This window comes from Podarcis cretensis (assembly GCF_951804945.1).
Source record: "Podarcis cretensis genome assembly, chromosome: 8".
NCBI lineage: Eukaryota > Metazoa > Chordata > Lepidosauria > Squamata > Lacertidae > Podarcis > Podarcis cretensis.
Window position 1 is genome coordinate 4,037,346 of NC_137177.1, and position 142,872 is coordinate 4,180,217.

General features: G+C 49.9%; 2 protein-coding genes across 7 annotated transcripts in view; one reads left to right on the top strand and one right to left on the bottom strand.

Moving 5' to 3' along the window:
* The window catches only part of MARK4 (microtubule affinity regulating kinase 4), a 79,504-nt gene extending 33,346 nt beyond the window's left edge, over positions 1-46,158 (bottom strand). For 2 of the 5 annotated variants that reach the window (XM_079985392.1, XM_079985395.1), the window contains exons 1-6: positions 45,288-46,156; positions 10,384-10,650; positions 7,471-7,524; positions 4,558-4,606; positions 4,315-4,380; positions 1,172-1,242 (exon numbers count right to left, since the gene is read on the bottom strand). In XM_079985392.1, coding sequence (XP_079841518.1) covers positions 1,172-1,242; positions 4,315-4,380; positions 4,558-4,606; positions 7,471-7,524; positions 10,384-10,650; positions 45,288-45,338 — 558 coding nt within the window. In that variant the 5' untranslated portion in view covers positions 45,339-46,156. Of the gene's footprint in view, positions 1-1,171; positions 1,243-4,314; positions 4,381-4,557; positions 4,607-7,470; positions 7,525-10,383; positions 10,651-45,287 lie in introns of all 5 variants that reach the window. The other 3 variants (XM_079985393.1, XM_079985394.1, XM_079985396.1) reach the window with 3 other exon arrangements.
* A 19,361-nt stretch (positions 46,159-65,519) lies between these two features.
* EXOC3L2 (exocyst complex component 3 like 2) lies at positions 65,520-120,957 on the top strand. 2 transcript variants are annotated; one of them, XM_079985363.1, is made up of 12 exons: positions 65,520-65,821; positions 78,462-79,159; positions 88,450-89,092; positions 94,024-94,138; positions 95,621-95,731; positions 98,497-98,597; positions 101,749-101,859; positions 103,800-103,935; positions 105,215-105,337; positions 107,088-107,243; positions 112,904-113,025; positions 119,646-120,957. In XM_079985363.1, exons 2-12 carry the CDS (start codon positions 78,484-78,486, stop codon positions 119,950-119,952), a joined length of 2,601 nt encoding a protein of 866 aa, XP_079841489.1. In that variant the 5' UTR covers positions 65,520-65,821; positions 78,462-78,483; the 3' UTR covers positions 119,953-120,957. The 2 variants fall into 2 exon arrangements, with proteins under 2 accessions (XP_079841489.1, XP_079841490.1); XM_079985364.1 differs by lacking the exon at positions 65,520-65,821 and adding an exon at positions 74,040-74,123.
* The last annotated feature ends 21,915 nt before the right edge of the window (positions 120,958-142,872 follow it).

Here is a 142,872-nt window from a genome sequence, read left to right on the forward strand (position 1 = left end):
CAGGATCAATCCTTACCCCGCCCCCTCGGCTGGAAAGAGAAAGGAAATCAATCTTTGGCCACGTGAGAAAGCCATAGGGGGTGGATCTGGACCAGGGAGTGTCTCATATCCTCTCTGCCCCAGAACATCAGCCAAAAAGAAATTGTTATTTAGGGGAATTGAATTTAATTCTAAATTATATTCCGGAATACATGGGAGATTGCAAGGGGTCAAAAAATAAAAAATAAAAAAATGGATGTACCGTGCTATATAAGAAGCAAAAAAACTTGTTTTGATGAATTGGAAGAGCCGCAATTATCCACTGATAATATGGACAGATTAGCTGCATACGAACGAATTGACGCAAATTAAGAACAGATAAATATGAAGAAATCTGGAAGGAATATTTAAGCGATAAGGTGGATAGTGGTGGGAGGAGAGAGTGGTGGGAAAATATTGTTAAAAAGGTGTAGTCACAAATACCCTGAGAGGCAATTCAAAACAAAAATTTATGGAAAAGTGGGATAGATATAAAACATATGTTCAAAAATACAGTAAAGGTTCGCTATCTATGCTAGCGTTTCATTGATGTTGGAGCCAGACTGAGTTGAGAAATAAGACTAAGAGCACATATTGATATAGGAATGTATTAGATAATATTTAAAGAAATATACAATAATAAGAGAACATTCATTTGTAAAAAAGGGAATATACAATGGGAAAGACAGGAAGTCTAGTGTGTTGGTATGTATATGATTTTTGGGGGGGAATTGTTTTTTTTTTTCCTTTGTTCTTTCCTTCTTTTTTTGTTGTTTCATTTTCTTGTCAGGTATATAAAATTTGTATATAATTTTTGTATACATGTTGGAAATTATATTATAGTAAGTCCTGTAATGTAATATGACAATGTTTACCAATGTAATATAAGAATGTTAATAAATAAATAAAATGCAAAGAAAAAATGGTGTAGTCATAGGTATATCTGTGTATTCAAATCTGAATTGTCAAGTTATTGGTGTTATTATGGTTTCTGTTGTTTGTGGTTGTTGTTTGTATTGAAAAAATGATTAAATTTTTTTTTTAAAAAAACCCCCAAAACATCAGCCAAGCCACATCCCCGCCAATCACCCCTTGCCCCTTTCCTGGCACCCAAAGAGCAACCGGGCCCCCGGCTGGGGTCTCCTCCCCTCACCTGTCTGAACTTGGCCCGAGCCTCCTTCTCCTTCATGCGCCCGTGAGAAACCAGGTAGTCAAAGACTTCTCCTATAGGCGGAGAGAAAAGGACGTTAGGCTAACATCAGAAGAGCCTGCAGGATCAGGCCAGTGGCATCCTGGCTAGTCACCATGAGAAGCCCTCTCCTCCTCCATGAATTTGTCTATTCCTCTTTTAAAGCCACCCAGGTGGGTGCCCACCACTGGCTCCTGTGGCAGGGAGTTCCAAAGGTTAGCTATGTGCTGCATGGGGAAAAAATCCTTTTATCTGTCCCGCATCTTCCAACATTCAGCCTAATTAAATGTGGGTATTATGAGAAAAGAAGAAAAACTTCTCCTCTCCACTTTTCCCCTCCCCACTTTTCATAAACTTCCATCAATGAATTGAATTTTATCATTACGGTCACAGACCAGTTCCAGCTCACTTACAATATCAGGAAAATCACAAAACACAACAGGAATACATTGAATTGCAATTGGGTATAACAGAGACAATACAGATATAGCGGCAGTTAAAAATATGTATTAAATCTTGATCACTAAAATATAACCTAAAATTGTCATTTAAAACTTCCATAATTTCGCCTCTTACTCACTGCATCCCCTCCATCATTTGGGTGGCCTTCGCTGAACCTTTCCCAGTTCTACTGGGACCAGAACTGCACACCTTGCACAACAGCAATATGATATCGGCACTCCTATTTTCCATTCCTCTCCTAATAATCCCTAGCTGCACACCAGGCGTCTTGCAAGCCGTAGAAAAAACAAAATATAGAACAAAGACCCCCACGTCCTCCAACAAGCCGATCCAACGCAAAACAATGTCTAAAAATATGACTTAAAATAAACAACTTACACTGAATAACGTGATATTCGATAATCCATTAGAATATTATGGCACGGAATGAAATTAATTCTCAAAATATCAGCAAATGAGGACTGGTCAGAAGTTGACTCAACAGCTACTATAAATCATTGCCAAATAATCATAAATAAAAGTAACCATTGGATTAGCGCTATTAGCGGTTTAGCGGCTTTTAGCGGATCAGCTGATAAGCGGCTTAGGGCTTAGGAAAAGGGTGGGAAAGGGGAAAAACCCCGCAGGAACTCGCAAGACATTTTCATCTTGCGAAGCAAGCCCATAGGAAATTTGTTTTGCGAAGCACCTCCAAAACGGAAAACTCTTTCCTCTAGCGAGTTTTCCGTCTTGCGAGGCATTTGTCTTGCGGGGCACTACTGTAGTATAAACACTGACAACTGGGGAACACTGGCCTGCGAGTGCTCCAGTTGGAGAACAGCCTTGAGCAAAGGTGTCCTGGGCTTTGAAGACACTCGAACGCAGGACGCAAGGGAGAAACATGCTAAGAGGAAGGCACGCTTGGTAAATCCACATCGTGATCAACTCCCACCCAGGAACCAATGTCCCCACTGTGGAAGGACATGAGGATCCAGAATTGGCCTCCACAGTCACTTACGGACTCATTGTTAAAATCCATATTTATGGAAGACAATCTTACTCGGCTACGAGGGATCGCCAAAGAAAGAAAGAAAGAAACTGTGCCCCTGTAGGGGTGCAAATATCGAGAGTGTGGGGGTCAGGTGGGATTGCTATGAGGAATTACGAAATATGGAGCAAGCCATTGTGTCTGCTATGAAGGCAATGCGTTGACTGGGTTTTATTCATTGACAATAGTTTCTGATCGAATCCCACAGGCCTCTTCACCTCTGACATTTGCTTTCTCTACATGACAGGCACGTATAAGCATTCTGATATACAGGACAGTTGCGTCATCAGGCATCCTCAGTACATAAAGATAGTAGGTTACTTTGATATAGTTTAATCTTTAGATAGATCTTGAATGGGACACGGGTGGCGCTTTGGGTTAAACCACAGAGCCTAGGACTTGCTGATCAGAAGGTTGGCGGTTCGAATCCCCGCGACGGGGAGAGCTCCCGTTGCTCGGTCCCTGCTCCTGCCCACCTAGCAGTTCGAAAGCACGTCAAAGTGCAAGTAGATAAATAGGTACCGCTCTGGCGGGAAGGTAAACGGTGTTTCCGTGCGCTGCTCTGGTTCGCCAGAAGTGGCTTAGTCCTGCTGGTCACATGACCCAGAATCTGTACGCCGGCTCCCTCGGCCAATAAAGCGAGATGAGCGCCGCAACCCCAGAGTCGGTCACAACTGGACCTAATGGTCAGGGGTCCTTTACCTTTACCTTGAAGGGCCAGGAAGAGAGTTCACATAGAGATGGTAAATACTGCCATCCTGTCTCTCCTGTTTATTCCTGTTTATAACCTCTGGGGTTTTCCTGGATGCATTCCTCCTTTTATTCCTATTTTATTTACTCTGGACTACTATGCATGCTTCAGTAGGAAATAGTTTCTTTGTAGTTTTAACTTTAACTTTGTCCCACGTGGGGGACATTTGTAATGCTCAGAAGAAATCTGATTGGTTCTTACGAACACTGTGTAAAAAGTTTTTTTGTGAATAAAACGACCTGGGCCGAGGGGTGGACAGGAATTATTATTGGCACCTCCATCTTAAAAAGCAGAGACATCACCTTGCCAACAAAGGTCCATATAGTTAAAGCTATGGTTTTCCCAGTAGTGATGTATGGAAGTGAGAGCTGGACCATAAAGAAGGCGGATTGCCGAAGAATTGATGCTTTTGAATTATGGTGCTGGAGGAGACTCTTGAGAGTCCTCTGGACTGCAAGAAGATCCAACCTCTCCATTCTGAAGGAAATCAGCCCTGAGTGCTCATGGGAAGGACAGATCCTGAAGCTGAGGCTCCAATACTTTGGCCACCTCATGAGAAGAGAAGACTCCCTGGAAAAGACCCTGATGTTGGGAAAGATGGAGGGCACAAGGAGAAGGGGACGACAGAGGATGAGATGGTGGGACAGTGTTCTCGAAGCTACCAGTGTGAGTTTGACCAAACTGCGGGAGGCAGTGGAAGACAGGAGGGCCTGGCGTGCTCTTGTCCAGGGGGTCACAAAGAGTTGGACACGACTAAACCATTAAACAACAACAACCCAGAGTCCTGCTGGTCAAGCCTTGTGTGTATTTTATTAATCAGAGCCCAATCCTTCCTTGTTTTGGGAATGCTACATGCCCCAGACTCACCTGCGCTGGCATACTCCATCACTAGGTAGAGTGTCTTCTCCGTCTCGATCACCTCAAAGAGTTTCACTGCAACAGCGAGAGAGAGAGATTTCAGCCCCCGGATTCCACGGAGCAAGATCTGCCTGGATTTCTTGAACACGACCCTCTCCCTCCCTCCTGGTTCTGCCTTCAAGCTCCATAAGAGAAAGGCAGCTGACATTGTGAACGGAGCCGGACCTCTTTCCAGGCTCCCGGCTCTCTTACCGATGTTGGGGTGATTCAGACCCTTCATGATCCTGACTTCTCGGAAGAGCTGCAAAAAACGGGAGGAGGAAAGTGGGTTAAGCCAAGTCATTCTCTCCAAGGGCCGGTCGCCGCATGTTTTCACACACAAACACACATTTTGGACATGTTCCCATTGCAAGAACGTACTGTATTTGGGAAAATGATTTTTTTCGGAATGGAAGTGGGGTTCCTCCCCAAGTAAACTCTGTTCTCAAAATTGCTTTGGAGGCAGTTATTTCCTCCCCACAGATACTTCACTCTTAGGTATTCCCAAGGCGCAGGTGGCGCTGTGGGTTAAACTACAGAGCCTAGGGCTTGCTGATCAGAAGGTTGGTGGTTCAAATCCCAATGACAGGGTGAGCTCCCGTTGCTCAGTCCCTGCTCCTGCCAACCTAACAGTTTGAAAGCACGTCAAAAGTGCAAGTAGATAAATAGGTACCACTCCAGCGGGCAGGTAAACGGCATTTCTGTGTGCTGCTCTGGTTCACCAGAAGCGGCTTAGTCATGCTGGCCACATGACCCGGAAGCTGTATGCCAGCTCCCTCGGCCAGTGAAGCGAGATGAGCGCCGCAACCCCAGAGTCGGTCACGACTGGACCTAATGGTCAGGGGTCCCTTTACCTTTACCTTTATTCCAAAGGCGGCTGGCAGGAGGGATTAATTTCTAAAGAGGAGAGGTGCCAAGGCGAGAGACCTTTAACATGGGAGCCTCTCCCCATAATCCTGGCAAACCCTGACAAGTTGGCAGTGGCAGCAGCAACAAAAAACATTCTGCGCATGCTCAGAGGCCCTCTTGCCTTTGGTATTGGATTAAGTGTTTGAGTCACTTCACACCTCTAGAGCAGCAGAAAAGAAGCTTGCTCCCAGTGAGCTTCAAGGTGGCCGAGTTGGGGGAATCTGAACCCTGATCTCTCCCAGGTTGTGCGCTCTAACCACTACCCCACACTGCCTCTTCAGCACAGCTCAGTCCTACGAATTTCTTAATTAAATGTCAGGATTAGGAATGCGATCTGTTTATGAAACCCATCAATGGGGGCAGTCAGTGGGAGTTGGGGAGCGAGCACCCATTTCATGGGGGGTTTTCCCCTTAAAGGGAGCTGTGAGATGGATGGCAGATGAGTTTCGGGGGTGGGGGAGAGAAGGAAAGAGGCTTTCAAGGGAGTAAAGGGCCTCCCCCCCCCAGGCAAATGGATGCTGGGAGTGTCAATCTGGCTGCAACTGGGAAGACTGGATTGAACAGGGAGCTTCCCCCAGCCCCTTGCCAGGGGAAATGACTAATTTGAAAAGGGGGGGGGGCGAGGAAAAGCCTTCAATATCCATCTCTCCCCCCCCCCCATCTTCCCCAAGCTCATTTGGCCTGGAAAATCCAGCCGCTAATTAGCAGCTCCACCCCCCACAACCTCCCCCACAGCGAGATGCTGGCAGGAGGTGGCGTTACCACAGCGACCAACTTGGACTCCAGGCGCTAATTAGGGAAGGGGGGGCAGAAAGCGGGGGGGGGGGGAATGAAGAGCGATGGGTGTCTTTGGCAATGAGCACACCAGTGGAGGGAAAGGTGGGGTGGGGGTCAGTGGCGTGAGGGAGATAGAGATCCCAGAGAGAGAGAGAGAGAGAGAGAGAGAGAGAGAGAGAGAGAGAACGGGGTCCCCGTGAACCCAGTGCTTTCTTTCCTGGGGGGGGGGGGGGTACGCAGGGGTATGCATACCCCTAAACATTTTGTGAATCTTCACACTTTTGTCCATTTACTGTATTTATTTTTCCCAATTTGAACTATAAAATGGTGATTGCCTTGAGTCAAAATGAGAGTAACCCTAAACATATTTATTTATTTGGGGGGGAAGCACTTGTGTGAACCAAATAATAATAATAATAATAATAATAATAATAATTTATTAATTTATTATTTATACCCCACCCATCTGGCTGGACTTCCCCAGCCACTCTGGGCAGCTTCCAAGAAAATATTAAAATACCGTAATACATCAAACATTAAAAGCCTTCAGATGTCTTCTAAAAGTCTAGTAGTTGTTGTTCTCTTTGACATCTGGTGGGAGGGGGCTGGACTAGATGTCCCTTGGAGGTCCCTCTCAATTCTGCAGTTCCGCAATTCTTGGCCACCACGAGGTGGAAAGGAATGGATCTGGACGCCTCTTCTGCCATTTTCTGGGCCCCTCTTCTGCCATGCGGCAGCTAGACTGGTGACTGGGGGCGGCCGCCGAGACCATATAACACCGGTCTTGAAAGACCTGCATTGGCTCCCAGTACGCTTCCGAGCACAATTCGAAGTGTTGGTGCTGACCTTTAAAGCCCTAAACGGCCTCGGTCCAGTATACCTGAAGGAGCGTCTCCAGCCCCATCGTTCTGCCCGGACACTGAGGTCCAGTGCTGAGGGCCTTCTGGCGGTTCCCTCACTGCGAGAAGCAAAGCTACAGGGAACCAGGCAGAGGGCCTTCTCGGTGGTGGCACCCGCCCTGTGGAACACCCTCCCACCAGATGTCAAAGAGATAAACAACTACCAGACGTTTAGAAGACATTTGAAGGCAGCCCTGTTCAGGGAAGTTTTTAATGTGTGACATTTTGATGTATTTTTAATCTTTGTTGGAAGCTGCCCAGAGTGGCTGGGGAAACCCAGCCAGATGGGCAGAGTACAAATAAATTATTATTATTATTATTATTATTATTATTATTATTATTAACACCTCCAGAGTCCGCCCCCCCCAGCTGCCTTCTGCCTCTTAGTGCCTCTTACCCCCCTCCCCGGCCAAAACACCCTTTGGGGCATTCGTGCACTGCAAAGGGGTTGGACTAGATGACTCTGGGGGTCCCTTGCAAATCTAGAGTTCTACAATTCTGATCAAAGGGGGGGGGTTGAAACAACAACAAACAAACACACCTTCTGGAGGCTCGTTGGATTCAGCTGCGTCTTGTCGATTATTTTTATAGCCACCTGGAAGAAATGAAATGCCAGAAAATCAATCTGGTGAAAAAGTGGGGGTGGCTGGGGGCGAGGGGGGGGGAGAGAGAGAAAGGCCATGCAATTTTGGGAATTATAGGGACAGAACGACCTGAATTGTATATAGAAATTTACTTATGTATGCTACTACAGCAGCAAGAATGCTACTGGCCGAAAAGTGAAAAGAAGGCAGATGTCCCAGCAAAGGAAAAACGGATTAAAAAAAACAACTTATGGAATATGCAGAAATGGTGAAACTTACCGGGAAGAATAAGAAATCAAGATAGCAAACTTTTTTTATATAAAAGAATGGAAAGGGTTTTATTGGATATTTACAGATAAATTGCAAACAGATAAAAACACTGGCAGGGTTACTGTAATAACCTGCAGTTTCATAAGAGTGTATATTTAAAGCAGATAATTAAATGAGCAAATCAAATCAATTTGGATACACAGAAGGTATTAAAAAAATACATTTAACGAACCGCGGAAAGAGGGGGGAAGGAAGTCAAACTCTGAAATGTTCAATTGATTGTAAAACTAATGATATGTATAAACTTGAAACGTATAAATAAAAGCTTTTTAAAAGGCTGTGCAATAGCTGGTTCCTGCCAGCAATAATTCACTAAATCCTCCTTTCCAAATCCAGTCGTCGTTCCCCCCCCCCCCCCGGTGATTTCCACCTGCTCCTTCCTTTCTGCCTTTCCTCATTCTCCCTCCCCCACCCCCATCTAGACTGCCCCCAGCCCCAGAAGTAGCCAGTGGCTAAGGGTGGAGCCCTATACGCCTGCCCCCTCGCCACCTATAAGTCACTCAAGACAGACACACCTGAGGCTTGCTCCACTCCTTCCCCCCCTCCACTCCTTCCCCCCAGAAAACATCGCCAGGGAGGGTGCTGAGACCGTGTCTGATTGGTCCTGGGGCACAACCGATCACCTCTCCCCAGGGCTGAAAGTGGCTCTGGGGTGCCTCGATAGCAGAGGACCCAGAACGCCATTCGCACATGCAGCATTAACTGCTCTAACTCTCCCTGGCAGAAGGGTAAGCTGGGCAGGGGCTTGAATCTGTGCCTTGCAGACTTCACATTCAGGCTGTGAGAACAGGACCGGCTCTTCTGATGCTGTTATGGAGCCTCCAGATTCAGGCGCAGTCTACCTAGATTCCCAGGTCCTTTGGGGCATTTGGCCACTGCAAGACGCTTTGGCCTGGTCCGCTAAGCTCTTCTTGTGCGGGACAATAAACTGAAGCCGATTTCTGGCCTTAAGTGAAATCTTGAGGATCTCCTCAGGATTGGCACCCCAGTTGTGGAACACACACACACACACACACACACACACACACACAGGTCAGGCTGGCACCCACCCGGTGCAGCAGCAGAGACCAGGTGAAGACTGGCTTTTAGAAATGCTGGGACAATATTGGTCTGTGTGAGAAATTGACAGACCCTGAAAGTACAGTCATACCTCATGTTACGTCCGCTTCATGTTACGTTCTTTCGGGTTACGTCCCGCGGCAACCAGGAAGTACCGGAAAGGGTTCTTTCCGGGTTTCGCCGCACGCGCATGCGCAGAAGCGCAAAATGACGTCATGTGCATGCGCAGAAGTGGCAAATCTCAACCGCGCATGTGCATGCGCGCTGCTGCGGGTTGCGCTCTTTTCATGTTGCGAACGGGCCTCTGGAACGGATCCCGTTCGCAACCAGAAGTACCGCTGCATTTGGTATTTCCGATAACTTGTTCTATGCATTGATTTGTGATAATCAGGGCCCTTGCAACAGAAGGCAGGGCGTGAGTTCTGGACAAACAAAGAAGCGACCCAGCTTCCCAGAGGCCCGCCTAGCCTGGCATCCTGTTCTTGCAGATAGACTGCGCGTGAAGCTGGAGGTTCCATGAGAAGATACAAAGAGCCGCCACCTCCAAAATTTGGCGGCGCGAGAACTGCGGCAACGGAAGGACTTTCAGCATCAGTCCGGGAACCAAGACTCAACAAGCGCCTTGCTATCTTAGGTGTCTGCTCAAGACATTTTGTACGAGAAGGCTTCCCTTGGAGTGTGACCGGAGTCATTTTATGGAATATTAACTGCTACAATTGCAGAAAGGGTTTTATTGCTTTTAGTTCACTGAGTTAGTAACCTTCAGCAGTTTATCTTGGCTTGTTCCGCACTGCTTCAGTAGGCTATGAGCTGGTTTATAAATCGGCAACCGGAGTCCTGTGCTTTGGGGTTCCCTGAGAGGGGGACACAGTGACCCAGTCTTGCGGCAGCCCACAAAACAAGGTTTCCTGCTGCAAGGAGTGTTTTTAGGCTCCTGCCAAAGGCAACCTTCCCCCTTCTTTTTCCTCCAGAGACCCCTTCTGCCTCACCCACATAACAACAGCATATTACTACTTACGGTCACCTTCAGTTACGTGTCCTTTGGAATACGTCCGCGGCAAACCAGGAAGTGTTTTTCCAGGTTTCACCGCATGCACAGAAGCGCTAAATTGCGCTGTGCGCATGCGCAGAACAAGGTCCTCTGGTTGCAAATTCCTCAGGATCCGTCCAGAGCTCTGGAACGGATCCCATCAGCAAACCAAGGTACCACTGTATGTTGTACTTAAACCTAGAAAATATGTGTATGTGTATGTGCAATTCAATTTATTCTGTGCCGGTTAAGTTGTTGATTTTGGAATTTGCTGACGTGCTCGGTGCTTCACCTGCTTGCATTTCGATGTTTCGAATGCTTGCTGTATGCTGGTGGGAAGCGGCCTGCGAGTGAGCCTAACCCATCCATCCATCCATCCATCCATCCATCCATCCATCCATCAACCCTTCTTGCCCATCCTTGCACCCCACCCCTTCCGGCCCCCGCTTACCTCCCTTCCTGTCAGGATGTGCCTGGCCAGCTTGACCTTGGCGAAATTGCCCTTTCCGATGGTCTTGAGGAGCCGGTAGTTGCCAATGTGCGGCTGCTCGTCGGCGCAGGAGGCGATGGAGTTGCGGCAGCGAGCGCCCAGAGAGCGGCTGGACCATGACGAGCCCTTTTCCGAGCGGCTGCTGGCCAGGGTGGAGGGCTGCGGGGAAAGCGGAGGCGTCGCCGGGGCGGGGGGCGGGTCGAGGGTGACCACCGGGCAGCGCTGGTGCTGGGGGGGGGGGGGGTAGAAAAGGAAGACGGAGACGTTACATACGAAGGGGCAAAGGATATATCATTTCCCAGAATGCTTTTGTTATCTTGCACATCCATCACCACATGTGATACAATATATCAATATATTTTGTTATCTTGCAAGTCCATCACCACATGTGATACAATATAGGGATCCTCGGGTTGCGAACATGATCCGTACACGATGCACATTCGCAACCCACAGCTGCGCACACGCCGGTTGCGATTTGGTGCTTCTGCGCATGCGCAACCGCGAAACCCGGAAGTAACCTGTTCCGGTATTTCTGGGTTTCAGCAGTCCGTAACCTGAAAAAACGTAACCTGAAGTGTCTGTAACTCGAGATATGACTGTATAAGGTAAAGGTAAAGGACCCCTGACAGTTAAGTCCAGTCGCAGGCGACTCTGGGGTTGTGCGCTCATCTCGCTTTACTGGCCGAGGGAGCTGACATTTGACTGCAGACAGCTTCCAGGTCGTGTGGCCAGCATGACTAAGCCACTTCTGGCGAAACCAGAGCAGCACACGGAAACGCCGTTTACCTTCCTGCTGGAGCGGTACCTATTTATCTACTTGCACTTTGACATCCTTTCGAACTGCTAGGTTAGCAGGAACAGGGACCGAGCAACGGGAGCTCACCCCGTCGTGGGGATTCGAACCGCCAACCTTCTGATCGGCAAGTCCTAGGCTCTGTGGTTTAACCCACAGCACCACCCGCATACCAATTGATACAATATATAATGAGTGATATATAACGAGTTGAAAAAAAACTGTTTAAAATAACGTTTGTGGGGAAAAACCAGAAGCTTTCTTTTACTAGGAATTCTAGATGCAGAATGATTATTCGTCTATGCGACGACACTACTGGCCCAGAGATGGAAAGAAGATAAAGTCCCGACCGGAGACGAATGGTTGATGAAGATGATGGACTATGCCGAAATGGCCCGGGAAAATCAGAAACCAGACAGAAACTTTAAGAAGGAATGGGGGGGGGGGAATTACAATTTACTTAAGAGAACACTGTAAAACAACTAAAGACTTTGGCAGGATTAAAAATATATGATGCAATAGAAAATGTTTGATAATGGAAACCATGGGGGTGGAGTCTAAGGATTCAGGAAATACTGTAAAAGGTAAAGGTAAAGGTACCCCTGCCCGTACGGGCCAGTCTTGACAGACTCTGGGGTTGTGCGCCCATCTCACTTAAGAGGCCAGGGGCCAGCGCTGTCCGGAGACACTTCCGGGTCACGTGGCCAGCGTGACATCGCTGCTCTGGCGAGCCAGAGCCGCACACGGAAACGCCGTTTACCTTCCCGCTGGTAAGCGGTCCCTATTTATCTACTTGCACCCGGAGGTGCTTTCGAACTGCTAGGTTGGTAGGCGCTGGGACCGAGCAGCGGGAGCGCACCCCGCCGCAGGGATTCGAACCGCCGACCTTTTGATCGGCAAGCCCTAGGCGCTGAGGCTTTTACCCACAGCGCCACCTGCGTCCCACACATTTTGGGGAGTAGGGGGGTCATTCATTAAACCCACGAGCTCCAACCCCCCATTTTTTGCCAAATCTTCCTGCCCTCTGCCAACCAGTGCCACTGTAGCTGTCCAGGAGTTGGTGGGGTATAGTGTTAGGGTCGTAGGAACATTGTGACAGCTGCTTTGTACTAATTCACCAAACTCAGTATTGTCTGCTCTGACTGACAGCCGCAGCTCTCTCCCCAAGCCCTGCCTGGAGTTGTCATGGAGTTTTGAACTCAGGACCATCTGTATCATAGCAGTGGTGCAGCAGATGGTCTACTGACTGCAGCAGCAAGGAGGGACACACAGACCCCACCAGGAGATCACAGGAGAGAAAGAAACCAAGTCCTGTGCAACTCTCTGCCACTAGAGATCCAGCAGGCGCCTTCTGTGCCAACTTTTAGATGCCTACAGAACACATTTCTGTTCTGCCAGGCCTAGGCAGGCAATTAAGAATACATCTTCCCCACACCAGTTATTTGACACCTGTTTTAAAACTTTTAACTTCTTTACGGATTTTATTAGATGGTTTTTGCGTTTGGCTGCCACTAACTGCTTTGCTCGTGGGATGCGGGTGGCGCTGTGGGTTAAACCACAGAGCCTAGGACTTGCTGATCAGAAGGTCAGCGGTTCGAATCCCCGCGACGGGGTGAGCTCCCGTTGCTCGGTCCCTGCTCCTGCCAACCTAGCAGTTCAAAAGCACGTCACGTGCAAGTAGATAAATAGGTAGCACTCCGGCGGGAAGGTAAACAGAATTTCCGTGCGCTGCTCTGGTTCGCCAGAAGCGGCTTAGTCATGCTGGCCACATGACCCGGAAGCTGTACGCCGGCTCCCTCGGCCAGTAGAGCGAGATGAGCACCGCAACCCCAGAGTCGGCCACGACTGGACCTAATGGTCAAGGGTCCCTTTACCCTTTACCTTAACTGCTTTGCTAACTTCCATACATCCCAGTAGTGATGTATGGAAGTGAGAGCTGGACCATAAAGAAGGCTGATCGGCAAAGAATTGATGCTTTTGAATTATGGTGTTGGAGGAGACTCTTGAGAGTCCCAGGGACTGCAAGAAGATCAAACCTCTACATTCTGAAGGAAATCAGCCCTGAGTGCTCACTGGAAGGACAGATCCTGAAGCTGAGGCTCCAAGACTTTGGCCACCTCATGAGAAGAGAAGACTCCCTGGAAAAGACCCTGATGTTGGGAAAGATGGAGGGCCCAAGAAGAAGGGGACGACAGAGGATGAGATGGTTGGATAGTGTTCTCGAAGCTACCAGCATGAGTTTGACCAAACTGCGGGAGGCAGTGGAAGACAGGAGGGCCTGGCGTGCTCTGGTCCAGGGGGTCCCGAAGAGGCGGACAGGACTAAACGACTAAACAAAACAAACAACTGCTTTAATACTTTCATATTCTTTGGCACAGTGGTGCACCAATATCTTTTATAAATAAATATCACGTTGGTCCTTGCGTGTGACTGTAAAATTACCCAGGCCCAGAGATGCATCCTGTCAATCTACTAGCAGGTGATGCCCTCAAAACTACCTGTCCAAGGCCTTGGGTCCCATGATGAGAGAAAGATAGATATCCATTGAAGCCCATAGCTGTCAACTTACAGATTTGAAAATAAGGGACCAGCAGCTGCCAAAATAAGGGATTTTAGTCAACCAGCAGCCAAACGAAGCCTCAAGCGGTGGTTCCCACAGCGCAGCAAGCCGGCAAAGGGGATGCAGCAAGGAAAACCACCGTCACCTCTCCGCTGGGAAGCGCTGAGCAAAGGCGAGTCCCCAGGCAACGCGGCCGATTGGATTGGCACAAGGCATGCAAGCTCCACCCCCCAGTCGTTCTGAGACTCATTATTGGGTGAGCAACACAGCTAAGCAACCCAGTTGCAGCTTCCCTCCTCCCTGGTCGGCAGGGAGGGAGGGAGAGGAGCTGCTTCCTTTGAAACCCAGGAAATTTAAGGGACATTGTCAATAAGGGACAGCAGCGGGACACAGCGCTGGGATAAGGGAGTTTCCCACCAAATAAGGGACGGTTGACAGCTAAGTTCAAGCCCCCCCCCCCAAACTCCAATTGATAATAAACTGCAAGGCAAGGTTAAAAGGTGTTGTTTGTGCCTGTGTGCGATCTCAGCACCGTTGGCGGGGCTGCAATTGCACCCGGCCCGGGTTCACGGAGGCATCCCGGCCTGGCAAGTCCACGTCCCAGAAAACTCCCCTGGGAGGCCGTTCGCCTTAACAAGCTTAGACAGCAAAAGATCTTTAAGTCCGAGGAGATTATGGAGATCAAGAGCCACCACAATGCTTCCGAGGCCCAATCTTAACCGCCTGGCACAGGCCGGGTGAGGAGGCTGCCGGGTGCCCCATCCCAGAGACCTTCCCCTTGGCAAGCCGGAGGAATCCCAGCACATAACATCATTTTAGGAATCAAGAAAACCTGGATTTGAATCTGCGAATCAGACACACACACTCTAAAAACGGGACCTCCGGTTCGAAACCCGCTTCAAACAGACAACGCATTTTCAAAAATCAAATTCCAATGGGCACCCACAACCAGGAGATCGTTTTAACTGTGGTTCTGAAATCCTACTCGAATTCAACAGAGCTTCTCCCATGGGTAAAGGTAAAGGTACCCCTGACCATTAGGTCCAGTCGCGGACAATTCTGGGTTGCGATTCAGTGCTTCCACGCATGTGCAAAGCACAATTTACCGCTTCTGCGCATGCGCGACCACCAAAACCCGGAAGTAACCCGTTCCGGGTACTTTCGGGTTTCAGCGGTCCGTAAGCAGAAAAAAATGCGACCTGAAGTATCTATTACTCGAGGTATGACTGTATAAGGTAAAGGTAAAGGTACCCCTGACCGTTAGGTCCAGTCACGGACAACTCTGGGGTTGCGTGTTCATCTCGCTCTATAGGCCGAGAGAGCCGGCATTTGTCCGCAGACAGCTTCCAGGTCATGTGGCCAGCATGACTAAGCCGCTTCTGGTGAACCAGAGCAGCACACGGAAATGCCGTTTACCTTCCTGCTGGAGTGGTACCTATTTATCTACTTGCACTTTGACGTGCTTTCAAACCGCTAGGTTGGCAGGAGCAGGGACCGAGCAACGGGAGCTCATCCCGTCACGGGGATTCGAACCGCCGACCTTCTGATCGGCAAGTCCTAGGCTCTGTGGTTTAACCCACAGCGCCACCCGCGTCCCCTTTCTCCCACGAGTAAAGATAAGGGACCCCTGACCTTTAGGTCCAGTTGCGACTGACTCTGGGGTTGCGGCGCTCATCTCGCTTTATTGGCCGAGAGAGCCGGCGTACAGCTTCCGGGTCATGTGGCCAGCAGGACTAAGCCACTTCTGGCGAACCAGAGGAGTGCACGGAAATGCCGTTTACCTTCCCGCCAGAGTGGTACTTGCACTTTGACGTGCTTTCGAACTGCTAGGTTGGCAGGAGCAGGGACCGAGCAACGGGAGCTCACTCCGTCACGGGGATTCGAACCACCGACCTTCCGATCGGCAAGCCCTAGGCTCTGTGGTTTAACCCACAGCACCACCTGCGTCCTCTTTCTCCCACGGGTACTTTGGGTTAAACCTCAGATGGGAAAAATAAGCTTAGGAGCATCAAAAGAGGGTTCTGGATCAGACCAATGGCCCATCTAGTCCAGCATCCTGTTTTCACAAGTGGCCGATCAGATGCCTCAAAGGGAACCCTGAAGGCAGGACCTGAACACAAGACCAACACTCCCCTCCTTCGGTTTCCAGCAACAGATGTTAATAATAATAATAATAAATTTTATTTATACCCTGCCCTCCCCGGCCAGAGCCTGGTTCAGGGCAGCTAACAGCAATAAAATCACAGTAAAAAACAAAGTGGGGGGTGGACCAATTTAAAATACAGGTTAAAATGCAATTTAAAATGCAACCTCATTTTAAAAGTAGCCCATAGATCAAGACCATAACAGGAGGGAAACATAAGGGTCAGACTGAGTCCAAGCCAAAGGCCAGGCAGAACAGCTCTGTCTTGCAGGCCCTGCGGAAAAGTCCCGCAGGGCCCTGGTCTCTTGTGACAGAGCGTTCCACCAAGTCGGGGCCAGTACTGAAAAGGCCCTGGTCCTAGTTGAGACCAATCTAACCACCTTGCAACCTGGGACCTCCAAAGCAATTTCATTTGTGGACCTTAAGGTCCTCCGCGGGGCCTACCAGGAGAGGCGGTCCCGTAGGTATCAAGAAGCATTGCTGCCTCTGACCACAGCATAGCCACTGTGGCTAGCAGCCATTGTCAGCTCTTTCCTCCATGAATTTGTCTTGTCCTTTTTTAAAGCCATCCAGCTGGTGACCATCACTGCCTACAGTAGCAGGGAGTTCCGCAGTTTAACTACACATTGTGTGAAGAAGGGTTTTCTTTTATCTGTTCCGCATCTCCCGGCATGCAGCTCCATTCATTCATGGGCAGCTAGAATCATAGAGCCACAAAACTGTAGTTGGAAGGGACACCCAAAGGTCATCCAGTCCAACCGCCCTGCAATGCAGAAATCTCAGCTAAAGTATCAATGGCAGATGGCCATCCAACCTCTGCTTAAAAATCTCCAGGGAACCTTCCATTCCACGGTCAAACCACCACCTTCCATTCCACGGTCAAACAGCTCCTACTGTCAGAAAGCACTTCCTGATATTTAGTCGGAATCTCCCTTTTTGTTCCTTGAAGCCAAGTTCAAGTCTTACCCTCCAGAGCAGCAGAAAACAAGCATGTTCCCTCTTCCATGTGACTCCAACTCCCATAAACCCCAGCCAATACATGTTCAATGGTCAGGGATGAAGAGAGATGCTGATTAGCAACAATCAGAGCGCACTGCCTTGGCCACACCAGCCGCAGCACATGGCAACTGGGCTTGCTTTTTAAGCCACGGCAAAAGCCATTTATCATAGAGACCAGGGGTCAGCAAACTTTTTCAGCAGGGGGCCGGTCCACTGTCCCTCAGACCTTGTGAGGGGCCGGACTATATTTTTTGGAGGGGGGGTGAACAAATTCCTATGCCCCACAAATGACCCAGAGATGCATTTTAAATAAAAGCACACATTCTACTCAAGTAAAAACACCAGACAGGTCCCACAAATAACCTAGAGATGCATTTTAAATAAAAGGACACATTCTACTCATATAAGAACATGGAAGTGAGTGATGTATGGAAGTGAGAGCTGGACCATAAAGAAGGCTGATCCCCGAAGAATGGATGCTTTTGAATTATGGTGCTGGAGGAGACTCTTGAGAGGCCCATGGACTGCAAGAAGATCCAACCGATCCATTCTGAAGGAAATCAGCCCTGAATGCTCACTGGAAGGACAGATCCTGAAGCTGAGGCTCCAAGACTTTGGCCACCTCAGGAGAAGTGAAGACTCCCTGGAAAAGACCCTGATGTTGGGAAAGATGGAGGGCACAAGGAGAAGGGGGCGACAGAGGACGAGATGGTTGGACAGTGTTCTCGAAGCTACCAGCATGAGGTTGACCCAACTGCGGGAGGCAGTAGAAGACAGGAGTGCCTGGTGTGCTCTGGTCCAGGGGGTCACGAAGAGTCGGACACGACTAAATGATTAAACAACAAAAACATGCTGATTCCTGGGCCATCCGTGGGCCGGATTTAGAAGGCGATTGGGCTGGATCCAGCCCCCGAACTTTAGTTTGCCTACCCATAATAGAGACCATGGCAACCTCAGAGTGCCAGACTGCTGAGTTGCTTGAATGAAGTTGTGCTCTTTCTGGAGTGGCAGCTGAGAAAGGCACACACACACCCTGATCCCCAGTGGGTTTGCTAACCGACCGCTTCGCTCCTTTTGACTCAGCCTTGTCTGCGGAAAGGGGGAAGAAAAATCTCCACCAACCAGTTACGAATCCAGGCCTGCGGAAGGCAAGCCTGGCTCTTCCGGAAATTGGCGAGCAAAGAGAGTGGGTTGGTATGAAAACCAACCTGAAAGGCAGGGCACAGCCACAAAGCCCGGCCGGTTCGCAGGAAAAACAAAAGGCGGGTTCCCTTTTGTCCCATCTGAGGGAAGCTTGATGAGAAGTTGAAAGGTCCTTATTAAGAGCTGGATCCTGGCCAGGTTCAGCGATGCACCACTTGCCACCCTGATAGAGCAAGGAGAAGGGACCCAGCACTTGGGGTTTTTCCCAGGAGATGCAAGTGAGGAGATTGCAGGATCAGGCCAATGGCCCAGCTGGTCCAGCCTCCTGATCTCACAGTGGCCAGCCAGAGGCCTGGGGGAAACCAGAAAGCAGGACTCGAACACAGGACCACTCTGCTCCCTCGTGTGGATTCCAACAACGACTGCATTGGCATCATGGCAGGTAGCCATCGATAGCACTCCCCACGACTCTGCCCAATCCTCTTTTAAAGCCATCTAGGTTGGGCGGCCTTCCCTGCCTCCTCCTGTGGCAGTGAGTTCCACAGTACAACTCTGTACTGCTTTCTTTTTTTTCCTGCCCAAGGAAGCTGCCATCAATCACATCCCTCTGCTATTATTCGTTTATTAATTGTATTTATATCCCCGTTGTCTTTGTCCATGGAGTTTTCTTGGCAGGGATACTGGAGTGGCTTGCCGGTTCCTGCTCCAGGTGGATCACGTTGGGTCAAAACTCTCCACTATGACCTGTCCATCTTGGGTGGCCCTGCACGGCAGAGCTCATAGCTTCTCTGAGTTACTCAAGCCCCTTCGCCACGGCAAGGCAGGGATCTGTGAAGGATCGCCAGCTGATCGCCAAAGAATGGATGCTTTTGAATTACGGTGCTGGAGGAGACTCTTGAGAGTCCCATGGACTGCAAGAAGATCAAACCTCTCCATTCTGAAGGAAATCAGCCCTGAGTGCTCACTGGAAGGACAGATCCTGAAGCCGAGGCCCCAAGACTTTGTCTACCTCAGGAGAAGAGAAGACTCCCTGGAAAAGACCCTGATGTTGGGAAAGATGGAGGGCACAAGGAGAAGGGGCGGCAGAGGACGACATGGTGGGGCAGTGTTCTCGAAGCTACCAGCATGAGTTTGACCAAACTGCAGGAGGCAGTGGAGGCAGGAGTGCCTGGCGTGCTCTGGTCCAGCGGGTCAAGAAGAGTCGGACACGACTAAACAACAACAGTCTCCCAGGTCCTACTCCAACACTCTCACCACTGCACCACACTGCCTATTGAACCCAGTGATGCTTACCCAGACTGGCAGCTGCTCCCCAGGGTTTCAGGCAGATGAGGACTTTTTTTGAAGCCCCACCTGGAGGTTGAACCCGCAGCCTTCAGCCTACAAAGCCACAAGTCACACGAACATCCCCAAAGGCCTTGAAGCCCCCACCTCACAGCTGCCTCTTGATTATACCTTGGTCGGCAGAGGATGAAGTTCTTAATCTCTGGGTTGTGAGTTCGAGCCCCATGTTGGGGGGAAAAAAATCCTGCCTTGTAGCGGGTTGGACTAGATGACCCTCCTGGTCCCATCCAGCCCTGCAATTCTGTGAGTCCATTATGTCCATTGGCAGCAGGGGAGTCTTTCCCCTCCTGGTTCCATTCAGCTGTTGTTGGACTACAATTCCCATCATGCCTCTGGGCATGCCAATTAGGGCTGATGGGAGTTGTAGTTCCAAACATCTGGTGAGGGTGAGCGTTAGGCTAGAACATGGATAGGCAAACTAAGGCCCGGGGGCCGGATCCGACCCAATCGCCTTCTAAATCCGGCCCGTGGATGTTCTGGGAATCGGTGTGTTTTTACAGGAGTAGAATGTGTCCTTTTATTTAAAATGCATCTCTGGGTTATTTGTGGGGCATAGGCATTTGTTCATGTTTATTTATTTATTTTTTCAAAATATAGTCCGGCCCCCCATAAGGTCTGAGGGACAGTGGACCGGCCCCCTGGACTAGAACCAAGGCATAGATTCACATTCACATCTATGTTCCATCCCACTTTCGAACTTGTTTGAACAAGCAAAAGGAGGCTTCGGTAGAAGCCTCCCAGATAAACGGAGTGCTCGTCTTTGCCTCTATTATAACCCGGACAGTCGCAGAATCACAGAGGCACCCCCAAGAGTCATCTAAACCACCTGCAACACAGTCCTCTCTCTCCTGCTTGGTTTGCCGCAAGACCACATAGTTGCGAAGCTGATTTTATTTTATTTTATTTAGTGGGTCCTGCTCAGCTGGCTTTAAAAGCAGCCTTAGATGTTGACAGTTGAGCAAGTGAAACTTTTCCAGGCACAGAGAAAAGCGGCCAGGAAAAGCTTCGCCTGCTAAGCTATCTGCATCTCAGGCAGCTGGTAACAGCACAGGAGCAAAGCGAGCAAAAATGTTGGCAACCCTTCATGTATTTTTTTTTTGGGGGGGGGCGCAGGAAAGAGCCTGTCTCCTCCTTGTAGCTGCCTGTCAACACTTGCGAGAAGGAGGGAGACCAGAATAGACGAGGCCTGAAGTCCTCGGAGGAATAGTTGAAAAGGTTGGGCTATGTTTGGGCTAGGAAACAGACGATTAAGATTGGGGGGGGGGGAGAATATTTAACACATTTATCCCCTGCCTCTCCTACAAGAGCTCAAAGGGGCGGACGAAGACAAAACCATCAATTAACAGTTAAAAACATCCCTTGAAACAACAGCAGGAAGTAAAAGCAGCAAAACGCAAGCCCACTTGATGTGGGAGGTATACTGGTTCTGGATACAGAGGTTCTATTCTTAGCCATCATGACTAATAGGCATCGACAGACATTGTCCTTTATGACTTTGTCTACATTTTTTCAAGAGAGACAGAGAGCCACCAAAGGAAGCAGCCGCCACGACGTCCTGTAGGAGATGACTTGGTTTCGTGGCATCTGAATTTCCTTTCGCCGGTCTCGAATCTGCTGCCACGACACAACGAGACGCTCCCCGTTCGCCCCAGCACAGGGCAAGAGCAGGCTTGCCCCTCTGGGTTGCCCTCCGGGGGCAGAAGGAGAACCAAAAGAGGGCGAACGTGGCAGGGAATCAGATTCCCTCACTGCGAGAAGCCAAGTTACAGGGAACCAGGCAGAGGGCCTTCTCGGTGGTGGCGCCCACACTGTGGAACGCCCTCCCACCAGATGTCAAAGAGAACAACAACTACCAGACTTTTAGAAGACATCTGAAGGCAGCCCTGTTTAGGGATGCTTTTAATGTTTGATGTATCACAGTATTTTAATATTCTTTTGGAAGCTGCCCAGAGTGGCTGGGGAAGCCCAGCCAGATGGGCGGGGTATAAATAATAAATTATTATTATTATTATTATTATTATTATTATTATTATTATTCAAGCTTAACGTTCGTATTTTGGCTAAACGTTAAACAGTGGAACTCCCTGCCACAAGATTCAGTGATGGCCATCAACCTAGACAGCTTTAAAAGAGGAAAGGGAAAATTCATGGAGAAGGAGGGGGCAGAAATGCTTCTGAATCCCAGTTGCTGGAAATCACAGGAAAGGAGGGAGCTCTTGGGGGACAGGGGGCGGGCGGGTGTGGAAGACTCCCTGGTCCTGAATGGGGCAACTGTGCCCCTGAAGGACCAGGTGCACAGCCTTGGAGTCATTTTGGACTCACCGCTGTCCATGGAGGTGCAGGCCCATCCTGTGTCCAGGGCAGCTGTCCACAACCTCCATCTGGTACGCAGGATGAGACCCTCCCTGCCGGCGGACTGTCTGGCCAGAGTGGTGCATGCTCTGGTTATCTCCCGCTTGACTACAGCAATGCGCTCTGCGTGGCATTAATCTACCCTGAGATTAAGAGCCTGGCGCTCTATGGACTGAACTATGTGTCTACCATCCCAGGCCAGGTGGGGCCACCTGAAGAGGCTGCTGGATCAGGCCAGAGGGCCATCTAGTCCAGCATCGTGTTCCCTCAGGGGCCAGCCACATGCCCTAGTCGGAAACCTGCAAGCAGGATCCAATAATAATAATAATAATTTATTATTTGTACCCCGCCCATCTGGCTGGGCTTCCCCAGCCACTCTGGGCGGCTTCCAACAAAGATTAAAAATACATTAAAATGTTGCACATTAAAAACTTCCCTGAACAGGGCTGCCTTCAGATGTCTTCTAAACGTCAGGTAGTTGTTTATCTCTTTGACATCTGGTGGGAGGGCATTCCACAGGGCGGGTGCCACCACCAAGAAGGCCCTCTGCCTGGTTCCCTGTAACTTGGCTTCTTGCAATGAGGGAACCGCCAGAAGGCCCTCAGAGTGGGACCTCAGTGTCTGGGATGGACAATGGGGGTGGAGACGCTCCTTCAGGTATACTGGGCCTTTGAGGCCATTTAGGGCTTTAAAGGTCAGCACCAACACTTTGAATTGTGCTCAGAAACATACTGGGAGCCAATGTAAGTCTTTCAAGACCGGTGTTATGTGGTCTTGGCGGCCGCCCCCAGTCACCAGTTTAGCTGCCACATTCTGGATTAGTTGTAGTTTCCGGGTCACCTTCAAAGGTAGCCCCACGTAGAGCGCATTGCAGTAGTCCAAGCTGAACTATGGAAAATGTGGAGCAAGAAGTGTCAGCCCAGGGTGTTTTGCTCCCTGAGAAGGGCAAGATGTTGCCCACCCGTTCTCAATTCTACATGCGGAAGCCAACTGGACCAGCAGTTGCACCTTCTTTCAGCTCTGGTGGTGAGGTAGCCTTACTCTGACCTAACCCTAACCCTAACCCTAACCATGCACAATTGACAGGGAAGTTTAGGAGGAACGGCTGGGGGGGGGGTTGTCAACAGGTCCACCCCCCCTCCAGCAGCTGCTGTCTGAGGGGGTCGGTCCTAGGAGTCTGACCAGTACTTGCCAGCAGTCGCTCTTCATTCTATGCCTCCGGGCAGATAAATGACTCCCCAAATGCCATTAACCCATAGCTGTCAAGTGTCCCTTATTTGAAGGGACAGTCCCTTATTCCAGCGCCATGTCCCGCTGCTGTCCCTTATTGATGGATGTCCCTTAAATGTTCCTTAAATTTCAAAGGAAGCAGCTCCTCTCCCTCCCTCCCTGCCGGCCAGGGAGGAGGGAGGCTCCAGCTGTGTTGCTTGGCTGCGTTGCTCACCCAATAAGAAGTCTAAGAACGAATGGGGGGTGGAGCTTGCATGCCTTGTGTGTGGCTAGTTAATGCAAGCTGAGGGGTTTTTGGAATGCTGGACGCCATTTTGTTGCACGTGCTGCTGCAAACTTTGCAGTGCAAAGCCAGGCCGGGGAGCCATCTTAATTTGAGGCTGCATAGGCCTTGTGGTGCATGTGATTCAGATTCTATTCAGTTGAACCTCTGGTTACAAAGTTGGTTGAACAGTGTTCTTGAAGCTACCAGCATGAGTTTGACCAGACTGCAGGAGGACAGGAAGACTGGAGTGCCTGGAACAGGTGAGGCTGCAGGTCCCTTATTTGGGCTGCTGGTCCCTTATTTTCAAACCTGTAAGTTGACAGCTATGCATTAACCCCACTGCTGAATCACTGCGGAGTATTCCCACCCAAAACTGCATTATGGCCGCTAGATATCTTCAAATGCGCTCTCCGTCCCTGCCACCTAATCAAACTGAACGACAGCCATCCCTTTCACCCTTCGCTGAGCCCAGAACCTGCTTATGTAGATGCTTCCAAAGGCCTAGACCAGGCATCCCCAAACTCAGCCCTCCAGCTGTTTTGGGACTACAACTCCCATCATCCCTAGCTAACAGGACCAGTGGTCAGGGATGATGGGAACTGTAGTCCCAAATCAACTGGAGGGCTGTGTTTGGGGGTGCCTGGCCTAGACAAACCCCCTATGGCACTAAGAGGGCAAAGTACCAGGTTGGGGGGAAAGCTGGATCTCAGAAATCCAACTTGGGGATGTAAGAATTTGTTAGCAGGTGTGTGACCGTATAATAAAATGATTGATTGGTTGATTGATTGATTGATTGATTGATTGGCATGAGAAGCTGAGAGGAGCCTGTTGGATGGATCAAGCCAATAGCTCAACCATCTAATCCAGCGTTCTGTTCTCACCTGTGACTCCTCCCCTCCACTGACGGGCCAGGTAGGCAGAACACAGCCATTGTGGTGAGCAGCCATCGATAGCCTTATCCCGAATTAATCAGCCTAATCCTATTTTAAAACCACTTACGTATTTATACCTGGTTTTCTAAAACAGGGTTTCAAAGCGGCTAACAAGGCCCTTGTACCACAATTGGAAAGCAAAAGGAATATCAGCAGTCGACGCAGCATTAAAAATCATATTCACAGGATCGTGGAAGGGAACCCAAGGGCCATCTAGTCTAACCCGTGCAATGCAAGAATCACAAATAAACCCTGACAACAGGTGGCCGTCCAACCTCTGCTTGCAAATCCCCAGTGATGGAGAGCCCTCTATTAAAAGCTGTAAATACAGGAGGCAGATAAAGCCACATCACTGTTGGCCAAATTGGCTGGGGGAAATGAAATATTTTTTTCCAGGTTGGCCCCAAAATCTCACAAAATCTCGCTGGAACCCCCCCCCCCCGAAGGAACGACCTCAAAGGCTGAGTGGGAGCAGGCGCCCTTTCGATACTCCTTAGGGAATGAGAGGATGGGAATGAGGGTCCTTTGGGTGGCTTGCAAAGCTACAACTCTGTGAAACCTGCTGCCTAGTTTCAAAACAGACAAGCATGAACCGGACAAGACTTGCCCCTTCCCAAACTGATATTATTCCAGCAGGAACCGTGATTGGAAATGTTGCCAGCGCCCCCGTGAAGACCAGAGGAATCTGTGCAAGCAAATTTTGTCTCAAAAGGACACATTGCAACACACACACACACACACACCGGCCTTCCCTTCTCCACACACACACAAAGGAACCCTTTTCTGCCCCATTTCTTCCTTGAGTGGACCGAACGAGAAAGCCGGGAGGCGCATTTTTCTGCCTCAGAAGGCGCTTTCTCTGAGCGTGGCAGAAAAGGCAGACCCGGTGCAGGGAGGCAAGCTGTGCTGCAGCCACCAGTTGCTCTGCTCGCCACACAGCGGAGGACGGTAAATCCCACAAGAGTGTTTGTGTGAAGGATCAGGGCCTGGGCTTGGAGCCCTGAGCCCGTTGCTGCTCTCCATCCAGCCTGCAAGACGTCGGTAGCAGCAAGAAGTTATGGACTGGGCAGACAAAGGGAGGGTTAGCCATCCTTGCAATGGTTATTTTCAAAGCAAGCCGTCTCAGTGGCGGCTCTGCTCAGAGGCTCGTGGTCTGTGGCTGACAATCCCACTCCAAAGGCTACTCACTCCCATCCGATACGTTTCCGAGCACAATTCAAAGTGTTGGTGCTGACCTTTAAAGCCCTAAACGGCCTCTGTCCAGTATACCTGAAGGAGCGTCTCCACCCCCATCGTTCTGCCCGGACACAGAGGTCCAGCTCCGAGGGCCTTCTGGCGATTCCCTCATTGCAAGAAGCCAAGTTACAGGGAACCAGGCAGAGGGCCTTCTCGGTAGTGGCGCCCACACTGTGGAACGCTCTTCCAGCAGATGTCAAAGAGAAAAACAACTACCTGACATTCAGAAGACATCTGAAGGGAAGTTTTTAATGTGTGACATCTTAGTGTATTTTTGGTCTTTGTGGAAGCCGCCCAGAGTGGTTGGGGAAGCCCAACCAGATGGGCGGGGTATAAAGAATAACAAATTGTTTTTTTTATCATCATCATCATCATCATCATCATCATCATCATCACCATCCTGTTCCTAAATGTGTTTGGAAAAGGAGGGAAAGGAGAACACAGGCCAATTGAATCCAGGATCCTGGTCTCACAGTGGCCAACCAGATGCCCTGATGGGAACCTGGCCAGGTTTGAGCACTGGGCTTTCTAGCACCTGGTATTCAGATGCGCTGCTGCCTCCGACTGTGGAGGCCAGAGGATATCCATCCTGGCTGGTAGCCATCGATAGCCCTCTCTTCCTCCATGAATTTGTCTCATCCTCTTTTTAAAGCCATCTAGGCTGGTGGCAGGGAGTTCCGCAGTTTAACTACATGCTCTATTTTATCTGTGTGGAATCTTCCACATGCAGCTTCTGTTAAAGGTAAAGGTAAAGGGACCCCTTATCATTAGAGATCCAGTCGTGGCCGACTCTGGGGTTGCAGCGCTCATCTCGCTTTACTGGCCGAGGGAGCCGGCGTACAGCTTCCGGGTCATGTGGCCAGCAGGACTAAGCCACTTCTGGCAAACCAGAGCAGCGCACGGAAACACCGTTTACCTCCCCACCAGAGAGGTACCTATTTATCTACCTGCACTGGTGTGCTTTTGAACTGCTAGGTTGGCAGGAGCAGGGACCGAGCAATGGGAGCTCACCCTGTCGCGGGGATTTGAACCGCCGACCTTCTGATCGGCAAGTCCTAGGCTCTGTGGTTTAACCCACAGTGCCACCCGCGTCCCTTGGCTTCTGTTACATCATCATTAAAAATGCTAGGGGGGGAAATACACATAATCATGTAAAGCAACATTTAAAGCCAGAGATTCTGAAATCCCACTTTCTTAAAAAGGCAATTGTTGTGTATGAAGTCACAGTGACATATTTGTGTATCGACCGCGAAGTAAATTGAGCTGGATAAATCGCTGACTGGCAGATGCACTGGAGAGTGACTTTTTATTTCCTTGTGTTTTAAGTCCACCTCTCTCTCTGTGCATATACCCAACAGCCAGCACAAGGCTCACTTGCGAAGCAACTTTGCTAATCCTGAGCAGCGACGCAGCTCAGCTCTTGCAAGGGCAGCTTAAGGCAGGGCTTGGCAGAATTAAGCCATTGTGACAGCTGCAACTAGCTGGTGTTGCCGCTTTTGCAGGTGGCAGAGAAACAGGGTGGGGACTGGGGAATATTCAGAGGTCAGTAATGTCACACAAAGGAACAAGGAAGGAAGCGCTAAGGCAGGCAGCCTCTGCGTCACACAGGTCACCTAGCCGTGCACCCAGCCAGCAGCCTCTTAACTGCACATAGTGGTTCCTATGACCACTGCCAGGACGGCTTCACTGGTTGTGGCAGCTGCGGCCACGACCTCTCTGAGCTCCCCGAAAACTCGCTGCAATCTCCTGGGGAACCCTGCACCGTAAAATTCTGCAGCTAGCAGCTCCTTCCTGGGGAAAGAACAGCAGCATCTTCTTCCGCTGATGGTTCACAGGGTCAGTCCTGAGCTCAGGGCATGCGCCCCTCTTGCCATGGGTCTATCGGGAGGAGGGAGACCAGGTGCTGATGCACCCGAGAGAGAACAGCCGCTTCAAAACTCCTTGGCCTAAGAATCCACAAAGAGCCTGGCTGCTAGTCCAGCATCCCTTTCTCACAGTGGCCAAATACCCCTCAGACCCTAGAACAATATTATAATGGAACCTCCAGGTCCAGAAGAAGTCTATCTAGACTTCTTCTGGACCTGGAGGTTGCATTATAATAATAATTTATTACTTATACCCCGCCCATCCGGCTGGGTTTCCCCAGCCACTCTGGGCGGCTTCCAACAGAACACTAAAATACAATAACCTATTAGACTGAGGGCACAAGGAGAAGGGGACGACAGAGGACGAGATGGTGGGACAGTGTTCTCGAAGCTACCAGCACGAGTTTGACCAAACTGCGGGAGGCAGTGGAAGACAGCCATGGGGTCACGAAGAGTTGGACACGACTAAACGATTAAATAATAAATAATAATAATAATAATAATAATAATAATTTATTATTTATACCCCGCCCATCTGGCTGGGTTTCCCCAGCCAACAATTAAACATTAAAAACTTCCCTAAGCAGGGCTGCCTTCAGATGTCTTCTAAAAGTCTGGTAGTTGTTGTTCTCTTTGACATCTGGTGGGAGGGCGTTCCACAGGGTGGGTGCCACTACCGAGAAGGCCCTCTGCCTGGTTCCCTGTAACCTCGCTTCTCGCAGTGAGGGAACTGCCAGAAGGCCCTCGGAGATGGACCTCAGTGTCCGGGTAGAACAATGGGGGTGGAGACGCTCCTTCAGGTATACTGGACCGAGGCCGTTTAGGGCTTTAAAGGTCAGCACCAACACTTTGAATTGTGCTCGGAAACGTACTAGGAGCCAATATAGGTCTCTCAGGACCGGTGTTATGTGGTCTCGGTGGCCACTCCCAGTCACCAGTCTAGCCGCCGTATTCTGGATTAGTTGTAGTTTCCGGGTCACCTACAAAGGGAGCCCCACGCAGAGCGCATTGCAGTAGTCCAAGCGGGAGATAACTCGCATTAGGGAGTCCTGTTCTAATTAATAAATAAATAATAATAATAATAATAATAATAATAATAATAATAATAATATACGACCTTACCGGCTAAACAGAGCAGGGATAGCTGTGTTGCTGTTGTCATACTGACTCAGACCACTGGTCCATCAAGTCCAGAACTGCTTGCTCCCTCAGGCTCCCTGGGGTCTCTTGCAGATGGGGGGGGGGTGTTTGCCTGACTTGCAAAGTGAGATTGCATCACTACAAATGCCAAAGTTCGAGTTTGTGGCTTTCTGCATGCAAAGCAGCTGTTCAGCCACCGAGTCCCCAGAGGGAGGGTACCGGGGCCTCCACCTGTTCCAAAATCTCAGCTACATCTAATTTGTCTGGTGGTACAGAAGCTGTCCTTGGTGGCTGTCATGGGAGGGAGATGACCATCTTCCGAGGGAGTCTGCTGGACAGGGAAATGGACTTCATGGGAAAGTTTTTAATTAGAGGGAGGATGGCCATCTGTCTGAAATTCTGGACTAGATGCCCCTTGGGGACCCTTCTAAATGTACAATTCGATGATTCTATTACTTCTGTGCATGGCTTGAGACACCTGCCCCTTTACCAATACAGTGGATGCACATTTGCAACCCACAGCGTTCGCAACCCACGGGTTGCGATTCGGCGTTTCTGCGCATGCGCAAAGCACAACCGCCAAAACCCGGAAGTAATCCATTCCGGTACTTCTAGGTTTCGGCAGTCCGCAACCCGAAAAAACACCACCTGAAGCGGCTGTAACCTCAGGTATGACTGTGCCCAGGCCTGCCCGAGGTGGTGCCCACCAAGCTAGGCACCGCCTACCAGCTACTGAGAGACAGTGTGGGACAGTGGTTAGAGTCAGACTAGGACTTGGGAGAGAGCAGAGTTCAAATCCCGCCCGCCCCCCACAATTTAGGCCATGAAACTGACTGGGTGGCCAAGGCGATGCCCGTCACTGCATCTCTCAGCCTAACCTACCTCACAGGGTTGTTGTGAGAATGTCATGGGGAGGAGGGGAGTGATGTGCGCTCACCTTGAGCTCCTTGGAGGGGGGGGGAGTGGGCTATAAATGCAATACAGAAATAAATAAATAACCTCGCCTTTTTTCCTGCTTGCCTGTGATTCTTTGCGTTTTGCTCGGCCGACGGGCCCTGGGGGGGCTATTTTCCCACCAGCGGTGAAGGTTTTTCTGGGAAGCAGCAGCCCCGACGATGCGCAACTGTTTGGTTTACTTGTTTCCAATGAGAACAAAGCGCCTTTCTGTGACCCATTACGCTCCGTGCTCTGGGGCAGCGGAGATTGCTTTGGGAGGCAGCGGCTGATAAGATGGCAACTTGTCTTGGGGCCAGGAGGTGCCGCCTTCCGAGCCCACGGCTGTACTCCCCAAAGCCATAAATTAAGTGGGGTAACTTGGAACCACCAAGGAGAGGCAGGACTGAGATGTGGTGATATGCTTCAGAGGTCCAGACTATGGGGAGCTCCGAAAAATCAATAATTATAATAATAAATTTTAGTTTTTTATTTTAATTGGATTATGACTGGATATATTAATTGGATGTTTTTAATTGGAATATTAATAAAAATGATTTAAAAAATTGGAACCACCAAAAGCCTGCTCCATTCTGCACAGTGAACTTCATAATCATAATAATAATCATAATAATAATTTATTATTTGTACCCCGCCCATCTGGCTGGGTTTCCCCAGCCACTCTGGGCGGCTTCCACAGAGACCAAAAATACACTAAAATGTCACACATTATAAACTTCCCTGAACAGGGCTGCCTTCAGATGTCTTCTAAAAGTCAGACACTTGTTTATTTCCTTGACATCTGAAGGGAGGGCATTCCACAGGGCGGGCGCCACCACCGAGAAGGCCCTCTGCCTGGTTCCCTGTAGCTTTGCTTCTCGCAATGAGGGAACCGCCAGAAGGCCCTCAGCGCTGGACCTCAGCGTCCGGGCAGAATGTGCACCCCACGTTACTTTCTCATTGCAAGTGGCACCTGTCAATTACTTTTCGGTTCTTTCGAGTAAAAAAAAAACCTACATTGGGAGAAGGAAACCGAGGGCTGCAGGTGCATACGGTGCTCTCCAAACCCCATCAGGGCTTCAAGAAGAGTCCAGAATCAGACCAAAGGCCTAGCTAAGGGGTCAGCAACCTTTTTCAGCAGAGGGGCCGGTCCACCATCCCTCAGACCTTGTGGGGGGCCGAACTATATGGGGGGGGGGAATGAACGAATTCCTATGCCCCACAAATAAACCAGAGATGCATTTTAAATAAAAGCACACTTTCTACACATGTAAAAACACCAGGCAGGCCCCACAAATAACCCAGAGATGCATTTTAAATAAAAACACACATTCTACTCATGTGAAAACACCAGGCAGGCCCCACAAATAACCCAGAGATGCATTTTAAACAAAAGGACACATTCTACTCAAGTAAAAACGCGCTGATTCCCGGACCGTCTTCAGGCCGGATTGAGAAGGCGATTGGGCTGCATCCAGACCCCGGGCCTTAGTTTGCCTACCCCTGGCCTAGCTAGTCGGTTTGGTGCAGTGGTTAGCGTATTGGAAGGGACCCCACGAGTCATCTAGTCCAACCCCCTGGCGAACAGATATTCTGTTGTGTTGACCATAACCTAGCTTTAATATCAGGGTTCCTAGCACTGCTTTGATCCTGGCAGCCATCATGACCAGGAGCTATTGATAACCCTGCCCTCTGCGCCTCCATCTCCTCTCCCGCTGGATCAGGCCCATCTAGTTCTCACAGTGGCCAACCAGATGCCCATCGTGGGGAACCCTCAGGCAGGGTTCGAACACAAGTCTCCCCTCCTCCTGTGGATTCCTGGCAAGCAGACACTGGATAGCTCTCTCCTCCTCTGTGAATTTGCCCGGTCCTCTTTTAAAGCCACCCAAGCGGGTAGCCATTGCTGCCTCCAGTGGGAGGGAGTTCCACGGGTTAACTGTGCGCTGATCATTTCGGCACTGAAATAGGCTGTGAACTAGAATTACAGAAGTTCAGGCTGGTGGGAGGCAGGAAGGAAATGTGGGGTGTGTGGCTAAAGAGAGTAGGAAGTGCATAAAAGTTTGTGGGGCATGTGTAAAACAAACCCAGAGTTAGCCGTGCCTCCTCCTCCTGCTCTTTAATCTCTGCTCAGGCCCTGACGTTCGCAAATGTTTTTGTACCCCTGCTGAAGCCCTTACGAACAAAGCCCTTTGGTATCTCTGCATACTCCATTTGGCAACAAGGAGTTGTTCCCTGGATCACAGAGCTCTGGCTTCACAAGCTGATAGGAGGACTTAGCTAAGAAAGCCGTAGCAGTGGTTAGAGTGCTGGTCTAGGGCTGGAGAGGCCTGAGTTCGAATCCCTGCTTCAGTCTCTCTCTCTCTCTCTCTCTCTCTCTCAACATAAACTTCCTCAAATTGTTGCTGCGAGAATAAAACAGGGGGGGGCAAAGAAGGACCACGTGTGCCACACGGATTACAGTGGTACCTCAGGTTAAGAGCTTCATTCGTTCCGGAGGTCCTGAAACTGTTCTTAACTTGAGGTACCACTTTAGCTAATGGGGCCTCCCATTGCCATTGCACCGCCGCCACGCAATTTCTGTTCTCATCCTGAAGCAAAGTTCTTAACCTGAGGTACTATTTCTGGGTTAGTGGACTCTGTAAATTGAAGCGTCTGTAACCTGAGGTACCACTGTGTGTGTGTGTGTGTGTGTGTGTGTGTGTCTGTGTGTCTATTTGCAGTGCTACCTCGGGTTACAGATGCTTCAGGTTACAGACTCCACTAACCCAGAAATATTACCTCGGGTTAAGAACTTTTGCTTCAGGATGAGAACAGAAATCGTGCTCCGGCGGCGTGGCGGCAGCGGGAGGCCCCATTAGCTAAAGTGGTGCTTCAGATTAAGAACAGTTTCAGGTTAAGAACGGACCTCCGGAACAAATTAAGTACTTAACCCAAGGTACCACTGTGTGTGTGTGTGTGTGTGTGTATACACACACACACACACACACACACACACACACACATATACATACAAACACTATATATACAAACACTCTCTCAACATAAACTTCCTCAAATTGTTGCTGCGAGAATAAAACAGGGAGGGCAAATAAGGACCACACTATATATATATATATAGCACAGTATATATATATAGTATATATATAATATTTGGGCTATGCCAACATTTACAGGCTATCTGTCCAGTGCGAACAAGCAGGACACATACCTAAATCTCAGCAGAAACCATAGGCAGTGCGGATGGCATGGTGGATTTTAAGTCCACCTGGTTTTCAAGGGGAAGGTGAGGGACGTAGAATCTCCCTTGCAAGCAGAAGGTCCGGGTTCAATCCCCGTTGGCCTCTCCAGGCAGGGCTGGCAGAGCCCCCCCTGCCTGAAATCCTGGAGCGCCTCTGCTGCCCATCAGTGTGCACATCAATGTGGACCAATGGTGTACTCAGTATAAGGGAGATTCCTATGTTCCTAGGTTCACCTGCTTTCGACAGAGCTGGTTATGTGTTTTCCTGTACATCCTCTTCTTCCCAAGGGTGGTGCAGCGGTTAATAGTGCCAAACTCTTATATATCAACTTTCTTTTGCCCTTTTCCTAGTTTTCTTTATTTACTTTAATCTCTTTAAATAATACTTCAATGGGACGCGGGTGGTGCTGTGGGTTAAACCACAGAGCCTGGGACTTGCCAATCAGAAGGTCGGCGGTTCAAATCCCCACGACGGGGTGAGCTCCCGTTGCTCGGTCCCTGCTCCTGCCCACCTAGCAGTTCAAAAGCACGTCAAAATGCAAGTAGATAAATAGGTAGCGCTCCAGCGGAAAGGGAAACGGCATTTCCGTGCGCTGCTCTGGTTTGCCAGAAGTGGCTTAGTCCTGCTGGTCACATGACCCAGAATCTGTACGCCGGCTCCCTCGGCCAATAAAGCGAGATGAGCGCCGCAACCCCAGAGTTGGTCACGACTGGACCTAATGGTCAGGGGTCCCTTTACCTTTACAGTGGTACCCCGGGTTACATACGCTTCAGGTTACATACACTTCAGGTTACAGACTCCGCTAACCCAGAAATAGTGCTTCAGGTTAAGAACTTTACTTAATTCAGGATAAGAACAGAAATTGTGCTCTGGCGGCGCGGCGGCAGCAGGAGGCCCCATTAGCTAAAGTGGTGCTTCAGAATAAGAACAGTTTCAGGTTAAGAACGGACCTCCGGAACGAATTAAGTACAGTGGTGCCCCACAAGACGAACGCCTCGCAAGACGGAAAACCCGCTAGACGAAAGGGTTTTCCGTTTTGGAGGCGCTTCGCAAAACGAATTTCCCTATGGGCTTGCTTCGCAAGACGAAAATGTCTTGCGAGTTCCTGCGGGGTTTTTTCCCTTTCCCACCCTTTTCCTAAGCAGCTAAGCCGCTTATCAGCTGATCCGCTAAAAGCCGCTAAACCGCTAATAGCACTAATCCGCTAAGCTGTCAATGGGCTTGCTTCGCAAGACGAAAAAACCGCTATACGAAGAGCCTCACGGAACGGATTCATTTCGTCTTGCGAGGCACCACTGTACCTTCAATCTCATATAGTGTTGGACATGGGCCTGGGAGGGACCAGGGTTCAAATCTTGCCTGGCCATGAAGCTTGCTAGGTGGTGATCTTGGACCAATCGCTGCCTCTCTCAGCCCAGCCTACCTCCCAGGGTTTTCGTGGGGATTATATGAGGAGGGGGGGGAGAAGAACCACGCACGCCAATCTTGAGCTCTTTGGAGAAGAAAGTGGAAAACAAGAGCATAAAACAACAACAAACCGACACCACCCATGTCTCTTGCCCTCTCGAACCAGAATCCATTCCCAGCAAAACAGGTGCGATTCCCAAAAGGGACTCTGCTGACATTCAGCCAAAAGCCCAATTTCCCACCCAGGCAGGTGATCTTTCTTTCTAGGAGTGCCCCACTGCCTTGGCTTACTCAAAAGAGGCCAAACTCAGCCCAAATCAAAGCTCCAGACTCCCAATTACTTATTTTGGTGGTTGCGGGTTGTTGTTTTTTTTTACTTTTGCAAAATAAAGGAGAGAGAGACTCAGTGGGAAGGAGGATTAGAAATCTCCCCAAATTAAGCGCCCTAGGCAACAGGTGCCAACGTGAACCAGAGGAGACGGCGCTGGCCGGCAGCAATGCATTCTGGGACGCAACTAGCTGGGTCTCCAGGGGGTGCGCAGACCAGGAATCTGGCTCGCTCCCCAGCAAGGAAAGGGCATAGATGGTTCTGGAGATGGAGGCAGGTGACAGGGGAAGGGGGGGGGAGAACCTATTTGCAAGCTTATCTTGCGCACAAACCCTGGAAAAAAACCACATCCTGGCATTTGTGGGTTTTTGTGCTGCCTGGGAAATATTTTTTTGGGGGTGGTGGGAGAGTTGGTGTTGTTAACATGCTCGCTGTCACAGCCTGGCCTTTCTGAAAAGCTGGCTCTGCATTCCCACCGGAGGTTATTCAGGAATGCCTCACTGCATTGTGGGACGCCGAGGAAGGACGCCTGTCAGGCTAGCAAGGGGGGGGGGGCCTAGCACCACACACAGCCCACCCCCCCCACTCTCCTCTGCAACCTCCACCTCAAAGCCCATCAATAATGCACTGGAACACAACACGCCGTGCGCCACAAGGAACGGAGGGCAGGGCGAGGGGGTGTGCTGGGTGCCAGCAGGGGACGGACAAACACACACACACACACACAGGTGTGCAAAGGAGGAGGCTGCTTTTGTGTTGCATGCGAGAGAGAGGGGATTTATTCATTTAGAATCTGCTCAAGGCGAGGCAGAGAAGGATTGAAGGTGCTGCACTGTGTGAAATTCAAAAAACAACAACACAAGCAAATGCACATTAGACGTTGCACAAAAAATTGGAAAAGGCCACGGAAGCGACCCAAACAGCTTCCACTAACATAGAATTGTGGAGCGGCAGAATGGGGTTCCTGAGGCTCATCGAGTCCAAGCCAAATCACAGGTAACTTGACTGAAAGATAGAGGAAGGAGAAAGGTTGTTTTCTGCTGCTCCAGAGAAGCAGACATGGAGCGATGGTTCCAAACTACAAGAAAGAAGATTCCACCTAAACATTAGGAAGAACTTCCTGACAGTAAGAGCTGTTTGACAGTGGAATTTGGTGCCAAGGAGTGTGGTGGAGTCTCCTTCTTTGGAGGTCTTTAAGCAGAGGCTTGACAACCATACGTCAGGAGTGCTCTGATGGTGTTTCCTGCTTGGCAGGGGGTTGGACTCGATGGCCCTTGTGGTCTCTTCCAACTCTATGATTCTATGATTCTTCCCCTGGCAGCCAAGGGGATGGTCAAGGACCCCAGAGAAGGGGATGGCTGGCTCAGGAAGCTTTTTGGTCCTCACACAATGCAGAAAGCTCTCTCCTTCTCCACGGTCCTGGCATCTTCCAGGCAGGGGGAACTTGAACTGAGCATTAAGAACGTAAGAAGATCCTGCACATGGCCCATGGAGCCTAGGATTCAGATCTCACAGCGGCTAAGCGAATGCCTGCGGGAAACCAGGAAGCAGCGTTCGTGGGCAAGAGGAACGCTCCCCTTCTGTGCTTTCAAGCAACAGGGATTCAGAAACATCGCTGCCTCTGACAGAGCAGAGCCATCATGGCTGGTTGCCACCAATTCCACTCTCCTCCGTGTCCTATCCTCTTTTAAAGCTATCCTCGTTGGGGGCCATCCCTGCCTCCAGTGGGAGTGAGTTCCACAGATTAACTATGTGTTGGCAACACACACAGTCTGCGTGACACCTAGCCCTCTTCAGTTTCAGGCTGGTGCTTCTTAGCCTAATCTCAGTGACACTTTACCTAGAACACAGCTCTGGACAGTGCTGGACTCTGGGCTTTCAAATTTCAGCAGCGCCCTGTGAGATGCCAAAATTCGGCACCCCCCTGCCTCTCGACTTCCATTCCACATCATTGTCGCAGCGCCCTTTCGGCTCAGTACCTGGTGTAGGCGAATAGGTCGAGCTCTGCAAAATCTGTCTCTAGAAACAAGCGGAGATGCTCAGAAATTGACAGGCCACACCTGCCCTTGCCAAGCCAAACCACTGCACAGTTTCCTGATTATTCCCTCGTAGTAAACCTTGTCCTCAAAGCCCCCTCCCCAAACTGCCATGCCCAGTGATGTACTGAGTCCTCCATTCTTACTTCACTGCAATGTTCAAAATTAGCCAGGCACCAGACGCATTTTGCACCTGGCTTTCGGGTGACGCTGTGGGTTAAACCACAGAGCCTAGGACTTGCCAATCAGAAGGTCGGCGGTTCGAATCCCCGCGACGGGGTGAGCTCCCATTGCTCAGTCCCTGCTCCTGCCAACCTAACAGTTCGAAAGCACGTCAAAGTGCAAGTAGATAAATAGGTACCGCTCCGGCGGGAAGGTAAACGGTGTTTCCGTGCGCTGCTCTGGTTCGCCAGAAGCGGCTTAGTCATGCCGGCCACATGACCCAGAAGCTGTACGCCGCCTTCCTCAGCCAGTAAAGCGAAATGAGCGCCGCAACGCCAGAGTTGGCTATGACTGGACCTAATGGTCAGGGGTCCCTTTACCTTCGATCACATGGGACCAAGTGAAGATGCCTGGGGGCCAGGATAGTGCCTAACATCTCCACCATCTGGGGATCATTGGATCACACACTAATACCCCATCCTGTAGAACTGTATCGGTTACATATTATCTGTACAACTGGAATGAATTTCTGGAACCAAATTGCTTTTTCTGTGCAGACTGAGCAGAAGAAGTCACCATTAAGAAAAAGAGGTTGGAATAGGCCAATATCTATGTGGACTGTCCCTGGATGAACTGATTTTCTTCTTTAAATTCTCAGAGTTTGTGTCTAGCTCAAGGTTGTCATCTGAACTAGCCAGATGTTTAACTGAGAATCAAGCACAGTCAGTCCACCATTCGAAAAATAAGAATTGAGAGCCATCTTGCTCTTAAATGGCAACTAGACATTCCATTTTTGGCAACTGCAACCTTGGTTTAAGGAGTCATATGGCTCCTAGCTTATATATTTGAGTTTCTAACACCGCTCTGATCACTGCAGATTGTGACAGCAGTCACGAAATTAAAAGACGCCTGCTTCTTGGGAGAAAAGCGATGACAAACCTAGACAGCATCTTAAAAAGCAGAGACATCAGCTTGCCAACAAAGGTCCTTATAGTTCAAGCCATAGTTTTCCCAGTAGTGATGTATGGAAGTGAGAGCTGGACCATAAAGAAGGCTGACCGCCGAAGAATTGATGCTTTTGAATTCTGGTGCTGAAGAAGACTCTTGAGAGTCCCATGGACTGCAAGAAGATCAAACCTCTCCATTCTGAAGGAAATCAGCCCTGAGTGCTCACTGGAAGTACAGATCCTGAAGCTGAGGCTCCAATACTTTGGCCACCTCAGGAGAAGAGAAGACTCCCTGGAAAAGACCCTGATGTTGGGAAAGATGGAGGGCCCAAGGAGAAGGGGACGACAGAGGACGAGATGGTGGGACAGTGTTCTCGAAGCTACCAGCATGAGTGTGACCAAACTGTGGGAGGCAGTGGAAGACAGGAGTGCCTGGCGTGCTCTGGTCCAGGGGGTCACGAAGAGTCGGACACGACTAAATGACTAAACAACAGCAACAACACCGCTCCACTGCCATGGTTGCTTGCTGAGTTTTTAAACCCACCCCAAACTCAATTACCAGGTTGGGACTGGAGAACGAAAGAGAGATTAGGCCAAATACAAGCACATTCAGCGTTCATCGAGGACTCCACAGCATTCAACATACTTCACAAACACCACCACGGTCTCCGTAGAGCCCTGTAGGGTAGTCCAGGAGCCTTGCCAACATCGCAGATCGAGGTTCAAGAGGCAGTGTGAGACTCAAAGATCACCTAGCAAATCCCAAGACTTGGATGAGACATTCCGGCCGACACTCAAGTTTGAAAAGCTCCTGGCTTTTTCGGAGACGCAAAGACAAGACTGAAATATATATATTTGTATAGCTTTGGAGATATAAACATTGGCGTCCTTCCCAAAGAAAACTTCCACACAACTCAAGGGCTAAGATGTTCTCACGCCAATCTAAGCTGTCCCAGTAAAAAGGTACACTTCTACCCTGGGCTTTCCTTGGGGAGCAAAACAGCCCCCACTTTCTAAAAAATAAATAAAAAACTCAAAGTACAGGTTTGCTTTCCTGGCGAAGCCATCGCAGTTATTAAAAGGGGAAACCCTGGAGCAAACAAACAGGCCCCATTAAGTTCCTTTGACTCACGCGATTTCTGCTGAGCGCAGGATTCCAGTTTCCTTGGGGCAGAATCTGGCTTTCTCCCGCTCAGACAGCCGCGGATGTTTCCGTGCAGAGGGAGCCCTCAAGCCGCAACAGGAACCCGGCGGATTTGGGGGGTAGTGGGCCAAAGCGTCTGGCCGAGGTTGCGGGAGGAGAGCTGTGCTTTCCGCCGAACTAATGAAATGCTATCGGCTTCTTCATTCAGGAAGATCAACAGAGCAGGGAGGCCGGCCAGGAAGGAGGGCCCTGCCCTGACACCTCAGCCCGAAAGACAACTGCGCGCAGAGGCCGCAAAACCAGCTGCAATTTCAAGAGAAACCGGTATGGCACTCGGGTCACCTCTCGCTGCGGGGAGGTTGCCGACACTCAGCGCAACACAGCGACCGCCTCGTTGGAGAAGGGAGGCACAGAGATTTCGGCACGAAGCGGCATATAAATGCACCACCAAAGGAACAAGGCTAAGGACACAGTGCACAGGCAGGCATCAGCTGTGGGTTGGCCTCACTCTACAGCCACATTCACACCATGCCTTTAAAGCACCATGACACTACTTCAAAACAGTCATGGCTCGCTTCCCCCCTAAGGATCGTGGGAAGTGCAGTTTTGTTGAGGGTGCTGAGAGACATTAAAGGTAAAAGACCCCTGACAGTTAAGTCCAGTCGTGAATGACTCTGGGGTTGTGGTGCTCATCTCGCTTTACTGGCCAAGGGAGCCGGTGGCCAGCATGACTAAGCCGCTTCTGGCGAACCAGAGCAGCGCATGGAAACGCCGTTTACCTTCCTGCCGGAGCAGTACCTATTTATCTACTTGCACTTTGCGGTGCTTTCAAACTGCTAGATTGGCAGGAGCAGCGACCGAACAACGGGAGCTCGCCCCGTCGCGGGGATTCGAACCGCCGACCTTCTGATCGGCAAGTCCTAGGCTCTGTAGTTTACACCACAGCACCACCCGCTGAGAGACACTGGGAGACCCCTGTTCACACACACTCCAGAGCTAGTGTTAGGAGCTCAGGTGTATAAGCTAGGTGCCAAATAGCACCTTAAACCTAGGTTGCGGTCACCACAACAGAATGTCTGTTCACCGGGAGGGTTGGACTAGATGTCTCTCAGGGTCCCTTTCAATGCTACAATTCTATGATCTCAAGTACACAGCTTGGCTGCAGCTTGCTCTTACAACAATTCACTTGTCCCAGTGTTCAGGAAAGAGAAAACCACAGTGGAAATGGAAATGGTATTACCTATGGGCGAAGGCAGAGGTTTTTTAAACTGTGGCAACCAAACCTGGAAGGGACGCGGGTGGCGCTGTGGTCTAAACCACTGAGCCTAGGACTTGCCGATCAGAAGGTCAGCGGTTCGAATCCCTGCAATGGGGTGAGCTCCCGTTGCTCCTGCCAACCTAGCAGTTCAAAAGCATGTCAAAGTGCAAGTAGATAAATAGGTACCACTCTGGCGGGAAGGTAAACGGTGTTTCCGTGCGCTGCTCTGGTTTGCCAGAAGCAGCTTAGTCATGCTGGCCACATGACCCAGAAGCTGTACGCCGGCTCCCTCGGCCAGTAAAGCGCCGCAACCCCAGAGTCGGCCACGACTGGACCAAATGGTCAGGGGTCCCTTTACCTTTAACCAAACCTGGCACCGAGAAATCTCCTCGTACTTGCAACTAGACCCATGGCAGTAGCAACACACACCTGGCGCCTGGGGAATTTTAAACACTGCCCCGAGCTACAATTCTCAGAGAGGTTTAACCCTCAAATCCTCTTCCCAATGAGATCCAGTGTGGTGTTGTGGTTAGTGTGCCGGACTAGGACCTGGGAGACTAGGGTTCGAATCCCCACTCGGCCATGAAGCTCACTGGGTGACCTTGAGCCAGTCGCCGCCTCTCTCAGCCTAACCTACCTCACAGGGTTGTAGCGGGGATTAAACAAAGAGGAAGAGAAACACATAAGTCACTTGAGAAGAAGGTGGACCATCAGTGGAATAAACAAACAAGCTTTGGGCCTGGTGGCTCTGGGAGGGGAATGGGGTGTGTGTGCCTCCTAATAATTCTCAGCATCCTTAAACTACAGTTCCCAGAATTCTTTGGGGGGGGGAGAGAAGCCATGACTATTTGAAGTGGAATCGGAGAAGTTAAGAAGTACAGTGGTACCTCGGGTTAAGTGCTTAATTCATTCCCGAGGTCCGTTCTTAACCTGAAACTGTTCTTAACCTGAAGCACCACTTAAGCTAATGGGGCCTCCTGCTGCCGCTGCATGATTTCTGTTCTCATCCTGAAGCAAAGTTCTTAACCCAAGGTACTATTTCTGGGTTAGCGGAGTCTGTAACCTGAAGCATCTGTAACCCGAGGTACCACTGCATGGTGTGATGTGGCCTGACATCAGATTTCCCCAACCCTGCAACCTCTAGATGTGCTACAACTCCCTGTTGGCTGGGAGGTCAAAGAATTCTGGGGAGGCCCCCTACGCTGATCCACCGTCATAATCTTTTTCATGCTTAGTTTCTGCGCGTGTAAAAGACTTCACGTAACCACCTCCGGAATGCTTACAACAACCATGCGAAGTAGGCCAGGAGGATAAACCAAATATGTCAGGAGCAGGTCAGCGCTAGCAGTGGGCAGCCATGCCGAGGCCTAGGGATCAGCGGGGTGAGAAATATTCTCCGGCTGAGAGTCCTTGAGGTCAATGGCTGCATCTCAGGGTTTGAGCCTCAGAGCTGTTGAAATGGAGGAGGAAGTTCCCACTCCCTTGATTCCGGCAGAGAAGAAGGCCTCATCCTGGCTTCACAATACCTGCCAACTGCAAGGACCAGGACTGCATCTTCTCTACCCCAAAACCTGAGAAAACCATAGCCCTGTCCTCTGTTAACTTGCCCAATCCGCTTTCAAAGCCATCTGCGTCGGTGGCCATCACTGTCCTTGACCCACAGGGATTGTTTCTGCAGAGCCCCAGAGCCCCCAACTCAGGCGGGCAGAGACAAACTCGGCACTGAGGGCTTGGTGCATGCTCAGAGGCACCCTTCTCCTCGCCACCGCCCTGCAAGTTTGAGTGTGGCCGCCACCGAGGACAGGCTGTGGGGCGAGGCCCACGTGGCTGCCATGGCAAGGATTTCGCTTCCATGGAAACACAGCAGTGGTGGTGGTTGCAACAGAGAGGAGCTCTTGTTGTTGGCGAGAACGGCTAACAGCAGCCACAGCAGCAGCAGCACAGGGTGGGGCCCAAGATCCTGAAATGCCTCCGATGACAACAGCAAGGTGTGAACTAGCGTTGTTTGGGTTGGAAGCCGGTCTCACCTGTGCGTTCAAAGCCACGTGGGCCATGACGGCTGAAGACCTGGATTTCACAATGAACCGTCTGGAGGAGAAGGAAGACAGGCCTCTCTCTCTCTCTCTCTCTCACACACACACACACACATGCCAGATGCAACTGGAACCGCACGCCTATCAGACTGGATAACAGATTTCTTCTATTACTGCTATCTTCATTATCATCACCATGTACATTTGCGGCTTGCCTGGCCAATGACGCTTCCTTCTTGAGGAACGGAGGAAGCCGCCTCACGCTGAATCGGACCACTGGCTCATCTCTGTCCCTCTTGATCGATTAGATGGGCTCTCCAGGGGTTTCAGACAAGGGCTCTCCCTCCCGGTCCTACCCAGAGATGCTCCAGGGACCCTTTGCATGCCAAGCTCGGAGCGACAGCCCTTCCAGTCCCTTCCTGCCACAAGCCTGCGAGGTAGGCCGCTCTCATTATGATTTTCGCACGCTGGGGAACTGAGGCTGAGAGAGACATGCCCAGGAAGTCCGTGGCTCACCTGAGATTTTTAAAGTTGAAAACCAGAACCTATTGTATACTTTTTTGGTCGTTAAGACCCAGTGGATTTACTTCTGGATAAGAACCAAAGCAATATGTTTTAAGACTGGGGTTATTGTATTAAAAGAGCAGAAATTGTCGGGGGTTCCTTCTTTCATCCATGAGAACTGCATTCTGTAGTTAGGTTTGTGCCCCCCACTCCCGGCCCCTAACCCCAAAGCAATTTCTTCCAAGATCAGTGAAAGTTATGCCATGGAATCACAGAACTGTGACACTGGAAGGGACACCAGGGGTCATCTAGTCCAACCCCCTGATCATACACGACAGGTGGCCATCTAACCTCTGCTTAAAAACACCTCCAAAGTTGTAGTTCATAGAATCATAGAATCCTAGAGTTGGAAGAGACCACAAGGGCCATCGAGTCCAACCCCCTGCCAAGCAGGAAACACCATCAGAGCACTCCTGACATATGGTTGTCAAGCCTCTGCTTAAAGACCTCCAAAGAAGGAGACTCCACCACACTCCTTGGCAGCAAATTCCACTGTCAAACAGCTCTTACTGTCAGGAAGTTCTTCCTAATGTTTAGGTGGAATCTTCTTTCTTGTAGTTTGGATCCATTGCTCCGTGTCCGCTTCTCTGGAGCAGCAGAAAACAACCTTTCTCCCTCCTCTATGTGACATCCTTTTATATATTTGAACATGGCTATCATATCCCCCCTTAACCTCCTCTTCTCCAGGCTAAACATGCCCAGCTCCCTTAGCCGTTCTTCATAAGGCATCGTTTCCAGGCCTTTGACCATTTTGGTTGCCCTCCTCTGGACGCGTTCCAGTTTGTCAGTGTCCTTCTTGAACTGTGGTGCCCAGAACTGGACACAGTACTCCAGGTGAGGTGTGACCAGAGTTGTGCTCAAGAGTTTTCCAGGAGAGACACCTGGCTGGCCACAGTCAGAAAATGAAGCTGGATGGGGGTGAGTCACTGGCCTAATCCTGCACCTGGCTCATCTTATGTTCTTATAACCTGGGGCAGCCCTCTCTCACCCCCTGCACTAAAGGAAGGTGCCACTAGACCAGCAGTTCTCAACTTGTGGGTCCCCAGATGTTGGACTACAACTCCCATCATCCCTGAGCTCTGGCCTTGCTAGCTAGGGGTGATGGGAGTCGTAGTTCAAAAACATCTGGGGACCCACAGGTTGAGAAAGGCCGCTCTGGACTCCTGTCCCAGGACCCTCCGCTCCACACGGGTGGAGGGGAAGGAGAAACTCACACCCCCTGAACTGCCGCCGCCACCCTGAGCTCTGTCTCACCCAAACACACTGCAGTGCCCAAGATCTCAAGCTATGTATTCCGTTTCCTGGCTTATCTAAGCCATCATAAGGGCTAGGTACTTGTGTGTTAAATTTCCAGAACGCCAAATGCATAATATTCAGAGTAAGATGTAGAGCTGTCCATGAAGGATTCTGGTAGTGCCACTGGGCATACTTTGGCAGAGGGAGAGACTACCGCCAGCTGCGTGCAGGAGGCGTGGGCCTTGTGGGTCAGTATGTGGCCATTCAGAGCTCCACACAATATTCACCAAGTAGCCATCCATCTTGCAGCCTTGAGGAATAATATTTTGGAACAGAGCGTTTCCCCGAGAGCAGAGACACCAAGCACCCTGAACAAATTGGCTTGGAAAATGTTCCTCTTGTAATCTCCGGGGTGCCTTTGGTGTGCTGTTTTTTTGGGGTTCACAACAGGCAGAGGAATGAAGGCTGAGAATCCCTCGACTTCACAGCTTGCTCCCTCTCTGTGTAGGCCTGTAAGGGCCTTCTGGATCCTGAACACAGGCCCCAGCCTGAGTGTTTGCACGTTGCCTCCACAGCGCCCACTTAAACCCTCCATGGCTGACAAAAGATTGCCCTCTGGGCCCCCACGGACAGCAGCCAAAGGCCCTTTGAATCACATCAAAATGAGCAGTCGCCGCATGCTGCTCTGCGGAGATTAGCAGAACCCCCTTGCCTTCTCAGAGAGGACCCCCCTCCCTCCACACACAGGTGCATCTGTCTGGGGCTCTGCCAACCAGCAGTGCGAATATCCCCTACTGACTGCCCACCTGGGGGGGGTGCGCATGGGAGAAAGCCCACCCTGCCCAACTGACCGGCAGGCACCACCGCAACCCACAGCCGCCCAACCTCCTGGCTCCCAGACCCAAATGTTACCTAACAACAGCAGGCCAGAGGAAGCAAAACGGGCATTCAGGGTTGGGCACGATGCCCATTCCGATGGCATCAGGCCTTCCTCGCGGGCGGATCCTTTGCCAAATCGAGGGAGAATGTTAGGCGGGTGGGGTGTCCCCCCCTCCCTCCCCCTGCGGCTTATCCGCCCGTGTTTTCAGCCCGCATCAGAAGAGGGTGAAGGAGGTCTCGGGGTCGCGCGCTCCATCCCCCGGAGAGAGAGATCCAAGAAGCCGGGCCCCGTGGGTCACCTCGAGAGCCGCCTCCGGAAAACAACGCCGGGCTTGGCTCAGCCGTCCCGGAACGGATCGATGGGAGAAAAAAGCCTGTGATGATTTTTGCTGCCCGCCCTAGTGATTGGGGGATGGGGCAGTGGGGGGGTGGGGTGGAGAGAAGGTTCCTGCCTTTGCCAGTCATTCCGCAGTGCCCAGCTCCGTGGCTGGGGGCGCAAAAGCGAGCCCCCCATCTGGCTAGCCGGCGGGCGGGCGCGCGCGCACCGGCCAAACGAGGGGCCACCGGCGCACCCCGACCCCACCCCGTCCACCCACCCACCAACCCACACATACACACACACCCCACCGGCTCTTGCACGCGCGCGCGCGCACACACACACACTCACAGCGCCCGGTAAACAAACGGGACTCACCGTCTCGGCATTGCGCTCATTGCCCGTCGCCAGCGCGGTGCGCAAAGACATCGTCCTCCTCCTCTTCCTCCTCCCGGAGCCGGGCCGCCGCGGGGGCGAGGGGGGCTACCTTCCTGCTGGCCTCCCCCCCAAGCGGACACTCATAGAAGCCTCCAAGCACCGGGCCGGCGGAGGGAGGGACGGACGGACGGACGGAGGGCGCTGGAAAGGGAGATGCGATGGGTGGGGGAAGAGGGCGAAAGGCGCTCCGTGCGCCCCCGAGGAAAGGGGGCTTATTTCCCCAAGGGGGGGCTCATGTTTGGAGTGGGGTGGGGGGCAGGCTGCCGCCGCCGCCGCCGGTGCTGCTGGTGCCGCGGCTGCTGCAAAGGCCACTGGTCAGTTGCTGGTGCCGGGGCTGCCTCTCAGAGCCTGCGCGCCCAGCCCGGCCGCCGCGTTCTCCCCGCAGGCAGGAAAGGGCAGAGGCGCTTCCTGCCACCCCCCATAAGGCTCCCGAGCGGGGAGGAGGGCTGCGGAGGGAGAGAGGTCCGCCCGGGATGCGGGCGTCCAAGGCGGGCGGGCGCAATCCGAGCCACCGGCAGGCCCCCTCCCGTCGCTGCCGCCGCCGCCGCCGCCGCCAGCACAAAGCTCGGTGGCTCTGCTGCTGCTGCCGCCGTCGCCGTCGCCGCTGCTCCTGCTCCTGCGCCGGCCGAGGCGGGGTTCACCTAAGGCTGCCGGGGCTCCGGGCGGGCGGAGAGGGAGCCATCGGGGCTCCCCGCCATCGGCAGGCGGGCTGGAGGCGGTCGGGGCGGGGAGGGGGGCTTGGGGAGGAAGCCGAAAGAGAGCGCCCCCCGCAGGAGCCTGCCAACGCCGACGGGAGACCGCGAGGAGGGAGGAAGAGGAGGAGGAGGAGGAGGAGGAGGAGCAGAGGGGGAAAAGGGGAAGGAAAAAGGACGCCGAGGAGGAGGAGGAGGCTGGGCTGGGCCGGACGACTCACACACGCCAGGCGGAGGAAGCGGGCGCCGCTTAAAGGCGCCGTCGCCGCCACCGCCGCCGCCTGCGTAAAAACGCGCAGCTGGGCGAGGGCGCACGGGAAATTATGGGGCTTGTTGGAAAGGGACGCCGCCCTGGAGCGCCAGCAGAAGAAGGAGCTTTCTCTCCTCTCCCCCCCCCCACACCACACAGGCAATGGGGAGGGCGCGTGTTGGTAAGGAAGGGTGCCTCAGAGCATGGGCAGAGCGCCCCGCTTCATCCAAGACCGGGCCAAGAGGGAAACGGGAAGCAAAGGCGCCAAGCAAAGGAGAGCGCAGGGGGATCGGGTCCATTTTCAAAGCCAGGATGTCGACTCGCGGGAAGGCGCAGTGAAGAGCGTGCTCCTGAGCATGTGCAGAGTGCTTTTCTTTGAGAAACCGCACGTAGCTTTCACTCAGCTACTGGAGTGAGGAAGGCAAGGAAGCTTCCCCTGGCCTTTTTTATTTAACGTAATTAAAAGTGTGCGAGCCTCTGCCCGTCACCTGAGCTGCTCAGCGGCAGCTAACAATCAGTTTCTTTGGCCTGCTTTGTTCAGCCTTTGTTCTCAAAGGCAAAAACGCTCATTTAGCATTTTCTTAAAGTGATCCTCTTAAAGTGGAGGCGGTGAGAGATTTTTACTTTCTTGGGCTCCGTGATCACTGCAGATGGTGACAGCAGCCACGAAATTAAAGGACGCCTGCTTCTTGGGAGAAAAGCAATGACAAACCTAGACAACATCTTAAAAAGCAGAGACATCACCTTGCCAACAAAGGTCCGTATAGTTAAAGCTATGGTTTTCCCACTAGTGATGTTCGACAGTGGAATTTGCTGCCAAGGAGTGTGGTGGAGTCTCCTTCTTTGGAGGTCTTTAAGCAGAGGCTTGACAACCATATGTCAGGAGTGCTCTGATGGTGTTTCCTGCTTGGCAGGGGGTTGGACTCGATGGCCCTTGTGGTCTCTTCCAACTCTATGATTCTATGTATGGAAGTGAGAGCTGGACCATAAAGAAGGCTGATGGCGAAGAATGGATGCTTTGAATTCTGGTGCTGGAGGAGACTCTTGAGAGTCCCATGGACTGCAAGAAGATCAAACCTATCCATTCTTAAGGAAATCAGCCCTGAGTGCTCACTGGAAGGACAATTCCTGAAGCTGAGGCTCCAAGACTTTGGCTACCTCATGAGAAGAGAAGACTCCCTGGAAAAGACCCTGATGTTGGGAAAGATGGAGGGCACAAGGAGAAGGGGGCGACAGAGGACAAGATGGTTGGATAGTGTTCTCGAAGCTACCAGCATGAGTTTGACCAAACTGCGGGAGGCAGTGGAAGACAGGAGTGCCTGGCGTGCTCTGGTCCAGGGGGTCACGAAGAGTCGGACACCACTAAACAACTAAACAACAACAACAAAGTGACGTGGCTGCAAATGGGACACCTGTATCGGAACACACCGAAAAAGCAAAGCGGGTTGGGAATTTTTAATTATTTTTTTCCTTGCCTTGAGGAAAACCTGGGGAACTCCCTGCGGGTGCGCCGCTGGACTGCCAGAAAGGCGTGACATCCGAGTCACAGAAGAGCTGGCCAGCAGTTGGTCACTGGGATCCAGGCACCCGCTGATCATGTGGCCAAGGGGGTGTGTGTCTCTTTTTTAACCCTCCAACGGCTAGAGGAGCGGGTGCTAACTGATCGTTAAGACGTGGGATCTTTTAAACATGACAACAATGCTTTTTAGGAGCGTTTCCTCTGAGTTATTTGGAGTCTGGTGGGGGCGCGCTGTGGCGAGACTACCTCTGGCTGCCTCTGAGCATCTGCAGAGTGCCTTGGCTTTGCACACTTCAGCAAGAAGCCCACCTCTGCCACCAGATATCTGCAATCTGAGGGGAAGCCTTCTAAGCAGGCCTTCTCGGCCTCTGAAGCACCTCTCCTTTTGGAAATTAAAGCACTTTGTAATTAGAACTGGGAAAGCCGCTAGTCCTCAAGGTTTTCTGGTTTGCTTAAAGCAGGCTTCCTCAGCTTGGGGGCTGCCAGACGTTTGGGACTACAACTCCCATCAGCCCCACTGTCTGGGCGGGGGGCTGATGGGAGTTGTAGTTCAAAAGTCTGGCAGTATCCACGGTGGAGAAGGCTGCTCTGCTCTCCACCCCTTAAAAAACACTCCAGGAACAGCTTTGGCAAAAAAAGATGAAACACAAGTTTAATTCCAACTGTGCTAAGTCAGGGGAGGCAATATTATTCTCATTACATCATTACTTCTATTGCTATTTAGACTATTGTCCACCCTTCACCATGGGGTTGCAGGACAGAACACAACATTTTAAATATACAGCAGGCATAGGCAAACTTTGGCCCTCCAGATGTTTGGGACTACAATCCCCATCATCCCTGACCACTAGTCCTGGTATCTAGGGATGATTGGAATTGTAGTCCTAAACATCTGGAGGGCTGGAGTTTGCCTATGCCTGATAACCGGTCCATTGTGATCTACCGGTCGATCGCGGGGCATCCCTGTCAGATCACGTGATCACTGCTGGGGGTTTTTTTAGTGGGAATAGATTGCAGTCTATTGTGAGTTGGGCATGCCTGAATATTACAAATTAAAACAAATTACAGTCCAGAATATAGGGTGTACTCTAATATATATAAAGGTAAAGGGACCCCTAACTATTAGGTCCAGTCGTGACCGACTCTGGGGTTGCGGCGTTCATCACACTTTATTGGCCGAGGGAGGCGGCATACAGCTTCCGGGTCATGTGGCCAGCATGACTAAGCTGCTTCTGGTAAACCAGAGCAGCTCACGGAAACAGCGTTTACCTTCCCGCTGGAGCGGTACCTATTAATCTACTTGCACTTTGACGTGCTTTCGAACTGCTAGGTTGGCAGGAGCTGGGACTGAGCAACAGGAGCTCACCCCGTCACGGGGATTCAAACCTCCGACCTTCTGATCGACAAGTCCTAGGCTTTGTGGTTTAGCCTACAGTGCCACCCGCATCCCTCTAATATATATAGAGAGAGTTTAATTGTTGAAAGCCACCCAGAGTGGATGGGGGGCATATAAATAAAAAATTATTATTACCATCTGTATTTTGGGGATCAAAGCTTTAGTCCTCCAGGGCAGAAATTCCTGGCTAGGGTGACTCTACTTGCTGCCTCTTCAGCAGCAATGAACAGGAAGACACACATCTGGTTACTGCGCAGGTTCCCAGCGGAACAGGCCGCTCAGTTCAGTGGCGCTTGCGCCCAGGGAAGCATGCAGAACTCTGCAGCCTAGCTGCCTGGTTTCAGAAAGGGTTGGCGTAGCAGGCAAACAGCCCAGGAAGGAACTTGTTAGCGCAGGAATATTTGGTTCAGCACTTGAAGAAGTGTGTACAAAGGTGGTTCTCTGGAGTCGTGTGCCAGCTTGCTCGCATCAATTCCTGCAGAAGCCCCACTGAAATTAAACCTGCCTTGCAACACATGAGCTGAAAATCTCACCCCTTGAACCCGGATTCCTGACGTAGTGGGCTGGGGTTGCTCAGTCTGTAGCGCTCTGCACGTGCTCAGGAGCCGTGCCTTCTGTTCTGCGACATGCCACAGCCGAATCCTAAAACCGAGCACGCCTCTGAAAGCTGGGAATCACAAGTGCTTAGTATGCTGTTGGGCTCAAGTCTTTTTGCAGTCTTCCCAGAGACGTCTGGTTGTTCCATTGAGAGAAGAGTATTCTGGGCTAGATGAGCCTTTGGGCCTGATCCAGCCTCAGGCTATTCTTAACGCTCTTAAAATAGATTCCCATAATAAGACGGGCTTTCCCCCATTGTCCCTGCATGTGGGAAGCCGACCAGAGACTGGTGGACCTGAAATTCTGAGACCTAACCTGTTCTACTTTTTTTATATTGTTGTAAACCACTGTGATGTGTTTCCATGACGCAGCAGTATATAAATATTTTTATCCCCCCCCCCCCAAAAAAAAAGCAGCCTCGCCCAACTGCCCCAGAAGTGATCCTGCCAGCTGGCTGAGACCTCAGAAGATCAAGAGATCCTTTCTGCTTGCGGCAAAGCTTATGAAAAGCAGGTTGAACGATCAAACAGGACTGGACTGGCAAATAGAACTGCAGTGAAATCGCACCGACATTTAAATTTCATTTACAGATAGGTAGCCGTGTTGGTCTGCCATAGTCAAAACAAAATAAAAAAATTCCTTCCAGTAGCACCTTAAAGACCAACTAAGTTAGTTCTTGGTATGAGCTTTCGTGTGCATGCACACTTCTTCAGATACACAGAGTGTGTATACTTCAGTGTGTATCTGAAGAAGTGTGCATGCACACGAAAGCTCATACCAAGAACTAACTTAGTTGGTCTTTAAGGTGCTACTGGAAGGAATTTTTTTATTTTGTTTTAAATTTCATTGTATTTGAATCCAGAGTTTCCAGAGTTTTAATTCTGAGAAACTCTTTGGGCACTGGGAAGCTGAATTTGTTGGTTAGTGTTTGGCTAGTAGTGTTCATCCTTGTTTCGAATTTCCACTTTGCCATGAAACTCATGGGGTGATAGCTTCTGGGAGATGATATATAATGAGATGAAAAAAATGTTGAAATATACATTTATAAAGAAACCAGAAGCATTTTTACAGGGCATTGTAGGGAGTGATATAAATAGAAAGGACTGTAAGCTCTTTTTATATGCAACAACGGCAGCAAGATTATTATTGGCCCAAAATTGGAAGCAAGAAGAATTACCGACGAAAGAAGAATGGAGGACGAAATTAATGGACTATGCAGAACTGGATAAACCAACAGGAAGGATTCGAAATCGGCAGGACCAGAAATTCACAGAAGACTGGAGTAAATTTACAGACTATTTGAAAAGTATTTGTGAAGATCAGACGACGTTTGTAGGTTTGCAAGAAGTTTTGTGAGGAGTATTATTGGAAGTATTGCAAAAATGGAGAAGCGGGAGGATGATTTGTTAAGACATTTAAAGGTAATATAAATTTAAGAAATGCATAAGAGGTGGTTAAAACGGTGGATCATCAGAGGTGCTGATGGAAGTCCAAAAAAGATTGTATAAGTGATAAAGTTTTGTGGTACGTATTATAATTTATATGTTAAAATTAATAACAATTATTATTCTTTTAAAAAAAGTCACGGGGTGACTTTGAGCCACTCATTCTCTCTCTCTCTCTCTGCCTCACAAGTTTGTTTGTGAGGATACAAAGGAAGGGAGAGGAACAAGTGTGAGAGGCAGTGTGGTGTAGTGGTTAGAGTGTCAGACTAGGACCCAGGAGACCTGGGTTCAAATCACCACTTGGCTGTGAACTGGGTGTGAACCTGGGGGCCAGCTGTTGCCTAACCTACCGCACAGGGATGTTGTGAGGATAGGTAAAGGGACCCCTGACCGTTAGGTCCAATCGCAGACGACTCTGGGGTTGTGGCGCTCATCTCGCTTTACTGGCCGAGGGAGCCGGCGTACAGCTTCCGGGTCATGTGGCCAGCATGACTAAGCCACTTCTGGCGAACCAGAGCAGCGCACGGAAACGCCGTTTACCTTCCCGCCAGAGTGGTACCTATTTATCTACTTGCACTTTGACGTGCTTTCAAACTGCTAGGTTGGCGGATAAATGAGGATGGGGAGATATAAATAAATGAATGAATAATGATAGTAGTAGTAGTAGTAGTGAGGTTTACTGCATTCAGCTGTGGAATAAAAGATGAATTAAACAGTCTTGGCCAACCAAGCTGTTTTGGACTACAACTCTCATCAGCCCCCCTGGGCAGTGCAGCTAATGGTCACAGATAGTGGGAGTTGTAAGGTAAAGGGACCCCTGACCATTAGGTCTAGTTGTGGCCGACTCTGGGGTTGTGACGCTCATCTCGCTTTATTGGCCAAGGGAGCCGGCGTACAGCTTCCGGGTCATGTGGCCAGCAGGACTAAGCCGCTTCTGGCGAACCAGAGCAGCGCACGGAAACACCGTTTCCCTTCCCGCCGGATCGGTACCTATTTATCTACTTGCACTTTGGCGTGCTTTCGAACTGCTAGGTTGGCAGGAGCAGGGACCGAGCAACGGGAGCTCACCCTGTCACGGGGATTCGAACCTCCGACCTTCTGATCGGCAAGTCCTAGGCTCTGTGGTTTGACCCACAGCGCCACCCGTGTCCCTTAGTGGGAGTTGTAGTAAAAGAATAAAACACCCATAGCTGGAAATGTTTACAAAGCCAGCTTAGGGAAAGCAGAACTCTTTGCTGCAAAATCAGACCGGGAGAACTTGCAGAAGAACTTCCCCTTAAATCTGGCTTTATCTCGGCACTCGACCTGCTGCACTCCAGTTTGCGTCAGTGCGCCGGCTTGGGTGAAGTGGGCCCTTATCGCTGAGCCTCTGCTGACATTTAGAGGACGCAGATGGGCAATCCATTTTCCTGGGCAGGGTCATTTCCCCCATTTCCCTAATAATTAGAAGCGTAAAGCTGTGCTGGCCGGGCAAAAGCCGTTGCCAGCTAGGCTCTTGTTCCTCTTTGAAAGGGGCATGGCAGAAATGGCCCAGTTAAGGGCATTTCTGCTGACACAGCGTCTGTCTGTGTGCAGTGGCAAACCCTGGACTGGTTTCAAAACAGAAAAATCCCAAAGGAGAGTTTGGGTGCCAGTTTTCTTTTTTAAACACTCTCCTAATTTAGGGGTTCAAGAGTTGGGACTTCCTTTGAAATCCAAGGCTGCTTTCAGAGGGTCCCAGGGAATGGTGTCTGAGGGCCTTGCTGAAGTTAAGCAGGATGGGGGGCTAAAGGTAAAGGTAAAGGGACCCCTGACCATTAGGTCCAGTCGCAGACGACTCTGGGGTTGTGGCGCTCATCTCGCTTTACTGGCCGAGGGAGCCGGTGTACAGCTTCCGGGTCATGTGGCCAGCATGACTAAGCCGCTTCTGGTGAACCAGAGCAGCGCACGGAAACGCCGTTTCCCTTCCCGCTGGAGCGGTAGCTATTTATCTACTTGCACTTTGACGTGCTTTCGAACTGCTAGGTTGGCAGGAGCAGGGACCGAGCAATGGGAGCTCACCCTGTCGCGGCGATTCAAACCGCTGACCTTCCCATCGGCAGGCCCAAGGCTCAGTGGTTTAGACCACAGCGCCACCCGCATCCCTAAGGTTGGGGGGGTAGTTGGAGGGAAATTCTTGGGACCCCCCCCTCGAGGCTACCTCTGGTTCCATGATGGCAATGAAACGGGGTTTGAGCGAGGCCCACTGGAAAGAAGGCAACATCTGGGCTTTCTGCATTGCAGGGGGTTGGGCTGGATGACCTTTGAGGTTCTCTTCCAGCTCTGCAGTTCTAGGATTAGCTTAGAAAGAAAGGTAGTAAAGGGATAGGGGAGCATGACAGGGCATATACAGTTATGTACAATGTGGAGAAAGTGGACACAGAGAAATTCCCCTCCCTTTCTTCTCATAACCAGAACCTGAGATTCTTCAATGAAACTAACTGCTGGGAGATTCATAGTTTCACCTCACGCTGCGTGAATTAAAACCTTCTGCCCGGGACCTTCCGACATTCTGCTTCATCATTGCATGCCCACGAGTTCTAGCCTTATATTAACACATATTAATGCCATTAATAAGATCCTGCTTTCTTCTGAAAGCATCCAGAACCACTACAGCTAGGCATAATTTATCAGGTGCCTCGGGAAAGCATCAAAGGAAACTGTCCTGGTGAGTTTTCCCTCTCCTAGAAAACCTCGGCGAATCCTCGCTTCTGGTGATGCTAATATAAAGGTAAAGGGACCCCTGACCATTAGGTCTAGTCGTGGCCGACTCTGAGCTTGCGGCGCTCATCTCGCTTTACTGGCCGAGGGAGCCGGCGTACAGCTTCCAGGTCATGTGGCCAGCATGACTAAGCCGCTTCTGGCGAACCAGAGCAGCGCACGGAAATTCTGTTTACCTTCCTGCCGGAGTGCTACCTATTTATCTACTTGCACGTGACGTGCTTTTGAACTGCTAGGTGGGCAGGAGCAGGGACCGAGCAACGGGAGCTCACCCCGTGGCGGGGATTCGAACCGCCGACCTTCTGATCAGCAAGCCCTAGGCTCTGGTTTAACCCGCGTCCCTAATATAATACATTTCAAATGCTCAGCATCCTGCTGCAACCTCTCAGTCACCTTTACAACAACCCTGCAAAGCAGATTGCTGCTGTCCTATTGCACACAGGGGCGAGTGTACCGATGCTGAGGTTCTTCTCTAAATTTGAGCCCGAGGAGAGATTGGTGGTGGCATCTCACAGCCCACGGTGGCCGTCTCAGCTGCTGCTGCCATGCCACCACTCACGCCCAGGAGGCCTGACATTTGCCAGGTGCCTTCCTGCCATGAGTTCATCTTTGGAACAGTCCTCTCCCTGCTTGCCTTTCCCTCCCAGCCTGAAAGCTTTTAATCTAAAGGAAAGGTGCCGTCTGAAGTTAAGCCTCTTGCGCACGCATGAATTGTGCTCCATTGCAACAAAGGGTTTGACATTTTGGAGCAATGCAAGCAGAGGATCTGGCAAGGGGTTATCTAAGCCTTCTCTCTGCAAGGATGCGCGCACACACACCCGGCCGCCTCTTGCAGGCTAGAGTGAACCAAAGGGCCAGCATGACCCAGCCTGGCCCTCAGGGTGGTTGCACAGGGCTGCCGGTGCCCACCCTGCCAAGCACGGCAGCCAATGCCCAGCCACCGCAGTGGTGGGGAGCCAGCCCCGCCGGGCTGTGATTGGCTGCGAGGTGGCATGGAGACAAGACCAGCCTGCCTGTCACCCTCCCCTCTCCTTCCCCACCCAAATCCTTGCCGAGGGTGACTTTCAGCCTCCATGCTCACTCCCCATTGGCTTCGGCCGCAGCCAGTCCCCGTCCCCCAACCAGCTGGGCATTAACCCTTGCGCGCCAGCGTGGTGTTGCAGGCAGATGCGCCTTTGCGCATGGATAGATCACAGGTTGGCAAACTCGGCGGGGAAGGAGGGGGGGTGGAGGATAAAGCGGTTCTGGCAGACAAAGCAGCTTGCAAATGATTCTCCTCTAATGTTGTTGTTGTTTAGTCGTGTCTGCCTCTTCATGACCCCCTGGACCAGAGCACGCCAGGCCCTCCTGTCTTCCACTGCCTCCTGCAGTTGGGTCAAACTCATGCTGGTAGCTTGGAGAACACTGTCCCACCATCTCATCCTCTGTCGTCCCCTTCTCCTTGCGCCCTCCATCTTTCCCAACATCAGGGTCTTTTCCAGGGAGCCCCATAGCACACGAATTCAAGCGCACCGTAACTCATCCCTGGGATTTTCTCCTGCGCAAGCCCCCTTCGTCCCAGGCTGTCTGAAGTGCCATATCCTGCACCCCCCTCCAATATGAACCTGCCCTGGCCCTAGGTCTTCAGGAGAGACCCTTCTCTCAGGCCCCCACCCTCTCAGGACCCCATGGTGAGGATGCAGGAAAGGGCCTTCTTGGTGGTGGCTGCTCCCAGGCAACTTTGGAACTCCCTGCCTAGGGATGCCAAGCTGGTTCTCTCCTTGCTGTCCTTCCACCAGCAAGTGAAAACCACTGATGGGAGGAACACAACCCTTTCCAGTGAGTGAACCGCAAGGCACCCACCAGCCCCATTGTTGTTGTTTAGTCGTGTCCGACTCTTTGTGACCCCCTGGACCAGAGCACGCCAGGCACTCCTGTCTTCCACTGCCTCTCACAGTTCGGTCAAACTCACACTGGTAGCTTCGAGAACACTGTCCCACCATCTCGTCCTCTCTCGTCCCCATCTCCTTGTGCCCTCCATCTTTCCCAGCATCAGGGTCTTTTCCAGGGAGTCTTCTCTTCTCATGAGGTGGCCAAAGTATTGGAGCCTCAGCTTCAGGATCTGTCCTTCCAGTGAGCACTCAGGGCTGATTTCCTTCAGAATGGAGAGGTTTGATCTTCTTGCATTTCATGGGACTCTCAAGAGTCTCCTCCAGCACCATAATTCAAAAGCATCCATTCTTCGGCAATCAGCCTTCTTTATGGTCCAGCTCTCACTTCCATACATCACTACCATAGCTTTAACTATACGTACGGGCCTTTTTTGGCAAGGTGATGTCTCTGCTTTTTAAGATGCTGTCTAGCTTTGTCATTGCTTTTCTCCCAAGAAGCAGGCGTCTTTTAATTTCATGACTGCTGTCACCATCTGCAGTGATCATGGAGCCCAAGAAAGTAAAATCTCTCACTGCCTCCATTTCTTCCCCTTCTATTTGCCAGGAGGTGATGGGCCCAGTGGCCATGATCTTCGTTTTTTTGATGTTGAGCTTCAGACCATATTTTGCGCTCTCCTCCTCTAATAGCACCACCTGATAGGGTGAGGGTTTTCTCACTGGCCCCCCTGGCCGATTCCAATGGTAATATCAGGGGCACTGATATAGTTATGGAGAGGAAGAGGAGGAACTGGACTGGGTGGGTGGTGAACTGTAGAAGTGCCACCAGCCCTTTTGCTCCACGGAGATGACCCTGAAGGAAAAAATCTTCTTGGAAACCAAGGGAAGGAGGGAACAGGCAGGACACAGGTGCCATCTGGTGTTCAGCCAGAAAAATCAACAACATTAGGATTAGGCCTCTCCACTGAAGGAACTTCATAAGATCATAACATCAGAATATCGGAAGAGACTGCAGGATGAGGCCAAGTGCCCATCTAGTTCTTGCAGGAGCCAATCAGGTTGTTGTGTTGCTTAGTCGTTTAGTTGTGTCCGCCTCTTCGTGACCCCCTGGACCAGAGCACGCCAGGCACTCCTGTCTTCCACTGCCTCCCGCAGTTTGGTCAAACTCATGCTGGTAGCTTCGAGAACACTGTCCCACCACCTTGTCCTCTGTTGCCCCCTTCTCCTTGTGCCCTCCATCTTTCCCAACATCAGGGTCTTTTCCAGGGAGTCTTCTCTTCTCCTGAGGTGGCCAAAGTCTTGGAGCCTCAGCTTCAGGATCTGTCCTTCCAGTGATCACTCAGGGCTGATTTCCTTCAGAATGGATCGGTTTGATCTTTTTAAAGGTAAAGGGACCCCTGACCATTAGGTCCAGTCGTGGCCAACTCTGGCGTTGCGGTGCTCATCTCATTTTTTTTGTCAATGGAGCTGGCGTACAGCTTCCAGGTCATGTGGCCAGCATGACTAAGCTGCTTCTAGGGGGATTCGAACCGCTGACCTTCTGATCAGCAAGCCCTAGGCTCTGTGGTTTAACCCCCAGCGCCACCCGTTGCAGTCCCCTAATTGGAAACCAGCAAGCAGGATCCAGGCCCAAGAGCTGTCTTGGCTCCTGTGGCTTCCAGCAACTGGTGTTCAGAGCAGAGGGCTAGGAGGCCATTGGCAGTCTCCTCCTTCTCCTCCATGAATCTGTTTAATCCTCTTTTAAAGCCATCCACGTTGGTGGGAGAGCGAATTCAAGTGCGAAGATGGCACTTCTGGGCACCACAGTTTAAGAAGGACAAGTGGGAACGTGTGCCGAGGAAGGCAACCAAGATGATGGAGAGTCTGGGGGAACCAAGCCTGATGAGGAGCGGTTGAAGGAGCTGGAGACAAGGACAAAACAAAGTCCACTGGAGAAGAGGAGACGGAGAGGAGATAGGATAGCCATTTTCAAATGCATAAAGGGGTTGTCAGGTGGAATATGGATTGTTTTCTGATGCTCCAGAGGGGAGGACTCTAACCGGTGGGTTTAAATTGTAAGAAAGGAAATTCTAAATAAACCTTAGGAATAACATTGTATTTTAATATTTTGTTGGAAGCCGCCTAGAGTGGCTGGGGAAACTCAGCCAGATGGGCAGGGTAGAAATAATAAATTCTTATTATTATTACAGTCATGCCTCGGGTTACAGATGCTTCAAGTTGCGTTTTTTCGGGTTAGGGACCTGCCGAAACCCGGAAGAACCAGAACAGGTCACTTCCGGGTTTCGGTGGTAACGCATGCGCAGAAGCTCTAAATTGCGCTTTGCACATGCACAGAAGCACCGAATTGCAACCTGCACGTGCACAGGTGCGCCACTGCGGGTTGCGAACGTGGATCCTGCACGGATCACATTTGCAACCCGAGCGCCCACTGTATTGTAAAAGCTGTTTGACAGTGGAGGTGACTACCTCCAAGATGGTGGGCTCACGCACATTGGAGGTTTTTAAGCAGAGATTGGATGGCCATCCCTCAAGGATTCCTTAACTGGGATTCCTGCATTGCAGGGGCTGGGCTGGATGACCTTTGGGGATCCCTCCAATTCCACAGTTCTATGACTCTGTAACTGTACGCGCAGACAGAACATCAAAAGCTGCCATTATGCCAGCTCAGACTATCTAGCTAAAAGCTGTGCATATGCCTAATGTTTTGGACTACCAATTCCCATCAGCCCCGGCGAGAACAGCTGCATGGTGCTGGGGCTAATGGGGATTGTAGTCCAAAACATCTGGAGGACATCCAGTTTGGGAAAAGGCAGGCCTGCAGTGACCTCCAGCAGTTCTGCGGGTTCTTAGAGTGCGGTCGTTCTCAGTCTTGAGGGATTTAAGATGAAATCTTTTGTGCTTCACCACTAAACGTGACCATAACCACACACACACACAAACAAGCACACACAAACCAAAACTGAAGCTTGCAGGAAGAACATTATGGAGGGATTTTTTGAATATGACTCTGGACTGGAGGCAGTGTGGCACAGTGGTTAGAGTGTGGGACTAGGACCTGGGAGACCAGGGTTCTCATCCCCACCCATAGGCCTTGAAGCTGACCTTGGGCCAGTCCCTACCTCTCAGCCCAGCCTACCTCACAGGGTTGTTGTGGCGAGACCTTGTAGGCCTCATTGAGCTCTTTTGGAGGATAAGGCCACAAATGCAATGAATAACAATAACACATCTGGAGGGCACCCAGTTGTGGAAAGCTGCTGAGCGGCAAGGCGTCCCTTAGGGCTGACCACGTGTGCCTCTCTCACTCGGCCTTTGTCTGGGCTTGGCCAGCCAGACTCCTCTCTCCGCACGTGGCCAGCAGCATATGAAGTCCCCACCGATGGTTCCCGTCTTGAAATTGGACTCCTGGAGAGAATAATGGAGCTGGGGAAGGACTGAGCCTGGGGAGGCAACACAGGCCAATTGTCTTTTTCTGGCTGGTTTTCATCGGTAGCAAAACAAAGGCAGCTGGAAAAGCCTTTCTGAGTTGCAGCAACAGCCTGCGCAGCTGAATCTCAGGGCTCTTGCAGTGGCATAAGAAGAGCCAGAGGAGGCCCATCTCCTGTTCTCATCATGGACCAAATGCTCCTAAGTGTCAGCATCGCCCTTGAGCCAGTGTCACCAACTGGACTCATGCACTTCAACCCCAACTGGGCTAGGCGAGCTGGGTAGCACTTCCAGAGACCACCAGGTCAAAGTGCTGTGGACTCACGGCTTAAAGTTGTGAGCACCGGATTCACTTCCACAATACAGTCGTCCACACAGCAGAGTATAGCAGAGTCTGGCAGTGTATAAACAACTCAGAGAGCAGCTCTGTAGAATATCTTCTTTTATTCTATAACTACAGCTATAATACAAAACTATATACAGAGCTAAATAGGTCTAAGCATAAATGAATGCTACACTGAGTGTCTGCAGCTGCTCTTAGCAGCAACCTTATCTCTACACACGATCTCTAACACTCAGTCTCTCTCTCTCTCCGACACACTGACTGACTGACTGACTTGGTGCTGAAGCTGAATAAGTAGAAAGCAAAACACTGCTCCTCCTCTCTGGAGAATCAGCAGACTCGTCAGGAGATTCTTGGATATGGGAGGGGTGAAATCTCCTCACTAAGAACCCAGGAATCCATGAAGATGATGGACTTTTTGGAGCTAGCTGACCTGACTGGAAGAGTCCGCGACCAGAAGGAGGAGGAGTATGGATGAAATTTAAAGACTATTTAGTTAAATAGGCTTTGTTGTTGTTTAGTCGTGTCCGACTCTTCGTGACCCCCTGGACCAGAGCACGCCAGGCCCTCCTGTCTTCCACTGCCTCCCGCAGTTTGGTCAAACTCATGCTGGTAGTTTCGAGAACACTGCCCCACCATCTCGTCCTCTGTCGCCCCCTTCTCCTTGTGCCCTCCATCTCTCCCAACATCAGGGTCTTTTCCAGGGAGTCTTCTCTTCTCATGAGGTGGCCAAAGTCTTGGAGCCTCAGCTTCAGGATCTGTCCTTCCAGTGAGCACTCAGGGCTGATTTCCTTCAGAATGGAGAGGTTGGATCTTCTTGCAGTCCATGGGCCTCTCAAGAGTCTCCCCCAGCACCAGAATTCAAAAGCATCCATTCTTCGGCGATCAGCCTTCTTTATGGTCCAGCTCTCACTTCCATACATCACTACTGGGAAAACCATAGCTTTTACTATGCGGACCTTTGTTGGCAAGGTGATGTCTCTGCTTTTTAAGATGCTGTCTAGGTTTGTCATTGCTTTTCTCCCAAGAAGCAGGTGTCTTTTAATTTCGTGACTGCTGTCACCATCTGCAGTGATCATGGAGTTAAATATGCTAAGATAACTTAATTGGAAAAACTTGCAAATACCAGATAGGCTTAGGATTTAAATACGTGATGTTAGAGAACAATATGTTTAAAGTTAAAATGAAAAGAAAGAATGATGTTAAGAGATTAAGTTAACTTTTATGAGAAATTTGGTTTTGGAAAACTGTTACGATGATATACCCTGAAACTCAGCCAGGGGGGTGCAAGGAAGTCACTTAACAATGTTACTAAGATCGGAGTAAGTACAGCTAAGATTTATGTTTGTTTGTTTAAAATTCTGGAAAATTAACAAAAAAAATTGAAGGAAATAAAAAGAACACAGGAATCCAGATAGACTGCTCCTGGGCCTGGAGGTTCCATGAGAACGAAAGAATAAGCCTGGCTGCCGGATCAGACCAGTGGCCCATCTAGTCCTGTCTCCTGTCTCACGGGGGGCCAACCAGATGCCCCAGTGGAAAACCAGAAGCAGGATTCGAACACAAGACCAACACTCTACCCTCCTGCAGTATCCAGAAACTTTGATTCAGAAGCTTGGCTGAGCGTGGAGGCAGAGCAAAGCCATCCTGGCTTTGTGCCAACAGTCCAGGGTTGCTTTAGTTGTTTATTTTATTTGCATCCTATTTTTTCCTCCAAGGAGCTCACAGTGGCCTGCACGGTCCTCCTCTTCCTCATTTAATGCCCACAACGATCCTGCAAGGTAGGTCACTCTGAGAGAGGCAGTGACTGGCCCCCCAGGTCGCCCAGGGAGCTTCGTGACCAATGAGTGGGAGAAAATAATAATAATAATAATAATAATAATAATAATAATAATAATAATAATATATTTCTACCCCGCCCATCTGGCTGGGTTTCCCCAGCCACTCTGGGAGGCTTCCAACAAAACACTAAAATACAATAACCTATTAAAAGCTCCCCTAAACAGGGCTGCCTTCAGATGTCTTCTAAAAGTCTGGTAGTTGTTCTTCTCTTTGACATCTGGTGGGAGGGCGTTCCACAGGGCGGGTGCCACTACCAAAAAGGCCCTCTGCCTGGTTCCCTCTAACTTGGCTTCTTGCAGTGAGGGAACCGCCAGAAGGCCCTTGGCACTGGACCTCAGTGTCCGAGTAGAACGAGAATCTGAGCCCTGCTCCTCCCCAGGTCCGAGTCCCATCACTCTAACCCAGAGCTTTCCAAACTTTTCCTCTTGGTGACGCCCATTTTAGACACGCCTCATTTCACGACACAGTAATTCAGTTTTACTAGCAAACCGGAGCTTAAACTAACCCCTTTCCAGCCCTGGGAGGAGCATTTGCACGACGCACCTGCACACTGCAAGCCTGGACACCGACCTGTTGCGATGTACAGTTTGTTAAGCTCTGGTCTAACCACTGCACCACACTGTCTCTCTTCAAATGTATGGGCCGGCTGTGACCTTACTGGTTAGGCTCGTTTTGTTGTTGTTTAGTTGTTTAGTTGTGTCTGCCTCTTTGTGACCCCATGGACCAGAGCACGCCAGGCACACCTGTCTTCCACTGCCTCCTGCAGTTTGGTCAAACTCATCCTGGTAGCTTCGAGAACACTGTCCAACCATCTCGTCCTCTGTCATTCCCTTCTCCTTGTGCCCTCCATCTTTCCCAACATCAGGGTCTTTTCCAGGGAGTCTTCTCTTCTCATGAGGTGGCCAAAGTCTTGAAGCCTCAGCTTCACGATCTGTCCTTCCAGTGAGCACTCAGGGCTGATTTCCTTCAGAATGGAGAGGTTTGATCTTCTTGCAGTCCATGGGACTCTCAAGAGTCTCCTCCAGCACCATAATTCAAAAGCATTCCATCTTCGGCGATCAGCCTTCTTTATGGTCCAGCTCTCACTTCCATACATCACTACTAGGAAAACCGTAGCTTTAACTATACGGACCTTTGTCGGCAAAGTGATGTCTCTGCTTTTTAAGATGCTGTAGACTCGTTTTAATTGAATGTTAATATCTAAGCACTCGAGAGATGGACAGCGTCCTGTCCTCTGGACAGACCATGGTATTGTATCTCCTGACTTTCCTTTCTTGTGACCAATGACAAACTGATCCATGCTGTTCCGGCCTGCCCCACGCCATACAGCCCCGACCCCATGCCCAGACATAGCCACACTGAGCTTGCATTGCTTCTACACCAACTTGTGCCCTTGCACAACATTATAGTTTTTTTGGTTTTCAGGTGAAGCACGGGAGTTTTGCTACCTTTCTTGAAACGCGGAGAGTGCTCATATAAGACGATCAGAATATGTTGTATTTGCCAAACTGTTAGAGTATATTGAACTGGCTAGATTAGCAGAGGCAATTAGAGAACACACTAGACAAGAGTTTCAAAAAGCAGGGGAAAATGCAGAGAATACGTCACAAAACAGTGCCCTAAAATACATACCTTGTTTCGATTAATGTCTGCAGGAGACTTTGTGGATATTTAAGTTATAATTAGAAAAATCTTAATAATTCTTCATAAAGGAAACAGCTTATAAGAAGTAAATAAGGAGACCAGATACAGGATAAAGGGAGTCTTTTATTTGGTTATTTGTATTGTTGTATGTTATGTTTATTGTATTTCTGTACTGGGGGGTGGGGTGGAGGGTTTATGATATGTTGTAAATAAAATTTCCAATAAAAATTAAAAAACAATTAGAATATGTTGTGTTTTCTTCCCCCCCCCCTCTCTTTCTCTCTCCTTTTCTTTCTTTTTGGTGTTGATATTGACATTGACCTTACTGGTTCATTTGTTCTGCTGCTGCTGCTGCTATTATGTTATTTAAACTTTCTGCATAAAAATATTTCTTTTCTTTTATTCTTTTTTCCCAAAAGGAGTGTCCACAGGGTGGCAGGAGAGGACTAGACTTGGCTTAGATGAGCTTGCGTGTCTGGGGCAGGGAGTCTGCCCAGATGCACTCAAGTAGCAACTGAAGCAGGAGATTCCAAGGGCATGATTGCCTGCCCACAAACAAGGCTGGGATAGAAAATTCCAAAGGGTAAACCAATTCTAGCCCGCTGGTTCCCGTGAGGTGTGCAGTTATCCCGCTTGCCTGAGCCTCATTGGCATGAACAAGAGGTGCAAAAGAGCCTTAAGTTTCCGAGCACAATTCAAAATGTTGGTGCTGACCTTTAAAGCCCTAAACGGCCTCAGTCCAGAATACCTGAAGGAGCATCTCCACCCCTATTGTTCAGCCTGGACACTGAGATCCAGCTCTGAGGGCCTTCTGGCAGTTCCCTCCCTGTGAGAAGTGAAGTTACAGGGAACCAGACAGAGGGCCTTCTCGGTAGCGGCACCCACCCTGTGGAACGCCCTCCCATCAGATGTCAAAGAGATAAACTACCTGGCATTTAGAAGACATCTGAAGGCAGCCCTGTTCAGGGAAGTTTTTAATGTGTGGCATTTTGATGTATTTTTAATCTTTGTTGGAAGCTGCCCAGAGTGGCTGAGGAAATCTAGCCAGATGGGTGGGGGTATAAATATATTATTATTATTAGTAGTAGTAGTAATAATAACAATGGAGGGCTCAGTGGATGCCTCACACACAGGACCTCACACACAGGATCCGAGCATGAGAACATTCTCCCCTCCTGTGGCCTCCAGCTACTGGGATTCAGAATCATCGCTGCCACACAGCCATCCTGGCTAGTGCCCATCAAGAGCCCTCTCCTCCTCCGTGAATTTTCCTAATCCTCTTCTAAAGCTATCCAAGCTGGTGGCCATCACTGCTTCCTGTGGCAGGGAGTTCCACAGTTTAACTGCATAAAGAAGTACTTCCTTTTACGTGTCCCGAATCTTCCAGGGTTCAGCTTCACTGGATGTCCAGTGTTAGGGGACAAACATTCGTCTCTCCACTTTCTCCATGCCAGACATCATTTTATGAACTTCTCTAATATCTCCACTTGCCTGCCTTTTCTCAAAAATTACAGGCCCATGTGCTCTTGCTACTTTCAACCACCTGTCCTGGCCTCATGGTAGGCAAAGGCACTGCTAGGCACTTCAAATACTCAGGCGGAAAGGGGGCGGCCAGTGCACAGGGTCCAGGATGCAGATTTGCACCCCCAAAATATGCTAGATTATACATACAGATCAACTGTTGGTTGTTCACATCCTGCAGGAAATTGACAGTGTAGGCCCTACCTTTAGTTTCGTGACTGTAAGTTGTTTTAAGCTGTTTTTAGCATTGTGTCTTAATGCTGTAAGCCGCCCGAGGGTGAAAGGCAGCTAAATAATAATAAATAATCATAATATATGTGCAAATGCTGGCAGTGCTCTCAAAACAAAAACCAGGGTTCTGAAAGATTTGAGCCCCACTGGACATCTCAGCGCTCGGTTTAGATTCTGCTTGCTGTTTCGTTAACATTGTTAAAACTGATTTATAGATCGTAAATGCTGTATTGATTTGTGAATCGTATAATAGGACTTTTGCTTTAATTGTGACGCTTAGCTTAATTTTTTTTTAGCTGTTGGTTTAACAGTGTTTTATAGTTTGCAGTTGTTTCACCGACGATTTGTCGATTATTCTGTATGACTTGTGCTGTGTTTGTGGTATTCTGTCATGTTCTTATTATTTATCGTTTGCAAGCGGCTTTGGGAATCCTTTGAATGAAAAGCAACATTAATAGCCCCCCCCCAAAAAAAACCCTGTACGTGTGGTGGGGAGCTGTGTCCACTCGTTTGCAAGGCGGAAGGAAAGGGCACTCTGCCCATGGTCAGGAGACCCTTTACTGTGACTTTGCACGCATCAGTTATTAGCCTTTTTGCTGGGGGAAAACACATCACGGAGGTTTCCCCCCCCCCCTCTCAAAAAAAGGAAAGGAAAAGGAAAATATGTCCCGCATTGTGGTCGCAGCTCCTTGACCCAAGCAGCGCTAAGTGCGCCAGAAGGGTCGATTTCCCTGATTATATAAAGCAGCAGTTTTAACTACCAAGGCTACTGGGAGGGACATCCTCTCCAAAAAACAACAGCGACAAAGAATCGAGCCCCAAGCTTCCTTCGCCTCAGAGGTCCCCACCTCCGCTTTCCTCCTTCACAGCAACCGAGGAATCGCACAGAGCTGGAAGACGAGGAGTCGAGCGCTCAGAGAATGGACTGAGCACCAGGGATTGCCCCAAAGGACGCACGAATCAGGTAGGGTCTTCCTCGTGCGCCCCCGTCCCCTGCAGTTTCCTGGAGGTGCAGGTTTCACTGCTGCTAAATGGTATTCTTTGCTCTTTTGATCTCCAGCTGTTCCCACCAGCCAGGGCTCAGCAGCCCCCGGTTCCCCCCACATTTTCCCACGGTCCTTATTTCACGTCTGCTTTTGACGGCTGGGAATGCTTCGTGGGAAACGCTGTTCGCATCAGTTGCTAGAGTCGCCGTTCTGCAGGATCGGGTCCCTCCCCAGGATACTCGCTGGGTGGGTAAAGGGGGGGGGGAGTGTATCAAGTCTCCCCCGAGCGCATGTGGCAAAATGCACACGCGCATGAACGCTAAGGCGCCGCGCAGAGTCTTAGTTTTACGCGCGCGCACTGCAAAATGCCAAGGCATATTTTTGCAAAGTTTTGTGAGGAATTATGTTCCGGGGGAGGCTGTAGCACAGAGTCTCCCGGTGTTATTGACCGATTGCATTTATATCCCGCATTTTTCTCCCGGCAACTCAAGGCGCCTCGCGTGATTCTTCCCCCTCATTTAATCCACGCAACAACCCTGTGAGGTTGTTTAGTCGTTTAGTCGTGTCCGCCTCTTCGTGACCCCCTGGACCAGAGCACGCCAGGCCCTCCTGTCTTCCACTGCCTCCCGCAGTTTGGTCAAACTCATGCTGGTAGCTTTGAGAACACTGTCCCACCATCTCGTCCTCTGTCGTCCCCTTCTCCTTGTGCCCCCCCCCATCTTTCCCAACATCAGGGTCTTTTCCAGGGAGTCTTCTCTTCTCATGAGGTGGCCAAAGTCTTGGAGCCTCAGCTTCAGGATCTGTCCTTCCAGTGAGCACTCAGGGCTGATTTCCTTCAGAATGGAGAGGTTTGATCTTCTTGCAGTCCATGGGACTCTCAAGAGTCTCCCCCAGTACCATAATTCAATACATCAATTGTTCAGCGATCAGCCTTCTTTATGGGCCAGCTCTCACTTTTGGGGAAACCATAGCTTTAACTATACGGACCTTTGTTGGCAAGGTAGGTCAGGCTGAAAGAGGCGGAGTGGGGGGATTTGAACTCCAGTCTCCCAGTTCCTAGCCTGACGCTCCAACCACTACACCACACTGCCTCCAATGTGGGGACCCCTCAGGCGGTAACCCCTCATATGAAAATTATTCTGGAATGACAGGCATGGCCCAATTTCCATTTGCTCAGAGTTGCAAGTTATGCTTTCTTTTCCTTGAAAGCATCCCTCCTTCCTACCTCTGGCAAAATCTGATTCCATCGAGGGCTGTCTTCTTCTCTCTCTCTCTTTATAAATTTTTATTAGTTTTTTTTTTAACATACCATTTTCAACAGTAATTAAACATACTTTTACATCTTATTCAAATTTTTGACTTCCATCAATCCTGTCTGAAAATTTTCCAATCTAATCTCTCAGTATGCATTTCTTATTTTCCCTATTACATTTCAAACTCATAACCGATATCTCTATCTTTTTCTACTTTGTAACACTTCGTATATCTCTCCTTACAAAACTTCTTGTAGTAGCGTAATTTGTTGATTACAGTTGCTTTTCAAATAGTTCATATACTTCTTCCAATCTTCTGTAAATCTCTGGTCCCGCAGGTTTTGAATCCTTCCTGCCATTTTGTCCAATTCTGTATAGTCCATTAATTTCATCTGCCATTCTTCTTTCGTCAGAATTTCTTCTTGTTTCCATTTCTGGGCTAACAATACTCTTGCCGCAGCTGTTGCATATAAAAACAATTTAACATCTTGTCTATTAATGTCCTGACCTATAATATCAAGTAAGAATGCTTCTGGTTTTTTAAAAAAATGTATATTTCAACATCTTTTTCATCTCATTATATATCATTTCCCAGAAGTTCTTTACTTTTTTACATTCCCACCACATATGATAAAATGTTCCTTCTTTTTTCTTTACATTTCCAGCATTTATTATTTGTCTTATACATTTTAGCTAATTTCAGTGGTGTAATATACCCTCTATACATTGGAGGGCTGTCTTCTTCTCAGTCTAGCCTACCTCACAGGGTTGTTGTGGGTATTAAATGAGGAAGGGGCAGACATGCATGCCTCCTTCAGCTCCTTGGATAACAAAAGGGTGGGATATAACTGCAATAAAATGGGGGGGGGGGATATATCCTGCAAATTGCTGCTTGCCTCCATGCAGCCAGGCCACAGAGCACCACAATCTCTGGGTGTGGTGTAGTGGTTAAGAGTGGTGGACTCGTAATCTGGTGAACCGGGTTCACGTCTCCGCTCCTCCACATGCAGCTGCTGGGTGACCTTGGGCCAGTCACACTTCTGTGAAGTCTCTCAGCCCCACTCACCTCACAGAGTGTTTGTTGTGGGGCAGGAAGGGAAAGGAGAATGTTAGCCGCTTTGAGACTCCTGAAGGGGAGTGAAAGGCGGGATATCAAATCCAAACTCCTCCCCCTCCTCCTCCTCCTCCTCCTCCTCTTCTTCTTCTTCTTCTTCTTCTTCTTCTTCCAGGCCCCAGGCAGGTGAGTAGTCCAGGTGTGTGTTGGCACCTCTTCCCCCACCCCTCCATCTATTGCAGATTGCAAGTGGGGGGGGGTTGGGGGGGTATGTTCACCTTTAAGAGGGGAGGAGGGCTGTAGCCCATTGGCAGAACTTTACATCTGTTTGCCAGGCCGAATGTCCCAGGTAAACTTCCCTCCATATAAGGTACATTGCCCATTCCGAAATTCTGCACCGATTGCAGGTGTGCAGAGTGATTTGCGCTGAATGGTTTGCTGTAGGTCGAGAAGGATTTCTGACTCTTGACTGTTTCGTAACATCAGCAACAGAACTGCTATGCTCACCTGAGCTGGAGCCAGGAGTTGCGTGGAATATCTGGTTCTGGAATGGAAACAGACTCAGAGCATGGTCAGAGGCATTCTGCCCTTAAATTCTAATTGTTATGTCTTGTATGGCTACTGGGCTCTTGGGGGGGGGTTCCTAGTAAAATTCAGCAAGCCTGCAGTCTACCTGCCTCTTAGGTACAGCTCCTGGCAATGAATGTGCCTCCTCTCAAGGAGGAGGAGGAATAGGACGATTGATGCCCACACATACCGTATTTTTCGCTCCATAAGACCATAAGACACACCTAGTTTTTAGAGGAGGAGAACAAGGCGGGGGGGAATTCTGAACGAAACAATGGATGCATGATATTTTTGGTGCAGTCTGTAGCCATGGACATGCTGTGTGATCTGATGGTGAATTTGGGGTGACCCAATGCAAAATACTGAGGATCCATGTGCTTTTACCTCCCCCCACGCAGGCAGCCTCCTTTATCTCTAGAGTCCCTTATCTCCCTCCCAATCGCTTGCTGATCAGCTGCTTCCTTTCAACACCCCCTTCCCTCTTGTTTGCCTTAGTGTCTTTTCCTTAGCTGGAACAGTCTTTTGCTCCTCCTTTTCTTCTAATTTCTCTCCTCATTGCTTTAATCTTCCTGTCTCCTCTCCTTGCAAGTTCACTGTCTTTACCTCCCCACTCCCAGACAGCCTCCTTTATCTCAAGCGTCCCTTATCTCCCTCCAGATCAGCGGCTTTGTTTCAACACCCCCTTCCCTCTTTCAAAAAAAAAAAAAAAAAGCACGATCTGCTTTTCGCCCCTGGGCAATTCGGCTGCAGGGACCACGCATTCGCTTCATAAGACGCAAAGACATTTCCCCTTACTTTTTAGGAGGAAAAACGTGCGTCTTATGGAACGAAAAATACGGTAGGTTGCCAACTGGAATGAATTTATGCTGGGGCTCCCCAGAGCTCCGCCTTGAGAGAAAAAACAAGAGAGGCTTTGGGCTTTTTAGGGACCAACAATTTTGCTGTGGCAGATTTAAAACACCTATCTATTAAGGTGCCCCAATGTTCTTGGGGTTATTTTTTTGCTGCAGTGCAAAAAGAAAAATAGGAAGCCACACCACAGCTCCTACCAGCCCAAGTTGCCTGACGCTGGTCATGTGGCTTTGCTGCCTGGCGCTGATAGTGAAAACTGCAACTCAGCGGCTGCGAAACCAGTCATATGATTCTGGGACAGGTGACAGTGTGGCAGGGCTGGTTGGGGCTGATAGGAAATGTAATCCATGATGTCTGGAGGGCACTGGGTCGGGGAACTCCGGCTTCTAAGAATACAACAAGGCCTCATGCGTAGCTCTTTAGAAGCTACAGCTGCTCCCCTACGAAGAAAGCTTGCAGAGTTTGGGACTTTTTAGTTTAGAGAAAAGTAAGAGGCAACATGCTAGAAGTTTACAAAATTATGCCTGTCATGGAGAAAGTGCATGGGGAAAAGTTGCTCTGCCTCTCTCTCTTAACAGAAGCACTTCTTTATGAAGTGCATAGTTAAACTGTGGAACTCCTTGTCACATGATGGCCACCAACTTGGGTGGCTTTCTTCTTCTTCTTCTTTTTTGTTTGTTTGTTTATTTATTGGTTTTCACATATTACATTACAATACAAATGTACCAAAGCCAACACCATTTCCTCCCCATCCCCCCCATACATTTACATTTATATTTCCTCAGTCCACCACATTATTCTTTTCTCCCTCCTCCCACTTCACCCCCACTCGATTTCCTCCACATTATACAATTTACAATAATCTTTGCATTCCACAGTCTTCTCAAATCATCTATATATTCTTATTATCTCTCCTTACTAATTTTTCTTCCCTCCAGTACTTCACATTTTAATCTAGGCATATTAGCGTATCTTTTTTTGAGCAATATGGCAAAATATTACTCAAAAAAAGATACACTCAAAACGTTTCCACTCCTTTTTAAATTTTTGATTTGGCTGATTTCTTATTACAGCAGTTAATTTTTTCCAAAATTAAATATTCATTTAGTTTACAAATCCATTCCTCCTTTGTGGGTATCGTTTGTGACTTCCACCTAGCAGCAATCACTATTCTAGCAGCTGTACTTGCATATAGAAAATTTCTCTTCATCTATCAGTCCAAGAAGATATGTCTCTGGTTTCTTTGTTATTGATATTTTCAACATCTTCTTTCGTTCGTCATGTACTACTATCCAAAATTTCTTAATTTCCTCACACCTCCACCACATATGTATTGTTGTTCCTATTTCTTGGGTGGCTTTCAAAGAGGATTGGACCAATTCATGGAGGAGGAGAGGGCTCTCAATAGCTACTAGCCACAACAACAACAACAATTTATTATTTATACCCCGCCCATCTGGCTGAGTTTCCCCAGCCACTCTGGGCGGCTCCCAATCGAGTGTTAAAAAGAATACAGCATTAAATATTAAAAACTTCCCTAAACAGGGCTGCCTTCAAATGTCTTTTAAAGATAGGATAGCTGCTTATTTCCTTCACATCTGAAGGGAGGGCATTCCACAGGGCGGGCACCACCACCGAGAAGGCCCTCTGTCTGGTTCCCTGTAACCTCACTTCTCGCAATGAGGGAACCGCCAGAAGACCCTCGGCACTGGACCTCAGTGTCCGGGCTGAACGATGGGGGTGGAGACGCTCCTTCAGGTATACAGGATAGAGGCTGTTTAGGGCTTTAAAGGTCAGCACTTTGAATTGTGCTCGGAAATGTACTTTGCTCTTTGGTCAGAGGCAATAAATGCTTCTGGATCCAGTTGCTGGAACCCATTAGGAGATAGTGTTTCTCTTGTGCCCGGATCCTGGTTGCTGATTTCCCACAAGAGGCAGCTGGTCAGCCACTGTGAGAACAGGGGTGCTGGACTTCAGCCGCTTATACATTATAAGGAACGCGACTCTCTGCTGTGCGTATATACACGCAGGCTCTCCTCCTTGAGAAAAAACCGGTTTCCTGCCTCTCCATCCTGCTGTGTAATTTCCTCGTCTCCCAGAACTTCTGCGAAATTATGACTCAGGGTCTCCCAAATGGCCGGCTGCTCTGGAAGAACGGCCCAACTTCCAGGCCCCCTACCCCCACCCCAAGGTCAGATTCATACCACCCATCAGAGCACACCCTGAGCGGAAAGAAACAGCAGGGATTCTCATTAAGACCCCTGGCATTCAAGCGGGCCGCAATGCCAGCAACACGTACAGTACTGACTGTGTAGGAATGCAAGAAACTGCCTTTGTTGTTGTTGTTTAGTCATTTAGTCGTGTCCGCCTCTTCGTGACTCCCTGGACCAGAGCACGCCAGGCACTCCTGTCTTCCACTGCCTCCTGCAGTTTGGTCAGGCTCATGTTTGTAGCTTCGAGAACACTGTCCAGCCATGGACATGCTGTGTGATCTGATGGTGAATTTGGGGTGACCCAATGCAAAATACTGAGGATCCATGTGCTTTTACCTCCCCCCACGCAGGCAGCCTCCTTTATCTCTAGAGTCCCTTATCTCCCTCCCAATCGCTTGCTGATCAGCTGATCAGCTGCTTCCTTTCAACACCCCCTTCCCTCTTGTTTGCCTTAGTGTCTTTTCCTTAGCTGGAACAGTCTTTTGCTCCTCCTTTTCTTCTAATTTCTCTCCTCATTGCTTTAATCTTCCTGTCTCCTCTCCTTGCAAGTTCACTGTCTTTACCTCCCCACTCCCAGGCAGCCTCCTTTATCTCAAGCGTCCCTTATCTCCCTCCAGATCAGCGGCTTTGTTTCAACACCCCCTTCCCTCTTTCAAAAAAGAAAAAAAGAAAAAAAGCACGATCTGCTTTTCGCCCCTGGGCAATTTGGCTCCAGGGACCACGCATTCGCTTCATAAGACGCAAAGACATTTCCCCTTACTTTTTAGGAGGAAAAACGTGCGTCTTATGGAACGAAAAATACGGTAGGTTGCCAACTGGAATGAATTTATGCTGGGGCTCCCCAGAGCTCCGCCTTGAGAGAAAAAACAAGAGAGGCTTTGGGCTTCTTAGGGACCAACAATTTTGCTGTGGCAGATTTAAAACACCTATCTATTAAGGTGCCCCAATGTTCTTGGGGTTATTTTTTTGCTGCAGTGCAAAAAGAAAAATAGGAAGCCACACCACAGCTCCTACCAGCCCAAGTTGCCTGACGCTGGTCATGTGGCTTTGCTGCCTGGCGCTGATAGTGAAGACTGCAACTCAGCGGCTGCGAAACCAATCATATGATTCTGGGACAGGGGGCAGTGTGGCAGGGCTGGTTGGGGCTGATAGGAAATGTAATCCATGATGTCTGGAGGGCACTGGGTCGGGGAACTCCGGCTTCTAAGAATACAACAAGGCCTCATGCGTAGCTCTTTAGAAGCTACAGCTGCTCCCCTACGAAGAAAGCTTGCAGAGTTTGGGACTTTTTAGTTTAGAGAAAAGTAAGAGGCGACATGCTAGAAGTTTACAAAATTATGCCTGTCATGGAGAAAGTGCATGGCTTCAGGATCTGTCCTTCCAGTGAGCACTCAGGGCTGATTTCCTTCAGAATGGCGAGGTTGGATCTTCTTGCCGTCCATGGGACTCTCAAGAGTCTCCTCCAGCACCAGAATTCAAAAGCATCCATTCCTAGGCGATCAGCCTTCTTTGTGGTCCAGCTCTCACTTCCATACATCACTACATTAGTACCTCGGGTTACATATGCTTCAGGTTATAGACTCGCTAACCCAAAAATAGTACCTCGGGTTAAGAACTTTGTTTCAGGATGAGAACAGAAATCGTGCTCCGGCGGAGCGGCAGCAACGGGAGGCCCCATTAGCTAAAGTGGTGCTTCAGGTTAAGAACAGTTTCAGGTTAAGAATGGAGCTCCGGAATGAATTAAGTACTTAACCCGAGGTACCACTGTACTGGGAAAACCATAGCTTTAACTATACGGATGCAAGAAACTGCCTTAGCCTCAGGCAACTGGCCCACCTAGTTCAGTCTACACTGACTGGCAGCAGTTGTCCAGGATTTCAGGCAGGGGGCACTCCCAGCCCTACCCGGAGATGCTGTCAGCACCTGAACCCAGGACCTTCTGCATCCAAAGCGGGTGTCCGCAAACAGGAGCATTTACATGGGGATAAAAGGGAGGAGAGAGATTTCTGAAACTGGATTGTAGCCTCTGTATGTGTTGCAGCTGCGATGTGGACAAACAAGAGCCAGAAAGAGGATTTTAAAAAGAAGGAAGGAAAGAAAAAGGTCTCATGGATCTCTCTTGCAGGGTCCCCTCCCCTCTGCCTTCCCAGAATGAGGGAAGTTTTAAGAGAAGGCTGGTCACATGGCAGCAAGGGGAGGGTCCATAGACCGGCAGGTAAATCTGCTGTCAGCTGGTCATTTGAGACACTTCCACACAGAGAGAGGTTCAGCTGGCAGCTGGCTGGCGTGAAAAAGCAGGAGCGAAAAAGCCCCTTCTGCCAACAGGAGCATGGAAACTCAGGTAGGGCTTCCTGTATGCTGACTTTGGGTCAGCCCAGCTTTGGGGATTCCCAATGTGGAAGATCCCTTCTTCATAAACTTCCTGCTCCCACAATGTGGGTCCCTGGTTCCGGCCAAGTCTCTGCAGAGGGGTGCAAGGGTCAAGCAGCGGGCTTGGACCCCTTGCACTCTCTCTGGGGGCTGCCTTTCCTGGTGCCCCAGATGTGTTTCTATTTTTTTTTAAAAAAAAACCTTTTTATTGAGTTTTCAGGGGTTTTTCCATTTCAAAATAAACGTTTTACAAACTTTAACAGAACGACATCCCTTCTTCTCCTTCCATGGTTCATATTACATATCATACATTCCTGCACATTTTTCTATAACCATTCAAATCAATTTCCCCCTTTTACATCCAATATTGTTTACTCTGTTTATCTTTATGCTGCCAGTGTTTTGAGCTGTGTACAATTATTTTCCATGTATTCAATAATTATTCTCCACTCTTCTTTAAATATACCTTATTCTTGCTCTCTTATTCTGCGTATTAAGCCTTCAAGTTCTGCATATTCTAACGTCTTAAAGTTGCCAATCCTCTCTATGTGGGAACAGACTCACTTTCCATTTGGGGGCTAACAGAACCATGCAGACCACCTTGTGCTCCTTGGATGTGGGATGTAAGTGGTTTCATTCAGTTGTCTATTTTCTGACGTGGTTTATGATGACTTCTGTTGTAGTTATGTGATTTTTCATGTCGTAAACCGCCCAGAGCATGGTTTGAACAGTGGAAAGGTGGCATACAAGTAAGATTATGTATGTATAAATGCAATAAAGGTTAAGGGACCCCTGACCATTAGGTCCAGTCATGGCCGACTCTGGGGTTGCGGCGCTCATCTCACTTTATTGGCCGAGGGAGCCGGCGTACAGCTTCCGGGTCATATGGGCAGCAGGACTAAGCCGCTTCTGGCGAACCAGAGCAGCACATGGAAACACCGTTTACCTTCCCGCCGGAGTGGTACCTATTTATCTACTTGCAATTTGAAGTGCTTTCGAACTGCTAGATTGGCAGGAGCAGGGACCGAGCAACGGGAGCTCACCCCGTCGCGGGGATTCGAACCGCTGACCTTCTGATCGGCAAGCCCTAGGCTCTGTGGTTTAACCCACAGTGCCACATTTTATTTACCCATATATGCACCTGAGTTTTGATGGAGGGAGTGCAGAACGTTACACCTCAAAGAGTGTCTCTGGTTGCTTCTCCTAGAGCTTCATCAAAGCTGGGGGGCCAGAGCAGAAGGCAGCCACGCTCCCCAATCTCTCCCTAATAATAATAATAATAATAATAATAATAATAATAATAATAATAATTTATTTATACCCCACCCATAGGCTGGGTTTCCCCAGCCACTCTTGGCAGCTTCCAACAAAACACTAAAATACAACAACCTATTAAACATTAAAAGCTTCCCTAAACAGGGCTGCCTTCAGATGTCTTCTAAAAGTTTGGTAGTTATTTTTCTCTTTGACATCTGGTGGGAGGGCGTTCCACGGGGCGGGTGCCACCACTGAGAAGGCCCTCTGCCTGGTTCCCTGTAACTTGGCTTCTCGCAGTGAGGGAACCGCCAGAAGGCCCTCAGCACTGGACCTCAGTGTCCGGGCAGAACGATGGGGGTGGAGACGCTCTTTCAGACACTCCCATCCAGCCTCCATGGAGTTCTACTGCCCCACATACTTTTGCTGTTTCCAAAAACCTCTGGCAAACGGACACTTTTTTCCTGTGCTGACATCAGGCTCCCCATAACCCTGGCGCCCTCTCCCTCCCAACTTTTTTTTTATCTCTGCCCATTACTCAGGGCGGATGAAGGACAGTAATTGCCTTGTTAATCACTCTTAATGGTCCTGTCCTCTGGTCTCTTTGTTTCTTAATGGCACCTCTATCAACTGATCTCCTGAACAGGAAAGCCAGTGTAGCCTGTACTTTTACAACCCCTGTCAGCACACCTTCATTCTCTAAACACTGATTAAACCCCAACAGCCAGGAATCTAGGGGGAGTCAGGGCACCCAGAAACCCGGGGGAGTCAGGGCACCCCCACATCCATAACAGTGCAATAAGTCAGACCTAGGTTAGATCTGCAAGGCATTTGTTGCTATGGGCTGACTGTTGGCTTAACGGCAAAGGCAGACCTGGGCTGAAGGCATGTTTCTGTTTTCACCTTTTCTTAAATATCAGGGCCTAGCGAGCTTCTAAAACTTTCATGTACACCTCCCTCTATGCTTTGCCCCCCCCCATCCTGTTCCTCTCTTAAGCTCTCATTTCAGCACAATTGCAATAAACACACATGGTTATGCTATATTAAAAAGGGTGTCCGTCTGCCACAAGATGACGTTGGTCTTGCTTGAGCTACAGCAAAGATGGAGGTGGTTTTGCTTCAGGTAGTAAATGAGTAAGTGCAGAATAAAAGCAGAGGCAGGTGTCACCTGGTGGGTGACCATTCAGTGGGGCTGAAACGAAAGGGCTTCATCCCTTCAGGGTAATCCTTTGAGCTCAGAGTGAGAGGGGCAGTGCCACCTCACTGTGGTTTTGTGTTTGTTCAGTTGTTTTCCTTTTTTTAAATAATTTTTTAAATTCATTTTTCTTTTTCATTCAATACATACACCTCAGATTCTTAACATTTATTATATATTCCTCCCTCCCTCCCCTCCAGGGCTCCCCCCAACTTCCGCTTCTGGTTTGGTTCTATTTTCACCCCCTTTGCTATCTCTTAACAGAAAAAGTTATTAACAACATAACATCAAACCTAAAAACATAAAAATGAAAGTAAATACACCATCATATTTCACTATCTTGCAGAAACAAAGTCAGTACTTGAGGGCAGGATTTAAATAAAAGTTCACATTATCAGCATCAGAAAATGTTTAGAACTTTTATTTAAATCCTGCCCTCAAGTACTGACTTTGTTTCTGCAAATATAATATGAATGCTTCCCAATCTTTTTCAAAGTCTCTGTTGTCTTTTTCTCTTAGTCTGTCGTTTTTGCCAGTTCTGCATAGTTCATCAGCTTCTCTTGTCATTGTTCTTTAGTTGCTATTTCTCCTGTGCAGTCAACATTCTTGCTGCTGTAGTGGCATACATAAATAAAATACTTTTTCCTTTTCTTATCTCACCTGTGGGCATTACATTGGATTCTTCACCCTTCGCAGCGTGTGTCCAGGGCGTGTGAGAGAGCGCATGGATGGGTGAAGTACATAGGCTCATGCTCCTCGGGGGTGTCCATTGTGATAGACCGAGGTGCCCCAGAGAGACCATAACCCCCTGGGTTTGAGGCCAGGGTAGGGATGTGATTGCTCACATGAGAGATGGGTCAGGATGCCAGCACAATGCTGTTCTGTTCTGCTTTCTCATCTGTACGATTGATGCATTTGTGGTGACCCTGCATCTGTACGCCTTGGCTCTTGTGGATTGATGTCTGCGTGGCCTGGTGGCACGATAAATTGTACAGTGGTGCCCCGCAAGATGAATGCCTCGCAAGACGAAAAACTCGCTAGACGAAAGGGTTTTCCGGTTTTTGAGGCGCTTCGCAAGACGAATTTCCCTATGGGCTTGCTTCGCAAGACGAAAACGTCTTGCGAGTCTTGCGATTTTCCCCCCTTCCCCCCCTTTTTCTAAGCCGCTAAGCCGCTAATAGCCGCTAAGTCGCTAAGTCGCTAATAGGGGTGCTTCGCAAGACGATAAAACCGCAAGACGAAGAGACTCGTGGAACGAATTAATTTCGTCTTGCGAGGCACCACTGTATATTGATTTTGTTTTGAAAAGTGTTCCATATACAGCATGTGTCTTGGGGTAAGGATATCGGAGGGGTGTGTGTTGCTGGGTGGCCAGTCTCAGCGATCGGGGAGAGGGAGGGAGAGGTTGTAGGGCTGATGGACTGATAATCCCCACTGAGCTGAGTTTTTGATTTGAGTTTCCACTGAAATGAGGCTGCATTTTAATATTTTAATGTTGCATTTTAATCTTGTTTTTTTGAGTTGTATCTCAATCAATTGTTTTTATATCTGCTGTTAGCTGCCCTGAGCCTGGTCTTGGCTGGGGAGGGCGGGGTATAAATAAAATTTATACCTGTGAAAAACAAGCAAAGATCCCAAAGCATTATTATTGTTGTTATTGTTGTTGTTGTTGTTGCTGTTGTTGTTATACTCCTCCCATTTGAATGGGTTGCCCCAGCTCCCCTGGGCGGCTTCCAACATATATAAAAACAGAAGGAAACATTACACATTAAAATGTTCAGAATGTCTCCCCGAAACCTCCTCAGGCTCTCCCACTGCAACCACTTGACCCCTTCACCATTTTCCCACCTTCCCTTCCAGGTCCGGCAGTGCGTTGGCTGCCATGCCGGTCCTTAAGAACCCCTGCAAGCTCAAGATGGCCAACGGCGACACCAGCGGCGGCTCGCTGATCCTTGAGAAGGAAAGCCACCGGGGAACCAACCCTTTTGAGGAAGACCTTGAGGAGAACGAGAGAGACTCTTTCCTGGGCAGCGACTCCCCTGAGAGCAGGAACCCTTCCCCGGACGGTGGTGGTGGTGGCACCTTTGAGCGGGGCCTTTTCAACGGCAGCCCCGAGGGGCGCTACAGGCGGCGGGCGACGCTGGAGAAGCTGGTGGGGCTGTCCCCCTTCCGCATGGGCAAAGGGAAGAAGAGCGGGGAGAAGAAGTCCCCCGGGGAGAAGGGGTCAGACAGGAGGTCCTTTTTGGGCCGCATGATGATCCCCTTGACGGAGGGCAACCAGGGGAACCCAGAGAAGAGGAAGACCCGGCGCAGCTCCGAAGACTTCAGCCTGCTCCAGCTCCTGAACGGCCGCCGCAAGGAGAGCCTCTACGGTCTCGACTGCGGCCTGTCGGAGAAGGAGAACGGTGGGGGAGACAAGCGTATGTCCTTCCTCAAGATCGGGCTGGGAGGGAAGGTGCGCAGGGCTTCACTGGTGGAGAAGCTCAACCAGACCGAGGTGCCGGATCCGGCCCCCGTCACAGAGGAGGCCGAGGTCAAAGTCAAGGAGCCGCTCTCTGGTGAGTCTGTCATTTTTGACTTCTTCAGCAGCAGAGTTCCCCAGACTTCATGTTGGAGCTGTTGTTAATAATAATAATAATAATAATAATAATAATAACAATTTATTTGTACCCCGCCCATCTGGCTGGGTCTCCCCAGCCACTCTGGGCAGCTTCCAACAAAAATTAAAAATACATGTCACACATTAAAAACTTCCCTGAATAGGGCTGCCTTCAGATGTCTTCTAAATGCCAGGTACAGTGGTACCTCGGGTTACGTACTTAATTCGTTTCGGAGGTCCGTTCTTAACCTGAAACTGTTCTTAACCTGAAGCACCACTTTAGCTAATGGGGCCTCCTGCTGCTGCTGCGCTGCCGGAGCACGATTTCTGTTCTCATCCTGAAGCAAAGTTCTTAACCCGAAGCAATATTTTGGGGTTAGTGGAGTCTGTAACCTGAAGCGTATGTAACCCAAGGTACCACTGTGATCGTTTATCTCTTTGACATCTGCTGGGAGGGCACCACCACCGAGAAGGCCCTCTGCCTGGTTCCCTGTAGCTTTGCTTCTCGCACTGCGGGAACCGCCAGAAGGCCCTTGGCGCTGGACCTCAGCGTCCGGGCAGAACGATGGGGGTGGAGATGCTTCTTCAGGTATACTGGACCGAGGCCGTTTAGGGCTTTAAACAACACTTTGAATTGTGCTCGGAAACATACTGGGAGCCAACGTAGGCCTTTCAAGACTGGTGTTATGTGGTCTCAGCAGGCACTCAAAGTCCCCAGTCTAGCTGCCGCATTCTGGATTAATCATAGAATCATAGAATCCTAGAGTTGGAAGAGACCACAAGGGCCATCGAGTCCAACCCCCTGCCAAGCAGGAAACACCATCAGAGCACTCCTGACATATGGTTGTCAAGCCTCTGCTTAAAGACCTCCAAAGAAGGAGACTCCACCACACTCCTTGGCAGCAAATTCCACTGTCAAACAGCTCTTACTGTCAGGAAGTTCTTCCTAATGTTTAGGTGGAATCTTCTTTCTTGAAGTTTGGAGGCATTGCTCCGTGTCCGCTTCTCTGGAGCAGCAGAAAACAACCTTTCTCCCTCCTCTATGTGACATCCTTTTATATATTTGAACATGGCTATCATATCACCCCTTAACCTCCTCTTCTCCAGGCTAAACATGCCCAGCTCCCTTAGCCATTCCTCATAAGGCATCGTTTCCAGGCCTTTGACCATTTTGGTTGCCCTCCTCTGGACACGTTCCAGTTTGTCAGTGTCCTTCTTGAACTGTGGTGCCCAGAACTGGACACAGTACTCCAGGTGAGGTCTGACCAGAGCAGAATACAGTGGCACTATTACTTCCCTTGATCTAGATGCTATACTCCTATTGATGCAGCCCAGAATTGCATTGGCTTTTTAAGCTGCTTTTTTAGATTAGTTGTGTTGTTCTTGCTTCTATACACAGTGGAACTTTGGTTGCCGAATGTTTCGGCTTTCGAACGCCGACAACGCAGAATGCTTCTGTTTTCGAACGTGCCTTAGCTTATTCACTTTTTTCCTCCATTGGTTCACCCCCTAGCTCTTCTGCGTTTTTCGAAGCCTCCTAATGTTTAGTCGGAATCTCCTTTCTCGTTGGGTCATCCCAGTGGCGTAGCGTGGGGGGTGCAGGGGGGGCCGGCCGCACCGGGCGCAACATCTGGGGGTTAGGGTTAGGGGCGCAAATCCACGGGTTAGGGGGCGCAAATTACTTGCCTTGCCCCGGGTGCTGACAACCCCTTCACAATGTACACTGTTTTGGAGAGAGCTGGTGTGTGCAGTGCTGTGCTGGACACTGTGTGAAGACGGGACACTGTGTAAGCCAGCTTCCTATGTTCTGACGGGATCAGACTTGGCCCAGAACCTCACAGAATCGACCCGACCGTTTCTCACCGTAAAGACTTTAATGTTGAGCTGTTGAAAGTTGTGCCTTGGCAGCTGATCTTGGGCTGTCTGCAAAGTCCTTCCCAAGGGGACTGGAAACAAGACCTGATGGTTTTATTTTTTTCCCTCTTCACTCCAGGGCCAGCCTGTTTACTCAGGTTATGGCTGGGGAGAAGCTAATGAAGGGGTCTTTCTTTTTTGCTTTTTGTTCTCCCTGGCTCATTGTTCCAGCCTGATTGACCCTCCTGATTGCAGGGGCAGAAATGCAGCCCATTGACCTTGCTGGGGAATGTGCCCAGAGGGAAGGAAAAAGACTCCAAGAGCGCTGGGAGAGAGCAGGGCAAAGGGAGGGAAATGAATATGCAGAACCAATTCAACTTTGCTCCACAAGCCTTCCTTCCTCTCCCAAAATTTCAGCCGCTTGCCAAAGATAGCCTCCATCACCCTGGATTGCAAGACTGAAAACAACTCCCCCCTCTCCTTATAAAACTGTGTCCCACGCCTCTGCTTGCTTGCTTGTCTGCCTGGCTGGCTGCCTTCTGCTGCCCCAGCACAGAATCATAGCATTGTTGAGTTGGAAGGGACCCCGAGGGTCATCTAGTCCAACCCCCTGCAACGCAGAAATCTTTTGCCCAACGTGACCCGCAAAACACCCATTTTGAAGATCTGTGGTGCTCAGAAACCCCCTCCAAAGCATTCTTCTTAATTAAAAAAAAAACCAACAACCTATAAAACCAGTTATGAATTTGCGTTTATATCCCAACTTTTCCTCCAAGCAGCTGAAGGTGACACACATGGTTCTTTCCTTATTCATCCCATCCCCACAACAACCTTGCGAGGGAGCCTAGGCCAGCGGCGTAGCGTGGGTTGTCAGCACCGGGGCAAGGCAAGTAATTTGCGCCCCCTAACCCGGGGCAAGGCAAGTAATTCGCGCAACTAACCCCTAACCTGCCGCCGCTACCAGCTTCTTCTTGCTGCTGCCTGGGCTGGGGTATTTACGGTAAGGTAGCCACGGCGGCGGCGGCGGATCCGTGTCAGGTGATCTGAGGCGAGTTGCCGCTGGTGCTGCCGCCCAAACGACGCCGCTTGCCCGGAGGAGGAGGAGGGCAGAGAGGCGAGGAAAATGCAACATGGCCCAGCCGCTGCAGCAGCAGCGGCGGCGGTGGCGGGGCTGTGAGGAGGGGCTGCCTGACGCACCCTCCGCGGCCCTGACGCGCGGGGACTGCGGCGAGCGCTGAGAGCCGCTGCCTGCCGGACGCCTTCAGCCCGGATGCGTGCACAGCTCGTCGGTTCCGCGAGACATGGGGCTCTGCTACAGCCTGCGCCCGAGGCTCTTCGGCGACTCCGGAGGCGGCGAGTGCCCCCCCCCCCGATGTTGCGCCCGGTGCGGCCGGCCCCCCTGCACCCCCCACGCTACGCCACTGGGCTAGGCTGAGAGGTAGGCTAGACTGCCTGCCCCAGAAGCCTCATGGCGAAGTGGGGAATTCGAACCCAGGTCTTCCGGGTCCCAGCCTGACATTATAACGAATCGCTGCACCACGCTGACTCTTGAATGCAACCAGACGTGGCAATTTGTATTATTTATTTGTTAGTTCTTCAACTAAGATCCCAGGATGGGCTACAGCAATTTAACCACAGTACTGAAAACGTTTTAAAACAAGTGGTGCTGTGGTCTAAACCACAGAGCCTAGGGCTTGCCGATCAGAAGGTCGGCAGTTCGAATCCCCGCGATGGGGTGAGCTCCCGTTGCTCAGTCCCTGCTGAGTTCGAAAGCACATCAGAGTGCAAGTAGATAAATAGGTACCGCACCGGCGGGAAGGTAAACGGAGTTTCTGTGCGTTGCTCTGGTTTCTCCAGAAGCAGCTAAGTCATGCTGGCTGCATGACCCGGAAGCTGTCTGCTGACAAAAGCTGGCTCCCTCGGCCTATAGAGCGAGATGAGGGCACAACCCCAGAGTCGTTAGGGGTACCTTTACAGTCACAAAAGGCTCGTAAAAACATACACCTTGGGCAGGGGTCTGCAAACATTTTCAGCAGGGGGCCAGTCCACTCTCCCTCAGACCTTGTGAGGGGGCGGGCGGACTATTATTTTTTTTTGAGGGGGAGGGAAATGAACGAATTCCTATGCCCCACAAATAACCCAGAGATGCCTTTTAAATAAAAGGACACATTCTACTCATGTAAAAACACGCTGATTCCCGGACCATCCGCGAGCCGGAGTGAGAAGGCGATTGGGCTGCATCCGGCCCCCGGGCCTTAGGTTGCCTACCCATGACCTTGGGTATCAAAGGCCAGGGTGAACAGGTGTGCAATGTCAGGTGTGCAATGAAGGTTCCAGGGGTGTCTCTGTGGGGAAGGATTTCCACAGTTTAGGGGCTGCCCTAGAGAAAACTCTCTCCCGCTGGGCCACCCCACAAGCCTCTGAGGGTAGAGGAACCGCCAAGAGGGCCAACTCTGGCCATCTCAGCACCTGAGAGCAGTGCTGGCCCCAGGGAGGCGAACCACAAAATGTTGTGCGCCCCCACAATCGTGTGAGTGAAGACCTACAGTGGGAACAAGGGCAGGAGGAATCGTAGAATTGTAGAATTGGAAGGGACCCTGAGACTCCAACCCACGGCAAGGCAGGAATTTTTTGCCCAATGTGGAACCTATGGCCGTGAGATTAAGGGTCTCATGTCTACTGACTGAGCTGGGGGCGGCAGCCGTGGGCATACGCAGGATTTATTTTTTGGGGCGGCAGGCTTTAAGTTTGGGTGCAGTTGGTCATTTAGTTAAGTTTAAGTTTGAGATGCAGTTGGTCATTTAGTTAAGGATTTTTGTTTACTTGATTGGGGGGCAGCTGCCCCTCTGCCCCCCCCAAGCTATGTCCATGGCAGCAGCCCCTCTTTTCCGCCAAGGGGCTGCTGTAGAGGTGACATGGGGGGCTGCCAAAGAGGCAACAAAACTTGCCTCCTAGGAACAGACTGCAGTAGGCAATGCATTCCTGGCCGTCCCTCTACATCCTGCCGCCTGAGGCCATCGCCTCACTTTGCCTCATGGGTGGCTCGGCCCTGCCTGAGAGGGTCTGCAGGGAAGGAGGCTGGTTTTCAGGTCCTCAGAGCCTGGGTCCCCAACGTGAGCCCCTCAAACTGGGCCCTGAAACGACCTGGCAACCCTCTCTGCTGTTGCAAAACGGGGGTTTCTATGGCTGAACGGAAGCGGCCCAATTTTGCCCAGGTTGTCCAGCGCCAGGGGGCTTCCATCCCACCCTGGCTGGCAGGGGTCAAACTTGTGTGTCTGTATCCGTGCGTCTGCCATCCCATGCGGGGAAGATCTTGAGTCCTGGCAGCCGTTCCACCCAGGGCGGTGGGAGGCTGCTATATAAATACACAGCGGAGGCAGCGAACGGAAGCAATAAGTTAAACAACATGTTTCTGGGGCTGGGAGAGGTGAGGACTGCGGCCGGGAGCCAGTTCTGTCGCCCCTCTCTCCGCCATTGGGCTGCACGCACCGCTGCAGCAAGCGGAGCCAGCACCCAAAGTGCCGAGTCTGATGGGGTGCCCCCCGTCCTCAGACACTCCCCACCCCTCGGCCTGTGGAGCTGTGAGCTTGTGGGTGGGGAGCAACGTGTGACCCATAGGATGTCCTTGGGGCTCCCAGCTCTCATCGGGGTCGGTCAAGGTCATTTAGGACAATGGAGGTTGTGGCTTAGTGGCTCCCAAACTTTTTTTGCCCCCCCCCCGCTTGGTTCCATGAACTTGTCGTCCCCCCCGCAATTGCCCGCTATCCTGCCCGATAAAAAAACATTATTCGGAAGAGCAGTTTGCATGGCCTGCTAAGGAATACCATAGTGCACTCAGATTCAAAACAAGTGGCAATTAATTGCACATTTCATAGAATCATAGAGTTGGAAGAGACCACAAGGGCCATCGAGTCCAACCCCCTGCCAAGCAGGAAACACCATCAGAGCACTCCTGACATATGGTTGTCAAGCCTCTGCTTAAAGACCTCCAAAGAAGGAGACTCCACCACACTCCTTGGCAGCAAATTCCACTGTCAAACAGCTCTTACTGTCAGGAAGTTCTTCCTAATGTTTAGGTGGAATCTTCTTTCTTGTAGCTTGGATCCATTGCTCCGTGTCCGCTTCTCTGGAGCAGCAGAAAACAACCTTTCTCCCTCCTCTATGTGACATCCTTTTATATATTTGAACATGGCTATCATATCATCCCTTAACCTCCTCTTCTCCAGGCTAAACATGCCCAGCTCCCTTAGCCGTTCCTCATAAGGCATCGTTTCCAGGCCTTTGACCATTTTGGTTGCCCTCCTCTGGACACGTTCCAGTTTGTCAGTGTCCTTCTTGAACTGTGGTGCCCAGAACTGGACACAGTACTCCAGGTGAGGTCTGACCAGAGCAGAATACAGTGGCACTATTACTTCCCTTGATCTAGATGCTATACTCCTATTGATGCAGAGTCATTTATTCAGAGTCCCGTTAAAACTCTTCAGTTGAATTAATTTCTGCAAAATGGATGAACTTGATCCAGAGCTTTTCAAAGCCTGGTTGTCCTTTGCACCTTCAGTGCACATACTATCACCACTTTGCCTCTTGATATCCCACCAACAATTTCTAGACCATCTACATATTCCCACATGGAAACCAGAGACAGAGGTTATACGCTTCTTAGTCCGACATGCTAACCCATGGGTAGGCAAACTAAGGCCTGGGGGCCAGGTGTGGCCCAATCGCCTTCTAAATCCAGCCGGTCGGTCTGGGAATCAGCATGTTTTTACATGAGTAGAATGTCCTTTTATTTAAAATGCATCTCTGAGTTATTTGTGGGGCATAGGAATTGGTTCATTATTATTTTTTCAAAATATAGTCCGGCCCAACACATGGTCTGAGGTCTGGTAGACCGGCCCCCTGCTGAAAAAGTTTGCTGACCCCTGCTCTAACCACTAAACCGCCCTGACTCTCCATCCATCTAGTCGAGTTCCCTACAGGGTCTCATGCTATCTGAGATTCTTTTAAGTGGGTTGAGAAGGGTTGACTCTACAGGCAAAGCACTTCCTCTGTCACTGTGCTGTGGTGTCTCCCATCATTCAACAAGGATGGGTCGCTGGTGGGGTGTACAGGGGCTTATTTATTTGTTTGTTTGTTTGTTTGTTTGTTACACTACCCTACATTAGCCCACCATTCAATCTCAGGGTGGTTCACAACATTAAAATAAAATATTAAGAAAACCACACAAAATACATAAAAAAGAACAAAAATATAAGCTCCCCACTCCCTCCCACAACACATTTAAAAGGGTATCGCATGCCAATCAGTCAAAGGCAGAGGAATGTTTTTGCCTGGCACCTAAAGGTATATAATGAAGGCGCCAGGCGAACTTCCCTGGGGAGACCATTCCACAGATGGGGAGCCACCGCAGAAAAGGCCCTGTTCTCATGTTGCCACCCTCCAGACCTCTCGTGGAGGCGGCACACGAAGGAGGGCCTCAGAAGATGATCTCAGGGTCTGGGTTGGTTTATAATGGAAAAAGGCAGTCCTTGAAGTATTGTGGTCCTGAGCCGTTTAAGGCTTCATAGGTCAAAACCAGCACTTTGAATTGGGCCCGGAAACTAATTGGTAGCCTGTGCAACACCGTCTTGCCCCGGTGAGCAACCTAGCTGCCAAATTCTGCCCCAGCTGGAGTTTCCAAACTGCTTTAAGAGGCGGCCCCACGTATAACGTAATGCAGGATGTCTCAGGTCGCGCCCCGTGCATCTTGTGACATTGTTTCTCGCACCAGAGATTAAACACAAGACATAAGGCATCGGGGTTTACAAGCCAGGAAGCAGAGATTCCAAGCAAGCCTGATCACCTTGTAAATATTAGCCCCTGGCTAATGCAGGAATGTGGGTTAGGAAGGGGACAGGAGCTGGGAAATGATGGAAAACCTTGTGACTTGGAACATGGAACAAGGGTGCATTGTCTGTGAGCAGAGTCAACATGGGATCGCCATAGATAATAGCATTAGTGACGGCAACCCCAAGATCCAGCCGTCGTTTCAGTCTGTGTGTGGACAGACATTATCTCCTTGCAAGGTCACACCAAGAGTTGCCGTGAAGTGCTGTCAGACGCATAGCCAGACCGAGTACCTCTGGGGTCAGAGGTCAACACTTCCCAGGTTGCTTCAAGACCCTTTTTGGTCTGAGGTTGGGGGCATCGTGCAGGGAGAAGCTGTCCGAAATGAAACCGTTCACGTATTGCAGTGGTCCCCAAAGGTTTTCATTAGACCACCGTTCCATTGGTTCCATAAAGTCATTCCCAGTGCCCCTGACTCGGCCCTGTAAAAAGCATTCTAGCGCTTTGCCAGGTCCGCTAAGATAATAACATAATAAATCAGAAAACAGCCAACAATGAATTGCATGTCTATTCAAAATAAAAGGAAAACTTGTTGTTTAGTGGTGTCCGCCTCTTCGTGACCCCCTGGACCAGAGCACGCCAGGCACTCCTGTCTTCCACTGCCTCCCGCAGTTTGGTCAAACTCATGTTCGTAGCTTCGAGAACACTGTCCCACCATCTCGTCCTCTGTCGTCCCCTTCTCCTTGGGCCCTCCATCTTTCCCAACATCAGTGTCTTTTCCAGGGAGTCTTCTCTTCTCATGAGGTGGCCAAAGTCTTGGAGCCTCAGCTTCAGGATCTGTCCTTCCAGTGAGCACTCAAAGGAAAACTAGTTAAATTAATTTGCCCAAACTGATGAACTTGATCCAGAGATACCAGCTTTTCAAAGTCTGATAGTCATTTACCCCTGTCAGTGCCCCCCTGATGTCCACTTGACCATTATCACACCTCCTAGGTAATCCTGCTGCCCCCCAAAAAAAACGTTCAGAAGCCAAAACGTTCAACTTGCAAGGCGTTCGGCTTCCAAGGTACGACTGTACGCCATAGCTGTCAACTTTTCCCTTTTCTTGCGAGGAATCCTATTCGGAATAAGGGAATTTCCCTTCAAAAAAGGGAAAAGTTGACAGCTATGCTGTACACAGTGGCGCTGTGGGTTAAACCACAGAGCCTAGGGCTTGCCGATCAGAAGGTCAGTGGTTTGAATCCCTGCAACGGGGTGAGCTCCCATTGCTCGGTCTCTGCTCCTGCCCACCTAGCAAGTAGATAAATAGGTACCACTCCAGCAGGAAGGTAAACAGCGTTTCTGTGCGCTGCTCTGGTTCGCCAGAAGCAGCTTAGTCATGCTGGCCACATGACCTGGAAGCTGTACGCCGGCTCCCTCGGCCAATAAAGCAAGATGAGCGCTGCAACCCCAGAGTCGGCCACGACTGGACCTAAAGGTCAGGGGTCCCTTTACCTTTACCTTTTTATGCTGTATGCTGAAATGGCTCCTAGACACACTTTGGATTTCTTTTTCCTCCTTGTGCTCCAGTTCTGGAAATCCTGAATCTGATCCACAAAAGGGATCTCCTGGTGGCCGACGAGCACATCATTGAACTGGAGGCCGAATGTGAGCAGGATGGGCAGCAGAGCACGGAGGGCAGCGAGGTCCGGAAATCGGGGAGCCGGAAAGCCAAGGACGTGGCGCTGCTGTATGAGGCCTTGCAGAAGGAGCTCTGGGCCGTCCTGGCTGAGTCTCTGGCCGGCAAGAGCTCCTGCCCGGCTCTGGAGCTCGTGGTGCGAGTGATTGAGCAGGAGGAGGACACCGACCGCAAGTGGCTGGCGGCTCAAGGGGACCGGGCAGGCGGCAGCGGACCCCGGCCACGGGCCATGAAGGAGCAGTGGGCTGAGGCAGTGCGCCAGCTGGTCGGACAGCGGCTGCGCCAGTGCACCGAGGGCAGGGTCCTCCCCGTGGCCACGCAGATGGACCGCCTGGCCAAGTGCACCCTGGAGGACCTGTGCACCGTCAAGTTCCACCTCTTGCACGCCTACCCCAAGGAATATGAGGCCTTCGGGGTCTACCTGTGCAGCTTCCACGAGGGACTCGCCAGGTGCCTGGCTGAGGCAGTCCAGAAGAAGCTGAGCATCTCCGACCTCTACTTCGTCCTGGATTGGAGCAGCAACATCTACCAGAGGTAAAAGGCAGGGACGGATCTGGGCGGTCTGCACGCCCTCCAACATTTCCCTGATATTATTATTTTATTATGTATACTCCGCCCATCTAACTGAGTTGCCCCAGTGACTGGGTGGCTTCCAACATACAGTGGTACCTCAGGTTACATACGCTTCAGCTTACAGACTCCGCTAACCCAGAAACAGTACCTCAGGTTAAGAACTTTGCTTCAGGATGAGAACAGAAATCGTGCTCTGGCAGCGCAGCAGCAGCAGCAGGAGGCCCCATTAGCTAAAGTGGTGCTTCAGGTTAAGAACAGACCTCTGGAAGGAATTAAGCACTTAACCCGAGGTATCACTTTATATAAAAAGATAATTAAACACTGAACATTTTAATTTTTTAAAAAAGTCATCCCTATACTGTGGTACCTCAGGTTAAGAACTTAATTCGTTCTGGAGGTCCGTTCTTAATCTGAAACTGTTCTTAACCTGAAGACCACTTTAGCTAATGGGGCCTCCTGCTGCCACCTCACGATTTCGGTTCTCATCCTGAAGCAAAGTTCTTAACCTGAGGTACTATTTCTGAGTTAGCGGAGTGTGTAACCTGAAGCGTATGTAACCTGAAGCGTATGTAACGCGAGGTACCACTGTACTGGGCCGCCTTCAAATGTCTTCTAAAGGTTGTATAGTTACTTATCTCTGTGACTCGGGGATCACATAACTCCAGACCTTCCAATGTTTCTTCGATGAAAATAGGGACGTCCTAGGGAAAAGAGGGGACGCGGGTGGCGCTGTGGGTTAAACCACAGAGCCTAGGACTTGCCGATCAGAAGGTCAGCGGTTCAAATCTCCTAACAGGGTGAGCTCCCTGCTCCTGCCAACCTAGCAGTTCAAAAGCACATCAAAGTGCAAGTAGATAAATAGGTACCGCTCCGGCGGGAAGGTAAACGGTGTTTCCGTGCGCTGCTCTGGTTCGCCAGAAGCGAACCCCAGAGTCGGTCACGACTGGACCTAATGGTCAGGGATCCCTTTACCTAGGCGAAAACCAAGTGGCTGGTGCCAATTTGCCAAGTGGAAAAATTGCTACCAGGCCTCTCAATGGCGACCAACCAAGGTCCATAGCAAGGTCAAGGGATGAAAACCTTCTAGGGTGGGAGGGTGGGAAAAGCAGGAACAACTGGCAGGCAGCAAAGAGGGAGATCCCTGGCCGTGTCCTGGTTTAAATAGGATAGGCCATGCCCCCAGAGACAGCCGATTGGCTGGCCAGGAGATGACGTGGGAATAGGGAGCTGTGAGACCAACAGCGTCTGTGGGGCATCAGTGTGGGCTCGCCCTGGACAGCTCAGTGGGTTAGAGCGTGGTGTGATAATGCCAAGGTTGCAGGTTCAATCCCCGTACGGGGCAGCTTAATAATAATAATAATAATAATAATAATAATAATAATAATAATTTATTTATACCCTGCCTATCTGGCTGGGTTTCCCCAGCCACTCTGGGCGACTCCCAACAGAATACAGTGGTACCTCGGGTTACAGACGCTTCAGGTTACAGACTCCATTAACCTAGAAATAGTACCTCAGGTTAAGAACTTTGCTTCAGAATGGGAACAGAAATCGCGTGGTGGCGGCACGGTGGCAGCAGTGGGAGGCCCAATTAGCTGAAGTGGTACCTCAGGTTAAGAACAGTTTCAGGTTAAGAACAGACCTACAGAACGAATTAAGTTCTTAACCTAAGGTACCACTGTACTAAAAACACAGTAAATATCAAATGTTAAAAACTTCCCAAAACAGGGCTGCCTTTAGATGTCTTCTAAAAGTCAGATAGTTGTTTATTTCCTTGACATCTGATGGAAGGGCGTTCCACAGGGTGGGCGCCGCCACTGAGAAGGCCCTGTGCCTGGTTCCCTGTAACCTCACTTCTTGCAATGAGGGAACCGCCAGAAGGCCCTCGGTGGTGGACCTCAGTGTCCGGGCAGAACGATGGGGGTGGAGACGCTCCTTCAGGTATACTGGGCCTTTGAGGCCGTTTAGGGCTATAAAGGTCAGCACCAACACTTTGAATTGTGCTCGGAAATGTACATGTTCTTGCACTTGAGGGGTTGGACTAGATGATCGTTAGGGTCCCCTCCACCTCTAAAGGTAAAGGTAAAGGTACCCCTGCCCGTACGGGCCAGTCTTGACAGACTCTGGGGTTGTGCGCCCATCTCACTTAAGAGGCCAGGGGCCAGCGCTGTCCGGAGACACTTCCGGGTCACGTGGCCAGCGTGACATCGCTGCTCTGGCCAGAGCCAGAGCCAGAGCCGCACACGGAAACGCCGTTTATTATTTATTTATCTACTTGCACCTATTTATCTACTTGCACCCGGAGGTGCTTTCGAACTGCTAGGTTGGCAGGTGCTGGGACCGAGCAGCGGGAGCGCACCCCGCCACAGGGATTCGAACCGCCGACCTTTCGATCGGCAAGCCCTAGGCGCTGAGGCTTTAACCCACAGCGCCACCTGCTAGGATTCTGTTATTCCCTTGCCCCCTTCCTTTTATAAGCACTGATCCTCACAGAGCCAAAACAACCCCATCCACCCAGGCTTGGGGAAGCCAGACGTTTGTTCTGATCCGGTTTTATTCTTCTTCTGTTCTTAATAAACAAGGTAGTTCAGATATGTGACTAATACTTAACACACAGTCTGTCCCTTTGATGAAACACCCTTGATTAAGGGCTTTGAACACCAAAGCCAATGTTAATCCCGCAGCTGATTTTGGAGGGTAGAGTTCAGACCAGGTATGTATGAAGTCTGATCGCCGAAGAATGGATGCTTTTGAATTCTGGTGCTGGAGGAAGCTCTTGAGAGTCCCATGGACTGCAAGAAGATCCAACCTCTCCATTCTGAAGGAAATCAGCCCTGAGTGCTCACTGGAAGGACAGATCCTGAAGCTGAGGATCCAAGACTTTGGCCACCTCATGAGAAGAGAAGACTCCCTGGAAAAGACCCTGATGTTGGGAAAGATGGAGGGCACAAGGAGAAGGGGACAACAGAGGACGGGATGGTGGGACAGTGTTCTCGAAGCTGTGAACATGAGTCTGACCAAACTGCGGGAGGCAGTGGAAGACAGGAGTGCCTGGCGTTCTCTGGTCCATGGGGTCATGAAGAGTCGGACACGACTAAACGACTAAACGACAACAACAACAACAAAATGTATGAAGTCATAACAGAACACCCCTGAGCATGTCCAGAGTGACTCCAGCTTTGCCCCAGACGCGTCTGACTTCAGCCAGCTCTGGCTGCCAGGCTGTCACAGTCTTGCCTTTGCGCACAGAAGGTAGGGAGGCTGTGAGCGAAATTTATTAATTATTCTTAATATCCCACTTTCCCCTCCAGATCGGGGATCAAGGCAGCTTACACAAATTAAAACCGCTCAGATAAAATATAAGGAGCTAAAATTGTATAAAAGACCATCATTTAAAAGTCATTAAACTCTAATAGAATTGAAACAATATTTGAAAATAGATGTATTTGAATACAGATAGTAAAAGCAGCAGAGCGCGATGTAAACGTCCTTTCCTTAAAAAGCAAACAGATCCCTAAGGCCTATCAGAACAAAGTGGTCTTCAGTAGGGCTGGGCGATATCTGGTTTTCAGCATCATCATATATCACCAGCTAAACATTGTGATATACTGATATGTTGTGAAGTCTGAAATAAGGATGAAGCTATGTAGAGGCATTGGCTGGCTTCATGGTTTTCCCCACATTGTAATTGTTGCACACACACACACAAACACACACACACCATGATTTGCAATATATCGCCAGAACAAAAATTATGAAACCGTTATCAGAATGCGGCAGCTAGACTGGTGACTGGAAGCAGCTGCCGAGACCACATAACACCAGTCTTGAAAGACCTACATTGGCTCCCAGTACGTTTCTGAGCACAATTCAAAATGTTGGTGCTGACCTTTCAAGCCCTAAACGGCCTCGGTCCAGTATACCTGAAGGAACGTCTCCACCCCCATCGTTCTGCCCGGACATTGAGATCCAGCGCCGGGGGGCTTCTGGCGGTTCCCTCGCTACGAGAAGCCAAGTTACAGGGAACCAGGCAGAGGGCCTTCTCAGTGGTGGCACCCGCCCTGTGGAACGCCCTCCCATTAGATGTCAAAGAGAAGAACAACTACCAGACTTTTAGAAGACATCTGAAGGCAGCCCTTTTTAGGGAAGCTTTTAATGTTTGATGCATTACTGTATTTTAATATTTTGTTGGAAGCCGCCCAGAGTGGCTGGGGAAGCCCAGCCAGATGGGCAGGGTATTAATAATAATAATAATAATAATAATAATAATAATAATAATAATAATAACAATAATTACAATATGGACTTCAAACTGGTTGATATATCCATATATCTTCACCTGCCAATGGAAGGACAGCAAGGAGGGGTCCAGTCTGGCTTCACTAATAAGGGAGTTCCAAAATTGTCTGGCAGCAGCCACTATCCCGCTATCCCACCAAGTGTCCATTTGAGGGCATTTCTTTGGTCGGTCTGTGTGATGTACAGTGGTGCCCCGCAAGACGAATGCCTCGCAAGACGGAAAACCCGCTAGACGAAAGGGTTTTCCGTTTTGGAGGCGCTTCGCAAAACAAATTTCCCTATGGGCTTGCTTCGCAAGACGAAAATGTCTTGCAAGTTTTTTCGACTTTTTTTTACTCCCCCCCCCTTTTTCTAAACCGCTGAGCCGCTTATCTGCTTATCCGCTAAGCTGATAAACCGCTAAAAGCCGCTAAGCCGCTAATAGCGCTAATCCGCTAAGCCGTCAATGGGCTTGCTTCACAAGACGAAAAAACCGCTAGACGAAGAGAATCGCGGAACGGATTCTTTTCGTCTTGCGAGGCACCACTGTACTTTGCATCCCTCTGGAGGGGATCCTGCTTCTCACTCCTGCTCTCTTTCTCTACGCCGCACAGAGAAGTTCTCGGCCGAGCAGAAATCTCCTCCCTTGTCAAGACCCAGGAGCTGGGCCTGCTGCTGTCCCCCGAGACCCAGCTGAGCCTGGAAGAGGACCTCATCGCTGCTGTGAAGGTAAACAGTGAATCGCAAAAGGGTGATGGGGAAGCAGCTTTCCGCCGCGGCTGTGCTGTGCCTGGGGGTCCAGGACCGGTCCAGGACCGGTCCAGAATCCAAAGGTTCTGCTAGGAGTCAGTCCCACAGGGCCAAGGACAGGCAAGGACAGGTGCAGGATCTAGCATACAGCAATGTTGCTCCCGCAACCTGGGGCAGGGTCCGACAGCCTTTTATCTCTGTTGGGGTAACGGCCGGTCCTGATCCCCCAGCGACTCGCCTCCCTGTTTCGTCCAGAGGCGAGCACTCCTCCTGCGAGTACTCAGGTCTCTGCTTCTCTCAGACCTCAGTCTCTGCAGCTCAGGAGACGTCGGTGGGATACTAGACCCAGGGGCCGCCTCAGCCTCCACTGACCCAACCAGTGGTGGAGCAGCTGTAAGTGATGGCCCAGCTGGAGGCAACGAGATCATCCCCGCGTCTGGAGCCAGGGCAGGCTCAGGCCCCTGTCTCGGCCCAGCTGGTGTTTGCTGCAGGGGAACCTGTGCAGACTGGGATTATTCAGGATCAGGCCCCAGGCTTGGTTCAGATGATGCCTGAGGCAAAGGATCCAGTGCAGACTGAGCCTCCTCTGGTTCCGAGTCTGAGTCCCAGGCCATCACAGCAGCTAATGAGGACATAAGAAGTCCCTCCCGCAGGAGTCAGGGACGGCCACCAAGCTAAATGGGTTTAATAATAATAATAATAATAATAATAATAATTTATTATTTGTACCCCGCCCATCTGGCTGGGTCTCCCCAGCCACTCTGGGCGGCTTCCATAAAAACCAAAAATACACTAAAATATCACAGATTAAAAACTTCCCTAAACAGGGCTGCCTTAAGATGTCTTCTGAATGTCAGGTAGTTATTTATTGCTTTGACATCTGATGGGAGGGCGTTCCACAGGGCAGGCGCCACGACCGAGAAGGCTCTCTGCCTGGTTCCCTGTAGCTTTGCTTCTCGCAATGAGGGAACCGCCAGAAGGCCCTCGGCACTGGACCTCAGCGTCCGGGCAGAACGATGGAGGTGGAGACGCTCCTTCAGGTATACTGGGCCGAGGCCGTTTAGGGCTTTAAAGGTCAACACCAGCACTTTGAATTGTGCTCGGAAACGTACTGGGAGCCAATGTAGGTCTTTCAAGACCGGTGTTATGTGGTCTCGGCGGCCGCCCCCAGTCACCAGTCTAGTTTAAAAGAGGGACTGGGCAAATTCATGGCAGAGAGGGCTAGTTGGAGACAGCAATGCTTTTCAATGTCAGGGTCTGGGAGGGGAGAGGGGCCTTGCTTGCAGATTTCCCATAATGGGCATGTAGTTGGCCACTGTGAGAACAGGGTGCTGGACCAGAAGGGCCACAGGCCTCATCCTGCAAGGTGGTTATTATGTTTTTAGGGTGGCAGGCATGTAGACAAGCCACCGATTTCGCCCATTCTCTCCCTGGTTTGCACCTTTCCTTGCTTGTTCGTAGGCGAAGATCATGGAGGACATGAGCCAAGAGCTGCAGAAGGAGGAGGAGAGATGGGCACAAGAAGACGCAGGGGACGGCTTCCAGTTCGGCCTGTCTGGCAAAGTCATACTGGTAGGTGGGACGCTTAGCCACCCAAAGGAGCCAGCGGCTTCACCTGTTGGACTTTTGCCTGCATGCTTCACTCTCCCTCTCGCTCTTCCTTCATGTCTGCATGGAGCTTCAGCCATTTACACTAACTGGTCACAGTTTGGCAAGGCGGCAATTTGTTTATTACGGTCCATAGGCAGGATTCTGGATCTATCCCAGCCCTGCCCGGAAATGTCAGGAGTTGACCAGGTGTTCTGCCCCTGAGCCATGTCTCTTCCCGTGGAATTTCCCTTAAAAACCCAGACTGGATTCTCACTCATTCCTGTGACTTCTGACATGGGAGAATCGGAGGCAAACAAACCCGTCTCGGAGATTCGCTGATGTTGCCAAGTGTGGTGCCAGCTAGCCAATTCCTCGCTCTTCTGGTCTCACCTCCTGGAACAATGAACCGTCCGGTGCTTGGAGTGTGTGTGTCCCCAATCCCAAACACTCGCTAGCTGCCCTGTTTCCTTGTGATACTGAGTTCCTGGGTTTGCGTACATGCATGTGTTTTTGTCAGTGTGCATTCTCAGTGTCACCAGGAGAGAAGGGCTGGACCACCTAGAATCATAGGATCGAAGAGTTGCAAGGGACCTCAAGGATCACTTAGTGCAGCCCACTGTGGGATGTGAAACACAAGAGCAGTCAAGTACAACATCCCTAGAGTGGACATAAAAGGGGATGTCTGGACCAGCCAGTCGGAACTTCCTGTTTCTCCTGTCTGGGACAGACTTCCTCTGCATTTGACTAGAGGTGGGCGTGGCCTCACCTGTGCAGGTAACAAAAGCGTAGGACTGGCTGCCATCTCTCTCTCTGACTACTTTCATTGAAGAAGCAATATCTGCTTAGCCTAAGATGCCCTCAAGAGGACAAAGGGACTGTCTCCTTATGGGATAGTTTCCAGGTGTACATTACTTTTCTAAGCTAAGTCTGCCTTCTGGGATCCAGTTGTGAACAGAATGTGAGTGAGTAAACCCTTTTTATACTTTTGTAGAAGACTGTATTGTGTCTTATCTTTTTATGAGGGACTAGGGAGCCAGCGTGGTGTAGTGGTTAAGAGCAGTGGACTCGTAATCTGGTGAACCGGGTTCGCTTCCCCGCTCTTCCACATGTAGCTGCTGGGTGACCTTGGGCTAGTCACACTTCTCTGAAGTCTCTCAGCGCCACTCACCTCACAGAGTGTTTGTTGTGGGGGAGGAAGGGAAAGGAGAATGTTAGCCGCTTTGAGACTCCTGAAGGGGAGTGAAAGGCGGGATATCAAATCCAAACCCTTCTAAATGGGGAATTACCTTTAAAATTTATTTAGAGGCTCTAGCGACCCTGAGCAAACACATCCGCTGTGCAAAGTTTAAAAAGGGGGGATGTTACTCTGCTAAATTGTAGAACTTGTTAACACAAGTTGGAAAGGATATAATCAAACAATATAGCCTCTCCTGCGTCCCTGAACATTCCCACACCCACTGCAAAGCAGGAATCACAGCTGAAGAGTCCCTGGCGGGTGACCACCCAACCGCTGCTTAAAAACCTCCAAACCTTCCGAAGTGATCCATTCCACAGTCAAACGCCTTTTACCACCAGAAAGTTCTTCATGACATTTAGTTGGCACCTCCATTTGAATCCATTGGTTCAGGTTCTGCCCAATGGAGTAGCAGAATACGAGCTCGCACAGCCCTTCAGATATTTGAAGACAGCTGTCCATCTACTCTTCTCCATGCTGAACATACCCAGCTCCCAAGGCTCAGCTTCCAGACCTTTGATCATGTTGCTTGCCCTCTTCTGCACACCTTCCAGCTTGTTTGTACCCTTCTTAAACCGGGAACTGGGCACGGGACTCCAGTACTTCCTCTTACGAAAGACTTCATCCCTTCCTACTCTTTCCTGTTCCTTCCCTGCTTCATCTTTCCCTGAGATGTTCCCTCTCCTGGGACTGAAGGGTGGCCGAATGGGAGTCATAGAATCATAGAATCATAGAGTTGGAAGAGACCACAAGGGCCATCGAGTCCAACCCCCTGCCAAGCAGGAAACACCATCAGAGCACTCCTGACATATGGTTGTCAAGCCTCTGCTTAAAGACCTCCAAAGAAGGAGACTCCACCACACTCCTTGGCAGCAAATTCCACTGTCAAACAGCTCTTACTGTCAGGAAGTTCTTCCTAATGTTTAGGTGGAATCTTCTTTCTTGTAGTTTGGAGCCATTGCTCCGTGTCCGCTTCTCTGGAGCAGCAGAAAACAACCTTTCTCCCTCCTCTATGTGACATCCTTTTATATATTTGAACATGGCTATCATATCACCCCTTAACCTCCTTTGGGACTGGGCAGGGTGCATAGCTGTCAACTTTCAGATTTGAAAATAAGGGATCAGCAGCCTCACCCGTCCCAGGGACAGTCTACGGGATATTTTAACAATCCGGGATAGACTTCCGGTTGGCCGCACAACTAATGGCGGACGGGAACTCTTTCAGATGAAAGAGCCCCAGCGCTTTGAAGTTTGGGGTGACTGCGAAGCGTCGCAAACCCCCCCAAAAACCTCAGATCGAGCGTTCTGAGGACCTGGTGTTCTGGTGGGTACCCTTTGCGATATATACTATATATATATACAGGATATCTAACAATCCGGGATAGCAGCGGGAAACCACTGGAATAAGGGAATTTCCCCTCAAAAAAAGGGAAGCTTGACAGCTATGGCAGGGTGGTTCTCCAAAGGTACCCATCTCTTGATTTTATCACAGGCCTTTTCTCCCTCTCTACAGGTGCTAAAGGCTCACGTAGACAAAGCCCCCCAGATCACAGAAGATTTTGGAAGGAGGATGGCACACTGCTGCCTGAGCTGCTTGGCTGACTTCTTGCAGAGGTAATTCCCTTCTGAAGGAAAGGCGAGGGGGACCCCAGGAAAAGAGAACCTAGCTCTTCTTTTCGCTGCGGGTTCGGTGGGGAAGGAGCGCGTGGTCTAGAGCATTGATAGAAGCCTTGCTTTTAATAATAATAATAATAATAATAATAATAATAATAATAATAAATTTCACTGTATTTTTCGCTCTATAAGATGCACCAAACCATAAGACGGAGCTAGTTTTTGGAGGAGGAAAATGAGGAAAAAAATATTCTGAATACCAGAAGCCAGAACAGCAAGAGGGATCTGGCTTCCGGGATAGCCTCTTGTTGTTCTGGCTTCCGGGATAGCCGTGCGAAGCCTCTTCAGGGCAGCGGGATGATGGCTCCCCCAAGAGCCGCGCTTCCTTTAGAGATCGCGCGGAGCATGTGTGTGACTCTTGGGGGCTTTTCCCGAGGAGTTAGAAGGGCAGCCCTTCTCTTTGGGGAAAAGCCCCCAAGAGCCACACACACACTCCACGCGGCTCTTTAAAGGGAGCGCTGAGCAGAGCCTCCCGCCTGCATTCGCTCCATAAGACGCACACACATCTCCCCTTACTTTTTAGGAGGGGAAAAGTGTGCCTTATAGATTGAAAAATACGGTATTTATATCCCGCCCTCCCCAGCCGAAGCCGGGCTCAGAGCGGCTAAGAACCATAAAAGTAACACAGCATTCTAAAATCAATTCATTTTAAAATCAATTCAAAATCTAAATAAATTAATGGCAACCATTGGGCTAGAGTTCTGTCAGGATTACCAAAGGAGGGGGGTCAGACTGTGCCTTGGCCAAAGGCCTGGTGGAATTTTAAGATATTCCACCCATTCTGGAAGTTTCGAGCTAATCAAAAATGATCCTGGGTAATTTGACAGCTCGAAATGCAGCAGGTCTCTTACCTCCATGCAGATTCAAGCCTTGTTTACTGCAAACAGCATTTTGGGGTGGGTAAAGGGGATTTTCACAGGAATCTGATGCTGGCAGTGATGGGGTGAGCTCCCGTTGCTTGGTCCCTGCTCCTGCCAACCTAGCAGTTCGAAAGCACGTCAAAGTGCAAGTAGATAAATAGGTACCGCTCTGGCGGGAAGGTAAACGGCATTTCCGTGCACTGCTCTGGTTCGCCAGAAGCGGCTTAGTCCTGCTGGCCACATGACGCGGAAGCTGTACGCCGGCTCCCTCGGCCAATAAAGCGAGATGAGCGCCGCAACCCCAGAGTTGGCCACGACTGGACCTAACAGTCAGGGGTCCCTTTACCTTTTAAATCCCCATCTTAAACCCCCCAAACTACATCACTAATACATCACAGTTACATCATGAAAGGGGAGGTCTGGCGGCAGTAATCTGAGCATCCTGGACCCTGCCCCATGGTTCCCCTTGCCCTCCACCAAACACCCATCAAGTGTAACAAAAGAGATATTTACATTTCCCTTTTCCCCAGCCAAGTTAACTGCACCCTTTTGTCTTCATCTGGGTTTGTTATTTCTGGAATGGCTACCTGTCTGGCACTCAGGTGTCAGGATGCCAGGGATTATCCCTCAGGCAGAGGGGCTGCTGAGGAGCTGAGCTCACATGTCTATATGAATTTCTGAAGTTTTCCCAGTGAGCCAGTACAGAGATACATTTAACAGTGAATTCTTACATTTGGTATCGTGCAGCAGAGGCCCTTTGAATGTTGTTGTTGTTTAGTCGTTTAGTCGTGTCCAACTCTTCGTGACCCCATGGACCAGAGAACGCCAGGCACTCCTGTCCTCCACTGCCCCCCGCAGCTTGGTCAGACTCATGCTGGTAACCTCGAAAACACTATCCAACCATCTCGTCCTCTGTTGTCCCCTTCTCCTTGTGCCCTCCATCTTTCCCAACATCAGGGTCTTCTCCAGGGAGTCTTCTCTTCTCATGAGGTGGCCAAAGTACTGGAGCCTCAGCTTCACAATCTGTCCTTCCAGTGAGCACTCAGGGCTGATTTCCTTCAGAATGGAGAGGTTTGATCTTCTTGCAGTCCATGGGACTCTCAAGAGTCTCCTCCAGCACCATAATTCAAAAGCATCAATTCTTCGGCGATCAGCCTTCTTTATGGTCCAGCTCTCACTTCCATTCATCCCTTTGAATAGATAGATAGAATTAAACTGATGGGGTGTTTTGTGGGGACAAATCACAAAAGTGATTGTGCTGATCTTGGTAGTGGGCTGCACGTGCATGATATCTGCTAGAGGGGCAACCCCCCCCCCAACCTATACATACATTCCTGCAACACAAGGCAACATAACCTGGTCCTTCCCTCTCTCTTTTTTCCATTGCAGCAATCCTGCAAGGTAGGCCAGCCTGAGTCTTGCAGTCTCTGCCACTTGCAAGACAGCAGGCATGATGCAGAAGGCTGCGGCAGCAGCAAAGCATGTTGTTGCACAGGGCCAAGGAATAAGCTGCACAGGGGAGGGTTGCAAAAAAAACCCCTTGTTTTCCCGCCGGCCTGGGGAGGGGGGGAATCGTCCAAGGAAACCAAAGCCTGCCCTTAATTTCTCTCATCGCAACCGTTTTCCGCCAGCAGGAGGCGGCTGGGGTGGGGTAGCGGGTTTAGGAACACCCCCCGGACAGTGGCAGCAGAATGGCATGCCGTTTCCATTTCAAACTGGCCGCCGAGGACCAGGGTCATCCCGGGGTATAAATAGCCGCTCCGTAAGGAAATGCCAGGAAGATGGAGCCAGAGGACAAAGCTCCCCCCCCCCCGCTGCCCCCGGTGGAGTCAGCCAGGGATGGAAAGTCAAAGCTATTCTTAGCAGGTCTGCTTCCTGATGCGCCTGTTTCAGAAAGCTGGGTGTGTGTTGTTGTTTGTCTGAATGGGATGTCCGTGTCCTCTGGGGACGCGAAAACCCAAGGAAGACCAGAGGTTCACTGCGGGGCTGCTACCCCGGTTAACAGTGGGGTGATGGGGGCTTGGAAGAGCCACCTACTGGTTTTAGCAGCACCTAGTGAGCTTCCTGGCCGTGGCGGGATTCGAACCCTGATCTCCCAGGTCCGACCACTCTGGCCACGACAGATGGTTGCGGGAAGATGAGTCATGGCGGGTGCCTTTGAGCAGGACTTCTTTGCGCCACTTGAATTTCCCTCTGCCTTTTCTCTCCCTCTTTGCGCCCCCCCCCCCCAGTTTTCAGAGGAAGGTCGAAAGGTTCCACGAGGGGCAGATTGAGACCCCCCTCATTGCCGATGCCTTAATGGACCGGACCATCATGCTCATCAACCACTGCCCACCATTTAGGTAAGAGATGGACTCTCATTCTTTTTCCTTTCTCCCCCTGTGATGAGGCTGCATTTTAATATTTTAATATTTCAATATTTTAATGTTGTATTTTAATCTTGTTTTTAAGTTGTATTCATTCAACTTGTTTTTATTATTGCTTGTTAGCCGCCCTGAGCCAGGCCTTGGCTGGGGAGGGCGGGGTATAAATAAAAATTATTATTATTATTATTATTATTATTATTATTATTATTTCCCGTTTAAGCCTTGAGTGCCAGGGAAAAACCAGAGCAGGTGAAAGTTCAACCCCTTCTCCTCTGGCCCCCACAATCGTTGCAAACTCTCCTGTGTGTCCCACTCCATGTCCCAACCTAATGTCTATCGGCCTGAACTTGTATCCTCTCCACTTGCACAACGACATTGAAAAGCTTACCCCCACTTTCACTTCACCTATTTGGGTTGTATTGGGTACTCATTCATTTTTACAGGACCGCTTCTCCTGGTCTGCCCCGCAGAGGACCTTAAGGTCCATGAATCACCATAGTTTAGAGGTCCTGGGTCCTTAGATTATCCTCCACCGGGGCCGGGGCCTTCTCAGTAATGGCTCCGACCTGGTGGAATGCTCTGTCCCATGACACCAGGGCCCTGCAGGATTTCACTTCCTTCCGCTGGGCCTGTAAGACAGAGCTATTCCGCCTGGCTTTCAACCTGAACTTAGCCTGATCTTTTATTCCCCTTCCTTCCCTCCCCCTCCCCTTTTTATGAAGATCACTCGCTCTGGGATCCCACAGCTAATTCTCCCCTGGTCTCCTCGCCGGCCCAAATAGGACTAATTTAGCCAGCTAGCCCTGGTGATCACCTAATGTTTATTGGATGGATTTCCCCGCTAAATTGATTTTTGAATTCTGAATTTATTGTTATTCACGTTTTATACTGTATTTTATGCTGTTTTTGTTGCATCGATTAAGTTTTAAATTTGTTGTTAGCCGCCCTGAGCCCGGTTTTTGAACTGGGAAGGGCAGGGTATAAATAAAAATTTATTATTATTATTTTCTCGGATCTGAGAGCTTTGCTCCTTTTGCGGCAATCCAATCCTACCCACTGAACTGAAGCTCGGTCAAGCAAAATCTCTCTCTGATTTTCCACACGGTTCTCCGCCTGTGCCTCCTCTCCATGGCGAGAATGTACCGTATTTTTCGCTTCATAAGACACACTTTTTTCCTCCTAAAAAGTAAGGGGAAATGTTTGTGCGTCTTATGGAGCGAATGTGTGGTCCCTGGAGCTGAATTGCCCAGGGGCAAAAAGCAGATCATGCTTTCTTTTTTTTGAAAGAGGGAAGTGGGTGTTGAAACAAAGCCACTGATCGTTTGCCGATCAGGGAGAGAGATAAGGGACGCTAGAGATAAAGGAGGCTGCCTGGAAGGGGGGAGGTAAAGACAGCAAACTTGCAAGGAGAGGAGACAGGAAGACTAAAGCAATGAGGAGAGAAATTAGAAGAAAAGGAGGAGCAAAAAACTGCTCCAGCTAAGGAAAAGACACTAAGGCAAACAAGAGGGAAGGGGGTGTTGAAAGGAAACAGCTGATCAGTAAGGGATCGGGAGGGAAATAAGGGTCACCCCAAATTCACCATCAGATCACATAGCATGTTCATGGCTACCAAACAAAATCACGCACCCTCTGTTTCGTGGGGCCGCAATGATGCAAAAACATGGTTGCAAAGCACGGATCCACATGGATTCTCAAGATTTTTGCACTGGGCTACCCCAAACTCACCGTCAAATCACGTCTGTGGCCACAGCATGAACCACAAAAATCATACATCCACTGTTTCGTTCAGAATATTTTTTTTCTTGTTTTCCTCCTCTAAAAACTAGGTGCGTCTTATGGCCAGGTGAGTCTTATGGAGCAAAAAATACGGTAGGCCCCGTGTGCTGCCCCCCTGACCAGAATCTCTTCCGCAGGGATTACGTGGAGCGCTTGGCGAGGTTTGGCCACCCCGAGAGCGAGGCAGTGAGGTGCCAGGCCGACGCCTCCCTTGACAGAGTGACTCAACTGTGCAGCAGGGTCTTGGCTGACCACCTCTTTCAAAACCTCAAGGTATTGATTTTGGAGAAGACCTCCCCAGAGGGACGTTAGTGGGAGCAGACTGCGGGAGGGAGAAATCAGTGGCCTCATCCAACATGATCTTGGGGTGGGTGAGGAATATCGGGGGGAAACTAACGCATAGTTAAACTGTGGAACTCACTGCTGCAGGAAGCAGTGGTTTCCCCCACCAAAGACGGCTTTATTTATTTCTTATAAATTTTAATTAGTTTTTTAACATATCATTTTCAACAGTAATTAAACATACTTTTATATCTTATACAATTCTTTTTTGAATTCCAACATCTGAAAATTTTCCATTCTATTCACTTAATTTATGTTTCTTACTTTCACTATTACATTTAGCTCATAACTGATATTACTATTCTTTCACTAATTTGCAATGCTTCATACATTTCTCCTTACACAGCTTCTTGTAGTCCTACTAGTGTAATTTGTTGATTACAGTTGCTCTTCAAATAGTTCGTATATTTCTTCCAATCTTCTGTGAATCTCTGGTCCCGCAGGTTTCGAATCCTTCCTGGCATTTTATCCAATTCTGCGTAGCCCATTAATTTTATCTGCCATTCTTCTTTCGTCGGAATTTCTTCTTGCTTCCATTTCTGGGCTAACAATACTCTTGCCGCTGTTGTTGCATATAAAAACAATTTAACGTCTTGTCTATTAATGTCCTGACCTATAATACCAAGTAAAAATGCTTCTGGTTTTTTTTTTTAAAAAATGTATATTTCAACATCTTTTTCATCTCATTATATATCATTTCCCAGAAGTTTTTGACTTTCTTACATTCCCACCACATATGGTAAAACGTTCCTTCTTTTTCTTTACATTTCCAACATTTATTATTTGTCTTATGCATTCTAGCTAATTTCACGGGTGTAATATACCATCTATACATCATTTTTGCTGCGAGAAGCCAAGTTACAGGGAACCAGGCAGAGGGCCTTCTCGGTAGTGGCACCCGCCCTGTGGAATGCCCTCCCACCAGATGTCAAAGAGAAAAATAACTACCAAACTTTTAGAAGACAATATGAAGGCACCCTGTTTAGGGAAGCTTTTAATGTTTAATAGGTTATTATATTTTAGTGTTTTGTTGGAAGCCGCCCAGAGTGGCTGGGGAAACCCAGCCAGATGGGCAAGGTATAATTAAATCATCATCATCATCATCATGTTCTCTTTCAAGGCATTACAAGCTGTAAATTTTATTCTTTCGTTCCACAACCTCTCCCAATCGTTTCTCATTCCTCCTCCTTCTCTCCTCTGCCCCATACAGCCCCACTTCCAAAAGCTGATGAAACGGAAGTGGCTCAGCAATTCGGAGGCTTTCTCCACCATCATGGGCACCCTGGAAGAACACGCCCGGAAGCTGAGGAAGATGAAGCTGGAGCCGTACCAGGTGAATGGCCTTCCAGGACGGCAAATGGCCCTGCCCCCAAGCCATTGCTGCTGTGATAAGAATTTTAAGGTCTTCGATTGTAATGGTTCTAGGGGTTGCTCGTGCGTAAAATCGGCGCCACACCTGGCTGGGCTGCCTGAGTGAACCCTGTCTGTCTGGACAGCCACTCACCCATGGCTGTCTCAATCGCTGGCAGAATCTGTCAGTGGGCGTTTCTTGAACTTCTTCCAGCAAAGAAGCTCTTTGACGCCTAGTCTCTGCCTACTCTCCCTGCGCGGTAGCCTTCTGCGCAGGGAGGGTGTGGGCAGCGGAGGACCCGTGCTCTCCCCACTGGTCCCCGGCGAGGAGTCATGGGACCGCCTCGCCGATTCCCCCATCTGCCCCCCTTCTCCACTGGTGCTACGCTGATTTCCTTCCCCAGAAGATGGGCTGCTTCTCTCCCTCCTGGGACGCTCTCCAGAATCCCTCTGGAGCCCTCTCTCTCCCTCTGGCTCCGATGGCAGTTCCCTGACATCAATATATAATACAGTGGTGCCTCGCAAGACGAAATTAATCCGTTCCGTGAGGCTCTTCGTATAGCGGTTTTTTCGTCTTGCGAAGCAAGCCCATTGACAGCTTAGCGGATTAGCGCTATTAGCGGTTTAGCGGCTTTTAGCGATCAGCTGTTAAGCGGCTTATCAGTGGATCAGCTGATAAGCGGCTTAGGGAAAGGGGGGGGGAAGGGGGGGGAAAGGGGAAAAAACCTGCAGGAACTCGCAAGACATTTTCGTCTTGCGAAGCAAGCCCATAGGGAAATTCGTTTTGCGAAGTGCCTCCAAAACGGAAAACCCTTTCGTCTAGCGGGTTTTCCGTCTTGCGGGGCACCACTGTAAATGTTCATAAATGTTGAACATTTCAACCAAATGTTCACCAAGCATGTTGGTACATTTACCGGCACAGGAAGACCAACCTGAAACCATTCTGACTCCCAAACTGACCAAATGTTTGGCTATTTCTGCACATTCCATTACCTTCTATCGCCATTCTTCTGCTGTTGGTATTTGCTGTTGTTTCTGGACCAGTATATTATTTATACTTTTCAGATATACGCATTTCACTGGTTTCGCAATCATTTTGACATTTCAAAACTGGACTTCCTTCCCCCTCTTTCTGTGGTTCCTTAAATTTATTTTTAATACCTTCTGCATATTCAAATTCACTTACTGATTTATTTATCTTCTTTAAATAGATACTCTTATGCAGGTTATTACAGTTATCCTACCAGTGCTTTTATCTGTTTAGAGTTTATCTGTAAATGTTCCGTAAACCATTTCCACTCTTTTATAAAAAGTTTGTTCTCTTGATTTCTTATCCTTCCGGTAAGTTTTGCCATTTCTGCATACAGTGGTACCTCTGGTTACATACTTAATTCGCTCCGGAGGTCCATTCTTAACCTGAAACTGTTCTTAACCTGAAGCACCACTTTAGCTAATGGGGCCTCCCGCTGCCGCCGCCGCACAATTTCTGTTCTCATCCTGAAGCAAAGTTCTTAACCCGAGGTATTATTTCTGGGTTAGCGGAGTCTGTAACCTGAAGCATATGTAACCCGAGGTACCACTGTATTCCATAAGTTTTTGTATCCATTCTACCTCCTTTGCTGGGACTTCCTCTTCTGTCCATTTTTTGGGCGAGTACTGTTCTTGCCTCTGTAGCTGCATACGTGAATATGTTTCTGTGCAATTTAGGCAGCTGTTTCCCTGTCTTTCGCCAGATGTTGCTGAAGGATGTGCACCGCCGGGTGCTCATCGAGTACGTCCGGCCCCTGATGCGAGTGCGGTTTGTCTGCACCACCTCCAAGATGAGGACCAAGATGGCAAACAAGCTGCGACGCGAAGCCAAACAGCTGGAGGAGTTCTTCATCCAGCTGGTGAGGACTATAGCTGTCAACCGTCCCTTATTTGGCAGGGAACTCCCTTATCCCAGCGCCGTGTCCCGCTGCTGTCCCGGATTGATGATGTCCCTTAAATTTCCCGGGTTTAAAGGAAGCAGCTCCTCTCCCTCCCTCTCTGCCGGCCAGGGAGGAGGGAGGCTCCAACTGTTTTGCTTGGCTGCGTTGCTCACCCAATAAGGAGTCTAAGAACGACTGGGGGGTGGAGCTTGCATGCCTTGTGCCGATCAAATCAGCCGCGTTGCCTGGGGACTCGCCTTTGCTCAGCGCTTCCCAGCGGAGAGGTGATGGTGGTTTTCCTTGCTGCATCCCCTTTGCCGGGTTGCTGCGCTGTGGGAACCACCGCTTGAGGCTTCTTTTGGGTGCTGACTGGGCTTTCTGCCTTTGGCTCAGAGGGGCTCAGAAGTTGAACATACCTGTGCTCTGAAAATTCCGTATTTTGGCTGCTGATCCCTTATTTTCGAGGCTGCTGGTCCCTTATTTTCAAATCTGTAAGTTGACAGGTATGGTGAGGACCGGGGGGATGGGGTGAGGTGTGGGCCCCCCTGCCACCAAAGCGGGAATGTGGGGCCCCTGTACCTGCCTCTAGCCCAGGGGTAAAAACCAATAGAAAAAAGACAGTCACGGAACTGAAAAATTTGCACAAAGCAAATGAAATATCATGAAAATCCCTGAAATGAGAAGTAACCAACTAGAAATATTATCTTGTTGAAATAATAATAAAAATCAAAAAGCTTAAGGAAAAAATTGGAGAAACCTAAAATAGAACAAAGCCTTAATGGGATGCCGGCTACAAACCTCGTTTCACTATACTATTCAGTTTCCCCAGAAGGAAATAGGAAATCATAAACTTTAAATGACCAAAATTCAAAAATTCAAAATTTTAGGTTTTTCTAATTTTCCCCTTAAGCATGACTAAGCAGCTTCTGGCGAACCAGAGCAGTGCACGGAAATGCCGTTTACCTTCCTGCCGGAGCGGTACCTATTTATCTACTTGCACTTTGACGTGCTTTTGAGCTGCTAGGTTGGCAGGAGCAGGGACAGAGCAACGGGAGCTCACACCGTCGTGGGGATTCGAACCGCCAACCTTCTAATTGGCAAGCCCCAGGCTCTGTGGTTTAACTCACAGCGCCAGACGAGGCCTTATCTCACTTGTCTGACCAGTTCAGCAGTGGGATCCTCCATTAGATTTTAACCCTTGCTTGGTCCGGGACCCCCAGAGATTAGCAGGGCATCCTGCAGACTGATATCCCATCACCAGCAATTCACAACAGTGTGATAAAATGCCAGAATTATATTTTTTTTTGGTGGTGGGAACGTTCTCTGAACCTTTGGGAACACGTAATTTCCAAGTTGTTTTTTCACCTACTGCTAAAACGCCTTGCATTCTTCTACTAAAGCGAAAGTCCTGTTGAATAGTCGGATTTCATCAGGGACTCGCACAGGGGTGCCGAAAACTGAGCTTTCTTCTGTGTCCTTTACCTCCAGTCAAACCCAGCGCCAAGGCATTGTTTACCAGAGTTGTTTTCCTTGTTGTTCTACGAGGAGGAGCCGTGGTAGTAATTATATCCCCTTCTCTGAGAATCATTCAAGGCAGCTTGCTACAAAAATAGAAGCAGTGTTTTGTTTTGTTTTTCTAAAAAAGGTGCAATCAAAAACAAAAGCAGTAAAAATAGCAGGCCCTCAAAGGGCCGTAGCTCAGTTGGCAGAGTCTATTCTGCATGCAGGAGGTCCCAGATTATTAATTATTATTATTATTATTATTATTATTATTATTATTATTTACCGTATTTTTTGCCCCATAGGGCGCACCGGCCCATAGGGCGCACCTAGTTTTTTGGGGGGGAAATAAAGGGGGGAAATCCCCCCCAGGCGTGGGGCTGGGGCGGGGGAAGCCCGAGCTTCCCCTGACCCCAGCCCCCAGAACAGGCTGCTATCTGCAAGCCTAGGGAGCCCGGCGGGAAGTCGCGCCGGTCTCCCCAGGCTTGAGGATATCTGCCCAAAGTCGCGCAGCTCTCCCCTGGCTTGCGGATAGCTTCCTGAAGCCTGGAGAGCGAGAGGGGTCGGTGCACACCGACCCCTCTCGCTCTCCAGGCTTCAGCAAAAGCCTGCATTCGCCCCATAGGACGCACACACATTTCCCCTTCATTTTTGGAGGGGGAAAAGTGCGTCCTATAGGGCGAAAAATACGGTATATCCTGCCTTCCCCGGGAAAAGCCAGGCTCAGAGCGGCTAACAACAAGTCAAAATAGCACAGTGTATATAAAATCACAGTCAATTAATTAAAATACATTATAAAATCAATTCAGAATCAAATTAATGGCAACCTTTGGGCTAGAGTTCTATGAGGATTACAGAAGGAGGGGGTCAGACTGTGCCTTAGCCTGGTGGAACAGCTCTGTCTTGCAGGCCCTAGTCTCTTGGGCCAGAGCGTTCCACCAGATCGGGGCCATGGCCGAAAAGGCCCTGGCTCTGGTTGAGGCCAGCCTAACCTCCCTGTGGCCCGGGATCTCCAATATGTTTTTATTTGAAGACCATAAGGTCCTCCGTGGGACATACCGAAGGAGGCGGTCCCGTAGGTACGAGGGTCCTAGGCCGTATAGGGCTTTAAAGGTTAAAACCAGCACCTTAAACCTGATCCTGTACTCCACTGGGAGCCAGTGCAGCTGGTATAGCACCGGCTGAATGTGATCCCATGGCAAGGGATCCCATCCCCGACAGCATCGCCAGGAACCCTGCCTGAAGCCCTGGCTGCCAGCCCAGACCAGCTTGAGTTAGATGGACCCAGTGGTCTGACTCAGTATAAAGCAGAGGTATTAAGCAGAGGTTGAATGGCCATCTGTCATGGATGCTTTAGCTGAGATTCCTGCATTGCAAGGGGCTGGAGTAGATGACTCTTGGTGCCCCTTCCAATTCTACAATTCCATGGCAGCAGATTCCTTTGTTCCTGAAACTTAAAACCAGCAGTCACATTCACAAAGTGTCACGGCGGTTGTCAGGACCGGGTCAGCATTAAATCACATGGAGTAAGCCAACTCTTTATTTATCCTGGTCGGCTCAGGAGCACAGCAACTCTTCTCGGAAGGTCTTGGCCCTTTGAGGCAGTTGTGAAGGCTAAAGATCCACGTCTTCCCACAGCTCCAAGTCTCCTCCTCCACCGAGTCCTTCCCCAGCAATCTGAGACTATGCCAATGTGTCTGTACCTGCCCTCTCTCTTCATACCTCTTTGGGCCCTGGGAGACCAGAGGGGAGGGGAGCCTGTCGCAGCAGGAGGGGGAGACTCCCTGGCTTTTTCCCCCACTCTGCCTCTTGACCCCACTGCTCTCCAGCCTCCTCTCCTGCCTCTGAGTCTGGACTGCTCTCCGCCACAGCCTCTTCCTTTTTTTTTTTTTTTAAATAATATTTATTCAAAATTTTAAAGGTTACAAAAAGAAAAAAGAGAAAAAAGAAAAAGAAAAAAGACAGAAAAAATACAATCAATTAAAAAAAAGAACAAATCGAACCTTTACATAGCTTTCTTTCCTTTACTTATTTCCTTGACCTCCTCACACCTCCCATTTTTGTATTCTAATTCAAATTGTTATTTCAGCAAATCCTTCCAACCTTGTTTTTATCTTAATAATTTGTCTTAATATACTATAATTTTACATTCTCTCTTTCACCAACTCATTTTTACTTAATCCTTTGTATCATTTCTACTAAAACCACGTAATTTTCTTTTCCCAACATCTTTCTAACAATCCTTAATTTTACAATATTTTTGAAGATAAACTTTAAATTTCTTCCAATCTTCTTCCACCGACTCTTCTCCTTGGTCCTGGATTCTGCCAGTCATCTCAGCCAGTTCCATGTACTCCATCACCTTCATTCCGCCACAGCCTCTTCCTGCTCACCAAACCCTGCTTTCCTTTCAGCTTCCAGCATCTTCTCCTCCCAGTCTGCTCCTCCTTCTCCCTGTGACCACATCCCACCACCCCTAGCTCTGAGCTTTCTTCCCTTGGGGTTTCCCCACAATCCTCTGCACCCGGCCAGTCATGACCCAAAGGCAACTTGAAATCAGCCGAATTGCTGATGGTAGAATGATTGACATTAAAAGCCGGTCGGAAGAAAAACGTTTTCGGTGGTGCTCTACGAACAGCTCTGAAAGTTCTTCCTGGTGTTTAGCTTGAATCTCCTTTCTTGTAACTGGAAGCCACGGGTTCGAGTCCTGCCCTTGAGAGCACAATGTGGCAGCCATCTTTAAATATCTGAAAGGTTGTCACATGGAGCAAGCTTGGGTTGGACTGGATGACCCCCGGGTCCCTTCCAGCTATGATTCTATGAAAAAGATGGATGGCTGAGGGTGCAAAGATTATCATCTTCTCTCCCTGAAGCTGAGTTAAAGGCGTCACCCAATATACCCCGGAAAGGTCAGGAAGGACGTGCTATTGTAGGTGCCAGTACAGAGGAGGTGTACAAGGGGATGTTGGACCAAACAAAATAAGATCAAATCTTTATTATCGCGGTTCATGACAACACAATGTAAAGCGAAACAAAATTTGTTGTTGTTGTTTAGTCGTGTCCGCCTCTTCGTGACCCCCTGGACCAGAGCACGCCAGGCCCTCCTGTCTTCCACTGCCTCCTGCAGTTTGGTCAAACTCATGCTGGTAGCTTTGAGTCCCACCATCTCGTCCTCTGTCGTCCCCTTCTCCTTGTGCCCTCCATCTTTCCCAACATCAGGGTCTTTTCCAGGGAGTCTTCTCTTCTGGAGAAGAGGAGGTTAAGGGGTGATATGATAGCCATGTTCAAATATATAAAAGGATGTCACATAGAGGAGGGAGAAAGGTTGTTTTCTGCTGCTCCAGAGAAGCGGACACGGAGCAATGGATCCAAACTACAAGAAAGAAGATTCCACCTAAACATTAGGAAGAACTTCCTGACAGTAAGAGCTGTTTGACAGTGGAATTTGCTGCCAAGGAGTGTGGTGGAGTCTCCTTCTTTGGAGGTCTTTAAGCAGAGGCTTGACAACCATATGTCAGGAGTGCTCTGATGGTGTTTCCTGCTTGGCAGGGGGTTGGACTCGATGGCCCTTGTGGTCTCTCTTCCAACTCTATGATTCTATGATTCTCCTGAGGTGGCCAAAGTCTTGGAGCCTCAGCTTCAGGATCTGTCCTTCCAGGGAGCACTCAGGGCTGATTTCCTTCAGAATGGAGAGGTTGAATCTTCTTGCAGTCCATGGAACTCTCAAGAGTCTCCTCCAGCACCACAATTCAAAAGCATCCATTCTTCGGCGACCAGCCTTCTTTATGGAAACAAAATTATAGAAGCATAAAACACAATAGGGGATGCTGGGTGTGGTTTGCCAGCTGCTGAGAGCCAGTGATGGCGGTGTGGTTAGGGCCTGGGTTCAAATCCTCCACTCGAGCACGAGGCTCACTGGGTGTGACCCATAGCAGGGAGTTCCAGAGGTCAGTTCTGATTTTATTTTGTTTTTCTCCCCAAAAAAGTCATTTCCTGGTGTTTGTTTTGCAGAGGCAGTTCATAAACTCTCCTGTCTCCTCGAGTCGGAAGGGGTTATCTATAATTAACTCCCGTCCCTACTTTAAGGCTGCTGCTGTCCCTCGCTTGACCGTCTCCTGTCTCCCTCCCCTTCCGCACAGGAATCCACCTCATCCTGGCTGGACAAGGTTGTTCCACACCTGGCAGAGATCATCGAGCTGGAAAACATTGCTGCCATTCAACTGCAAGTGGGCTTCCTCGCAAGAGATTTCCCCGATGTGCAGTGAGTTCCCAACCCTTCTTTAATTGCAGGGGAGGGTTGTTGTACCCATAAACATTTGTAGCAGAACATTTCCCAGATCTGAAGGCTAGAAAAAAAAAAACCAAACAGGCAGCATCTCGTGAAAATGTAACATGGACAGCAGAACTTAACAAGAGGTTGTCTGGGTTTGCCGAGTGCATAGGAAGACATTGACCCAGGACACGCCGGCTGCAAAAATAAATAAATGGTGAATTGCATGCCAGGAATCATTAGGAAATGAATTGAAAATATCAGTCCCGAAATCATAAATGCCGTTAATGCAAATCTACGGTGCAATGTGTGCAGTTTTGGTTGCAAAGGGCCACCAAAATGATTGAGGGCATGGAGAAAGGTTGCAGCCTTTGGGACTTAGAGAAGAGGCGACATGATAGAAGCTTATAATCAATCAATCAATCTTTATTATGAAGGCGCCCTAAAGATGCTAAAGCAAAGATTATGGGGTAATACACACAGTGACTTGCAGTCTAAATCACATGCAGTCTGTAGTCCGCTGGCAATAGGAGTACAATATGGGCATGTCTTTAAGTTAACATCTTACATAAAACCAGTACCAAATTATCGAAGGTTATTCACCAAAGCCAGACTAAACTTCCTTCTGCAGTGTTGGATAGCAGGTTGAGAGGAGCTCCCTACCAGGATAGACTTTGCTCGTGTGCTCAAGACATCGATTCCATAAAACATATTTTGCTGCACTGTGCGAAATACGAGCAAGCCAGGGCTGAACTGATAAAATTACCCTTGCTGGTACCTTTCCCGGGAAAATCAGAGGCTCACTATGTCAGGTTCCTATTGGAAGACCGGACAAACGCTAGAACATTAGCAGCGGCAAAGTTTTTATCGGTGGTTGCAAGAAGCTTATAAAAACGAGAAAGAGAGGACAGAGAAAAGTTTTTCTCCTCCTCTCATAATTCTAGAACTCGTAGAACATTCAAGGGAGCTTGGACGCTGGAAGAATCAGGGCAGTAAAAGAAAGTCCTCCTCCGTGCAGCGCAGTGTTAAACTGCGGAACTCCCTGCCACAGGAGGCAGGGATGGCCACCAACTTGGATGGCTTTAAAAGAGGGATGGACAAATTCGTGGAGGAGGAGAGGGCTGTCGAAGGCTACTAGCCATGAGGCCTTTGCTAATAATAATAATAATAATAATAATAATAATAATAATACTTTATTATTTATACCCCGCCCATCTGGCTGAGTTTCCCCAGCCACTCTGGGCGGCTCCCAATCAAGTGTTAAAAACAGTACAGTGTTAAATTTTAAAAACCTCCCTGAACAGGGCTGCCTTCAGGTTCTTTTAAAGATGGCATATCTGCTTATTTCCTTCACATCTGAAGGGAGGGTGTTCCACAGGGTGGGCGCCACCACCGAGAAGGCCCTCTGTCTGGTTCCCTGTAACCTCACTTCTAGCAATGAGGGAACCGCCAGAAGGCCCTTGGCACTGGACCTCAGTGTCCGGGCAGAACGATGGGGGTAGAGACGCTCCTTCAGCTTATTCCTCTGTCTTTGTGATGCTACTTCAGAACAGTTCCTTTTCTGCGTTCTGAGTGGCAGCAGCTTCTGTGGAGCCACAAGGCTGTCGGCAGGGGCCACCCAGGCCTCACCCAAGTCCTTGCCTGACCTCCTGATCCCACGCGAATGGGCCCCTGGCCACACCAGGCAGCCTTGCTCCGTGCGAAAGAAGCACGAGCTTAGAGCTCAGTTATCCATCAAGTTGCGATCTCCCATCGGGAGAGGAAAAGGCCCATCAGGTGGGGATGTGCGCAACCTGAGGCCGTGGCTCCCGGCCAGCGAGGAAACTTCTCAGGCCCTGAATCAGGATGCGCCAGACCTTGACCTCTTCCCTGCGGAGAAGCAAAGCCAGCGGCTCAGGGCCACAGCGGGGTCAGCGGCCGCTCAGCGCCTTTTCCCGTGCCGTGACTGGAGGTTCTGGCGCAGATCGGGCAGCCGGGTCGCATCTTTTGAGGGTGCAAGAAGAGGAGACAAGGGAAGCATGCTTAGGTGGGACTTCCTTAGAGGAGGGAAAACAGCTCCCCTGGGGGAACTGGCTGCTCAGGGAGGATGCCTGTCCTTGCGCCAGTTCTGAGAGGGAGCTAGATAAAGTTTCTCAGCACTGCGGAAAAGGGTTGGGCTCTGTGGTCGGTTGACCCTGTGGCCGTGTGGCTCTAATCTCCACAGAGGTCCTCTCTCTCTCTCTCTGCCTCTGGCATCCTCTGCCTCTTTCCTGAACGGGGCTGAACATTGGGAGGTTCAGGACAGATAAAGTCTTTCTTGACGCAGTTAAACTGCGGAACTCCCTGCCACAGTTGGCAGCAGTGGCCGCCGACTTGGAGGGCTTTATTTTTATTTTTTTTCCCCAAAAAATTATTCATTTTATAGCACAGTTAAACAACACAAACAGAAAAACAAACAGTACAAACAAATTCTTGTCTTATCCTTATATTTTTTAAACATTGCTAGGTGAGCTTCCCCAAGTCCCCACATGTGATTTTCATTTTACCTCACCTTTAGCAGTTTACAGATATCATAATTTCTAGCCATTTTTTATCACACTCACTTTTACCATAAAAATCTTCACATTTTATCACTTACAAATAATACTATTTTAAAATACACTATCTTCTACTTCTAACCCTACAACCTATATCCACTTCCAGAGCTATTCTAAGATTTAAATATTAACATATTCTTTCAAGTATTCTTTAAACTTCTTCCAATCTTCTTCCACCGTCTCTTCTCTTTGGTCTCGGAGTCTCCCGGTCAGTTCGGCAAGTTCCATATAATCCACTGACTTGGAGGGCTTTAAATCTGTCTCCACGGTCAGAGGGAGCAATGCTTCTGAACACCAGTTGCTGTGGAAGGGAGAGAGCTCTTGTGGTCGGATCCTGCTTGCTGGTCTACCAGTGAGGCATCTGCTTGGCCTCTCTGTTGAGCCTGTGCTTTGCAAGCAGGTGGGTTCGATCCCTTGACATTTGCATCCTGAGAACAGGATGTTGGACTCTTTTGTTCTTATGGAGCCTCTAGGTCCAGAGGCAGTCTATCTAGATTCCTGGGGTATTTGGCTACTACTCTGAGAACAGGATAGGGACGTGGGTGGCGCTGTGGTTCAAACCACAGAACCCAGGACTTGCCGATCAGAAGGTCGGCGGTTCGAATCCCTGCGACGGGGTGAGCTCCCGTTGCTCGGTCCCTGCTCTTGCCAACCTAGCAGTTCGAAAGCACATCAAAGTGCAAGTAGATAAATAGGTACCACTCTGGCGGGAAGGTAAATGGCATTTCCGTGCGCTGCTCTGGTTCGCCAGAAGCGGCTTAGTCCTGCTGGCCACATGACCCTTTTTCCTTTTACCTCACCTTTAGCAGTTTACAGATAATCATAATTTCTAGCCATTTTTTATCACACTCACTTTTACCATAAAAATCTTCACATTTTATCACTTACAAATAATACTATTATAAAATATACTATCTTCTACTTCTAACCCTACAACCTATATCCACTTCCAGAGCTATTCTAAGATTTAAATATTAATATATTCTTTCAAGTATTCTTTAAACTTCTTCCAATCTTCTTCCACCGTCTCTTCTCTTTGGTCTTGGAGTCTCCCGGTCAGTTCGGCTGTACGCCAGCTCCCTCGGCCAATAAAGCAAGATGAGCGCCGCAACCCCAGAGTTGGCAACGACTGGACCTAATGGTCAGGGGTCCCTTTGCCTTTACTGAGAACGGGGCTGGATGAGTCCCCTTTGGCCGGACCCAGCTGGCTCTTCTCATGTCCTTGCCTTTGCCCCACCCACCCCACCCCTCTTTTGACAACACACATTCCCAATATATCTTCCTAACTCCTGCTTGACCCCTGAAGCGGGGTCTGAGGCAGGTAGGTCAGGTCCCTTAGGGATGCCAGAGGGTGTCTTCCTGCTTCCTCCAGGGATGGCCAGAGGAGTCACTCCCGGTTTTCCCAGGACGGAGGGGAGGCTGGCAAGCTATAAATACCCGCCGCCTGCTTCCACGCTGCTTTCGCAGCTCCCTCCAGCTACCAGCCGGCTGCGTCACTCGGCGAGGGCGAAGGCGCTGCCTTATCGTGCCTCCTCTGTTTGTTTCCCTTTCCATCTTCCTGCTTATTGCATCCTTAGGAATTGTTTCGGAGGCGACAGATTGCCCGCTAAGTGTGGCTGACGGACGTTTCCTGTTTTATCTGGACCCTTTCGGGTTTCTTGTTTCTTGGAAGAGGAAAGAGAGAGAGAGAGAGAGAGAGAGAGAGAGAGAGAGAGAGAGATTCAGCAGGAGAAAAATAAGCGGCTGGCCTTCAGACGGGAAGTGGGCTCTGTAGCGACTTCCTGGAGAGGATGGCAGGGCGAGAATCGGACTGGCGGTGCTGGGAGCCGGAGGTCTCTGCGACCCTTCTAGGCTAGTTAGGTGTTGTCCCGAATTCTTGGAGGAAGAAAAAGTTTCGAGAATGTTGAGAACTGCAGCAAAAGTCTGCCCAGCGCCATGTTTCTAACTTCAGTCCTTCACAAACCTTGTAATAATAATAATAATAATAATAATAATAATAATAATAATAATAATAATAATAAATTTATTGCGCCTATGTGACTGGGTTGTCCCAGCCACCCAGCATGCGAATGGATGGATCCAGATTAATAGTCAGCCTCTGGGTCCATAGAGCCCATCTTTCTCATATACAGACAGACACATGCACACAGATCTGGAACCACAGGTCATCCCCGCATCTGGAGCCAGGGCAGGATCAGGCCCCTGACTCGGCCCAGCTGGTGTTTGTTGCAGTGGAACCTGTGCAGACTGGGGCTCTTCAGAATCAGGCCCCAGACTTGGTTCAGATGATGCCTGAGGCAAAGGATCCGGTGCAGACTGAGTCTCCTCTGGTTCTGAGTCCGAGCCCAAGGATCGAGTTCTGCAGTTTAAACTTTCTGGCTATTAAACCATTGCACAGCGGGAGCCTTGAATCCTGAAAGATTCCCCCAAAGTTGCCCTGCTGAGCACCCACCCTCAACCTTCCCTCTGAGCTTGTACCTCTTCAACCCAGCTTGCAGGGGAGAAGGGAACAGATCCTGTTGCTGCAGGAGTATGCAGGTCACACACGACACCCCCCACTCGGTGCTTGCAGGGAGGTCAGGGAGGAAAGAACAGCCCCCCCCTCCATCACCCAGAATCGCCACCCTCCCCGGATGGTGCTCCCAGAGAATCGCGGAGGGAGGAAGCTCTGCGCTTTGCCAGGCGAGACCCTGCTACGATGGGGGGTGGCAGCAAGGCGTCTGCGCCCGGGTGGCAGCGGTGGGGATGGTCGGCAGGGGACGGATGCGAATTCCTAATTAGCAGAGGCCTTTCCGAAGAAGCTGGGCGACTTCCCCTCCACACCGCAGGCTTCTCCGGTGCTGGGAAAGAGGACCTCAGAGGGCCCATTAATGCGGCAGCCAGCCTTGCGCCAGGCCTCTCGCCCCCGCCTTTTGGGCAGCCGGCAGAACGGGGCTCGGCTGATTACACGGGCCCAGCGCCAGCTTCCTGAAGTTAACGAGACATCCGAAGCAGCAGCAACAGCAGCAGCAGCAGCAGCAGGGCTTTAAATAAACTGTCTCGCAAAGGCGCATTTTTGTGGAGCCAGGGGCCAGCTCCTGCGGACCCTTGCCTCGCTTGGACTTTGGGGCAGCGGCGGGAGAAGGGGCGAGAGGGGGAGGACAGAGCTGTTTGGGTCTGGGGTAGGGCTGGACCAGGGGTCAGCAACCTTTATCAGCCATGGGCCGGTCCGCCGTCCCTCAGACCATTTGGGGTGCCGGACTATACTTTGAAAAAATAAATAAATGAACAGATTCCTATGCCCCACAAATGACCCACAGATGCATTTTAAATAAAAGGATGCATTCTACTCATGTAAAAACACCAGGCAGGCCCCACAAATAACCCAGAGATGCATTTTAAATAAAAGGACACATTCTACTCATGTAAAAACACCAGGAAGGGTGTTCCGGCGGGAAGGTAAACGGCGTTTCCGCACGCTGTTCTGGTTCGCCAGAAGCGGCTTAGTCCTGCTAGCCACATGACCCAGAAGCTGTACGCTGGCTCCCTTGGCCTATAGAGCGAGATGAGCACCACAACGCCAGAGTCGGCCACAACTGGTCAGGGGTCTCTTTACCTTTACCTTTTAAGTCCTGTAATGTACTATGACAACGTTTACCAATGTAATACAGTGGTGCCTCGCAAGACAAAAAGAATCCGTTCCGTGAGTCTCTTCGTCTAGCGGTTTTTTCGTCTTGCGAAGCAAGCCCATTAGCGGATTAGCGGATTAGCGCTATTAGCGTCTTAGCGGATAAGCGGCTTAGCGGCTTAGAAAAAGGGGGGAAAGGGGGAAAAAACCGCAGGAACTCGCATGACATTTTCGTCTTGCGAAGCAAGCCCATAGGGAAATTCGTCTTGCGAAGCACCTCCAAAACGGAAAACCCTTTCGTCTAGTGGGTTTTTCGTCTTGCGAGGCATTCGTCTTGCAGGGCACCACTGTATAAGAATGTTAACAAATAAATAAAATGAAAATTCAAAAAAAAGAAGAAGAAGAAACTTCTCTTCCTCCTTCTGCAGGAAGAAGCATGTGTCTGCCATTCTGGACATCCGCGGTCTGCAGAACCAGACCCACCGGCAGGACATCCTGGCCGCCATAGAGAGTCTGGAGCTGACCGAAGATGGGGAGGTTCCCTGCCTGGACCGGGCCTTCTTCAGCGAGATCCCCACCAGCAAGGCTTTCTGCGTCCGCCTCCAGCTGCGCTGCGTCTCGGTCCTGGGGGTGACCAGACTCTCCCGGCTCCGCCAGATGCCTTGGCGGCGGCAGCAACGACGACAGCAGCACAGGCAGCGGTCCAAAGAGAGCGGGGCAGAGTCGCAGGTGTGAGGACAGGCGCCCCGCCAAACGGTGGACTCCCTCTCTCAGCCACCAGGTTACGGGGCGGGGGCCAGGAGCCTCCCATGGGGGGTGCCTTTTCCACCCCCCAAGAGCCGCCCGCTGCAGGGCTCACACTCCAAACAAGGGCTGCAGCACCCGCTACCTGCAAAAACCAGTTGTATCTGTTGCCTGCATTTTATTCCGCAGCCGAGATTCCACAGATTCTGCCTTTCAAAGTACCTGGGCAGTTGAAGGAAAGGACTCCTCTCCTATTAACTGGGCTGCAGGCTTAAAACTTTAAAACTAAGGTTGCAAATGCAGGGAGGGAGAATTTTATGCATCCGTTAAAGAAGAATCCAGTTCTGACTGGAACGGGGAAAATCGAGCCACTGGTGTATCATGAGAGATGGGCAAAATCATTTATTTAAGTCGTGTTGGGAACCTTTTCCAGGCAGAGGGCCACATTTCTTCTGAATTAACCTCCCAAGGGCCACAGGTGGGCGGTGCCAGAGGTCAAAGTGGGCGGGGCAATGGATGTACATTTTTTACCTATGTATAGTGGGCTCGTTTCTGCGCATGATCCTTACCCTCCCTCGAGAGGCAAACAAGAAACATCATCAGAGTTCCAGGCCAGGTGGAAACTTTCCAGCAGGCCCAGGGAGGGGTGTGGCCTGGAAAATGTTCCGGGGGCCACGTGGAGAGGACTTGGGGGGCCACATTCAGATCCTGACACACACCTACAACGTGAACAGTTCATACGTCGAGGCTCCACTGCATAATTCATTTCCTTATATGGCAAGAGATGTATGGGGGTTACCTGACCCTCCGCTCAAAGTAAGGGGGCACGCCTCCCCTCCCCCCACTTCCGCGACTCAGTTTCTCCCTTGGACCAGGGGGCGGGTGGTTGGCACAGGGCAAAGCGAGGGTTGGATTAAGCGAGGCCTTAAGGGAGTAAGTATACCTGCTCTGGATGTATGTATGTATGTATAAATAAATAAATGCATATTAATTTAATACCACCCTTCCTTTTGCATATTTTGGGGTGGGTGTATGGCTCTAAACCGCCTCCAGCATCTTCAAATGAGGCCTTTCTCTGCTCTTGGGAATTATTGGTATATCTTGGGATACACCAAGGAATTCCTGGCCCGTGTCAGTCGTAGACTCGTACAGCTAGGGAGTTGGAAGGGACCTCCAAAGGTCATCTATTACAACCCCCTGCAATGCAGGAATCTCAGCTAAAGAAGCCCTAACCGATGGCCATCCAATCTCTGCTTTAAAATGTCCTTCCGAGGGAGGCCGTTCCACTGGCAAGCAGCTCTTATCCTCAGAAAATTATTCTTAATAAATTAGTTGGAATCTCCTTCCTCATTTGAATCCAACGGTTTAGGTCCCACCCTCTGGAGCAGCAGAAAAAAAGCTTACCTACAAGGAAGGTTCCACTTGCACTGTGGCTAGAAAGCACCGTTCCCAGAGGTTTTCCACTTGTAATAGGTCCAAGCGATTTCCCCCTTGCCCTGCTCCTTTTCAAGGGCAAACACACTCTTTAGTGACAGATCGGAACAAATGGAGGGGACAACCTGTATTGCTGTTTGCTCCGACTGAGCACTAAAGAGTGATTTCCCCCAGGGACCAGAGGAAGGGTGGAGAAGCCCAAAGAGAGAAAGACTAACCGCCTTCCAAGTCACAAAGGTCTTTCAACTGTTAACAGAGAAATCTGAGGGCTCCCTTGGACAAAAAAACAAGGACCCCAGCCAGGAATACCAGAGCAAAACAGCAGCCAGTAGGCTTGGTCTTGATTGAAGACTGTCGCGACAGGACTCCCACCTGCCACCAGGTGGAACAAGATGGAAGCCCTGAACAAGAGAGAACCCAAACTTTTATTAGCTGCTAATTCCCATGTTACACCCCTCCCAAACTACATCATGGTTACATCATGAAAGGGGAGGATTGGTGGCAGTAATCTGAGCATCCTGGACCCTGCCCCATGGTTCCCCTTGCCCTCCACCAAACACCCATCAAGTGTAACAAAAGAGATATTTACATTTCCCTGTTTCCCAGCCAAGTTAATTCCACCCTTTTGTCTTCATCTGGGTTTGTTATTTCTGGAATGGCTACCTGTCTGGCATTCAGGTATCAGGATGCTGGGGATTATCACTCAGGCAGAGGGGCTGCCAAGGAGCTGAGCTCAGGTGTCTATATGAATTTCTGAAGTTTTCCTATTGAGCCAGTACAGAGATGCATTTATCAGTGAATTCTTACATTTGGTATCGTGCAGCAGAGGCCCTTTGAATAGATAGGAAGAAAATGTGTTGAAGTGTTTTGTGGGGACAAATCACAAAAGTCACAAAAGCGATTGTGCTGGTTTTGGTAGTGGGCTGCATGTGCATGATATCTGCTGGAGGGGCAACCCCCCCCCCAACCTAGACATAAATTCCTGCAACATCTACCTAGTCGCCTGCTGGCAAGATCCGCTCGCCGTAGGTGACTAGGCCAAGCCTGCCTTCAGGAGCTAATAGCTCAGGGCTTGAAAGAACAATCGCATGATGTTCTTCCTAATGTGTCTTGATTGCTTTTTAGAGGAGGGGGAAAGCCCCCCCTTTCCTCCCCGCCTGCCATTAGTCCTTCTCCGGTGAGACTCAGAAAAGCTTCCAGAAAGACCCTTGCCCACCCCAGCCTCCCCCCCCCTTAACGGCTGAGGACGGGGACTCCCCTCCCAACACATCCGCCCCCCCACCTCCCAGACGCAACTGGGCAGGAGCTAACCTGAGGCTGGCTTAATGAGTTTCCCAGCCACACGGCTTAATTGCTCTCACACAGCCTCCTTCCTTTGGGATCTGCTGGATCCCAGCGGCTTCCCCCAGTGATGGAGGGGGCTGGGGCAGGGGGCAGGGCAGCGAGACGGAGTCAGAGTCCGGGACTCAAACCACCCCCCCAGACATTTTGGTGCCTAAGGCAGAAAACATCCTATTCCTTCCTCCTCCAGAGGTGAATCATTAACAACCGAATGGCAGGTTTTAACTGTGCCCCAGAAGCTGTCCGAAGCAGCCCACTTCTCCCTCCTGTCCGACAGCATGGCCCGGGGTAGTAGGGCACCCGAGCCATTGGTGTGACGAAGGTTCGAGGTCAGGCCCAGATTGTAATCAATTTGGAGACGTGGTTTGACGATAGTGTTCTCCCTCCCTGGGTCAGGGGACATAGTGAGTCAAAGGTAGGCTTTGTGTGTTCCTGGAATGGAGGTACAGGGAAGATCTTGGCTGCAAGAGCGCTGAGGGGACTGGTACAAAAGGTCAAGGCCAAGGTGGAGGAAGCAAGACTGCAAGGGGCCAGGGTTTGCTATGGCCAGAGGCTAAGGACACAGAAGAGGAATCGGGCTCAGGTCACATTTAAAGGTGAGCTTTCCCCCTGCGCTTTTGGAAACCGGTTCACGAAGAACTGAATCACAGCCGTTCTCTGAAATTTGCATTGCTCTGAATTTTGCACTGCACACTGTGCTGGCCCCAGGGGTAAGCCGTGAAACGCAGTCCTGGACCGGTCCAGAATCAAAAGGTTCTGCTAGGAGTCAGTCCCACAGGGCCAAGGCAGGAAACCAGGCAGGAAACCAGGCAAGGACAGGTACAGGATCTAGCATACAGCAATGTTAACCTGGGGCGGGGTCCAACAGCCTTCTATCTTTGTCGGGGTAGCGGCCGGTCCTGATCCCCCGGTGACTCACCTCCCTGTCTCGCCCGAAGGTGAGCACTCCTCCTGCGAGTACTCAGGTCTCTGCTTCTCTCAGACCTCAGTCTCTGCAGCTCAGGAGACGTCGTGGGTTACTAGACCCAGAGGCCGCCTCAGCCTCCACTGACTCAACCAGTAGTGGAGCAGCTGTAAGAGATGGCCCAGCTGGAGGCAACGAGGTCATCCCTGCATCTGGAGCCAGGGCAGGCTCAGGCGCCTGACACGGCCCAGCTGGTTGTTATGTACTGAGTTGAATAGGATCCAAAATGCAGCAATCTGATAGGTCCTAGAACAATAGGATGCAAAATGCAGCAGTCTGATTGGTCCTAGAACAATAGGATTCAGAATGCAGCAGTCTGATTGGTCCTAGAACAACGCAGCAGTATGATTGGTCTGCAGGAGCCACCCAGTCCAGCTCCAGATGGAAGTGAATCCACAACCTGATTGGCCTACAGGAGAATTCCGGAATTAGCCAATCACGTGCAGCCCATTGTGTAAATAATGTATATGAAGCAGATACTTTGGGGGGACTTGCATTCCTCCTCATCACTATGAGCTGAATAAAGAGCATGAAATCCACTCTCGACTCTGAGTATATTTCACTGGTGCTTGTTGCAGGGGAACCTGTGCAGACTGGGACTCTTCAAGATCAGGTCCCAGACTTGGTTCAGATGATTCCTGAGGCAAAGGATCCGGTGCAGACTGAGTCTCCTCTGGTTCCGAGTCCCAGGCCATCACACACACCTCCGCTAAAATAGTGCTCACAGAGCGGCACATACAAAGGCAAAGTATGCAATATAAGATGCCCGCAGCAAGAGAAACAGCATGCATCCTATCAAAAATGCACAAATTGCTGTGCAAGAATGTTAGCAAATCCCTGATAAAAGGCTGCCGAATTTTCACAAGGGCCTAAAAAGCACATTGCAAACTGATGTGCAAATGTAGAGGACTGAGCTTCTGATTGGAAAAAGGAGGAATTGAGAGAGCTAGAAAGAGAGAGATTTCCCCTTCCCTAGCCAGAGCTAACTGGGAAAGATGGAGGGCACAAGGAGAAGGGGACAACAGAGGGCGAGATGGTTGGACAGTGTTCTCGAAGCTACCAGCATGAGTTTGACCAAACTGCGGGAGGCAGTGGAAGACAGGAGGACCTGGCATGCTCTGGTCCAGGGGGTCACGAAAAGTCGGACACGACTAATCGACTAAACAACAACAACAACAACAAGTCAGAGCTAAAGGTAAAGGTAAAGGGACCCCTGACAGTTAGGTCCAGTTGTGGCCAACTCTGAGGTTGCAGCGCTCATCTCGCTTTATTGGCCGAGGGAGCCGGCGTACAGCTTCCGGGTCATGTGGCCAGCATGACTAAGCCGCTTCTGGTGAACCAGAGCAGCACACGGAAACGCCGTTGACCTTCCTGCCACAGCGGTACCTATTTATCTACTTGCACTTTGACGTGCTTTCGAACTGCTAGGTTGGCAGGAGCAGGGACCGAGCAACGGGAGCTCACCCGGTCGCGGGGATTCGAACCGCCGACCTTCTGATTGGTAAGTCCTAGGCTCTGTGGTTTAACCCACAGTGCCACCGGCGTCCCCTAGCCAGAGCCAGGACCAAATTAATTCAGGAGGGGACGGTCGAAGAGGAATTGTTTGTTTAAACACACACACACACACACATATATATATTATTTTATTTATTATTATATATATATATATATATATGTATATAAAATATTTATACGAACACACACACACATTGTTTCTTTAAAACGATGAACCCCAAAAGATTACTTGCAGGGGTGCACTCTGCACATGGTCTGAGGTACTATAAAGAATAAAGCATGAGCACAGTAATGAATTCCCTTCTCAAATGGAGTTAATTCCTTCTCTTTTGAGCTGCCAATTTCTGAGGGCAGGGTAAGGCAGGAAGGTCGCCAGGAGGGGACACTCTGTGCAGGCTCAGAGGTGCTCCACTCTGAGTGCCTGCAGCAGAACGTGACTTCCAGATGCAACCAGAGTCTCTCACCTTACATCTCGGCTGACAGGCTTGCGTCCTCTTCAAACTTAGTGCAGCCAACCGGCCAGGGATTTAACAACAAGCCTCCTGTTTTTTACTGCCTGCCAGGGAATCTCCGGAGACAGGAGAACTGTCAAACACCCGCATATTCAAAAGCTGAGCCTGCAACAACATGTTGCAGCATGACACCTTCGCCTCCTAAGAGGAATGCCCCACCTGCTCAGGACTGCGACCAGCCAGCCATCCATGTCTGGATACTAGATCACTTCCACCTCTACGAGTCTAAAAGCCTGTGATGGCCTGGGAATCCGATTCAGAGGCTGAACCGGAGGAATCCCAGCCTGCACAGGAATCCCCGCCTCCAGGGCCGGCTGAACTGGGGCAGGGCCTTGATTCTGAAGTGCCTACACCTGTGCCGGATCCTCAGGAGCAGGAACCAGGTGAATCCACTCTGGCTCCGGAGGTGGTTGAGGACTCAGTGCCTACAGGTGAGTCTCCCCCTGGGCCCAGTAACCCTTCAGCCTCTCCTGAACTGCAGAGGCTCAGGGCAGAGAGGCGAAGGGAACTGGTTTCTCCCAGGAGGAGTGCTCGCCTTAAGGCCAGGAGAGGTGGGTCTCCTGGGGATCGGGACCGCCCCTGGCCTCAGAGAAGATAAAGGCCAGTCAGCCCGGTCCCAGGTTGCGGGAGCAACGTCGTTGATGAGCTGTTTCGGCCAGCACCCAGTCCTGTTCCCCCAGAGTTCCTGTCCTTGCCCGGCTTCCCTCTGTGGACCCCGCTTCGCCCGAGGAGGACTGTCTGCTGACCCTCAACTCAGGTCCTGGACCTCGCCCCACGGTAACCTTCCCCCCCCCCGGACCAGCACAAAGCCTCCCAATACAGGGGTGCCTTCAGATGTCTTCTAAAAGTTGTATAGTTTTTTTATCTCCCCTGACATCTGATGGGAGGGCATTACACAGGGTGGGAGCCACCACCGAGAAGGCCCTCTGTCTGGTTCCCTATAACCTCACTTCTTGCAGTGAGGGAACCACCAGAAGGCCCTCGGAGCTGGACCTCAGCGATGGGGGTGGAGACGCTCCTTCAGGTATACTGGGCCATTGCGGGCTTTAAAGTTCAGCACTAACACTGAATTGTGCTCAGAAACATACTTGGGAGCCAGTGGGCTGATTTTTGGGGTGAGGATAGGTGGTGATGGTGGTTGTTTTAAATCTGTTACAATTTTGCATTTCCCCAAGCATATTCCTGCCAGCTTTTGCTTCTCGGTGGTCCCACGCTGGTGTCAGACCTTGGAACCTGCCTTTGCCGGAAGAAGAAGAAGAAGAAGAAGAAGAAGAAGAAGAAGAAGAAATAATTTTATTTATACCCCACCCTCCCCTGCCAGAGCTGGGCTCTGGGCAGCTAACACCAATAAAATCACAGTAAAAAACATAATAGGGGGAAAAGAGAGGGGGGGAACCAATTTAAAATACAGCTTAAAATGTAATTTAAAATGCAACCTCATTTTAAAGTAGCTGATAAATGATTTCACGACTAAACACTTGGCAGGTTGCCTACAACTGGCTTGGAGGCAGGCTGCTTTGAACCGACTTGGGCCTGTGTTCCTGTGTGCCCTGGCAGTAGCTCAGCGCCAGAAAGGTCCCAGAGATTAATCCCCAGCAACATCTCTAGGTAGGGTGGGGAGAGACGTCTCTGCCTGAAACTGTGGAAAGTCAGGGCTGCCAGCCAGTGCAGAAATTACCGTATTTTTTGCTCCATAAGACACACTTTTTTCTTCCTAAAAAGTAAGGGGAAATGTCTGTGCGTCTTATGGAGTGAATGCGTGGTCCCTGGAGCTGAATTGCCCAGGGGTGAAAAGCAGATCGTGCTTTTTCTTTTTTTTTTAGAAAGAGGGAAGTGGGTGTTGAAACAAAGCCGCTTATCACCAAGCGATCAGGGAGGGAGATAAGGGAGCTAGAGATAAAGGAGGCTGCCTGGGAGGGGGGGAGGTAAAAGCCCATGGATCCTCAGAATTTTTGCATTGGGTCACCCCAAATTCACCATCAGATCACATAGCATGTCCATGGCTACAGCCTGCACCAAAACACACACACACACACACTGTTTCATGGGGCCACAATGGTGCAAAAATGTGGTTACAAAGCACGGATCCACGTGGATTCTCAGGATTTTTGCACTGGGCTATCCCAAACTCACTGTCAAATCACATGTCTGTGGCCACAGTATGAACCACAAAAATCATACATCCACTGTTTCATTCAGAATATTTTTTTTCCTGTTTTCCTCCTCTAAAAACTAGGTGCGTCTTATGGTTAGGTGCATCTTATGGAGCGCAAAATACAGTACTTAGCTGCATGGACCAGTGGTCTGACTCAGTATAAATCAGCATCCTCTGTTCCTACAGGGCTGCAGCAGTCCGGACACGACATCCATTGGCACACCGCCTATGTCTCAGTTTCTCAGGGACGTTTTTCGGATCCAGCTCAGAAAGACAACCCCCCCCCCAGCCTCCTCTCCGATGGCCCCGTCAGGGGATATCCCACCGCCAGCACAGCATCCCCTATCAATCCCTCTCGTGTCCTGACCTGTCCAGAAGTAAACACAGGCGGGAAAAGGCCGGACCATTTATCCTGCAAGATGTAAACTCTCTTGATGGATGAAGAATAGCTGCGGCCGTGGCCAGGGCCCTCCTGCCAACGCAGACGCCTCCAGGGACCACTTGGCGGTCTGCTTGTGTTAGGAAACTTAACACTTGTCCTCGGTGACATTTCCTAGAACAGTCCTCCTCCTCTCCCCCCCCAACCCCCGGCAGCCATCCCCTCCGTCAAAAACAAAACAAACACCCTGAGAAAAATGTCTGTGCCGGGATATATTCTGCGCTCTCAAACCCACAATTCTGGGCGACCAGAAAAAGCTTGCCTCCCTCTCCCGTGACACTAGAATTCGTGGGCTGAATGCCAGACAAATAGTGGTACCTCGGGATAAATAGTACCTTGGGTTAAGAACTTTGCTTCAGGATGAGAACAGAAATCGTGCAGCAGCGGCATGGCAGCAGCGGGAGGCCCCATTAGCTAATGTGGTGCTTCAGGTTAAGAACAGCTTCAGGTTAAGAACGGACCTCCAGAACGAATTAAGTACTTAACCCGAGGTACCACTGTAAAAGAAAGCCGTTCATGTAGCACATGGTTGAACTATGGAACTCCCTTCCACAGGAGGTTGTGATGATGTAAACAAAATTTCCCCCTTTCCCCTAATAATAATAATAATAATAATTTATTATTTGTACCCCGCCCATATTGGGTGCCCTGCTCGGCATAGTTCATAGCTTCTCTAAGTTATTCAAGCCCCTTCGCAACGGCAAGGCAGTAATCCATGATCACTGCAGATGGTGACAGCAGCCACGAGATTAAAAGACACCTGCTTCTTGGGAGAAAAGCAATGATAAACCTAGACAGCATCTTAAAAAGTAGAGACATCACCTTGCCAACAAAGGTCTGTATAGTTAAAGCTCTGGTTTTCCCAGTAGTGATGTATGGAAGTGAGAGCTGGACCATAAAGAAGGCTGATCGCCGAAAAATGGATGCTTTTGAATTCTGGTGCTGGAGGAGACTCTTGAGAGTCCCATGGACTGCAAGAAGATCCAACCTCTCCATTCTGAAGGAAATCAGCCCTGAGTGCTCACTGGAAGGACAGATCCTGAAGCTGAGGCTCCAATACTTTGGCCACCTCATGGGAAGAGAAGACTCCCGGGAAAGGACCCTGATGTTGGGAAAGATGGAGGGCACAAGGAGAAGGGGACGACAGAGGACGAGATGGTTGGATAGTGTTCTCGAAGCTACCAGCATGAGTTTGACCAAACTGTGGGAGGCAGTGCAAGACAAAAGTGCCAGCTCTCACTTCCATACATCACTACTGGGAAAACCAGAGCTTTAACTATACGGACCTTTGTTGGCAAGGTGATGTCTCTGCTTTTTAAGATGCTGTCTAGTCCATAGCAATTGTTGTTATACAATTCCATTCACCATATAAATGGGTTTATGAAGCATTTCTGTACCCTTCTGCTGCGCTGAAGAAGAATTCCACGAAACAGTGGGTATATCCAGAATCACTCTTCATGGCAGCATTGGACATCATAAAACAAAGCTTTACGGCTTGTTTTCACCAGATAAGACCCACTGCTTCTTTCAGAGATTTGCATAGCCCACAAAGACTTCCAGAGACCTATAAGACATATTTATTTGGTTCTACGTTTTCAAGAGAATCCACCAAGAGTGCATATTTTGTGACTTTCAGAGATTTAGAAGCTTTCTGTTTATTTGGTTTTGCAGAGAGTGCATATTTCATATATTTCATATTGTTCAATGTTCTATATAGATTATATAGAGTATATTGACATCGCATTGTTGTACTTGGTCATCGTGTTGCCTTTGGATATTACTGGGCTTCCCATGATGGGCAGCTGGTTGACCACTGCGAGAACAGGGCGCCAGACTAGATGGGCTCTCATTGCATTCTTGCAGAAACTACGGGAGGAGCAGATTGAGGTTTGCTTATGTTTTTATACAGCTATACAGCACTTGCTCGTCAAACCAACCCACCCCGAATCTGTTTACGAAAAAGATAAAGCAATAAGCTCCACAGTAAAAACAACCCTTTGAATCATTTGAAAGATAAAAATCAGGTTTGTGGTGCTGTAAACGCTCCTCCACCCTTCCTGTAGCATCTCCTCGTTTCTTTCTTATTTGCAAAAAAAGTCTGATTATTTTGAGAAGCGGGGGAGCTTTTTACACAAAGGAAGGGGGTGCTCAGCCAACTTCCATTAAAACAACCTGGATTTTTACGTGGCCTGCTAATCCCACCGGAGAACAGCAAATATCCAGTGGAAGGGAGTTCCGCAGGCCGTGCCCATTGGAATAGAACGAGCAGTTCTGTCCTGAGCTGCTTGTCTCTTAGCTATTGAGTAGATGGCCAGGTCTAAAGGAAGGGCAGGATGGGGGGGAAGAGAACCAGCCCCACAAACGAATCATTTCCAACTTGTGGAAGGGGGAGGGGTCTGCTTTGAAACAGTGTCCAGCCCCAGTGAGGAAGAAAGTGGCCTCTATTATTAGCTGCCCCACAGATGGCCTGGCCAGCTTCCCCCACCCCACCCCACCACCGGTCAGGAGGCTGCCAGAGAAACCAGCCCGACTAGAATGAGGTGGCAAGGGAAGAAATAAATCTAGCGATAGCGTCAGACCTGGAGGTCGGTTAGGCCTTGGAGGGGGGGCGCCTGGCAGCCCTCCTTGGTGGGGAGACGCTTGGCACAAGGGGTCAGGGCGCTGTGGGTCATAGGGCAGCAGCCTAAGGGAAGGAAGTGCCCCGCCTTCTGCTGCCCCCCTTTTCCAACTGCCCTCCTGCACGTATTCCCCCTGGACGGAGCACCAGAGGCGAGGGGGTGAGGGGGGGTCAGAGGGATGTTTGCAAATCCCTGATAAAAGGCTGCCGAATTTTCACAAGGGCCTAAAAAGCACATTGCAAAAGGCGAAAGATTTATACGATCTGAGGTGAAACCAGAGTATTATTTAAAAAAATAAAATAAAAAGCACATTGCAAACTGATGTGCAAATGTAGAGGACTGAGCTTCTGATTGGAAAAAGGAGGAATTGAGAGAGCTAGAAAGAGAGAGATTTCCCCTTCCCTAGCCAGAGCTAACTGGGAAAGATGGAGGACACAAGGAGAAGGGGACAACAGAGGACGAGATGGTTGGACAGTGTTCTCGAAGCTACCAGCATGAGTTTGACCAAACTGCGGGAGGCAGTGGAAGACAGGAGGGCCTGGCATGCTCTGGTCCAGGGGGTCACGAAAAGTCGGACACGACTAATCGACTAAACAACAACAACAACAACAAGTCAGAGCTAAAGGTAAAGGTAAAGGGACCCCTGACAGTTAGGTCCAGTTGTGGCCAACTCTGAGGTTGCAGCGCTCATCTCGCTTTATTGGCCGAGGGAGCCGGCGTACAGCTTCCGGGTCATGTGGCCAGCATGACTAAGCCGCTTCTGGTGAACCAGAGCAGCACACGGAAACACCCTTGACCTTCCTGCCACAGCGGTACCTATTTATCTACTTGCACTTTGACGTGCTTTCGAACTGCTAGGTTGGCAGGAGCAGGGACCGAGCAACGGGAGCTCACCCGGTCGCGGGGATTCGAACCGCCGACCTTCTGATTGGTAAGTCCTAGGCTCTGTGGTTTAACCCACAGCGCCACCCACGTCCCCTAGCCAGAGCCAGGACCAAATTAATTCAGGAGGGGACGGTTGAAGAGGAATTGTTTGTTTAAAAACACACACACACACACACACACACACATATATTATTTTATTTATTATTATATATATATATGTATATAAAATATTTATACGAACACACACACACACATTGTTTCTTTAAAACGATGAACCCCAAAAGATTACTTGCAGGGGTGCACTCTGCACATGGTCTGAGGTACTATAAAGAATAAAGCATGAGCACAGTAATGAATTCCCTTCTCAAATGGAGTTAATTCCTTCTCTTTTGAGCTGCCAATTTCTGAGGGCAGGGTAAGGCAGGAAGGTCGCCAGGAGGGGACACTCTGTGCAGGCTCAGAGGTGCTCCACTCTGAGTGCCTGCAGCAGAACGTAACTTCCAGATGCACCCAGAGTCTCTCACCTTACATCTCGGCTGACAGGCTTGCGTCCTCTTCAAACTTAGTGCAGCCAACCGGCCAGGGATTTAACAACAAGCCTCCTGTTTTTTACTGCCTGCCAGGGAATCGCCGGAGACAGGAGAACTGTCAAACACCCGCATATTCAAAAGCTGAGCCTGCAACAACATGTTGCAGCATGACACCTTCGCCTCCTAAGAGGAATGCCCCACCTGCTCAGGACTGCGACCAGCCAGCCATCCATGTCTGGATCCTAGATCACTTCCACCTCTACGAGTCTAAAAGCCTGCGATGGCCTGGGAATCCGATTCAGAGGCTGAACCGGAGGAATCCCAGCCTGCACAGGAGTCCCCGCCTCCAGGGCCGGCTGAACTGGGGCAGGGCCTGGATTCTGAAGTGCCTACACCTGTGCCGGATCCTCAGGAGCTTTCTGTTTATTTGGTTTTGCAGAGAGTGCATATTTCATATATTTCATATTGTTCAATGTTCTATATAGATTATATAGAGTATATTGACATCGCATTGTTGTACTTGGTCATCGTGTTGCCTTTGGATATTACTGGGCTTCCCATGATGGGCAGCTGGTTGACCACTGCGAGAACAGGGCGCCAGACTAGATGGGCTCTCATTGCATTCTTGCAGAAACTACGGGAGGAGCAGATTGAGGTTTGCTTATGTTTTTATACAGCTATACAGCACTTGCTCGTCAAACCAACCCACCCCGAATCTGTTTACGAAAAAGATAAAGCAATAAGCTCCACAGTAAAAACAACCCTTTGAATCATTTGAAAGATAAAAATCAGGTTTGTGGTGCTGTAAACGCTCCTCCACCCTTCCTGTAGCATCTCCTCGTCTCTTTCTTATTTGCAAAAAAAGTCTGATTATTTTGAGAAGCGGGGGAGCTTTTTACACAAAGGAAGGGGGTGCTCAGCCAACTTCCATTAAAACAACCTGGATTTTTACGTGGCCCGCTAATCCCACCGGAGAACAGCAAATATCCAGTGGAAGGGAGTTCCGCAGGCCGTGCCCATTGGAATAGAACGAGCAGTTCTGTCCTGAGCTGCTTGTCTCTTAGCTATTGAGTAGATGGCCAGGTCTAAAGGAAGGGCAGGATGGGGGGGAAGAGAACCAGCCCCACAAACGAATCATTTCCAACTTGTGGAAGGGGGAGGGGTCTGCTTTGAAACAGTGTCCAGCCCCAGTGAGGAAGAAAGTGGCCTCTATTATTAGCTGCCCCACAGATGGCCTGGCCAGCTTCCCCCACCCCACCCCACCACCGGTCAGGAGGCTGCCAGAGAAACCAGCCCGACTAGAATGAGGTGGCAAGGGAAGAAATAAATCTAGCGATAGCGTCAGACCTGGAGGTCGGTTAGGCCTTGGAGGGGGGGCGCCTGGCAGCCCTCCTTGGTGGGGAGACGCTTGGCACAAGGGGTCAGGGCGCTGTGGGTCACAGGGCAGCAGCCTAAGGGAAGGAAGTGCCCCGCCTTCTGCTGCCCCCCTTTTCCAACTGCCCTCCTGCACGTATTCCCCCTGGACGGAGCACCAGAGGCGAGGGGGTGAGGGGGGGTCAGAGGGATGTTTATTATCTGGGAAACGCAGGAAAACGCTCCAGCTCAGAAGTGCATTTCCTTCAAAACAGCCCTGCCTCTCCAAAAAAGGGATAAAATACGTTTTCGTGCAGGGAAGGGAGCAGCCCAGCGAGGGCCGGAGAGAGAAGGGGGTGGTGGTGCGTGAGAACGTCAGGAGAGCCTGGTTTTTGTACCAGGCAAGGGCCTTTTCTAGTACAGCATCCTGTGGCCAAAAGGGACCAAATAATCTAGATAGACTGCCTCTGGGCCTGGAGGTTCTCCAAGAACACAACAGCCTGCATCGCAGCGGCCAACTAGATGCCCATCCTAGGAAATCCGCAAGCAGGATTCGAGTGCGTGAGCAGTTCCTGCCATTCCTAGAGGTAGACTGTCCTGGCCATGGAGGTTCTGCTGTTTCAGTAGACCTTCATATAGAGAGCCCTGCTGGATCAGGCCAAAGGGGGCAGTGGCCAAATATCCCTAAGAACCTTGTTGTTGTTGTTTAGTCGTGTCCGCCTCTTCGTGACCCCCTGGACCAGAGCACGCCAGGCACTCCTGTCTTCCACTGCCTCCCGCAGTTTGGTCTACCTCATGCTGGTAGCTTTGAGAACACTGACCCACCATCTTGTCCTCTGTCGTCCCCTTCTCCTTGTGCCCTCCATCTTTCCCAACATCAGGGTCTTTTCCAGGGAGTCTTCTCTTCTCATGAGGTGGCCAAAGTCTTGGAGCCTCAGCTTCAGGATCTGTCCTTCCAGTGAGCACTCAGGGCTGATTTCCTTCAGAATGGAGAGGTTTGATCTTCTTGCAGTCCATGGGACTCTCAAGAGTCTCCTCCAGCACCAGAATTCAAAAGCATCCATTTTTCGGCGATCAGCTTTCTTTATGGTCCAGCTCTCACTTCCATACATCACTACAGTGGTGCCTCGCAAGACGAAATTAATTCGTTCCACGAGTTTTTTCGTCTTGCAATTTTTTCGTCTTGAGAAGCACGGACTTTGGAAAAGCTTCAAAAATCACCAAAGTCTTCAAAAACCTCAAAAAAGGCTACCACACCGCGTGCGATGAGTTGCTCCTTGAAGTGAATGCACGGTTTTAAGAAAAAGGAAACAAACTTGCAAGACAAAGGAAACAAACTTGCAAGACATTTTCGTCTTGCGAAGCAAGCCCATAGGGAAATCCGTCTTGCGAAGCAACTCAAAAAACGAAAAACTCTTTCGTTTTGCGAGTTTTTCGTCTTACGAGGCATTCGTCTTGCGAGGTACCACTGTACTGGGAAAACCAGAGCTTTAACTATACGGACCTTTGTTGGCAAGGAGATGTCTCTGCTTTTTAAGATGCTGTCTAGGTTTGTCATTGCTTTTCTCCCAAGAAGCGGGCGTCTTTTAATTTCCTGACTGCTGTCACCATCTGTAGCGATCATGGAGCCCAAGAAAGTAAAATCTCTCACTGCCTCCATTTCTTCCCCTTCTGTTTGCCAGGAAGTGATGGGACCAGTGGCCATGCCTAACAAAAAAAGCCTCTGCTGTTTTTTTTAACAAAAATTAACTTAAACATTTTCCCCACCTCATTATATATCGTTTCCCAGAAAGCTTTTACCACCCCACACAACCACCCCATATGATAAAATGTACCCTCTTTCCTTTAACATTTCCAGTACATGTTTGAACTGGTTCTATACATTTTGGCAATTTTACTAGGTGTCAAAATACTAAACAGCACATCATTTTCCTATGATTTTCTTTCAGCGAACAGCAGGGAGGCTATTTTAAGCTGCCCGTCTCGGGGGACCTTCTGCTGAGAGGATGACACATTGCCATGGCGGTGAGCAAGCCGGAGGAGGGCATGGCCTGCAGGACAGAAATAACACCTTCTTGGCCTGGATGGCAGCAAAGGGAAGGATGGACAGACGGACGGACGGGAGGAAATACTTCATACGGATGCATCACCCACGTCAGGAGCCGACGGGGCAGCTGGGTGGGGCAGGCGCTGGAGCAGGGAGGACTACAGGCCCGCACGCCAGGGGTGTGGATGGGTGTGAGAGAGACACCTTTAACGTTCTCTCTTGTTTACAAATCTTTGTGCCCCGATATAGCAACCAGATCAGCTGTGAACAAGGGCTGGTCTTTGTCTAGGGGATTCGCTGTCGCCCCACGCCAACAACAACAACAACAACAACAATAATAATAATAATTTTTCATTTGTACCCGATCCTCCCTGACCAGTAAAATTACAATTAAAAAAACCAAAACCAATTTAAAATACAGGCTAAAATATAATTTAAAATGCAGCCTCATTTTAATAGTAGCCCATAGATCAAAACCATAAGGGGAGGGAAACATAAGGGTCAGATTGAGTCCAAACCAAAGGCCAGGCGGAACAACTCCGTCTTGCAGGCCCTGCGGAAAGATGTCAAGTCCCGCAGGGCCCTGGTCTCTTGTGGCAGAGCGTTCCACCAAGTTGGGGCCATAGCTGAAAAAGCCCTGGCTCTGGTTGAGGCCAGCCTAACCTCCCTGTGGCCTGGGACTTCCAAGGTGTAATCATTTGTGAATCAGGAAGTCCTCAGTTAGGGATTCTTGAGCTGCGATTCCTGCACTGCAGGGGGGTTGGACTAGATGCCCTTGTGAGTCCCCCTCCAACTCTTCTTCTTCTTTGGCGATCACTTGTAGCCAAGTAAGATTGTCTTCAATAAACACGGTTTTAACAATGAGTCTGTAAGTGACTGTGGAGGCCAATTCTGGATCCACACGTCCTTCCACAGTGGGGACATTGGTTTCCAGGCAGAAGTTGATCATGGTGTGGATTTGCCAAGTGTGCCTTCCTCTTAGCACGTTCCTCCCTTGCGTCCTGAGTTCGAGTGTCTCCAAAGCCCAGGACACCTTTGGTAAAGGCTGTTCTCCAACTGGAGAACTCGCAGGCCAGTGTTTCCCAATTGTTGGTGTTTATACTACATTTTTTTAGATTTGCCTTGAGAAGTCTTTGAACCTCTTTTGTTGACCACCAGCATTACGCTTCCCATTTTTAAGTCCGGAATAGAGTAGTTGCTTTGGAAGACGATCATCAGGCATCCGCACAACATGACCAGCCCAACAAAGTTGATGTTGAAGAATCATTGCTTCGACACTGGTGATCTTTGCTTCTTCCAAAGCTTTGGTTTGATTCAGTGAAGGGGAGCATTTTTCGCAGGGCTGCTTTTCTGATACAGAGGATATGTTTATTCTGTAATTGAATGTGTGTTTATTCTGTTTAGGGGTCTTCTTCCTCCTTATTTTGCCCATGTTGTTATGCTTTTGCACACTGACTCAAGCAATAACACCACAACCTTACCACTAGCAGGGTGGGAATGAGTTCTATATCTGCTAAAACATACAGATAACCCATATTTCTGCTGCAACGCCGCCCTGATAATGGGTGTTCTAATCACAAGCCGTTCCAGATATAAGTATCAAGCAAGTTTGTGGTTACCTGGCCATTGCAACCTTATGGCCTTTTGAAAAAGCAACATTTCTGTATCCAGGGCAGCTGTCTACCACCTCCACCTGGTACGCAGGCTGAGACCCTCCCTGCCCGCGGACTGTCTTGCCAGCGTGGTGCATGCTCTAGTTATCTCCCGCTTGGACTACTGCAATGCGCTCTACGTGGGGCTACCTTTGAAGGTGACCCGGAAACTACAACTAATCCAGAATGCGGCAGCTAGACTGGTGACTGGGAGCGGCCGCCGAGACCACATAACACTGGCCTTGAAAGACCTACATTGGCTCCCATTATGTTTCTGAGCACAATTCAAAGTGTTGGTGCTGACCTTGAAAGCCCTAAACGGCCTCAAAGGCGCAGTATACCTGAAGGAGCGTCTCCACCCCCACCGTTCTGCCCGGACGCTGAGGTCCAGCGCCGAGGGCCTTCTGGCGGTTCCCTTATTGCAAGAAGCAAAGCTACAGGGAACCAGGCAGAGGGCCTTCTCGGTAGTGGCGCCCGCCCCGTGGAACGCCCTCCCATCAGATGTCAAAGTGATAAACAACTACCTGACATTCAGAAGACATCTTAAGGCAGCCCTGTTCAGGGAAGTTTTTAATGTGTGATATTTTAGTGTTTTTTGGTTTCTATGGAAGCCGCCCAGAGTGGCTGGGGAAACCCAGCCAGATGGGCGGGGTACAAATAATAAATTATTATTATTATTATTATTATTATTATTATTATTATTATTCCTCACACATAGATCTCAGGGAACTTCACAGCAAGATGAAAACACAAAATACATAATAAAAATGAAACCATCGCCCCGCTCCCTCAAACACAAATTAACAAAATGGGGCAAGCTGAGGATGAGGGCAGATGCCCAGAGCTAAGACTTAGGACTCCTTCAGACAACCAATTTCATAACACCGGAACTCTTGGAGATCCAAGGAAGATGAATGCCTTGGAAGATTCGGGATAAGAGGAGGTTCTTCTTTACCCAGTGCAGAGTTAAACTTCGGAACTCCCTGCCACAGGAGGTAGTGAGGGCCACCAGCATGGATGGCTTTCAAAGAGTATGGGGCAAATTCATGCAAGAGGAGAGGACTATTAATGGCTATGAGCCAGGATGGAGGCAGCAATTCTGAATTGCTGGTTGCTGGAAAACGCAGGAGGGGAAAGTTGTTCTTGGGTTCGAATCCTGCTTGTACTCAAGCCAGGCTTGATTATTGTAATTTGCTCTATGCGGGGCTGCCCTTGAAGCTGACCCAGAAACTCCAGTGTTCCTCCAGGCCGGGGCCAGTGTTGAAAAGGCCCTGGCTCTGGTTGAGGCTAATCTGACTTCCTTAGGGCCTGCTAGGGTGTTGCTTTTTATGGACCTTAAGGTCCTCCGCGGGGCATACCAGAAGAGGCGGTTTCGTAGGTACGAGGGTCCTAGGCCATGAAGGGGGTTAGACTAGATGACCCTTGGGGGTCCCTTCCAACTCTACAGTCCTGTGATTTCATTTCCTGGCCTTCCTTCACCCCTGAGAGCAACCGGTCATCTCCCTCCCACCCCACCCCCCCAGGGGAATAAAAAAGCAACAACCTTTCTGTCTGGTGCCACAAACTTTGCTTAAGAGCATCAAGGAAGCAGGAACAGCCCCACAGTATTTTGAGACACATCCCCGGCATAAGAGGTCTGGTCCTCTGAAGGAAGCCCGAGCATCCCTTTTGCTGAGAGGTGAGCCAAGGACATGGATGGGGTTGTTTTTTCTTCAAATTCCCTCCCCTCCCCGTTCTGGATCTCAGTCGACAAAAGAAAACCCGCTTCCTCTAGGCCAGACAGACGAAAGCCTGGGGAATAAGCTATTAGGGGGTACTGACCGTATCTGTTGCGGAGGGGAAGGGGGGGCAGAGTGCGTAAAATGGGAGGGGCTTGGCAGAAATGTGCCACTCGGTCGCTATATTGAAAAAACAACAACAAATGCTGTAATGTCCGGATGAGGGAAGAGGTGGCCTTTCCTGGGCTTTTGACAGCTTCAAGTCATTTCCTGAATGGGCACAGAGAACGTGAAGATGTTGGGTTGAAAACTGATCGATTGAGTCATATGGACCTTTCCCACCATGAGCTGCTATTAGGATTCATTAATTAAATTTGTGCGCCGCCTTCATCTGTTGATCCCAGGGCAGATCGCCACCAAAAAAATTACAATACAACCCCCCCCCCAAATAATAATAGTAAAAATAAGAACAACCACAAACCAGTCATCCCAGCTCCCTTCGAGCAGTTGCCCAAAGTTATGGTGAATATTCAAAAACTTCCGAAATGCAGAGCATTGAAAATACGGCTATGCAAAATGGGGAGTTGAGTTATAAAATGACAAAAATTCTACAGTTTGGCAAGAAATTCAATATTACCAACAAAAAGAAAAGAAAATGCAATCTAGGCTTAAGGATACAAAACCAAAGCAAAACAAGAGTTCACCGACAGCCGCGTTTGTGGCCTTGCTGCATGGCACCCCTGGGTGCTTGGCTTAAATGCAGTTCGGAGCGGGTGGGGTGAGGACAGAGGAAGAGGCTGCAGGATCAGGCCAAAGGCCCATCGAGTCCAGCATCCTGCAATCACAGTGACCAGCCAGTTGCCACACTGGGAAATCCACAAGGAGGACATGAGCACAAAAGGAAACTCTCCCATTCCTGCAGTTTTGGGCAACGGGCATTCGTAGAATCATAGAATAGAATCATAGAGTTGGAAGAGACCACAAGGGCCATCGAGTCCAACCCCCTGCCAAGCAGGAAACACCATCAGAGCACTCCTGACATATGGTTGTCAAGCCTCTGCTTAAAGACCTCCAAAGAAGGAGACTCCACCACACTCCTGGGCAGCAAATTCCACTGTTGAACAGCTCTTACTGTCAGGAAGTTCTTCCTAATGTTTAGGTGGAATCTTCTTTCTTGTAGTTTGGAACCATTGCTCCGTGTCCGCTTCTCTGGAGCAGCAGAAAACAACCTTTCTCCCTCCTCTATGTGACATCCTTTTATATATTTGAACATGGCTATCATATCACCCCTTAACCTCCTCTTCTCCAGGCTAAACATGCCCAGCTCCCTTAGCCGTTCCTCATAAGGCATCGTTTCCAGGCCTTGGACCATTTTGGTTGCCCTCCTCTGGACACGTTCCAGTTTGTCAGTGTCCTTCTTGAACTGTGGTGCCCAGAACTGGACACAGTACTCCAGGTGAGGTCTGACCAGAAGCATTGCAGACTGTCTGAAGGGGAACCATGGCATTTTGTATGTGCTTTGTGGCTTGGGCTTGTTAACAGAGAACTCTGAGGGCTCCTTTGTACAAAAAACAAGGACACCAGCCAGGAATACCAGAGCAAAACAGCAGCCAGTAGGCTTGGTCTTTATAGAAGACTGTCGCGACAGGACTCCCACCTGCCACAAGGTGGAACAAGATGGAAGCCCCAAAGAAAAGAGCCCCAAAACTTTTATTAGCTGCTAATCCCCATGTTAAGGGACACAGGTGGCGCTTTGGGCTAAACCACAGAGGCTAGGACTTGCCAATCAGAAGGTTGGCTGTTCGAATCCCCGTGATGGGGTGAGCTCCCGTTGCTCAGTCCCTGCTCCTACCCACCTAGCAGTTCGAAAACACGTCAAATTGCAAGTAATGGTAGATAAATAGGTACCGCTCCGGCGGGAAGGTAAACGGTGTTTCCGTGCTGTCAGGGACTCAGCGGGAGCGCAGGGAGGAGAGGAGATGGAGAGCGAGGGGGAGCAATCCGAGGGCAGCGTAGGAGAGGATGACAGCAGCCCAATAGATTCCGTGAGCCTCTTCAGCGAATCGGAAGATTCACAGAAGGGGGCGCCGATGGGCAGGGCAAGGGGGGACCCAAGGGGGACACCCCAGAAACAAGGGGCTAGCGGGGACTCCCAGAGCAGCAGTTGGAAATCAGGACCAGCTTCCCCACCAGAGCGTAGTGGGGGGGAGGAGTCCCAGGTATCAGAGCCCACATATTCACCACCAGCGAGAGAAGAGGAGTCAGGGTTGGCCACGCCTCCATCGGAGAGCGAGGGAACGGTCAAGAGGAAAGTTGCAGGCTGGGCGCGCGCGCCAAGTTCAAATGTACAGGCGAGCGGCACAGAAGGTAGCCCGGATAGGGAACCAGGTCCTAAAGCCCGCCGGAAGGAGGGGGAAGAATCATCAGGGTCAGCGTCAGAGGAGTCCAGGAAGGATGAAACCCTAGCGGGCAGGAGGGCCCAGAGGAGAAAGGAACTTAGGAAGAGGTGGAGCAAGGCGAGAGTCTTAAACTGGTGTGGAAGGGGAGGAGACTCAGACGGGACTTCGCCGGTCTAAGGTCGAGACGTAGAGCTGCACGCTGCGGCTTTAAAATGGAAACTGAACCTCAATAAAGACTTTTGTACATAACTACAGCCTAGCGTTGGTCCTCTGTGAGCTGGGACCTGGAGGCAGCTCTGACACGTGCGCTGCTCTGGTTCGCCAGAAGCGGCTTAGTTATGCTGGCCACATGACCCGAAAGTTGCACGCCGGCTCCCTCGGCCAGTAAAGCGAGATGAGCACCACAACCACAGAGTCGTCCGCGACTGGACCTAATGGTCAGGGGTCCTTTTACCTTTACCTTTTACCTTCTTCCAGAAGCTGAAAGAAATCATTTCTGGGGTCCGCACTATCCTGCGCTATCTCTGCAGCTTTCTTATGGCACCTGGAAGCATAATTTGATCTAAGGTGGGAAGAGTGCACCCAATTATTCTCTCCGCAGTCTTTACAACCCTGGACAGCATTGTTTTTTCCCTGACCGTGCAGCTCCCAAACCACACACACAGACCATAAGTTAACACACTCTCCACAGTACAGTGGTAAAATGCCATCAACATTTTGGTCCTGTTCGTCAACATCTTTCCTAAACTGCCGTGCCTGAGTCTTCATGGCGAGAAGGGAAAGCAAAGGAACAAAGATCTTGGTGGTGCAATAAGTGGATTTAATCAAATAAGCAGACGGGGTTGGGGGGGCAAAGGCGAGGGAATGGGGTACAGAGGGCAACTGGCTCCAGGTGCTCAGATCAGACACCCCTGCAGAAATCTAGCCAGGTGACACCCCCTCTGCAGACACTCAGCCCCCCCAGCCCCTCCTGCGGAGTCAGGGCACCATTCCAGGGAGGAGAGAGCAGAGAGCCAACGAAATGGGCAGGATCCTCCCTCCTCGTGGCTCAGTGTCAAACCACATGCAGCGATGGCGACTCTGACCCAGAGAGGAGAGGGTTCACTTGCAGGGCAAGAAGAATTGCCCTCCCCACAAGCCAGCTGGCAGTGCCAGGACAAATACTGGTGTGTTTTTTCAGGGAGAAACCAGCCAAACTGAGAGGGATGAGAGCTCTGGGCAATGGGCCTTGTCTGTTTAACTTTGTGCCTCCTCCACAGATTTGCTGGATCCTGACACCACGGCCATCACCGCATCCCTTGAGAGCAAACTCCCTAGTTTTAACTGTGCACACTTATGACTACAGAGGT

Coding starts and splice junctions, on each gene's coding strand:
- EXOC3L2 (XM_079985363.1), top strand. CDS start 78,484: ATGCCGGTCCTTAAGAACCCCTGCAAGCTCAAGATGGCCAACGGCGAC. Junction 94,139..95,620: donor ACCTCATCGCTGCTGTGAAG/GTAAACAGTGAA, acceptor GCTTGTTCGTAG/GCGAAGATCATGGAGGACAT. Junction 95,732..98,496: donor TGTCTGGCAAAGTCATACTG/GTAGGTGGGACG, acceptor CCCTCTCTACAG/GTGCTAAAGGCTCACGTAGA.